This window comes from Dermochelys coriacea, chromosome 8, assembly GCF_009764565.3.
Source record: "Dermochelys coriacea isolate rDerCor1 chromosome 8, rDerCor1.pri.v4, whole genome shotgun sequence".
NCBI classification, from domain to species: Eukaryota; Metazoa; Chordata; order Testudines; family Dermochelyidae; genus Dermochelys; species Dermochelys coriacea.
Window position 1 is genome coordinate 89,867,411 of NC_050075.1, and position 130,908 is coordinate 89,998,318.

The window sequence follows — 130,908 nt, forward strand, 5'->3', positions numbered from 1 at the left end:
AGGGGACTAGGAAGGACCCCTCCAGCGCCTCTCCGTCACGTGCCGCTGGCGGCAGTTGAAGCTGCACTTGCCGGCGGAACAAGAGGACATGACGGAGGACGGGGTCTTTGCAGCCCAACGGGAGAGGGCTGATGACAGAGATGGGCTTCCCCAAGGTAGAAAGGGCAGGTAACAGGGCGGCATTGGGGAGAAAGGGAGGGACGGAGGTCAGGACCAGGCGGATGCCCAGGTGCTCTAGCGGCTCTAAGGGGACAAAGACGCCCCCTACTGCCAGGCCCTTCTCCACCGCCTCCTGGGCGGCGGCCTCCGATGTTAAGAAGAAGACGACTTTGCCATACCTTGGAAGCCGCCACAATGGCCGTGGGCCCCACCACCTTCGCCAACGCCCCCACATAGGTCTCCACATGGGGCGAGGCAGGCACCAGGAGGCAACGGACGCCGTACTTTTTGGTCATGGTGGGAAAGGGGCCCTGGCCGCTATAGATGGTAGTGGAGGCGGTGGGCAGGAGAGATGACGTAGCTGCAGGCAGGGGGGCTGCCACCACCTGGGCGTACCCCCTGGGGGCCGGGGGAGGGACACCCGCAGAGCTGGGGGAGGGAACAGTGGGGAGGGATGCCCCAGCCGGCGGTGGGGCCGGGGCATTGGGGGCAGCCCCTGCCATGGAGGGCCTGGTCTTCTTAGCGGGGCCCTTCCCGGCGGCTGGGGGGGCTCCCCCCGAATCTGAGGGGGGAAGAGACGTGGCAGGAGTGGAGGTCACCCCAATGCCCATCGCTGCTGGTGCCCCAGCGGAGGTGATGGCAGATGGTTCAGCGGAGGTAGAAGCTTGGGGGGGGGGGGGGTGACGGAGGGGTAGGCAGGGAGGGGGAGCTCGGGCTGCTGGAGGGGTCCCACCCGTCTCATCCCCCGCCATCATGAGCAAGGAGGGAAGGGGGGACACCAGAAGGAGGAGGGGAGAGGGGAAACAGGTCGACCACTCCTCCCCGCTAGGCTGCAGGCAGGGGAGGAGGGCGCCAAAAGGGGTGGGCTGGACGGTGGGTAATCAGGGGTTAGGGGTCAGTCACCGACACAAGGTGGAATTCCGGCTCCTCTTGGTGCACTAGGGGAGGGGGGATACAACAACATTAGGGGTGCAGTGAAGAGGGTTGCAATTAAAATGGGGAATTGCACAAGCGCGTGGGAGGGGGCATGGGCACACGGAGCGAGGGGCTAAGTGGTCTGGAGGTAGAACAGGGAAACCAAGGGGCTAGCTTCAGAGGCTGGGGCGGGGCAAACAAACAAAGGCTGCAGAAGGAAATGGGCGGGGCAGGCAAACAAACTGAAGCTAGTAAGGGGGTCTGGGACAAAAGGGAGGGCAAAGCTACAAGTGGCAAATGGGGCAGGTAGTAAAGGGCAAAGCTGGGGGGTAGGCAGTCCGGGGGGTGCACATGTACCCACGTGCACTTGCACAAGTCTTTTTTTAAAGCTGGCTGCTGCTTCTGGCCCAAAGGGTGGAAACAGGGCGTGGCAAGCCAAGCAAGCAGCTGAGTCCAGAGGCAGGAGCTGAGGCAGATGGTATACAGCCAGTGGGGGTGGTGGAGGGGGCAGCGGTGGTGGTAGTAGTGGTGGGGGGGGACACACAGATGGATCGGGGGGCAGCTCCATGCCACACCCTGTGTCCCTGGAAACACAGTCAAGACCCCCACCACAAGAGCACAGTTTGAAAATTACTCAGTCTTAGGCCCCCTCCACAGGGGTCTGCAAAGTCTCTGGGTGCTCCCCCACTGGTAGATGGTCCTCTTCTTCTCCTCCTCGGGCTTCAGCAGCTCCAGGCAGCAGATTCCACAGCAGCAGCTCCAGGAACTCCAGGTGGTGGTCCAGGCAGGCAGAAAGGACCCCTCTCAGGTGGTGGTGGTGATGTCCACAACAGCAGTGCTGGGGTCCCTCACTCCTCCTCTCTAGGGAGTGGGCTAGCAGCCCCCTCCCCCCCCCCGGGGCTGCAGTTACAGCAGTAGCAGCACTCGAGAGTGGGGGGTCCAGCAACCAGGTAGCAGAGAACGGAGGGGGGTGTCTGGCCCAGCCAGGGGAGCAGCTGGAGCAGCAGGAAGAGCTTAGGGCCTAGCAGCAGGAGTAGCAGCTTCCCACCTCCCTCCAAGCTAGAAGGCTATGGGTGAGTCTCGAGAGAGAGAGAGATTTGCTCCAGGCTAAACAAATCCCTGGTACAGGATAAGTGAAATGGCAGCTGCTCCAGATCAATTAAGACACCTGGGGCCAATTAAGAACTTTCCAGAAGGCAGGGAGAAGGCTAGGTTGATTGGGACACCTGAAGCCAATCAGGGGCTGGCTGAAACTAGTTAAAAGCCTCCCAGTCAGTCAGGTGGGTGTGCATGTCAGGAGCTGTGGGAGGAAGTTGTGATGTTGAAGAGGCTGAGTAGTACACACCATATCAAGCACAAGGAAGGAAGGAGGGAGGGAGGGAGGGAGGCAGGCCGGCCGGCCGGCCGGCCGGCCAGCCCTGAGGTAAGTGTGAAGTGGAGCTTGAGGAAGTGAGGGCTGCTGTGGGGGAAGTAGCCCTGGGAATTGTACATGTCATGTTTCTAAAAGGTCAGCTACCATAGCTGATACTATTAGGGTCCCTGGGCTGGAGCCCGGAGTAGAGGGTGGGCCCTGGGCTCTCTCCACCCCACCCCACCTTTGCCCCCTGATTAATCACTGAGACTGGGAGACAACAGAGACTGTGCAAGGAAGGATAACTTCTCACCTCCCTCACTGGCTTATGATGAAAATGGCTCAGACTGTGACCCTTCTCTCTCAAGAGAGAAGGGTTATGTGCAGGATCATGGTGAGCCTTTGAGGCTAGTGAAATCCGCCAGGAAACGTGGGACCCATGGAGGCAAGGACAGAGCTTTGTCATAAGAGTTTAAGGTAGTGTTGCTATTTTATTATTCTAGTTCCTCCAGTTCTCTTTCCTTATCCCTCATCCTTTGTTACCTGTACCTAATAAAGTTCCCCCATTGTACTACTACTTTTGAGGACTGTAATAATTATTGTAGTCCTTGTATATTGGACTACACTCCTAGCATATTATTTGGCAGTGAACATTTTTCCAAAAAACAGTAGCCCTGGTGTTCCAGGCTCTAAAGATGAGCCCCTTGGGTGGAGGTGCCAGGATACACAATTCAGGACTCATACCCCTGAGGTGAGAGGGGATAAGTTTTTCCAGCCAGCAGTTAACGGGGAGAAGGCTTATGCCATGCCTCAGGGCTGGGTTACCTTAGATTCACAGATGCCAAGGCTAGAAGGGACTAATGGGGGTTCAGCTCCCTTCCTTGGTGTTAGTTTACCTCCTCACTCTGAAGTAAACTCAGGGCCCCACTTTGACCTCCTGCATAACACAGGCCAGTGAACTTTTCCAAAATAATTCCTTAAAAAACAGCCAATCTTGATTTAAAATTGCCAGTAATGGAGAATCCCCCATGACCTTTGGTAAACTGTCCCAATGTCCAATTATCTTCGCTATTAAATATTTCTCTGTCTTCAACTTCTGGCCATTAGACAGAGTTATACCTTTCTCTGCTAGATTAAAGATCCCATTATCAAATATTTGTTCCTATGACAAAGTCCCTGCTCTACCTTGGAGAGTCTTCCGCTTACTGGCGGATTTACTCGCCTTGGAGCTTCACGGCAGCCCTCAGCTTGGCCGTTTTTCTGAACCCACAGTCCAGGTCAACGACTCCTGTGTCTGACCAGGAGTTGGGAGGATTTGGGGGAACCCGGGCCCGCCCTCTACTCCGGGTTCCAACCCAGGGCCCTGTGGAATGCAGCTGTCTAGAGTGCCTCCTGGAACAGCTGTGCGACAGCTACAACTCCCTGGGCCATTTCCCCATGGCCTCCTCCCAACACCTTCTTTATCCTCACCATAGGACCTTCCTCCTGGTGTCTGATAATGCTTGTACTCCTCAGTCCTCCAACAGTCCGCGTTCTCACTCTCAGCTCCTAGTGCCTCTTGCTCCCAGCTCCTCACACGCACACCACAAACTGAAGTGAGCTCCTTTTTAAAATCCAGGTGCCCTGATTAGCCTGCCTTAATTGATTCTAGCAGCTTCTTGATTGGCTACAGGTGTTCTAATCAGCCTGTCTCAATTGTCTCCAGAAGATTCCTGATTGTTCTGGAACCTTCCCTGTTACCTTACCCAGGGAAAAGGGACCTACTTAGCCTGGGGCTAAAATATCTGCCTTCTATTACTCTCCTATAGCCATCTGACCCGACCCTGTCACATTCCCCATGTAGGTACTTATAGACTGCAATCAAGTCACCCCTTCACCTTCTCTTAGTTATGCTAAATAGATTGAGCTCCTCAAGTCTGTCACTGTAAGGCATGTTTTCTAATCCTTTATTCATCCTTCTGGCTCTCCTCTGAACCCCATCCAATTTTTAAACATTGTTCTCGAATTTACTCTTATCATAGCCCCTCCTTCTTTAGTTGTTGCATAGCCAACCTATGTGTATTTAGCCCTTACTGTTTATCGTAACTCTTTGAAGGTCCTTCAGCCAGCTTTCAGTCTCTGCCACAGTGCATCTGAATTATGCATTAGAAATTGAATCAAAGGCTGGAATTAGCGACTGAACCAAAAATCCACAACATTTGTAAATCTAACAAATATTAAATTTTACAAATATTAAAATATAAATTAAAAGTAAATATAAAGTTTTTCAAGGTTTTCCATAAGGTTCCTGCAGGTCATTTAAAAACTTTGACTTGAAGGTATACTATATTAGCACATAAGAAACAAAAATCCAAGTTATTAAACCTATCTTCTGGTTTGTTAAACTGATAACATTACTGAAACCAATAGTATAACTCAACTTGTTATCTTTTCAAAAATAAACTATATAGTATATTATTTGGCTCAAGCAATGCCATTTCAAGTTTGTATCACTATTAGCCAAAACCATCCAGCTTACAAAAGGATACATTTGGATTTGACAATTACTTCTGCCACTCATTTATGATCAATTATTCATTCACTAGGAAATCAGTTTCCTTCACAGTACATCAGAATGAACAAAACTGTGGTATTTATTCTATAGAAAATGCTTTTATTGCACTGACAGAATTGGCATATACTTTTCTTTTGCCTTCACAAGGTACTTGTTCTATACATTTACTTATCAAGATAAATTTGGAATTAACCATTTTTCTTATGGGAACATGTTTACTTTAAAAATGTAAATACACTATTCCATCAATTTCTTATTGTTGCCACAAGTGCTATAAAACGAAAGTGCTGAGTGCGCTAATTCCCATTTACTTCAATGGGAGCTGTTGAGTAGTTAGTATTTTTGAAAGTCTTGTCACTCAGTCACCTAAATATGGATTTAGGAGTCTAGCACTCTGTTTCTTGCTTTTCAAAATCTTGGCCCACATGATTTGTTTACTGCATCATTTAACCTATTCAAGTTTTAAATGGGTTATGATATATTTGTAAAAATGTATCTACATTTTACTTAAGCTCCCTATGTTGTCATGCATAAAACATCAAATGAGCTTAAAAACATTGTTGTTTAAATAGATTAGTCTGTGAGAATGATAATACTATTGTGAGAGCTTGGGAGAGGAGCTAGGTCTTACATTTGACTCTCAATATTGCAAGGTTAGTAGTCATTCTTATTTCTTCTGGCAGAGAGTCCCACATTCTTGGGCTGCCTCCTGTGAGATTCTCTTTCCAAGGCCACAACCTTCCCACTACTGGTTGAAAGTAACATTCTAGTGGAATGCAGCTGTCATGGGAGGCCCTAATCACAAAGGGGGAGAGAGGGTTTCTCCGGTAGCCACCACCAATTCCATCTGAACAGTAGCCTTGAACTAGAATCTCTATTCAATGGAGAGCCAATCTACAATGTGGTGTATTGGAGTGATAAGTTTCCAGTGACCTGTGTTGGTGAGCAGCCAATCCACTGTATTCTAAACAAGTGGAGGTTTCCTGTAGGGACATGATGTTTCCTTTCTAGATGAAAAGAATTGCAATAATCTATCCTAGATGTTACATATGTGTGGATCATAGATTTACAGCCTGAAGGGACTACTGTGGTCATCTAGTCTGATCTCCTGTACAACACAGGCAAGAGGGTTTATCTGAATTAATTACTGTTTGAACTAGAGCATATCTTTGAGAAAAATATATTGTTGATTTAACAATGGTCAGTGACGGAGAATCCACCACAACCTTTGGCAAGTTGTTCCCATGGTTAATTTCCTGAACTGTTGAAAATGTGCACCTTATTTGCAGTCTGAATTTGTCTAGTTTCAACTTCCAGCCATTGTTGTTGTTATACTTTTTGTCTGCTAGACTGAAGAGCCCATTATCAAACTTTTATTCCTTGTGTAGATACTTACAGACTTTCGATCAAGTCACCTTCTTTTTGTTACGCTAGGTACAGTGAGCTCCTTGAGCCTATGACTATAAGGCACATTTTCAAATCCTTTAATCACTCTTGTGGCTCTTCTCTGAACCCTCTCCAATTTATCAGCATCTTTCTTGAATTAAAGGACAGCACAATATTCCAGTAGGGGTCACAACAGTGCCAAGTACAGAGGTAATATAACTTATTTACTTCTATTTGATATTCTCCTGGTTATGCATACAAGGATCACACCAGCCCTTGGCATAGCGTCACACTAGGAGCTCATGGTCAGCTAATTATGCACCGTGACCCAAGTCTTTTTCAGAATCACTGCTTCCCAGAAAAGAGTTTCCCGTCCTCTCCACAACATTTTGATCTGATTTACCTTTGGCCATATTAACACATGCTGTTTGCTTTCAACCAGGTTACTAAGAGATGCAGATCATTCTATGTCACCTGCAAACTCGATCAGTGATGATTTTAAATAGCCGTGTAGGCCCTAGAACTGACCCCTGTAGGACCCCCACTACTAACCCATTTGCTTGATGATTCTGTTTACAAATATTTTCAGACCAGTCAGTTGACCAGTTTATAATCCATTTAATGTGTGTCTTGTAATGTTCCAGTTTCTTCAAAATGTTCTGTGGTACTAAATCAAATGCTCTAATGAAGTGAAAGTATACTACATCAACACTATCTTTATCAGCCAAACTTGTTAACCAAACTTTATCAACCAAACCAAATCTCATCAAAAACATACAGCAAGTTAGTCTGCCACGATCTGTTTTCAAAAAACCCATGGTGATCGGCATTCTTTATATTATCCTTTACTTCTTCATTGAATTCTGTACTACTATGACAAGGTCTGCATTCAGCAGGAATGAATGGATGCAATCTTCCTGCCAATTGCAGATTTTTTTTTGTTGTTGCTGTAACTACTTGTGTACAAATACAGTACAGAGACTAAGAGGCCCTATGACAACATGATGACTTTGACAAAAGAGACTGATATCAAGGAAAAGGGTTCATCAAGGTATTTCCAACTTTACATTAGCAATACTTTGGTCTTATGTGAATACAGCCATAGGTGCTGGAGCACCCATGGGGGAAAAAATTGTGGGTGCTAAGTACCCACCATCAGCCCCCGCCACCCCCAGTGCCTCCTGCCCGCTGGCAGGCCCTGAGGATCAGCGCCTTCCCCTCCCTCCCCATGCCTCCAGCCTGCCGCAATCAGCTGTTTTGTAGCATGCGGGAGGCTCTGGTGGAAGGGGGAGAAGTGAGGATGCAGCACACTCAGAGGGCGGAACGAGGAGGGGAGGTGGTGGAGCAGGGGTGGGAAGAGGCAGGGTGGGGTGGGGCCTTGGGGGGAAGGGGTGGGGGCAGGGCTTGGGGCAGAGCCAGGGGTCAACAATCCCCCAGCACTTTAAAAAGTTGGCACCTCTGAATACAGCTTCAGCCAGGTGCCATTCTCAGCAAGGCAGTCAGGCAGCTTGGAGACAGTGTTTCTTCAGTTGAAGAAAAGGAGGTGTGTGTTTGTTAATCTCCACTTACACTGAGATTTGACTTCTTATCTGTATGTATTAGCATGGGAACGTGGGCCATGTTTAGAAGTGAAATTGCAGCAAGAACCATTATTTCCCATATGAACAATGGATCACAGTGCCAGATAATTCACATTTACTAATATTAGTGGTTTGTGATTATAAATAACTGCCATTCTGGTTCATTTTAAAGCAGATAATAATCCAAGCACTAAGAAACCAATACGATAAAGACTTTTTTTTTTTTACCATTCAGTAATCCAGACTGGAATACTGGAGAATTAGTTTAAACATATCTTTTATAATATAATAATCTAAAACTTTGGACTATTTAGTGGGAGGATGTTAGTTTATGCAATTTAATGGAAAACTGCATTGCTAGATTAGGAGTATTCTGATAGTGTGCTAACCCAGATTTTTTTTTAAATTACATACTTCATATTCCCCATTTGTGATTTCTCTCACATCTGTTACTACTGAGATAAACAGAGTCAGGACCTTTAATTCTATAAATTAATATTTTTATAGAATTAAATTATTTTATAGAATTAATTTTAATTTAATTTGTTTCCAAGATGCACTGTGTCTTACCATGAATTTAAAAATTCAATGTAATTTTGAATACATTCTAAGTTATCTTATCCAACCATAAAATACAAATCCATTTCACAAACTCACCTGGAGGCCTTTTTGAGTCAAAATACTACAAATGATTCTTTCTTAGACATTGTGGAATATTAATTAATATGTGAAGCCTAAACAATACAAATACACTTAAATAGTAATAAAACATACTACTGTTGATAGTTCTGTTCTGGAGGGCAAAATACTGAAATTCTTACACCATTTTTGTATTCAGTCCTTGCTTTCCAGTTTGAGTAATGACCTCAGAGTTTGATCAAAGTAAAAATAGAATCAGCTTATAACCAAAATCCCCCATCATCCTCATAGAAACTTTTCAGTAGTTTCTAGACACCATCAAACTAGATTTATGTACTTTACTGAAAGATGGAAAATAAAAATACATGTTGTTTAACACATTTCAATAACTGATTTAGTGAAAATGCACTGATATTTCTTTCATTACAAAGTAAAAACTGAATCAAATTATAAGTCAAATGATAATAGCTACATAGTGCCACATCCAGCATACTGTACCCTCAGTTTATTCTGAGGGTACAGAAAAGTACAATGGGTTACTTTCTTGGATACAAGGTAATACTGTGATAACATGGCACTTAGACCTAAACTGCCTCTCCTTATGAGGGCAGTTTTCATGATCATCAGTGTAATGCAAGTTTTGTTTCATACTTTGCATGTGGGGAAGGGCTAGGGTCTTCCTAAGATTTTGGGAAGGTCTATTTGTATGAAGTTGTGGGGGAGAGAACACATTTTGAGGTATCAAACTGTTCACAGGAGATGGTGGGGTGGTTTAGTACTCTGGTGTGGCACATTCAATTATTCCACTTTTAAATAATCATTCACTTACCATCTTGTCCTGTCCTTCTTGCTACTTCCTCATTCTCATGTCAAACAATATTATATGTATTTATACAATATCTCTGATTTTCAAAGTATTCTTATTTACATGCAAATCTGTATTATGTCTCAAATGTATATTGAGTGGCTTCCTTTTTTGGAAGGATATTGTCCATCACTGGTTATTTTTGTCTTTTTAAACCAAAAAGAAATGACATTACTGCCTACCATTCAGCACCTTCAGTGGGTCAAACAGCTCAAGCTACTTTGCTTAACAAAGAGAAAGTTAAGGGGTGACTTGATTGCAGTCTATAAATAGCTAGATGGGAAACAAATATTTAATAATGGGTTCTTCAATGTAGCAGAAAAAGGTATAACATGATGCAGTGGCTGGAAGTTGAAGCTAGACAAATTCAGACTGGAAATAGTGTACATTTTTAATGAGTAGTTAACCATTGGAACAAGAGAATCCAATGAACAGAGGTGTTTTAAGGGGACCAGGCACAAGTGGTCAAACTGACCAGGGTCCATGAAGCAGAGGCTGGCAATGCACCACAGCAGGTTATGGTGGCAGTCCAGCCAGAGGGGCATCAGGACACTGCCCCACCAGGGCCACAGATAAAAGTGGTGATTACAGATGCAGAGGGGATATCCACAAAGCATTTTGTCCCAGTAGAGCTAGACAGGAAAAAAGTCCAGGCTGGACATCAGTGTCTGGTAACCTTAGCCTCATCCAATGTGATGCACCCAGCTATGCTTTTACCCAACAAACACCTGACACTGGAGGGATGTACTCAGATAAGGAGGAGGACAGGCTAGCCCTATTGCCACGACACTAGCACTTCTGAAAATTTAGGCCAATAGAACCTAGAATAGAATGTAAAAATGAATAGCTAAAGAACATATACGAGTGCCTGCATACTATGAAAATACAGCCTTATTAGTTCCCTTCACATAGGCTGTTAAAGCTTATCCTGTTCTCTGTATATATAAAGACAGACTTCCCACCCCCCAGGGTATCTATTTTGTGATGGGATACAGTAAGGCTTATGAGCTGGAAATCTCTTTGAATAATTACCCACATATCCGTGTGTAGGAAAGTCTTGGCAGATCATGTACTTGAGTATGAATTTCAAATATGGGCCCAGGGATTCCCAATTATTCAGCCATTTATGAAAACTATTTAAATCTTAATACCTGATAAACAAACAAGGTATTCAGCAACAAAGAGGCTGCCTCCATCTGTAGTGTATAATAGCAGCTTGATTTCATCTCTCAGCCTCTCACACACACACACACACACACACACACACACACACACACACACAAAATAGAAGCACTGTGTTAGCTCAGTCTACTCGTGCTTGTGGGTAATGCTTCTGTTTCTGTTCCCCTGACAGCTGCAGTTAGTATATCCTCTGATAGTGGTGCCATTGGATATTTTGGGTAGAGGGAATACTACAGAACGGTATAATCCAAGATGAGTAAAATCCACTACATTTTAGTTATCTAGACCTGGAAAAACAAATGCTAACCATTCAGAAAAGTGATATCCACTCTGCCTTTTAGAGTACTAGAAGGGAAAGAGGTGTTCTACCCACAATGTGCTCCACATGGGCTGGTAGAAGCAAAGTAGAACCACTGGTCACTGGAGCAAGAATGTGAGAGCAGCAGGGACACCCCAGCAACAAGGACAAGGCTTAGCCAGATCCTTCTACCCCGAAGGTCTTCACATCCCCTGGACACCAACAATTTCTATCAGTCTCAGGATTTTATACTCCAGCCCATCACTGTAGTATCTGAATGACTGCCACATAAAATCAGTTGCAAAGTTCCTGGCAGATTTCATGGAGCCTCTGGTACCTCTCCATTTTTAGGGTTAAAACTCTGCTTGTAAATGGAGGGGTGGTTTTGAGGGGGGAAATAAAAAAGCGTGTTTCATCCACTTTTGGTGGATAGGCTTTCCCAAAGAAAGAGGTTCTACAACATTTCATAAAGATAGTCAGATTCTGGATTCACCTGATCTCATGTGGAAGATTGTTCCACAGATGGATCCCCTTGACCAAAAATACTTTGATCCCAGGTCTCATGTGCTTTGTAATCAGCACTGTCCTGGAGGAGTCATGATTCACAGATCAAAATTCTGTCTTTCATGTAGGGGCTTGCTCCAATAATTGCTTTGAAAATTAGGACCATAGCCTTTTACTGTCTACAGAAGCTGACTGGCTTGATGTTGTCACAGCAGCCTAAGCCATGGAGAAGGCTTCTGTACCAGGTGGAGCCTGTGCATTGTCTTCACATTCAGGTCCATATGCAAGGATTTACAATAATCCATCCAAGATATGACTAACACACGGACATGTCCTCAGTCGTCATCTGGATAGAAGAGCCAAATTTCCTAGTAAGTTGGAAGTGAAAAGACATTTTTGGGAACTGATGCTAACTGGTCATCCAAGACTTCACACAACTTTGACAATCGGGGCAGTACACCATCAGTGGGTGATGGAGACAATGTATTGGCCCATAAGCAGCGGAGCTGGGGGAGCCACCTGGGTCATGGCCCAACTATTTTTCAGCTAGGCCGAATGTGAGTGGAGCTGCAACCCCATATGCCAAGTCACCATGCCACACACTCAAATTTGGCATGGCCATCCCTCTGTCATGATGGAGGGACCGCTGAGCCAAACCTGAGTGGTACTGCAACCTCACACACGGGTCACCATGCCACTTATAAAATTTAGAGGTAGTAGGTGTAGGGGGCTTATGGTCCAGGGGAGCAGGGAAGGGAGTCAGGCTGCTGATGTGGGGGACTAGGAAGGGAAGAGGATGCTCAGGCAGGAGTAGGCAAATCTATGCCCCCCATCCCACTTTTAAATTGTGCATCACAGCTCATGTCTTGGCCAATTCTTCAGTGTGTTTCCCCTTGCTGACCAATACCCCTCAGTCTTGCTTGGGTTCAGCTTGATCCAGCCGCTCTTTTGTCCAAGAACAAATTTCTATAGGCATTCTGACATTTTGGTGGTTGCATCAGTTACCAGTGAGAGACACAGAGAGAACTGTCAGACTGCTTTTTACACCATGGATTCTGGGCATTACTTTCTATCTGATGACTGGTAGTTTGGCCCAGCTCTTCTTACCCCTTTCCCTCCCTTTACTCCCAGCCTCACAATCCCTCATCTCCATGGTTTTCTCCAGCCTTCCCTCCCTCCTCCCGTTCAGTATCCTTCTTGCTCTGCCCATGTTCCCATTCTCTCTGACCCCACTCCTTCATAATAAAATATAGTAGAAATGGTGCTAATATGACATATGCCTATCAGCAGCAGCCTGGTCATTTTAATGACTCTTTCCACCTTTTATGTACCTTGTCATTTAGATAGTAAGCTCTTTGCAGCAAAGATCATCTATTCTTATGTTTGTACAGCATAATGGATTCTTGATCCTGATTGGGACCTTTCAGTGCTGCTATAAATGAATAATTCTACACAATCTCTGACTTGGAATACAGTGTTAAGGAAAGTAGAGCGAGACTGAAGATATGGACTTGAGCCTATCAGGGATGAATGCTTCCTCAACAGGGCCAACCACCCTTACCTCTGACATCAGTGGCCGTCGAAGGTGCCCACATGCTCCAGGAGGTGCCAAGCTCACCAAAGACTCAGGTCCTATACTTATGTTGGTAAGAATAAAACCAACAAAGTGAAAGAGGCAATTTATGCATTATTTTTTACTAAAGAAAAGTCTGAAATTGCTCATCATTATATAATGATTGCCTCCATAAGTACAATGTCAGCATGGCTCATTCAAGGTTTTTGAAATGAAGTAACAGTGTAAGAAGTTGTCTGTGTTACACAGGGTGTCATAAAATGGCTCTTTCCAAAATATAAAGGCAGAGAATAAGTATTAAAAGCAGCCACATACAGTACATTCCAAGTACGTACAGAAACTACTGAGAGTCTAGATGTCAAGGTCAAATGCTTTGTATGTATTCTAGGTTTTATATATCATTCGTTGTCATTTTGACTATATCAGTGTAGAAATGTCTGTAAATTGGGAGGTGGTTACTATAGATTTTATTTTCCCTTTTTTTCTAAAAAGGAGATCGAGACATTCTATACCTGGGGAAAGCATCCTGGAAGCCCCGTATTCCTCATTTTCATATAATCATGATCTTATATATAAAAGCATGTCTTGTAAGGCATCTACTAAAAGTCATTTCTCTATCCATATGTGTATCATTAATGCATATGCAGTTATGAGAATTGTGTTGTATAGTGGTCACTAAAACATGCTATAAGTTGGGGAATCAGCCAGATATTAGCTCTCCGGGGGCAACAGCAAGGAAACCAATGCCTGGGTGGGGTGTCAACCAACCCATCAAACAACCATTATCCAGCAAGGAAGCTACAATGCAATGACTCACCTGCATGAGGCCACACCAGGGGAATTGTTCAGCTTTGCCTGGAGACTCAGCAATGCCCCCAGACATGCCTGGACTTGTGTTTTCCAAGCACATGGACTGATGTATAAAACAGACAGTGTGGCCATGTGCTGGGCCCTTCTCCTGCCCCCACCTACACTGAAAGCGACTAAGACACTGAGAAGAAGACAAGACTCCAACAGAAGAGATTGGCCCAGATTTCAAGAGTGAAATCTGTATACTAAGGACTGCAATATCCAGTGGCAGGGGAGAAAAACTGCTGAATCTAGTTGTTGCCCAGTCTAAAAGGGTTGAGAGTTTAGACTACATACTTATATTTTGTTTCTTTTGGTAACTAACTCTGACTTTTTGCCTATCACTTAATCTACCTTTGAAAGTCAATACATTTGTTTAATTGTTTATCTTTACCAGTGAGTTTGTATGAAATATGGGGAAAATCTGCTCAGGTTTGGCAAAGGCTAGTGTATGTCCACTTTCCACTGTTTGAAGTGGTGAACCAATTAATAAATTTGCACTGCCCATCTTGCCTTGGACTCAGGGCAAACTGATAAAGTTAACTCGCTTAGCTGCTGTGCACAAGTTTTGCTTTCGTATTATTAAAAATTTTCCACATAGGCTGCTGCAGTAGGAATGTCCATCCATGTTAAGCTTGAACTCACTGGCTTAGAGAGAGCAGTAGGATGAACACTGACACTGGACCCACTATTCTATGTGGGCAGCTTGATTCTATGTCACGCAAGCTCTCCTTGTTCCAGTCTCCTTCCCAATCCCCACCACCTCTTCTAGCTCCTGCTTCATTCAAATCATAGACCAAAATATGACTCCTGCTGTCCATCTCTTATCCCTCAAGATGTCTCCTTCACACCATCCCCTCACACTTCTTTTTCTCCTCTCTCATCCCTCCCTATAGAATGCTAAACTTGGCTCTGCACTTGCCTGTCACAGCTGCCTTATCTTCCCCTGCACTTCCCTCTTGTTTTCCCAGTCATTAGTTATGTTTCCAGCTCTCCATAAAGCCAATAATTACAGCCTCGTGGCCAAGTCTCTTCTTTATATTCATCCTCCTCAATTCTACAGCTTCTGGCATGAAACACCTAATTGTCTCAACTAAGTCACACCACAGTATACAAGTGCACTTACCATAAGAGGCTAGTACATTGTTCAGCATGAAAGAGGTTAATTCCTTTACTATAATAAACCAAGCAACAGAGATTCACTGTTTCCCCCCACAGCATATTCATATATAATTATTTAAAACCTCATACACCCCACAGCAATAAACTATTTTTAATATTGAGAGATCAAAAAAGCTTGAGCAAGTTAAAAATGCTTTTTCTTTCATTGGGAAGAGGTAGGGAATTGTATCTGATCAGATGAGTGAAAGAGGAAATTCAATGTATACATATTTTGCTGTAAAATAAAAAAAATTTCATATTAACAAATTGAATGTGGGCAGATATAAAAAGACAATATTTTCCCCAAAGATACTTTCACCGCCTGCCACACCAGACACCATATAGACTTTACTATATGTATGGGCAATGATTCCTGTAGTGCAGAATTATCTACAGCTAATTCATGATTACAGCTAATACCAAATATTGACTCCAATTATTTAATAATGGCTATATTCTCACATTATAATCAACACAGAAACCCACACACTTTAAGCATTGTCTGTTGACTAACAGAACACTATTTTCTGTAGGACAGAAAGGAGTATATTATAAGGGCAAGGAATGTATTATAACATGTAATACATACTATGGCTCCATGTCTTCACTCTGGACAATGATTCCCAACACTTATTCGAATAATATCATACCTGGAACAGGCTCATACTGAACTGTGCAAGGAACGGATTCACATTTCATAACTAACAACACACCATTCATGTACTCCTCCACACTGAACTTCAGTTTGACTGTAATCTTGGTGTTATTATATCTGACTCTGAAATCCCCTCCTCCTTCAATTCTCCCATGTTTGCAAATCTGCCTATCACCATCGTTGCAGCATTGTCTGTGCATGACACTGCCTCAATCCACCTCTGCAGAAATCACTATCCACATCCTTAATCCCTCTCCTCTTGTTTATTGCAACACCCTCATACCCTAATAATTACAGAATTATATTGTGCTGGATTTGTTCATGAACTGCAACTATATCACAAATTATCAGAGTACTCCAATAGGGAAAAATTTACATCTGTTTCTACAGACAAGACAATACAAAACCATTCAGTTTCATATAACATCCTTCACATCAAGTATCACAAGATACTTTCAAGAAACACAGGTATATCAAAGACAATGGTTTACAGTGTTAATTGCTGTGACTCAGATATGCAGAAAATGAAAAAATGCACAAAGATTAAGTACAAAAAAGGGACCAGAGAACTGACAATTACAGATTTGCATTGAAAGCTAATCTACATTGCATAAATTATGGTGACAGATTCACTGCACTTTATCAGTCTGTACTGGCAACTCAAATGGATGAGAAAATTTGTACTTACTGGAGAGAGACACCATATACAATTCTGTGGCCAGCATACACAATATTTGGTGACATAGCGTAAGCATTTTATTTAATTTCAACTGTTCCTCAGTCACAGAGGTGTGCACAATGGGGGGGAGGGGCGCAAGCAGGGGCACAGCCCCTCCCCAATAATCAGCAGGGTCACAGAGCTCCTCCGGCCCCAGCGCTGGAGGAGCTCGAGGTCTCTCCCCGCCATGGCAATGGGGCCAGAGGAACTCGCTCTCTGTCAGTGCTGGCCATGGCCACAGGCTGGAGAATCTTTCTGCCACCACCAGAGCCCCAAGGCTGGAGAATCAATCTGTCCCTGCCACAACCTTGGAGCTAGCAGAGCTGCCCCCCACCTTTTGCTATAATGGTTATAACGGCCAAATGGCTTGGATCCGCATGGGGTCGTTATAGTGAGGGTGTACAGTATTTCCTCATAACATCATGAGGATAACGTGCCCCTCCAAAAGTGGGCAAATTTAAATTCCTGCCCATGCCCCTGCTTAGTCAGTAATACCTTTCAAATAAAATCAAAAACTTCTTTAAGAAACCATTTTTCATGTTGTCTAAATGGTTAAATATACGACTGGAAGTCAGAAGCTCAGTTACTGTGTCAATATGTGTCCACAGTAAACCACTTAATCTTTGTGTCTCCGTTTACAACTCTGTAAAAGTGGTAATATTTATTGCACACTTAAAAGGTTTGTTCTGATTTAGAGATATAAATTCCAGCAATATTCTCTATACTTAAAATGAGAAATGTCTCTAGAACCACTAATATCCCTAGGACTGGAAGGAGTGTTTTAAATGCACCCACCATACTTGCCTCACAGGGATGAATTGAAGCTTAATTAATGAATTTTTAAAACCAAACTGAGGTCCTCAGATGAAAGGCTCTTTAAGATGTGTCATGTATTGTTATCAATCCTCATCATCTATTAATAATCTAGTTTTCAAATTTAGATTTTTTTTTCCAGTGAATGCCATTCTTTCATTAGCTTGGGGAGGAGGAGATACATAAGTAGTGGAAAATACATACTTAAATCCCTGTGCTTTTTTGCAAGAATAGATCCCTCTCAGTGTACATCAGAGAAATATTTATGCCCATCAAAATCACGAACAACAGAGCTCCATGCTTTGTATTTTGTCTCTTTAATAGCTGTAGAATACTTTACAAAGCATTTACACTCGCAAATATTCTGCTTCAATTGTGACAGGGTCTTTTACCCGCTTTAAGTGGCTGGGGGCAGGGGGAAATCTCTCCCTTCATGCCCCCACCAATATAGGTAGGGTTCTTAGGAAAACTTATTCTTAGGAAACAGGCAAAAAATGGGTTTCAGGATTTACTGCCATCCCCATTTCTGCTAAATTTTTCTTGTTTATAGACCCTTAAAACCAAAGCTACTGAAGAGGAAGGGGGGGAGGGAAATCATCTTCCTACCTTCATGCCCTTAGGGATTTGCAATTTATTTAAGTAGTCTTTGTTCCAGAAATTCTTCCTGATAGATATGTGAGGGAATATAGACTTCTGAAAGGCAACTGACTTGGTATGGCACGACATTTCAATTAAAAAACTAGAATGATACAAAATTAACATGGTACACATGAAATGGATTAAAAAACGGCTCACTGACTACTCTCAAATGTAACTATGCATAACGAATCTTCATTGAAAGTGTGTTTCTAGTAGAGTCCCTCAGGGATCAGTTCTTTACCCTGCACTTGAATATTTTCATCAGTGACCTGGAGGAAAGCATAAAATCATCCCTGATAAAAATTTGCAGACGATATAAATACTGTGGGACTGATGAATAATGAAGCAGACAAGTCTCTGATACAGAGTGATCTGCATAACTTGGTAAGCTGGGCACAAGGAAACAATGTGTGTTTCAGTATGGTGAAATGTGAACTCGTACATCAAGGAACAAAGAATGCAGGCCATATTTACAGAATGGAGGATTCTATTCTGGGAAGCAGTGACTCTGAAAAGGACTTGGAGGTCATGGTGGGTAATCAGCTAAACAGGAGCTTTCAATGTGACACCAAAAGGACCGATATGATCCTTAGATGGATAAACAGGGAACAGTTATATTACTTCTGTATTTGTCACTTGTGTGACCACTGCTGGGATATTGTATGATGCCCTCAGTTCAGGAAGGATGTTGATCAAATGGAATGGGTACACAGAAGAGCCACGAGAATGGTTAAAAGATTGGAAAACAAGCCTTATAATGAAAAACTCAAGGATCTCAATCTAGTTAGCTTATCCAAGAGAAGGTTCATGGGTGACTTGATCACAATCTGCAACTACCTGGAACAAAAGTCCGATAATGGGCTCTTAAATCTTGCAGAGAAAAATGTAACATGATCCAATGGCTGGAATTTGAAGCTAGACAAATTCAGACTGGAAATAAGGTGCAAACTAATAGTTATGGTAATTAACCACAGGAACAATATATTAGGGATTATAGTAGATTCTCCATCCCCGGCAATTTTTAAGTCAAGGCTGAATGTTTTTCTAAAAGATATGCTCCAGTTCAAACAGGAATTAATTCAAGGAAGCCTTGTTATGTTATGTTATACAGGAGGTTAGAGTAGATGATCACAGTGGTCCCTTCTGGCCTTAGAATTTATGAGGCATGAGTGAAGAATATATAGTATGCCGGATACCCTTCTCCTCTTAATTTTGACACAATATTATCTTTCCGCCCCCTCACTCTGTTTTTCCTGTCTCAATAGAGACTTTAACACTGCAGTATGCCTGCATGTCAGCCAAAGTTCAGAGGAGAAATGGGAAAAGTCAAATGAGGAAGCAGCAGCAGCTTCCTCACTCGCTCCAGTTTGATCAAAAAAAGCCTAAGAAGCAGCCAGCTGCTCCCTGAAGAATGCAAACAGGTATATGGACCAGACTACATGGAGCTAACAAACAAGTTTGGTGTTCAGCAGTTAAAAGAACCGAGGCAATATTCTACTACTGTTGTATAGCAAGCTTGAAACAACAGCCTAAAGCCATAATGTATTGGAGCTTCAGGGAGACAAGTTATGCTGAGATACTAGTCCAGTATTGTCTCAAGAGCAGAAGACATAGGTCCCAATTTTCTCCTCAGCAAAGGGAGAGGTCAATATAATGGCAGATATTCCCTACTCCAGAAGCTTCGAAACTGTGAGGCAACTTCTCCCTCTAGCATCATCCACCACTCCCTGGAATCCCATGAAAGCTTCTCCACTGAAGCTTTGTGGGGATTGAGGGCCCATGCCATGGTATCAGGAAGGAGAGGCTGATGGAGGGGGAAATTTGCATCCCCAACATACTCGATTTCTTAGGGGTAAGGTATCAGCAACTAAGTTGTTTTTATAATGGGCACAGCTACACTTAAAATGCTGCATTGGCACTGCTGCAGCTGCATCACTGTAGCTCTTTAATGAAGATGCCCCATGCCGACTGGAAAGAGCTTTCCCATCAGAAGAGTTAATCCACCTCCCCAAGAGGCAGTAGCTATGTTGACGAAGCCCTCCCACCAACACAGTTCTGTCTACACAGGGATTAGGTCAGTATAACTCTGCCGCTTAAGGGTGTGGATTTTTCATACCCCTGAGCAATGTAGTTACATTAATATAGGTCTGTAGTGTAGACCAGACCAATGTTGTTTTAACTACAGCTTCCTCAGAGAGGGGATTATTTTTTAAAAAAAATTGTTTTATACAAGTGTAGACAGCTTTCCCAATAATGAGGCTCCTCCAGCAAAAGCAATGACCATCTTCAAGAGTGGTAAGTGAACCTTGGTCATGGGTTCTAACATGGCCACTGTCCATGCAACAGAAATGAAAGTGATTTGCTTTCTTCTTGCCCTCTTTTCGCTGCATCACAAAGACACACCAGCAAAATATTTTGAGGCACCTGATTATAGAATAAGTACCATTTCCTATGGTTTTAGGAGGCACTCTTTTGGACTTAATGGGATACAATAGGTTGGGAGAAGGGATGGTCCAATGATTAGGGGACCGGCCTGAGACTCAGGAGATCTGGGCTCAATTCCCCACTTTGTTATAGACTTCCTGTGTCACCATGGGCAACCCATGTAGCTTCCCAGTGCCTCGGTTCCCCTTCTCTAAAATGGAGATAGCAGTACTGCCCTACCTCAGATAAGTTTTGATAGGATAACAGTATTGCCAACCTCAAAAGATTCACACATAATGAGTCAGACCTTAAAAAAAAAAATCACAAAACGTTTAAAAAAAACAAAAAAACCTGAAACTAGTGGGCAGCCTATAACTACTTGAGGCTTTTTAATTGACTACAGAAACAATTTTATGAGAACTGCCTCTTATCCTCAGCCATAATCAGTCCATTAGAGTTGAGCTTTTAAAAGCAACACTTCAATTCTAGTGGGTTGGAACTAGACAAGTCTTTACTATTTGGTTTCACCAGTGTAGACTGTGCTCATTTAGCAAGGCAACATGTGACATATGCCGCAAGCTTTGATATGCCTACAGTAGATTGTACAACTTCAGGTCATTAGAAAGATCAGTAGTTGTTCACTAGGCTTGGAACAAATTCAAATGCTATCACTTTATCATACCATACCAATTAACTGGTTAAATTCCAGAACTGGAAATTATTTTGTAATCAAAACAGGCTGTATTTTCAAAAATTAAAGACAGCATAGGATTTATAATTTACCATACAGTATATTTTTAAAATATAAAGAAATATTTTCATTTCAGTTATGGCATATTCACCTCTAGAAGAATCCTCCGTCTGACAGAAAAAATTAAAGTATACATTTCTCAGTACACTTTATCTCTCACATTGTATTTTCTTCATTTAGTACATATTTGGTCTAAAAGAAAGATGGATGTCTCAAAAATATCTAAAGCGCCACTGTGCTTTCAGATAATATGGTCCCTGCACTCTATGACATTAAAATGTAAAGTAAACAGAAAGAAATAAAAATATTAGCCAAAATGAGGGAGAAAATTGCAAAAACATGTTAGAAAAAATCAGTTCATTTCAGTTCATTAAAAAGGTAAGGCTCATCACACAGCACAGCTGCGGATTATGCATTAAGAGATAGGGGAAGTGACCCAGGTCATATAAATATTATTAAAGAACTATTTAAAAAGTCTTGAGGACAAATATTTAAATAAAACTCTGTTAGAAACTACAGTGTGGTAGAGAGAGTATCTTTTGTATTTTTTGTACAAGGAGGGCCCAATTCTGCCACCCTCACAGGCTGAAAAGGGCTTTACTCCTACAGTAGTGCCATTGACATCAACAATACTGCTCAGTGTGAATAAGGATGTCAGAATCAGGTACTTAGAGAATAAAATTTTTTTTAGACCTTCTACTATGAAAGATATAGGTTACAAGATATTTAATGCTGTATATATTGATCTTCCCTGTATACTGATCTTGCAGATCTTCGGGGGGGGGGGGAGAAAGAGAGAGGAAACTGAGGAAATTTATTCTAAACAAAGAAAGCAAACAAGATATACAAACCAATAGTTCCCTATTTGGCAAGTATATGCAACACAGTTGCATAAAAATTCCAATGTAATTTCAGAAAAAAGTTAATCTAAAAATTCAATAGTTCACTTTAATTTCAGTTGTTTCCTTTCATTTTGTAATCTGCTCAATAAAATTGAGAGTACGTACTGTTTGCTAGGGGTGGTGGGGTGTATTATATTATATATATATATATATACACACACACACACACACACACACACACACACACACACACAAAACCTACAATACATTACATTCTGGGATAGATGGTTTTCTTGTATTTCTAATATTAAACTTAGTATATGAGGGAAAAAATGTATATTATGTTCATCACCACTACATTGTAAAAACCACAAAATTCAACAAGTATGGTTACTTTTTAAAAAAAATCTGGAATAAGAAAAACCCCAAAACGTACAGACAAATGAAGACACTTAATTTCCATCTGTCCACGTTTAAAAATATATTATGATTAAATATGCCAGGTTTAATTAAACCTTACATATGTCTAATCATGAGCTTAATCTGATTATACCCCCAAACACCCACAGAAGTACCACTCTTCACAGTATATGTTCTCCCACTCCACCCGGCCCCACATCAGCATGTATTGAGAAATTAACATCCCATTGTTCCCATAATGAGAAGATAGGGCAGACATTCAAGGGAATTCATGTATACAGACCTAGACACTACTGGCTAATAACCAATTAAAGGGCTAAATGAAGCTCAAGGCCATACTAAAGTTATTATACCAGTTTGGGTGCCATAATATTCTTTATAAAAAGAGATGCCCCATTCCAGAACTATGAATTAGAATAAAAGACTATGTTACAAGTTCATAAAAAAATTACATAATAAATTTGGTATTCCTGTAGGTATTATCAGTATTTTTTCTTAAAAATTTCTTATAGATCTAGAGCCAGAACAACTATTACAGCTGCTAATTTGCTATCAACAAATATCTAAGGCAAAGGAGGTTTAGTGCTTCATTTGAGAAAGTTCTTGCTTAAATGCAGCTTTGACCTTTTTCCAGCACAACTCAAACACCATTTTAAGAACAACATTCTATATTATGAAAGGAGGAACATACAAAGGGTAAATTATTTTTTGGTTTATTAAAATGTCTGGTCCTTACAAATATATATGGGGTTCCCTCGTGCTCTCTTTCCTTCTCCGATTCAGTTCATAGAAAGGGAAGTTAATGATTGTGGCTGTTTGCGAGTGTGTTATACAAACATGCATGTTATTAAAAGTTTGGAAATTTGGCTCTAGTAGTTGACTACAGTATGTTTATATTAAAAAAAAGTTTTGTATCCATAAACCACACACAATGAATTTAGGAGAGAAAATATGAACCACTCGAAATATGAGCCACTCTCTCTTTTGTTAATCCTTTATGACTTGATTTACCTGGCTTAATACAGCAATTCCCTTTATATTTTCACCAAGTGGCAATAAGCTTCAGCTCAAAATCAACTGTAACAGCATGCAAATTGCTGACTGCCCAAAAATGGTCAATTTAAAACATGAATCTTAGCTACAACCTTCTTTTAAAAGGAGGCTGAAAGGCGGCACAACATTTTTACCAAATAAAAATAGTGAAAAGCCACTCAGTAAAGTTATAGCCTTTACCAGCATTTAAGCCTGACAGTAGCATAGCAAAAACGACCCAGTCTATGTTCTACTGTTACCTGCAATCAGAGTCGATATAGAAAGAAAAAGCATTTCAAAGATTCCTCTGAAAGAAATTCAGATGCTTTGCCTACAATATGTCTATGAAAGTTCCTGGGTGCCTGTTTTATTCAATGAAGATTAACTACAGATGCATGCATTATAGGCTGTACGTATTCTGGAGAACAGAAGCTGAATGACAATTGTACAGGCACTGCATTGTACGTATTTCAGCTGCCCTCTGTTCTGTTCATTTCACACTTGCAGCAAGTATTATGAATGGATCTCAGCTTATTTTTCAGCGTTAAAAACATAGCCGCACATGCACTGCCTTGTAAAGACGAATAGATATCAAACAGACCTTACCATGTATGCGCCACTGTGAAGCGACGGCGTTGACGGATGCTTTTATTTACCAGCAACTTTCTGAAAAAGCATGGAGAGTTCCTTGGAGAGCTGCGAGGTGAAATTTTTGGAGACGTGGGTCTGTTCCCTGGCAGTTTGGGAAGCTCAAGTTCTAAATGCATTTGTTCTTTGAAAGTCTTTATGTAGATATCTGACTCTGGAGCAGCAAGTTCCCTAGAAGAATCTTTTGCTGTCATAGCTTGGATGTTGTGTTAGCTTTCACCATTCAAAAAACATAAAAAACACATCACAGAGACATTGCTTCAGATTCAAATGCTGATAGATTGGCAAAGCCTAGCTCTGTCATTCACAAGGCTGAGTCCCAAATGGAAAAGCTGCCTAAAACAGCAGCAGCCTAAATCGAAGAATGCTTTATCAGACAGAGCTTTATCAGCCCAGCTTTCCCTCTGAAAATGCGCCAAAGTGCTTTCTGTGTCAGTAGCCTCCTTGTGGATGTGGCTTGTCTGCAAGCTACACACTGACACTCACTGAATTCATTCAGCTGAACATACCAGCTTATGAAAAATTCATAAGAACTCCCTCCCGATCAATCCTTTTAATAAAATACTTCATCAAGAAAAAATACTAGATTTGTCTGCATATACTAAGAAAATAAAGCTGTTTACAGACATATTACAAAACAATGTAACCTGGTTCATTCAGGCTCAACATAAAAAAGATCTTCATTCAGAATTATTTGTGTAACCCACACTGCAGTAGCTCCACCCATGACATGCTTATTGGCTCAATATTGTTTTGACAACTGGACTCTATTCAGCCCTTCCTTATACTGTGTATGTGTCAGATTTTCATGACATTTTGAAGAGGGTTCTAACACAGTTACAGTGTAACATGCTAATCTGTGTGCTCCCAAGCAGCCTCTGTACACATCCTAAGGGTCCCTGATGAAGACTTTTCTGAACCAAACCAATGCTAGCATGAGTGCATAATTTGCAAGAGGGAAAGGTGGGGAAGGGAAAAAATGCGAGTGGCAACCTAGCAAGAAACCAACAACAACAACAAAAGCTACTCATTATTACCTGAAACTTTGGTAAAATCTGCAAGAATGTGCATCCTATAGTTGGAGTAGCAGTTCTCATTGCTATTATAGAGGACTGTAATGGCCGAGTAGGAGCAAAACAAAAACAAAAACCTTTATGGCAGTGAAAGCCCACATATCTGAAACAGAACTAAGAGCACTGGGATGGTCAGCAAAGGGTGACAAAGGAGATGGCTAATGCGGATGGTTGAGAAATCTGTCAATTCCACTGGAGCAGGAGGAAATTAATTTAAACCTGAACTTTTATTTTAAAGAAAGAATGTTCTTTATGGATTTTTTTTAAGATGAGCTAGTATTGTGAAATTTAATTATAAAATAGAATCATAGAAAGATAGAACTGGAAGGGACCTTGATAAGTCACCTAGTTCAGTCCCCTGCACAGAGACAGGACTAAGTATTATCTAGTGCAGCAGTTCTCAAACTTTAGGAAACTGGGACCCCATTTTGATTTAAAAATTTTCACAGATCCCCCCAAGCCACCCGCTCAGCCCAAGGGCCAACGCCCACCCCACCCCACCTCTTCCCTGACTCTTTCCACCCCCTCCCCAGGGAATACCAATCCCCGCTCCTCTCCCTCCCAGCGCCTCCTGCACTCAGCTGAACACCTCTTCTGTGACATGCAGGAAGCACTGGGAAGGAAGGGGAGTTGTTACTCTGGAACGGTGGTAGGCAAAAAATGGGTGGGATGGTAGTATTAGGATTTCTGGGCATGTTGTGCTTATTCACACTGCATTTTGGTTTGTCTTGGCTTTAGGTGTACATGGGGCCAACTTTTACATATAAAAGGCAACAGATTCCAGGCAAGGAGTTTAGAGGGAAGATTATCTTGTCTTTCTGTAAATTAGAGTTGTTGGTAGTTGGAATGGAATATTAATGGCTGGGAAATAGCTAAGAACATCCTCCATATTTAAGCAGGAGAAGATGGCCCTTTAAATAGGAAAAAAGTTATTTCCTAGATTATGTGAAAAGTGAAGAAGGGAAAGATAGCCCATATCAAGCCAGACCTAGGTGGAAGTATTCTGGCCTCTCAATAGAAGTTGAATAAAGCTGCTAACATATCAATTACAGAACACACCATCTTAACCTCAGGGTCTTACATAGCTCTTTTCATCCATAGATCTCAAAACATTTTACAGAAGTGGGTAAGTCTTATTTAGCTTCATTTTTCTGATGGGGAAATTGAAACAGAAGTTAAGTGACTTGCCCAAGGTCTCACAGCAGGTCAATGGCCAAGTTGGGAGAAGGACCCAGGTCTCCCAACCTTTAGTCCACTATATCACTGTTTGCTTTCATTTCTATTTCTTGTCATAATCATCAATAACATTGCTTGGTTAACGCTAATGTAATGTTCACTGTGATGCATATAGACCCAAGACCTTTTCTTCCAGTATTAGCATTGTGGTTTAAGTTGGGGAAAGGTGTACAACATGAAGAGTTATAAACTCAAAAGGAGGAAGGGCAGGAACCTCCAAAAAAAAAAAAATCACTAAATTTCATAGAATCTCAGGGTTGGAAGGGACCTCAGGAGGTCATCTTGTCCAACCTCCTGCCCAAAGCAGGACCAATCCCAATTTTTGCCCCAAATCCCTAAATGGCCCCCTCAAGGTTTGAACTCACAACCCTGGGTTTAGCAGGCCAATGCTCAAACCACTAAGCTATCCCTCCCCCCCATCTCTCTCTTCAGTACAGTTCTTCAGGCCTAAAACCTGCTGGCACCCTCCACATAGTGGGAATGGACCAGAAAGCAGAAATACAGTAGAGAGCTTATCTCAATTGTTGCTATTCTATTTCCCTTTCCACCTGAACAAAGGAAGAAAAGACCTGTCTGCTCCCCTTCTAAAAGAGGGGATAATGAGATACTATGTTTCTAGACTCTCACCCCAGTGAAATAAAGGGAAACATTTAATCCTTTCAGAACATCAGGTGTTAATCAGCTGTTACACTACTCTTTACTTTGCCAGCATTGACAGATAAAAGACCAAAAAAAACCCTAAGAATTATTCCAACCGATTAATAAAATTCATGCAGATGCTTAATCTGAGCAAAATTTCAGGGATATTCTCTAACACATGATGAGGCAAAACAACCTATAGAGATAGTAACACTAAAAACTCATTTAAAAGAATGTATGTGGCAGTTTAAATTAATATTGCCAAACAAATGCAAAATCCTTTAATAAAAATATATAAAAGCAGAGAGAGAGCATGGGGATTATACAGCAGCTCAGAACACACTGCAAGAAAGAAAACTATGAAGCACAGAATAGATAAATATGAGGAGGTTACTTACCTGTAACTGGAGGTTCTTCGAAATGTGTTGACCCTATCTGTATTCCACTGAGATTTTACTCATGTGCGCCATGCATCTGAAGCTGGACAATTTGGAAGTAGTAGCGTCCATTGGTCTGTGCATGCACTCTTCACCTCATGGATTTCATCCGAGGTGATGAAGGGGGGGGAAGACTGACTACTTCTCCAGTCCTTCTCCACTGCAAATCAAACAGATCCACAGCAGAGGGGAAGGAGGGTGGGAAGCGGAATACAGATAGGGACCACACATCTCAAAGAACTTCCAGTAATAGGTAAGTAACCTCCTCTTCTTCTTAGAGTGATGGTCCCTATTGTATTCCACTGAGTGTGATTAACAAGCAGTACCTTGGATGGGATGGTTGAATGGAGGACAGTCGTGTCGAATGAGGCATCCATCACAGAGTCCTGCACCAAACCGTAGCTGCCCTACATATGTCTGAAAGTGGCCCACGTATGTGCGGGCTGCCATGTGGCCAAGGAGAGATAAGGAAGTCCTGACTAGGACAGATGAACTGTTGACTACTGGGTGATGAGTTCCTGTAGAGCCTGGAACCTGTCCCTTAATAGGTAAGCTTGTTACCAAGTTGATGGAGGCCCCTATGAAGTCTAGGAACCGTGAGAGAATCAAAGTTGATTTTTCAACATTTCATCCCTGGAAGTCAGCTTCAAGGAGTCTGAGCAACATGGAAGTCAAGATTCCAGCTCTGTCTCTGGATTGTGCTACTAGAAGCCAGTCACCAAGATAGGCAATGGAGGTGGGCTGCTATGACAGAGAAAACTTTGGAGAAGTCCCAAAGAGTAGAGGTGAGTCCAAATAGTAGGACCCTGTACTGAAAATGCTGATGGCCTACAGTGAACCACAAGAATCTTTTGTGGGTTGGATGGATGTCTATGTAAAAATCAGTGTGCTGCATATGGAGAGCTGTAAACCACATGTCTTTTTCTAGAGACAGCATGATGGCTGCTAAGGTGACCATACAAAACTTGGGCTTGTGGATAAAGTGGTTGAGGCAATGGATCTCCAGGACTGGCCTCCACCCTCCCTTCTTCTTGGGTACCAGGAAGTGATTCAAATAGAACCCTGTGCCCTGATAGTTCAGAGAAACATGTTCTATAGCTCCCCTTTGTGGTAAGAAGTCTACTTCTAGGGCCAGGATATTATCATGAGAGTGGTCCCTGAAAAGGGATGAAGGCGAGGGACATGGATAGAGGTAGAGTGGGGAAACTCAATTGTGTATCATCAATGGATGACATACAGGACCCACTTGTCCATTGTTATTGCACTCCGGCTGGTAAGGACAGTGCTAGATGACCCCCAAAGGAGGTGGGTTGGTTGCATTTCCATGGTGGTTGACAGCACTCTAGCGGCACTCAAATATCGTTTCTGAGAGGTTTGAATGTGAGACGATGAAGTTTGCGAAGGCAGACTCAGGGAGCCAGATTGTTGGGGCTTCTGGAGCTTACGAGTAGGTCTGTATGGCCTCTGGTGGAAGAACTGGGGAGTCCTGAATCTCTGTATAGGTGGCAGAACTTCTGCTTGGGTGCAGGTGTATCAATACCCAGTGATCGAAGTCTGAATCTGGAATCCTTGACATAGTGGAGGAAATTGTTGGTCTTCTGATTAAACAGGTGCGACTCATCAAAAGGAAGGTCCTCAAATGGTATTCTGCACCTCTCTGGGGAAACCAGATGAGTGCAAAAATAATTCCCTCTGTACGACAATGCATGTGGCCAAAGAGTGTGATGAGGAATCCGTAGCATCCATGGCTGAATGTAGAGCCATTCTAGCCACCAACTTGTCTTCCTCCAGGATATATTGGAAACATACTCGATCTAGCTGAGGCAGCTTTTCAGTAAAGCCCTATAATTAACTAAAGTTAAGAAAGTCATATTTGGCTAACAAGGCCTGGTAGTTTGAAATTAGAGGCTTGTTGAAGAGAAGACCCTGTGTCCCAAAATGTCTAAGCATCTGCCCTCCTTATCTGTCAGGTTGGTGCATGGGTGTTGCTGCCTGGATTGTTCTCTGTTGCTGCTTACACCACAAGGGAATTGGGGGGGGCGGGGTGAGAAAAGGAACTCCAACCACTTAGCTGGTACGTAGTCTCTCTTCTCTGCCTCCACGTTTGAACTGGTTGGAGAATGGCATCATTGATTGGTAGAGCAATGCTGCTCGGTACCAAGGAATAAAGGATGTCCAGGAGCTGGTGCTGCTTGTCTTGTACTTCCTCCAGTGGAATATGAAGTTCATCCACCACCCTTTGCAGGAGTTCTTGAATTGCTGAAAGTCATCTGGAGGTGAGGGGGAGGCTGAAGTTACTGCAGCATCTGGAGAGGATGATGGGAAACTCTTGCTCCGGCAGTATTGTCACATCTGAACTCATCGGTTTGTCCTCCATAACCAGTTCAGAGCGCCTGCTTGAGCATGCCCTAAGTGGCGATAGGGGCGAAGCCTCCATGGCTGAATGGGCAGGTTCCAAGGGTGGGTATTGGGGCCAGGATCCCTGATAAAGGCAGCAAGATAGATCTGGCAGATGTTGGAGGCCCCATGGAGAGGGCAACCAATGACTTCCCTGCTGCTGGAGAGGAGGGTACTGCCACACTGCTGGCAGTCCTTTAGAGTACTCATAGTGGCGGTAGGGAACAGGCGGGCCATGCTCCATTGCAATCTTCCAATGACTAGAACTCAGATCCCAGTTCTGATGGTGGTACCATCAGAGCTGGTGGAAACACATAAACCACAGGCAGATGAGTTGAAGCATGACCTGATTTCACCAAGTCCTGGATAGGAATCAGACCTCCCCAGTGCAGTTTGCAGAGGAAGCCATGGAGAACTCTGTTCTCTACAATGAACTGCTCATGTGGTTCTGGTGATTTCTCCGATCGCCCCTGTGTTAATATCAGAGACTGCCCCAGAACTGACAGATCCCTTGTCTTAAGGGAGGAAGACCTTGAGAGCAGACAGGTGTCAGTTCTCGGTACTGGGGGATCCGCTGAAATGCTCAGTCTCTCTGTGCCTGGAACTCATGGAAGGAACATTGTCCTTCTTTGGTTTGGAGGAAGACTTACTGCATGCTTATGCACATGCTTCCTTGCCTGCCAACTAGGCCCTGTCATGGGGTCCATAGCTGCAGTACCACCAGAGCCAGACTCAATGTCTGTAGCCAGAGGTGCACTCCTGGCTTGCTCAGGCCCACATACACATGGGGTTCCCTGCGTGGGTTGGACTGAGGCCTCGTGGCGACTTCCATGAGGTGCTTCTTGAGGTGGAGAGCCCAGCTTTCTCAGGTATAGCTATTGGCCAAACTTATCTAGAAAGTGGTGTTTCCAATAATGTTAATTTGAAATAACTAACAGCCTGAGTTTTTTTCTGACCACAACAATAAGAGTTTCTTGGACAACTGAACAAAGAACACTGAAGCCTGGCTGAAAAAGCTCATTAACCCAGAAAATGGTTAATATATACAGCCAACAACCTGGAACAAAATCTTTAAGAGCAACTTCTACTAAACTTGCTGATTTCTACACATGAAACGCTGGAATCGTAGTAAGGAGCCCCAGAACCAGTCTACAGAAGCTAAGTGAGAGGGGCAAAAACTAAGAGGACACCAATACCATACCTATTGAATCAGAGAGTTAAGTAGTGGAAGCTTTATCTAAACTAAACCTCCAAACTTTGAGACTATCCACAATTGCCAACAAGGATGGGTTATATTTTCAATTAACACTTTTTCCTGCTAAAGATTCTATTATTTATACATTTTTAAGCCCTGGTATTAGGATAAAATAAAATACCAGTCCAGTGCACAAAAGTGGAAAGATGTGTATGCTGTGGGAGAGGAAAGGTAGTTGGTTGACTCTCTTTACAATGCTTTCTGCCAGTGTCAGAGTAATTGGGTGCTTCTTCCAAAAGGAATACTTTGTGAAAACACATTATTTAGATCAAAATAATTAGGAAGCTCCTCACTCTGTCATTTAGATCTTTGTTCCACCCAGAGTCATTAGCAAGGATGAGTCAACCCCATAGAAAAAAAATAAGAAAAAAAAACTGTTCATGTAACAGATGCTGGAAAACTATATTTTCTTCACATGACGTACTCTGAGTACCAAAAGATAATGCTAACCTGTCAACGAATTCACTAGAGGGGTATTTCCAAGGAAATGCAGATTGCTGGTACCAAATAAGAACATAATAATGGCCATACTGGGTCAGACCAAAGGTCCATCCAGCCCAGTATCCTGTCTATCGACAGTGGCCAATGCCAGGTGCCCCACAGAAAGTGAACGTAACAGGTAATGATCAAGTGATCTCTCTCCTGCCATCCATCTCCACCCTCTGACTAGTGATTAAAAAAAGGAAAAAAAAGACAAATAAAACTTCATTTTATAGTAAAGGAGTCCATTTAAATATCAGATTTTAACATTTTATTTGAAAAGTAAAAATTACTGCCCTTTCCAATACCCTTAACTTGAGAATTTTAAAAATCTTATTTTTAGGTAATATAGTGATTATTAAAAAACAGTTCTACCTTGAAAAGAATTACTGTGAAAAATGATATATTTTTGCTCAACAGATAAGCTCCCCATGTGCGTGCAGAGTAATATGTGCTTGCTCTCAACATAAGTCCCAACTGCTTTTTACTCAAGTTAGCTCTGGTAAGACTTTGGTTATAAGGGAGAGAAAGCTCGATCCCATTCCCTCTAATGCAGCATCAAAGGAGGTGTTTACTTAGTTCTCGTTATTTACTTGTGCAAACACAAGTGATGACAGTAGGGTTGTACAGGTGTCAGAGGAGAGATCACTATTTATTAATAAAGGTTCTGGAGATGGTGATGTGGCGAAAGAAAGAAGCTAATTTGATTCTCCAGAACTGGCAGTGAGAAAAACCACAATCTTTTAATTTGTAAACTGAGCACTTGTGATGTGGAAACCACTAAGACATAATACATATTAAACCTCACATTGATATACAGTCATTTTTCAGGGGAGAATTGTACTTTAAATACCATCAATGCTAGTTTTGTAGTGCTCCTATGAAATACAGACCAAGAAATGAAAGTTATTTTAAGGAACATAATGGACTCCCTGTAGAAATTTAAAAATAATATCCCCTTTCAAGAAGGCCCAAGCGACATGCTGAATGCATTCCACTGATAAGTGCTGTTGGCAAAATATTTAGCAGGAACACAGTCAGTCTCCCGTTTGAATTCAAGGATGTTCATTCTTTCTGTTCTACTCTTGATTTTGCCATTAGCTCTGTCTGGAAAAAGCAACAAATCTGATAAAAAAAGTAAGCCCTTATTTTCAAACTAGAAATGAGTCAGTCAAAAATATTTAGTGTTTTGTGGGGGTTTTTTAAATCACCCTATATATATTTTTACTAAATAATTTGTTCTTTCCCATCTCCCTCACCCCAACAACTATTTTTTCTTGAAACACTTGTTTTATTTATATTAGGTCTGAACAACAGGAATTGTGTCAATCTGACTCAAGATGCAGGTGCTCAGCCATTCATTACTACAGTATGGTATAGGAAAAGGCATACTGCAGCATAGTAAATCATACATAATCCCAGTGTATAAAAATAATAAAATTGTAATATCAAAGGTGTTATTTCGAATAAGCCAGGAAGAGCTCTGACTCAGTAGACAACAAAAAGAGCTCTTAATAGTGTGCTCTTTTATGGAACTCTGAACAATGTCCAACAAATAGTCTTTTGGACTAGGAAATGGAAATAATTTTTGAACAGACTGTTTGTTTTCTTTTTTCATTCTGCTAAATTAAAAAAAAAATCACTCTGCTCCTTCTGCTTGTTTGCAACATCTGCTGCTTCACAGCCTAGAGCTTCTGGAAGGTGGTCTCTAAAGAGTTCCATTAAAAAATTTGCAACATGTCGGGGCTTTGCTTACTTTTTACTGAAAGTTTCCTAGTGGTGGTTAAAAAGAAGCTGCAATACATCTCTGACTATTAAATGCATTTATACACTGTGGTGTGGTTTAACATTAGCAAGACAGATTCCCCATGCTAAAGCGATAGAAAAATCTGTTCGAATTTCTCATACTATTTACAATTCACTGCAATTTCCAATAGCACAAGACGAAAGATAAAATTTTTATTTTAATGTATTGGTTTAAAATTATACAATCAATAGCTCTACTCCCACATCGAATGACTGGACAAATACAACTACTTTTTGCAAAAGCTATCAAAAGGGACCACTGTGGGGTATTATAAATGGTCACAGACAACACAGAGCCATAACACACTGCAACAATTTGGTTTGCAGAATAAAAAGAGCTGGGGGGGGAAGGTGAAAAAAGAAAGCAGCAGCAAGAAGCTATTGGAAAAGATTGTCCTTGAATTTATCTTAAGTATTCTTGTGAAATTATTCAAATGTAATTGTTTATTGCAGGTTGAACAAGATTTATCCAGCTCCTAAGCAGTGGTAGTTCTGAACTCTTGGTATTTAATCACTGTATATTCAGTTTTCTTGGTATAGACTGTTTAAACTGTCTATACCAAGAAATTTGGCTTAATTTTTGGCTTTTCCCCTTTCAGAGACACGAGCATCATTTGTGTTACAGCATTTTGTATTCTATATATTTTGTCTCTTCAGAAATGCCCCGTCCTCCTAGTAAGACCAAGAGGACATGAAGACTTGGTTTCATACTAGCCAGAGATAAATGACTCTGCCTCAACAAAAGACGCATCAACACTATTCACTTGTATGCATGCTACGCTACATGTTCATAACAGTTAGCGCCTTAATGTGGCCAGCCTGAAGTTTAGATCTCTTAAAGAGAACACTGGTTGTAGGTGTTCTTTCCTATAAAAACTACCCAAGTTCAGAATACAGGTGAAGTCACAGAAAAGTAATGGTAACCATGGTCCATTTGCTGTTACAAATTATGCAATATATCAGAGGTGGCCAAACTTACTGACCCTCTGAGCTGCATATGAATCTTCAGACGTTCAAGAGCTAGGGCATGCCTGCCAGGGTTCGGGGTTTCAGCCCCGCTCCTGATGAAGCCCCAAGACCACTCGCCCCACTGGGAAGAAGTCCCAAGACCTCACTCCCTGCTGGGCAGAAGGCTTTACACCACCATCCCACTGCAAGGCAGAAGTCCCAAGCTCCCCCCAAGTCTGGTAGGTGGAGAATGGGGGACGTGCAAGGGGGCTCCATGAGCTGCACTTTAATGGTAAAAGAGCCGCATATGGCTCGCGAGCCCCAATTTGGCCACCCCGGCAATATATTTTGATACCATGGTGACAGATAGGTAGCCACATTTTTTCTACATTCTGCAATTTTTAGTACCCAGATTACAAAGGAAAATAAGTTTTTAATGATGCTATAAAAAGGTACCAAGTTGTCATTTTTCTCTTACAGGCATTCAGAATGTTTTCTTCTGGTAGCAGCAACCTTGTATAGAAATAAATGTGTGGGGTTTTTTTTAAAAAACCTGGTATATAAGGCATGAAGTATTCACTCTATTCATGCTGGGAATTTCCACAGCAAGTTTGACTCTATTTGGTTTAGAATATTTATTAACAGCCTGCTCTGTTATTCATTGCGGGTAATCACAGTTCTCAGGCTGTGATGTGGGCTGCTTAAGAACACAGAACTAAAAATGTATATTTTATTAATGAGATTGTGACAAACTCCACACTGGTCCCAAAGGAGTTATAGGACAATACTGGGCCCAGGTAGCCCCACCCCTCCCAACCTGCAGAGCAGATCCAATTAGAGAGGAAGCTTAAAGAGTACTCAGCTCAGTCAGGGGCGGGAAGACAGACCTACCCTGAGAGCTCCTGGACAAGGGTGCTGAAGACACCTCCGTGTGAGAAATAGGAGTGCGTGCTTGAGCCCAGTTGGGGCTTTTCTTTTTCTTTTGTTATCTTATAGTGGAACTGAAGAGATGGATGGTAGGAAGTGATCCAAGGAGGGTCACTCTGAGGGCACTCCAGGGTACCACATATTGTTGACTCCCACAGGGCCCTGGGTCAGAACCTGGTGGAATGGGAGGGCCCACGCTCCCCTAACCATTGCCCCTGCTGCAGCAGGGTCATAAGCCACATTCCAGTGCCATTTCCCCTCTGATAGAGGACAAGGACACTGCAAACCTGAGGTGAAGCTAAATTTATCCTCGGGTGAGGAACTTGATTGAAAGGCCTTCCTGCTCAGAGGCAATACTGGGTGTACTGCCCATTACACCACCTGGCCCTCTGAGGCCTCTATTACAGAGATCGATAAGCAAATTTACTCTTCACAGACAAAAACCCATGTGATCACTTCTGAGACAGATTCCAATGCAACATATAAGAATGTTTTGCAAAAATACACATTTCAAACATGGAGAGTTTGAAAAGCAGCTTCAGAGAGAGAGAGAGAGAGAGGACCAACAAAACCCCCAAAAGCTATTGCCCAGACTGGTCTTTCTGTCTCTCACCTGTAACCCAGGATGCAATTCTATCAATTTTTGGTGTCTGCACTTAGATGGCCGGCCAGGTTTGTAATTAGTGCCAGTTGCAATGGTAGCTTCTATGATAGGGACTCTGATCCCCCAGAATTGAACTGAGACCACTGATTGCCGATTCTGGCTGTCTCTAAACAGCCATACAATAGAAAATTTGTTCACTACTAACTAGGGGTAGTTTTGAACCAGCATACTAGATATAAAAGGTTCAGTTATTGCAGCCACTATTATATTACCCAGTCACACTGGCTGCAGCTAGTGTGGTATATGTATAATCTTCTGGTAAAAATTATAGCAATACTAAATGCTTAAATATGAATTTTAAATACATTTCAATATCTATTTTTTATAAATAGAGAGAAAATGACATGTTATAAGCCCAACACTAAACATAAGCAGGATAAAAATATATCCTCATTGATAAAGAATAATCACATACAACTGATTTAAGCATCCACTTCATCAAATCATTCATACACTCTTCTACTATCCCTACTCTTTGTAATTATAAATTACAACTGGAACAGAAGTTGGTCCACGGGGCATGACTTACTCAGAGAAAATTCGAATTTAAGTCAATAGTAACTAGCAATGAGTGAATCTTAAAATATTCTGAAATCTGGTTCCAAGAAGCAGAGCCAAATATCTTGGGTCTTGGAAATCTCCAGTATGGAACTGTGTCTCTCTCAGTATTTTGGTGTTTGTGCAATATACCCACTGGCAAACAAAGAGTGGGGAAAAAAAATCAGTCCAAAAGTTAATACAGCCTCCACCTTGAGGCGCCTCTCATCCTTGAGAAGATTTTAGGAGCAACTTAAATGGCGCAAGTTGTAAACAGACCTTTATTTACCTATGTTGGTGACATCACCTAAAACTATTAAAAGTGAACGCATCATAAGAATTGTAATCCCACCACAGGCTCTGTTCACTTTTTGCATTTCTCTCGGTTTAGAAAATGATCAATGAAATCTGTTTCATTTTCAGATTCTCAATTCTGTAATGTTTGGGTTTCAAACACTGCAGGTACATAGTTATTTGTTTATAAACAATGTATTCTTTAATACATAGTTAAAATTTTATTGTGTTAGTTTTTTTAATAGAAATTTGTAGAATACTTTCCAAGTATACATATTTTGGGCTAAATTTTAAGTTCATTATGTCCATTTAATTACATATATTTTTCACTACAATATTCTCTTTGCAACTCAGAAATAAACGTATATTTAGATCTAGAATATAAGCACATGTGTAAAGTGTTTGTTGCCTATGAAAAGGTGTAAATTATGGCTTTATCATGAGTCTTTAAGAGTTAACACATTGTTGTGCTGTCCCTGGAACACAGGGCAGATTATGAATTTGAGTCAAAATGCGCTTTCTAGGCTCCCCTTGGCTCTGAGTCGGAAAGTATCCTGTTCCAGATATAGAGCTGATGCGAGTGTATGGTCAGTCCCTGGGGTAGTAGCTACCATGTTAGATGGGTGGAGCCAAGACTCTACCATTCTCTACCACCTCCTGCCCACCAGTGTAGAAGTTTGGGGGAGACAAGGGTAGCAGCTTTGTGCAGGCTATATCTCTTCCTTCTCTACTACACATGATATGATTACCCACCAAAGGAGTACTTTCCAACTACCATCCTCCCTTTCACAGCAGCACAAGCTGCGCCACAATTCAACACAAAATTGTAGCTGGTCTGGTAGCCTATTATAAGGTTGTCTGACACTTCCCATTAAAAGGCCCTATTTTCAGTTACTTAAACTTTACTAAACTTTAAACATTGGAGCTCAAAATGTTCCATACTGGGTATCTGCCTCAGGCTGGTTTTTTGTTTGTTTAATTTCAGACAAAATGGTTCAGCCATTTCTGGGAATGGGGCTGGGGAAAAACGTTTTTCAATGTTAAAAAAAATCTGGTGATCTTTTTGTTGGAAAGTTCTAACAACCGGATACTTTGGAGTACAAACCTGAAATCTGGCAGCGGAATAGCCTTTGTGTCAAAGATGTGCCTTTTTTGCCATCCTTGTAAAAATCCATCCCAATTTGGCCAAATTTGAAAAATTGCAGTTTGCACATGCTTAGTAGACATTTGCTGAAGTTTAACAGCTAAAATTACTGAGAATTCTGCCCCTGCTGAGCATACTCAAGCCTCTCACAGCTCCTAGGTGCAGGCCAAGTCTGGTCAGCACCATCTCCACAGAGCATACACAGAGCAGGTCCTGGACTGCACATGCTCCATCCTCTTACAGATACTATAAGTGACTGCACTGTGTAAGCAGCACCCACACAGAACAACTGTGCTTGTTCCCTCCAGCGGAGGGCTAAAGGGGTGAAGACACATTGTCCCTGGAATGGCTGCTCGCAGCTGCTCTTTCCCTGGCTGAGGCTGTGCACCTCTCTCTCAATCCTGTGTTCCCAGTAACAGCCTCCTGTTGGCACGCAGGCAGTGTGTAGAAGGAAACTAATTCAGGACATGCCAGAATTAAGGCTGCCTGTGGAACCCTTTGTGTGTATGTATTATGAAACACTATTTTTTCCAGAGAACCCCTGCCTCGTTTAGTGCACAGAATAGATGGTGCTCACTTAATGAACAGCATGCTATTAAATATTTTCAAAACTCTCATCTATGTTCTCATCATCTTGTCTCTCGATCACTGCAACATCCTTTTTTTCCTGGCCTTGGCAAATGTCATCCTGCCCACTCATGTCATTCAGAATACAGCTCCAAAGATCATCTTCCTAGCCCGTTGCTTTGACCACACCATCCCTCTGTTTGCAGCCCTGCCTTAACTTTCTAGGCTCTTCATGACCCATCCCCACCCTACCTATCAACTCTGATCAGTCCATGTTGCCAGCCTACATTGCTCATTCTTAAATTTGCAATCAAGCACATTCATGCTTCTTCCAGGCATGAGCGGCAGCATAAGAGGAAGTTCCCCATCAACATCCGCAAAAGTAATTCATTATTCTTCTTCTCTTTTGCAATGTAGTTTATAATGGCTAGGCTGTTGGTATGCTGAATTATCCACAGATTATCGAACAAGTTATTGGAACGTACTGGAGACAATTTTTTATTTCAGAAGGTGGAGAAAGCTACAAGGCGGGAGGCTGTTGTAGATTTGATTTTGACAAATAGGGAGGAACTGGTTTAGAATTTGAAAGTGGAAGGCAACTTGGGTGAAAGTGATCATGAAATGATGAGTTCATGATTCTAAGGAATGGTAGGAGGGAGAACAAAACAATAAAGACAATGGATTTCAAGAAGGCAGGGACTTGGTAAGTAAAATCCCATGGGAAGCAAGTCTAAGGGGAAAAACAATTGAAGACAGTTGGCAGTTTTTCAAAGAGACATTATTAAGGGCACAAGAGCAAAACTATCCCACTGCGTAGGAAAGATAGGAAGTATGTCAAGAAACAACCCTGGCTTAACCAGGAGATCTTCAATGATCAAAAACCTCAAGAGTGTCCTACAAAAAGTGGAAACTCAGTCAAGTTACAAAGGATGAATATAAACAAACACCACAAGTACATAGGGACAAAATTAGAAAAGCCTACGCACAAAACAAGATCAAACTAGCTAGGGACATAAAAGGAAACAAGAAAACATTCTACAAATACATTAGAAGAAAGAGGAAGACCAAGGACAGAGTAGGCCCATTACTCAATGAGTGGGGAAAGACAATAACAGAAAATGTGGAAATGGCAGAGGTACTTAATGACTTCTTGGTGAAAACCAAAACCAAAACAAAGAAGGTTGGTGGCAACTGGACATCTAACATAGTGAATGCCAGTGAAAATGAGGTAGGATCAAAAAGTCTAAAATAGAGAAAGAACAAGTCAAAAATTACTTAGACAAGTTATAGGTCTTCAAATCACCAGGGCCTGATGAAATGCATCCTAGAATACTCAAGGAGCTGACTGAGGAGATATCTGAGCCATTAGCAATTATCTTTGAAAAGTCATGGAAGGCAGGAGACATTCCAGAAGACTGGAAAAGGGCAAATATAGTGCCCATCTATAAAAAGGAAATAAGGACAACCCAGGGAATTACAGACCAGTCAGCTTAACTTCATTATCTTTCCAGGTACAGGAGCAAATAATTAAGCAATCAATTTGCAAACACCTAGAAGATAATAAGATAAGAAACAGTCAGCATGGATTTGTCAAGAACAAATCGTGTCAAACCAACCTCATAGCTTTCTCTGACAGGATAACAAGCCTTGTTGATAGCGGAGAAGCGGTAGATGTGGTATATCTTGACTTTGTAAGGCTTTTGATACGGTCTTGCATGGCCTTCTCAAACAAATTAGGGAAATACAACCTAGATGGAGCTACTATAAGGTGGGTGCAAAACTGGTTGGAAAATCATTCCCAGAGAGTAGTTATCAGTGGTTCACCTTCATGCTGGAAGGACATAATGAGTGGGGTCCTGCAGGAATTGGTTCTGGGTCCGGTTCTGTTCAATATCTTTATGCCATTATCTAAATCATTGATGGAGTGTACACTTATAAAGTTTGAAGATGATGCCAAGCTGGGAAGGGTTATAAGTGCTTTGGAGGATAGGATTAAAATTCAAAATGATCTGGACAAACTGGAGAAATGGTGTTAAGTAAATAGGATGAAATGCAGTAAGGACAAATGCAAAGTACTCCACTTAGGAAGGAACAATCAGTTGCACACATGCAAAATGGGAAATGACTTTCTTGGAAGGAGTACTGCAGAAAGGGATCTGGTGGTCACAGTGGATCACAAGCTAAATACGAGTCAGTGTAACACTGTTGCAAAAAAAAGCAAACATCATTCTGGGATGTATTAGCAGAAGTATTGTAAGCAGGACGCAAGAAGTAATTCTTCCGCTCTACTCCACACTGATTAGGCCTCAACTGGAGTATTGTGTCCAGTTCTGGGCATCACATTTCAGGAAAGACGTGGTCAAACTGAAGAAAGTCCAGAGAAGAGCAATAAAAATGATTAAAGATCTAGAAAACATGACCTATGAGGGAAGATTGAAAAAATTGGGTTTGTTTAGTCTGCAGAAGAGAAGACAGAGGGGATATGATAAGAGTTTTCAAGTACAAAAAAGGTTGTTACAAGGAGGAGGAGGAGGAATTGTTCTTCTTAACCTCTGAGGATAGGTCAAGAAGCAATGGGCTTAAATTGCAGCAAGGGCGGTTAGGTTGGACATTAGGAAAAACTGTCAGAGTGGTTAAGCACTGGAATAAATTGCCTAGGGAGGTTGTGGAATCTCCATCACTGGGGATTTTTAAGAGCAGGTTGGATAAACACCCGTCAGAGATGGTCTAGATAATACTTAGTCCTGCCTTGAATGCAGAGGCCTGGACTAGATGACCTCTCAAGGTCCCTTCCAGTTCTATGAAACTACTGCCCATCCTGCTGATCATTATTGTCTTATCGGTTCCAGTAAGTCAGTCTGTATCCATCTGTCATCTCTTGTTTTATACTTGTTTATGTCGGCTCTCCTGGGTAGGGGCAATCTTGGTGATCTATATAGCTCCTAGCACAAAGAGGTCCTGGTCCATAACTGTGACTCCTAAATGTTTCGGTAATGCAAATAATAAATAGTATTGCTTTCTCCTGGTCATTAAATGTGTGGCCCAATGCCTTATTTATGGCACACAATTAAACCCTGCTCTGAAGACAGAATTATTAATTTCCCCACAGGCTCATCACTACCATAACATAGTGTATCACAAACATTCATGAATTTATTTTCCAAATATCCCCTTGAGATGAGGGGTTATTGCACATAGGAACTCTGTGGCAGAATCCAATTTTCCAGGGCAGCATTCAACATTAACCAGGAGACCTTCCTTTCTCTTCCTGCAGTCCCCTACCTCACTATACACCTTCTAACTTATGCAACAAATGAAGCAGGACACCAGTCTCCTTTACTACACAATCCCGATTTATCCCCACAGCAACTCCATGCTGTGCACCGAATGAGACAGGGGGCCTGTGGGAAAGATAATAAGTGATCACATAATGAAAGACTGACTCATAATGCATATGCACAAGGGAACCAAATTAATGTTGCATAGGCAACCTTAATTCTGTTGTTTCCTAACTTGAATGCTTGACTTTGCATCCTTAATAATGTTCTTTTAACATTTTTGTGTTGGTGTGTGTTTGTGTACATAATTTATTGAATAGCAATGTACTCTATGGTCAGCCCAGCTTAGCCACTAGAAGAAAGCTGCTTTGATTCAAGCTCCACATAAAAAAGAAAAATTCTCTTGTGATTATGTAACACCCAAAAAAATGCTCAGATTAAATCGGTTATCCTTAGCAACAGGTTTCAACTTAATTTTTAGTTGTTTCAAATTCTTCTCTGATTCAGCTTACCTGCATTTGCTATATTCTCTATTTTAGAAGGCTGTGAGGATGAAATATGAATGTTAGGATTTTTCAGTAGGTTCATTTTCTTTTTGCTAATTGATGCTGACGCATGTCTTCCAGTTCTAGATACAGTTCAAGCTGTCCCATTTCCATTTCGCTGGAGATATACAGCTTTAATTGAATCATTAAAACTTCTTTCCTTTGTGTGCCTGCAGCCACCTCTGTGTTCAGCCTTCACTGTTTTCAGGCAAATCTTACAATACCAAACTTCAGGATAATTTTCAGTAAATTTAATGGGCTCTGCTTGGAACACACACACACACACACACACACACAAAAGGAAAAGGGGTTCTACTACTGTTGAACAAATAAGCAGATTTATATTATAATAAACAAAAACAAACCAAGAACATATAAAATTTCAAGAGCAAGTATAAAATATACTGTATATCAAACAGCAATTTAAGAATCCCAAACAACAACTGATGGTTAATGCAAACAATAGATTGACTTAGAATTATTCTATATGATCTATACAGCCATTATAAACCATAATTATTCTATATAATATGGCAGAGCTCCGATCTTGTCCCCGTGGGTCCCGCGCTTCCAGGAGGTTTATGCTAGCCTCAGAGGCTCACTGTGACCCTCTACATAGCCCTTCTCTCTCTAGGGCCAGAGTACAGTCTACTGCCTTTTTCATCATAAGCCAGCAAGGAGGTTGGCGAGAGAACTCCCACAGTCTCTGTTGTCCCTACGGTCTTATTCAAGAAGACTCCTGACAGGAGCCCGTCTTCCCCTCCCAGGAGGTTTTTTGTAGTGGTGGGTTGGGGGGAACCCAGGCCTGCCCTCTACTTCGGGTTCCAGCCCAGGGACCCTAATGGCAGCAGCTGTTGGCAGCCGACCTTTCACTGCCAGGGTTGCTACATTTCCCTGGGCCACTTCCCCACAGCTCCCCCGCTTCTTTCTCTTAACGCCTTCTTCACCCTTACCTTAGGGCTCCCTTTCCAGTGGTTTGTGGGTGTCTTCATTACCCAGCCCTTCAGACACACTTCCTCTCCTCTGGCTCCCTGGCTCTCCTCAACCTGACTGGAGTGAGCCTTTTATAGTATCATATGGGCTTCAATTAGAGTCAGATGTTCACATTAGCTTAACAGCCTCACCTGACTCTCTGCAGGCTAATTGGAGTCATGTGTCAATCCTAGTCTGGAGCAGCCCCTGTTCTGGTCAGTCAGGGAACAGAAAACTCCTTATCCAGAGGCCAGTATATCTGCCATCTACTACTCTGCATGAGGGATATGTATACCTGGAGTGTGCCAGGCTGCAGCCCCTATTCCGGCTCCTCACCAATATTTGATTATGTTTTTGGCTGCACTTCTCCCCTCACCTTCTCATTTATGCACTCCCTATCCGTGGCCCCACAAAGTCCCGGGATCTCCTGGTCAACCTCCTCCTGGCCCTAGCTAAAATGGCCATCTACAAAACCAGAGTGAGGAGGTTGGCCGATGGAGTCTCCTGTGACTGTAGGGCCTATTTCCGATCCTCGGTCCGTTCACGTATCCGGGCAGAGTTCCTCTGGGCGGCGTCCTCTGACTCCCTTGACGCCTTTGAGGAGCAGTGGGCTCTGTCCGGGGTTCTCTGCTCGGTGTCCCCGTCCGGTTCCCTTCTTTTGACCCTTTGACCGCACTCCTGTCCCTGTTATTTTATTAGTTGTCCCCCGGAATTTTTTGGGTATCTAGGTCCTGTGGATCCCCCTTTTAGGCTAGGGGGGATCCTTTAGCAGTGGACGGGCTTCGCCCGCCCACTTCCCGGATCCCAATAAGACTACTCTGCATGAGGGATATGTATACCTGGAGTGTGCCAGGCTGCAGCCCCTATTCTGGCTCCTCACCAATATTTTATTATGTTTTTGGCTGCACTTCTCCCCTCACCTTCTCATTTATGCACTCCCTATCCGTGGCCCCACAAAGTCCCGGGATCTCCTGGTCAACCTCCTCCTGGCCCTAGCTAAAATGGCCATCTACAAAAACCAGAGTGAGGAGGTTGGCCGATGGAGTCTCCTGTGACTGTAGGGCCTATTTCCGATCCTCGGTCCGTTCACGTATCCGGGCAGAGTTCCTCTGGGCGGCGTCCTCTGACTCCCTTGACGCCTTTGAGGAGCAGTGGGCTCTGTCCGGGGTTCTCTGCTCGGTGTCCCCGTCCGGTTCCCTTCTTTTGACCCTTTGACCGCACTCCTGTCCCTGTTATTTTATTAGTTGTCCCCCGGAATTTTTTGGGTATCTAGGTCCTGTGGATCCCCCTTTTAGGCTAGGGGGGATCCTTTAGCAGTGGACGGGCTTCGCCCGCCCACTTCCCGGATCCCAATAAGACTACTCTGCATGAGGGATATGTATACCTGGAGTGTGCCAGGCTGCAGCCCCTATTCTGGCTCCTCACCAATATTTTATTATGTTTTTGGCTGCACTTCTCCCCTCACCTTCTCATTTATGCACTCCCTATCCGTGGCCCCACAAAGTCACGGGATCTGCTGGTCAACCTCCTCCTGGCCCTAGCTAAAATGGCCATCTACAAAACCAGAGTGAGGAGGTTGGCCGATGGAGTCTCCTGTGACTGAGGGGCCTATTTCTGATCCTCGGTCCGTTCACGTATCCGGGCAGAGTTCCTCTGGGCGGCGTCCTCTGACTCCCTTGATGCCTTCGAGGAGCAGTGGGCGCTGTCCGGGGTTCTCTGCTCAGTGTCCCCATCCGGTTCCCTTCATTTGACCCTTTGACCGCACTCCTGTCCCAGTTATTTTATTAGTTGTCCCCCGGAATTTTTTGGGTATCTAGGTCCTGTGGATCCCCCTTTTAGGCTGGGGGGGATCCTTTAGCAGTGGACGGGCTTCACCCGCCCACTTCCCGGATCCCAATAAGACTACTCTGCTGTACCCAACTGGCCTTGGTCTATCACAATAGGCTTACTGTCAACATAAAACAAGAAAATATTCCAGCCAAGTAAAAGATCCAAAAGCTTTAAAAATTGCGATAGCAACAGATGAAGGCTAAATATAGGCAATCAAAATACTTCTGTATATTTTTAGTTTACAAAAAAAACTTCAATGACAACTCTCAGATAGTATACAGTTATCTCCTAGAAGCTTCTCTATAGATATATAATTACTATTTATAGGGTGAGCTAGCAGTCACCCTTATACTTAGGTTGTCTAACACTTCATTATAAATGATTCCTTGTGATCTTTTTATGAGAAGCTACAATACTACCTTTGTTTGCAACATGCCTTTGAAATTCAGCAGAAGAAAAGCCCTGGGGTCAAGGATGTGCCTTCTGCTTGTCCCATTAAATTTTTCAGGTTGTTATGGTTAAAGGCTAAGCTGTGCTTTAAACGCCTTTTAGTTCCTCTCAAATGCATCCCTCAGGTGACCGGCCTGGCTTCCTACAACTCACTCAGGTTAGAACCACAAAGAAATGTCACACCTGATGGGTGCACTCAAGAAGGACTGAATAAGTCTAAAGTGTATCTTGTAACCATGACAGTGTGATTTGCAGTAAGTGACAGCAGCAAAGACAAGTATTGCCAAAAGTAAAGCAAGAGAGAAAGTGGTTTATGTTCTTTTGGGGAAGAGAGACAGAGAGGACAGGTAAAGAAAATGAGTTGTATACAACACCCTAAAAAGTGATTAAAGGAGATTTGCAGAGAAAGTGGAATAGACCCAAAAAAGCTTAAAAATTCATAGCTGGTTGAGCTGCTGTTTTCTGACAATCAGAGAAGGAATGGTATCTCACCACAGGATAAGGACTCGAGAGGACCCACCAGATCACCACAAAAGGGACCACAGGACAATGGACACAGGCCAGTGAGACCCAGCAGGTCTGGAGGAATTTGAGGAGGCCAAAGTTCCCAGGGGCAGGTGTAGACCACAACTAGAGAGTTCGCAGCAGGTGAAGCAGCAATCAGACCCTATTCAGGATGGTTTCCTCAAGTCAAGAGTTGGAGTAGCAAAAACTGCAGCTGGAAATGGAGAAACTTCAGTTTGAAAGAGATGCTTGCTGATCGGGACAGATGAACACAAGCATGAGGTTGAGAAACTGAGGAACAAAAGGCCTAATGACCCAGTAAACTAAATGCCAATTCTGCTGGGTGCACAGATGCTAGATTGTTGCCTCCATTTAAGGTGCGAGGATATTGATGCCTACCCCATTACCTTTGAGAAGGGTTGTGATTTGAATCAGGTTCCCTCCCACCCCTGCAAAGCAGCTCAATTTTCTGACCCCTTACTAGGGCAAAAGCCAGAGAGACATACAGCCAAATGCACTGAGCAGATGTGGGGAATAAGAAAGCTCTGCTCCTTAAATTGATGTCTGGGGCTTGCATGAAAAGATTTGGGGGATGGGGTGCAAAAGCACAAAGATGCAATGAATATGGAGGTGGCAAACCAGATGGGGGAAAAGATCCAGGGATCACTAACCTAGATGTTTTGTATGAACTCATTGGTTCAGAAAAATTGTATGAGGTGTGTCCCCATGTCTGAGAATGTGAATAAAAGATCAAAAGCCCAAGATCTGTGCATCACAGGGAGATGAGCTTGTTGATAGTGAGGCTGATTCTGAGAAAAAGCCCAAGGCCTAAGCCTGAGACTCAGATAAAGGGACATAAGGGTGCTCACCAGGGAAGGGAAATGAGAAAACCCAAGCAGTGGGGAGCTATTGCTCCAAGCTGCTCCTGAGGAAAGATATCAGATATCTGAGGGGCTATACCTGCCAACAGTCAGGACACACCTGGGTAAACTGCCCAGTGGCCAATTGTCTGGAAATTGGTGCTGTGCAACAGCAGATTAACATTCTGGCAGCCTAACCAGAGGGAGGCTGGGACACCTCCCCACTGGTGCAGCAGGCTAACCGTGTGATGGCAGACACAGAGGGGCATATAATGTACATGTGAATGAATTCACACTCCCACCCTCTAGGGATATAAGTCTTCTTGTACCCTCAACCAGAGCCCCAAAGGAAATGGGAGGTGCAAAACTATGGGGAAACTATTAATAGAGGAATACCCCCTGCCTGAGTCCAGTTACTCTCCCAAGCGTATTCTTCTAGACCAAAACCGAGGATCAATGGGTATACTGAAACCTTGAAGATGCTTGCCTTGGCAGGAAGGGTTGAGTGAGGTGTCAGCATGCTGACAGTGGAGCAGAAAAAGAAAGACAGCATGCCAGCCCAGAGATGGAGGTGAGGGAAACTTACAAATTCTTGCTAGGAAAGATTCAGGTGCAGGTGAGACGAAATATGCATATGGGACTCTGTTTTAACCCTTTACTCTGTGTGCTATATAGAACTTTGAATGAATGAATAAATTCTGCTTTGTTTTCAAGAAGCTGTTTCTGAATCACTTTAATCAGTTCACTGGTACCCAGAGGAAAAGGGCTGACAGGGGTCAAATCTAGTTGGGCCTGTTTGATTAACAATTGAAAACAGGGCTGCAGCCCAAAGATCCAGTTTAAGAGTGGTAGAACTACATGCCTCACCCAGAATGAGGGGCAGGATGCCAGGCCTGTCACCTGAGGAGTGCACTCGAGAGGCACAGAAAGGGGTCAAAAGTTGCCCATGACAGAGGCATTACAAATCACCATTCCCCATCCTTCGTTCAGTGCCCAAGGAATGAATCAGGATTGTGTAGCTAGTGAGGCTGTGATCTGTATGGCCTCCTGACTCATTTGCTCTACAAGTTGGAAGGTGGGTAAAGAATAAGATAGAGAACTGTAAGAAGAGAAAGGCAAGTTCTCAAGATACCCAGGACTGTGACAGGTTTCAGAGTAGAAGCCATGTTAGTCTGTATCCGCAAAAAGAAAAGGAGTACTTGTGGCACCTTAGAGACTAACAAATTTATTTGAGCATAAGCTTTCATGAGCTACAGCTCACTTCATCGGATGCATGCAGTGGAAAATAAAGTGGGGAGATTTTATATACACAGAGAACATGAAACAATGGGTGTTACCATACAGACTATAACAAGAGTGATCAGGTAATGTGAGCTATTACCAGCAGGAGAGCAGGGTGTGGGGGGGGGGGGAAACTTTTTGTAGTAATAATCAAGGTGACAGTTGACAAGAACGTCTGAGGAACAGTAAGGGGGGAAATAAACAAGGGGAAATAGTTTTACTTTGTGTAATGACACATCCACTCTCAGTCTTTATTCAAGCCTAAGTTAATTGTATCCAGTTTGCAACTTAATTCCAATTCAGCAGTCTCTCGTTGGAGTCTGTTTTTGAAGCTTTTTTTTGTTGAAGAATTTGTTGAGCCACTTTTAGGTTTGTAATTGAGTGACCAAAGAGATTTAAGTGTTCTCCGACTGGTTTTTGAATGTTATAATTCTTGACGTCTGATTTGTGTCCATTTATTCTTTTACGTAGAGACTGTCCAGTTTGGCCAATATACATGGCAGAGGGGTATTGCTGGCACATGATGGCATATATCACATTGGTAGATGCGCAGGTGAATGAGCTTCTGATAGTGTGGCTGATGTGCTTAGGTCCTATGATGGTGTCCCCTGAATAGATATGTGGACACAGTTGGCAACGGGCTTTGTTGCAAGGATAGGTTCCTGGGTTAGTGTTTTTGTTGTGTGGTTGCTGGTGAGTATTTGCAGGTTGGGGGCTGTCTGTAAGCAAGGACTGGCCTGTCTCCCAAGATCTGTGAGAGTGATGGGTCATCCTTCAGGATAGGTTGTAGATTCTTGATGATGCATTTGAGAGGTTTTAGTTGGGGGCTGAAGGGACTGAGAGCCACCTTGTTATCTCGTGCCTCCATCTTTCTGCTTAGGTGGGAGTCAGTTCCCAACACCACCAGCCTGTTGGCCACCCACACTCTCTCCTCTGGGTTATGCTAGCCCTTACTTTGCTTTCCAGGTTAACAATAGGTGCAGCCCAGTTCCCAAACCCATTTGAAGCTTTCCCCTATAGAGTTCAGCTCCTTATCCACTGAACACTCACAAAAACACCAGGGGTCTGCTGTCCAGTTTGTATGATTCAATTCAGGATCAGCACTTTGCTTAATATCACAGCACTTAGATATATTTATAGTGAAAATAAAGATAAGTTTATCACCCAAGATTCAAGAAACAGCGAGTAAGGATAATGGAAACAAAGATTACATATAAAACAAAATTATTGCATGTTTTCTAGAGATGAAAAACTTAAAAGGCTAGCCTGCTGTCTAAAGAAGTCTTATCTTACCCGAAGTCTTCTGCACCATTTTCAACCAATTCTTGTTGTGATCCCGTTTTCATGAATGTAGACACATTGCCTGTTTACTTCTAAGTGCAAAACAACAGGATGTCTTCTTTGTTCCCCAAATATAGTCCAGCAAATCTTTGAAGTGCATTTCAAGATAATGTTATCTTCCCCCTCTCTGTCTCCCTAACCATTAGTTCCTTTCTGCAATTCTTATAATCCTTCATCTGCATCAGTTTAGAAGGGTGATGGGAGACCTATTATGTTAACTTACAACACTTAATTTACATCTCGACAGAGAGAGACATGTGAATAAGCATTCCTTGTTGGACAGAAAATCTGTCTGTCAACTCTGCCTTGACATAGACTTTAAACACATTTTCAGTTTATATACACATAACTCCTTACATAGAAATGTATGTATGAGTACTAACTATTTTAAATACCAGCGTGACCCTGGCTTTCATTTGACACCTTACATGGCGTTCTTTGGTGAAGCAAAATGTTCATACGAATCAGGATATTCATGTAATCCAGTTGGAATTAAAGGGTTCTTGGTTCACAGCAGTCTTCCTATAACATGTGCACAAAGACACTTAAACCCAAACTTTGGGTGATAGGATTACACAGTTAGTGGCTCATTAGTTGCATATCTAGAGAGAGAGAGAGACACTGGGCCTGATTTTTAGAAGTGTTTAGGATTTACAACTGTAACTGAAGTCAATGGGAGCTGTGGAAGTTCAGTTCCTATGGTAGTCAGGCACTGTGATCTGGAGAAATAAGCATGGGTTAGAGAGTCAGGAGGTCTAGAGTTTCAATTATGCCTCTGCCACTGACCCCTTACCTCAGGCTAAAACCCCACTGAAGTTAATAGGAGTTTTGCCCAAGTGAATTTTCTTAGTAAAAAACCATTTAACGGTGAGGGAGAAATGGGTAGAATTCTGTTCTTATTTAAATTAAACATATCTTGTAATTCTTTTGTGCATATTTTAGGAAACTTGACAACTTTTTCTTCAAGAGGGTTGAGAAACTGGAACAAAGAGAAAAAAAATCTCCAAGTTAACTAATACATATTTCCTCCTCCCACCTCTTCACATCTTTTTAAGTGTTAAAAAAAATGTTGCTCTTGAAATGACAAAAAAATGAAGATTTTTTCCCCACTTCTCAAGCTAGACAGCCTCTCTCACCATGACTAGTTGCTCATTTCATGTCTGAAGATATCAAATCCAAATAGTTCTCTACCTCTGAGAGCTTTGTTCCCGTTTCCCACAGAAAAAAAAAGGTCTGTAAAAGAGTAGACAATATATGGCCTGTGTCATAACTATTACTTCTTCAGCCTTCATATAGCATATTTGCTCTTGCAGTTCACCATGGTAAGCTAACTAGAAACAGAAAATAAGCCTAAGGGAACACTTGAATCCTTCCTTTTAATAAATAAATGCAAAGAATCCTTCAAAATTTTGTCTTCATATTTTCATAGTTCATTGAATTCATCCACCAGGTTAGTAGGAGGGAATGAAAACATCTAGTGATCTTTACTGGAGGGCCTAGCAAAAGAAAAATCAAAAGGGTCTGATCCTGAGGGGATCTGACCTATTGCAACTCCTATTAACTTCAATGCTCAGAAAGAGCAGTCTCTAAATGTGTTAGATAGTATTTCAGAATGATTTCCACAAAAGAACAAAGCAATCACTGCACAGATGAAACCCTTTAAGTCTGTATCCAGCTCTAAAACAATTCAATATTCTCTACATCTAGCTTGTTGTCAAGGAGACTTGTGGTAATCATAGTAATTCTCTTTTCAAGGCTAAACTATCATTTATATTGTCCAGAAACAGTGCATTGTAATTAAAAACCATTTTCCCCATAGAGTGCATTAGATGTTATAAAGAGTATACTTGACCTCCTTTTTTAAGATGAGTGCATGGCCCAAAGAACTGCAGCACTGGCTTTTGAAGTACAATATCTGTATTTAATCAGAATGATTAAACTTGTGTTATTAGAAGTCTTATGTACAGACAAATTAAAGCTCTACAGCAGCTAATGAGACCATAATTACAAGAAAAAACTAGACTTTACGTAAAGTCTATAGGTATTTACATTTAAATATTTTAAATGCTGTAAATACATCGATAAAAATCAGACATTCAAAAAAAATTTTTTTGGTTCCTATAGTGGCATCTATCACCATAATATCAGAGGACCTATTAGATCAACTAGCCTATTCCCCTAGCCATTATAAGATTATTCTCTGAAATATATTCTCTAGTCTTGTACAGTTCAGTTTGAAATTATCTAAACAGTGGGACGTCCACCATTTCTCCAGGAGGTTATTCCAGTTTAAACAGCTAGAACCATTAAAAACGTTTCCCCCAAAAAGTCAGCATACATTTTTCTGATCTTTATTTTATCCCATTAGTCCTAGTTATAGCTTTATACTTCCATAAACAATTCTTCTCCTCCTCAATTATTTGTACACAGTTATGACTGACACACACCTTCTGCTTAGTTCTCCAGACTGGCTATATATAATTAGGCCTTTTAATCTTTCTTCACAGATCAATACCTCCAGCCTCTTGGTAATTTTAAACTTCCTCCATCCACCCAGGAACGAATTCTAATTTATCAGTTTCTTGATGGTATTGAGGTGTCTAGAACTGAATGCAGTATTCTCTTGAATGTGTGGTCTTACTAGTCTATGCCATCCAACATCCTATGGCTTATTTTACTGATGCACCTAACTTACTGTTTGCTATCATCAGCTGGAGAACAATTTAAAAGTATTACAAGCAATGGATTTCTTGACACTGCAAATGGCATTCAGATTTATCAATGTATTTTTTCCTTGTAATCCTGTATTCCTGGTACACTGCAAATTCCCACTGACTTCAGTGGGCATTTGGGATGAAGATGGAATATAGGATCAGCCTTTAATGTATTGTCTCTGGATCTTGACCTCAGCCAAAATGATAAAAATACTTACAAGTTAGAAGCTTCAGAGTGACCGAAGCAGGAGAAAGTGTCATTGCTGGATGAGTAACAATAGCATTCAGACACACACAGCACCACTTAATTTTGCAAATTCATTAAGATTTTGGTAAAAGTCTGTATAAAACCAGAAAGTTCAAAAGAGCTTTAAATCCTGATAAGAAATTTGCAGCTTTCTTTGACTGATAAGGAATGGCAAGAATCACTGGCTCAAGTAGGAATTCAATCCAGTGAACTGCTGAAACCCATCAACTCCAACTGAAGTGGTTTTCCTTCAACTTCCATGAAGCAACTGAGGATTGCACAGGATTGGGCCATTAATGCCATACGTATTTCAACAGACCTTTTTGAATTACAGTTTAAATAGCTTTACGGAATCTTTATCCCACCAAATATATTCAGTCTATATTACATTTAATGCTAATAGCGTGATCTCTTCTCAGAAATAGACTCATAATAGACTATTATATTCATGTGGTTAGGGATGGGCCTAAAGTACAGCCGAAATGTTACATGTTATTGGTCCAATATATATACTAAACTTGATAATATTAACACAATTCCACTTATACGGGCCTGATTCTCTGCTCATTTACCCTGGTACTTTTCTAAAGTAAACTGAATTACACCAGTGTAAAATTGGTGTAAGATCAGAATCAGGTCCTATGTCAAATCTAACTAGGCAGATAGTCTCAAACTACAGGGTAAAAGAATAATTTTGGCTGTTTTGACTGAAGATGGAAAGATTATTCTTTCCCTCCTTGCTTTCATCTTGCCTTGATTTATTACTGCAGTTTCAGTTATGAAAAATAGACGAGGACATCTGAAAGTAATTTAACAACTCTTACGAAATATGGACAAAATTTATGTATGTATGCCTAAAAGGCTTTTAAATTTAGAATGAAGTTTGAAGATCTAACCCGAGTACTCCATTCCATGCAGTTTCATGTGTGTATTACCTTAGAATCTGCATATACATATTATTTTGTTTGCAAATAGCTGAGTTTTTCTTGACTTTATTGCCTTTCAGTCATTGTCTGTTAATTGTTTACGGTTCATGTCATAAAACCATGGATGTTAATAAAACACATTAGTGTTAGACATGGTATTAGGGAATATTAAATAAGTATAACTCCTGGTGCAATAATAGGGCAAGCAATGACAAGGCAACTTTGTGTAGTTATTCTGGGCTTTGTATATATACTGGAACTAAAATTTAGGGTAACCCAAGAAAGAATATGGCAGAAAATAAACTTTAAAAATTATCAATTAGGTTCTTTTTTCCTTCTCCTCCCATAAAAATTTACCCTATTTTTGATGTCTCAAACTTTTCTTTTTATAAACTAAACTACAGTGTTGACAAAGATGTATTGACATTTCAGCTAGACAGACAGACCTCCATGGTCATCACGAGATACTCCATGCCAAAAATCTCAACATTGCAGATTGACTATTGTATAATTTCAGTCATGACAGAAGCAGATTAAGACAATTCAGGTAACCAACAATGAGAAAAAAACTTGGAAAGTAAAATAAGAAATACTAAAGCTGCTGTAATCTCTGTCAACATGTGAGAGCCTGTAAGAGTGCAGTAAATAATGCAGAGTGTCCTATAAAATGCATGACAACTTTAAAATCCCTGCTAAAGCTTAATCAGATATAGCAGAATTAACCCTCACTGAATTCCACTTGGTTTGTTGGCATCCTGTTGGGATTGTCAGGTACTGCAGTTGCTTAGATCAACTACTTTCTGTCTCAGCATACACATCCATATCATTTCAGTCATGAAGTGTTCTTGGAACTTTGCTGAGATTTTCAAGTACATGGAGACAAATTTGCTTTTCTTTAGCCACTGATTTATTCTCATGGCTTTGAATGTCTTCAGAACCCCTTACTGGAATTATGTTCTTGTGAATCATTTCAGCCCACCCATTACTCTCCCTTAAAGTTAGCACACCTAGATAACTACCACTACCAGACAGTGAAAAAAGTTATATATCCTAGATGTGACATCCAAATACTTTTACTAAATTCTTCTTGGCACACTAACAAATGCATTACAATACTATATACAAACTCCCTAACAACCTTTCAGTTTAAAAGTCAATACATTAGACAGGGATATTTGTCATCTTGCTCTCTTTTAGCTATTCTGGTGAACAGTGTGAGACTCAACATAGAACCCTAAACTCTGAAATACTTGGCAAAAGGAGATCAGAATGAGCCCAAATTTAAGAGTGCAAGGAAAAGTGCAAGACCCATCTTTTCACAATGGCTTTAAAAATGATAGTGTAAAAGAGATGCAGCACTTCTCATGGAAGAAAAAAAAAAAACACAAAAAAACCCCCCACACCCATTTAAGTATAGTGTGTAAACTGATGAAATGGCTCTGTAGAAACAAAATACAGATAACACTCAACCAGGGTTTTCTTTTAGGGTTAAGTTACCCAGACCTCTAATCAAATTAAAAGAGAGGGGAAAAAACAAAACAAAACAAAAAATCAGACACCAAAGACCTTAAGTCTTCTGTTCAGTGCAGTCCTTTGACCCTGGGTTCTGCCTCCACCAAAACCAGAGGCTGATCTAGGTATAGAGAACAAAGTCCTTTCTGGAATTTTATGTGAGTTTCTATAGCTGTTGCCTAGGTACTAGAGTAACTGACATCTTACAAATATTTTTATATACAGACAGATAACATGCTAGATAATCAGAGCAATGAAGTATATGCATTAGCACCAAAAGTGAACTATCATGCCTATGAAATCACCAGGAAGATATTTGTCATAACTTAACAGTCACTACAAAAAAATATGACTAGTTACAATGAATAATAAGCAAATGAAGTGAAAACATCTTTATTAAGACTGACTGACTCACCTTTCGTGTCATAAGCCCACCACCTAATAATGAGCAGTCCCATAACTCTGTTGTTGTTTTTACAAGTACAGATATGGATTACACAAAATCCAGGTATAGCAGTTTCTAAACAGGTCTTATTGATTTGTCTACTCTGCAAAATGTCTCCAATGTACAAGTCTATACACTCACCTAGTAAGAAATGTTTTAAGTAAAATGGATCTTTAAATATTTGTACTGGCAGCATAGATAAGAAATACCCTCTATTATTCCTTGGTCTATTTCTTTCTAAATCTGAGTCTAAAATTATTTGATAGTGTCGCTTTAATTGTACTGCTCTTTTGATCAGTTTCCTCAACTGGCTCTATATTATTTTGGTTTTTCTTTGCCTATATGCTTTGCCTCACAAAATGGTACAAACCTCCTTTGCAAATTCCATCTCACTGTTAATCAGCCTTTCCAAACCTACCTATGAAAAAAACTCCTCTCCCCCAGCTTTGTGGATCATCTTTAATCCCTACTTCCAGCTTCTCCTGCATATTCCAACGCTATGCAGAAAGGTCTAATCAGGGCAGTCTTTGAGTCAAAGACAATCAGACACCTCATTAAAGCGAATATGTGTGCCAAGCACACACTGATCCTTGGTGTCGCACACTTGCTTTCAGCACACTGATGGGTACGTCTTCACTGCAGAATTAACTTGGTTGACAGGTGCCCTGGCGTGAGCAGCCACACTGTAAAAGCTATACCCAAGTTACTGTGTCCTCACTGTTGCTGAACCAGGACTTCTGGGGACATATTGATGGTTGTTTGTGCTGTGTTAAGCTGAGGGGCTATAGGATTCTTTTCTAGTGAATTGTGGGGACCTTGTCTGTCCCTCTGGGCTCACAGGAGAAATTGTTGGAAGGCACAGGAGGATTATCAGCAGACAAGTGATTTAGCTGGCATCCTGACTGCAAAATGGGCAGGTTACAAGGCTGAATTAAAGCTTCACTTGGGCTTTAGCCAATAACCCGAGGTGAGCCAGCTAGCTCCGGTTCAAAGCATCACTAAACCCGGGTGAGAGGTTTTTGCATGTGTGGACAGGAGAGGTGTTAGAGGCAACCCAAAAGTAAGAGCACAAGTTAACTCTCCAGTGAAGACATACTTTATCTGTTCCTGTCCCCTGCCTGAAATGTATATTTTTAAGGTGTGGAGAAAATGAATAAGAGTTATTTACTCCTTCACATAACACAAGAACCACGAGTCATCCAATGGAATTAATAGGCAGCAAGTTTAAAACAAACAGAAGGAAATATTTCTTCACATAATATACAGTCAACCTGTGAAACTCATTGCCAGGGGATGTTGTGAAGGCCAAAACTATAACGGGGTTCAAAAAAGAACTAGATAAATTCATGGAGGACAGGTCTAACAATGGCTATTAGCCAAGATGGTCAGGGATGTAACCCCATTCTCTGGGTGTCCCTAGCCTCTCACTGCCGGAAGCTGGGAGCGGATGACAGGTGATGGATCACTCAAGTGCCTGTTCTGTTCATTCCATCTGAAGCACCTGGCATTGGCCACTGTCGGAAGACAGGATACAGGGCTAGATGGAGTCTTATCCAGTATGGCCATTCTTATTTTTTATCTGAGAAAATCCTTAATCTAAAGTACTAGTCCTGAAGTCCACAGAATTTAGCATTCCGCAGGTTAGTTCAGACATTTACCCTCTATTTATCCAATTACTCTGCAACCTCAAATAGGTTTTACTATACTCAATGTCCTTGATGCCAGGTCCCCTACTAGACCTAATCCAGACAAAAGAGCATGTACTCTATCCATCCATTGCCTTTAACTATCACCTACAGCAAACCCACATGAAGTCCTTTGACCAAGGTCCTCTATGTTTACATTTCTACGCAGACTTTCATTTTGAGTCCTCCATTTCATAAACTTTTGCCACAGCATCAACCAGCTCACTATTGTGTAAAGGTAACTAACCATATTGAGTAATCTTCCCACCTTATTCTTTTGAGGATTGTGAAGACACAAAAAATGTCTGATTACTGAAGCTAAATTCAGTGAATAATCTTGGCAAACAATTTCTGGAGTCTATGGGCCCATAATCATAATATTTCACAGGATATAAACTGAATTAGCCATCCCTGACAAATGGAAGTTGTGGACTGATAAAACACTCCTCCTGTCATACATCCAGTCTCCTAGAAACTGAGCTCCTTGTTCCAGTCATTGAACCAGACTGCAAACTCAAGTTTGAGAATTTCCTCAAAGAGAGATTGCTTCTTTCCTACCTCATAGGACTGAGACCCCCACAGCTTAGACTTATTAGACCCCTAGACTTAACATTGTGAAAACATTTGTGCAGAGGAAGGGCTGAATTTTGAATTTCTGACTATGGCTTCTGAATTTTCAGTAAAGCTCTCTGAAGGGCTAGGGCTCACAATGGAAGCCTGAGACATTTTACACTGGGCATAAGTTTGACTCCACACTATATTATATGAGGCAATCAAGGCTGCAGAACTACTAACAGAACTCCAATGACTAGAACCCAGTCAGAAAATGGAAAAAAAAAATTGTGAACATCAAACCTGTCATTATACATAAAGCTGGGGCCTAGCTCTAAAAAGGTGAGGGGAGGAAAGTTTCTCCTGAAACAAAAGTTGCTTGTTGGGAATCAGGGTTCTGAATCATGAACATTAACACTCAATGCAGCAGCACCAAGGTTTCTCTTAGGACTCTACACAGGTATTTAAAATACAAGTTAGAAATAAGAAGCCAGCGATTTTTCAGTCACCTATTGGAAGAGACGTATTTTTTTTAAAATTATTGGCAGGTCAATGCTAATTACTAACTTTTTCTATAGGCTTATCGTTTTAGAAGAAAAGCAGATCTTGTGATACCACACATATAAAAGCGCATACATCAATTTTACTCTATTAGACGAAAGGTGCAGCAACGCCCCCTTGTGTTATAAAGAGAACTGATCATGAACTAAAGATAATTCTTTATATTTTTCTTGGTCTTAAATCATCTATTAACAGTGCTCTGAGCCCAAGATTAATTAATTCTTAAAAACAACAAACATGAATAGTCTCCCCATTCTCTCTTTCAAACAAAGTTATAAGCTGTTATAAATGTATCATAATGGACAATCAAAAAATGCTCAGAAAGGGGAAATCAACACCTTCACAGTCAACAGGCTCAATCCATCTGAAATCAGAAACTGGTTTCTAGTAATTTTGTCCAGTTGTTACTCAATCAACTGCAATTCTTGAGTAAAAGACCCTTGGAACACCCAATTCCATTCTGTATTGCTCCTGTATCACTACTCCTCAGTTTGGAGAGTAACTCCATGTTCAGAATGGTAACTAGGCTTTGAGGAAAGATGTTGGGTAACCACACTGAGCATGCTTAGAAAGTGCTCTAAATATGATTATTAGAGATGAACCCAAATTGAAATCTAGTTGTGAACAACTCTGAACTTTATGAAGTTTAAACCCAGATTCACACTTTGAGAAAGTTCAGATCCAAATGTGAACTCTGCAGCTGGAACTCAAAATCTACCATGTGATGACTCGAAACACTGGATCCAAAACACACCTGAACTCTGAAAAAATTATGATCCAGAGATTAGCTTCTGCAGAAAAGGACCTAGGGGTTACAGCGGACGAGAAGCTGGATATGAGTCAACAGCATGTCCTTGTTGCCAAGAAGGCTAACGGCATTTTGGGCTGTATAAATAGGAGCATTGCCAGCAGATCGAGGGACGTGATCATTCCCCTCTGTTTGGCATTGGTGAGGCCTCGTCTGGAGTACTGTGTCCAGTTTTGGGCCCCACACTACAGGAAGGATGTGGAAAAATTGGAAAGAGTCCAGCGGAGGGCAACAAAAATGATTAGAGGACTGGAACACATGACTTATGAGGAGAGGCTGAGGGAACTGGGATTGCTTAGTCTGCAGAAGAGAAGAATGAGGGGGGATTTGATAGCTGCTTTCAGCTACCTGAAAGGGGGTTCCAAAGAGGATGGCTGTAGACTGTTCTCAGTGGTACTAGATGACAGAATAAGGAGTAATGGTCTCAAATTGCAGTGGGGGAGGTTTAGGTTGGATATTAGGAAAAACTTTTTCAGTAGAATGGGTTACCTAGGGAGGTGGTGGAATCTCCTTCCTTAGAGGTTTTTAAAGTCAGGCTTGACAAAGCCCTGGCTGGGATGATTTAGTTGGTGTTGGTCCTGCTTTCTGCAGGGGGTTGGACTAGGTCAGTGGTTCTCAAAGCCGGTCCGCTTTTTGTTCAGGGAAAGCCCCGGCGGGTCGGACCAATTTGTTTACCTGCCACATCCGCAGGTTTGGCCGATCGCAGCTCCCACTGGCCGCAGTTCCCTGCTCCAGGCCAGTGGGGGCTGTGGGAAGCAGCGCAGGCCAAGGGACGTGCTGGCCGCCCTTCCCACAGCCCCCATTGGCCTGGAGCGGCGAACCGCGGCCAGTGGGAGCCGCGATCGGCCAAACCTGCAGACGCAGCAGGTAAACAAACCGGTCCGGACCACTAGGGGCTTTCCCTGAACAAGCAGTAGACCGGCTTTGAGAACCACTGGACCAGATGACCTCATGAAGTCCCTTCCAACCTTAATATTCTATGATTCCATCTCTAGGTTTAATGCAGGGTAGTTTCTTCCTCGTCTAACAGCTGTGACCCTGTGCACTATGTTGCAACACTACTCAGGTTTGGCCCATCCACCCCTCTGCAGATGGACACAGAGGGGCGGATGGGCCAAATCTGAGTGACACTGCGACCCCATGTTACAGGCTGCAAAGCCCGGAGCAGGGAGCTGGGCAAGCTCATTCTCCAACTACTGCCCCTCACACTCACCTTACAGCACCCCCACTATACTCATGTGCATGCTGATGTAGCAAGAACTATGTTATTTGGTGACCTTTCTCTGAAACTTATCATTTCATCTCTGCACCTCTGCTGTGAAATCTACTAAAAATTTCCATGCCAAAATTGCAGCCTTAACCATGAGCTTGACCATTTTGCTTGTATGTTGTACCCATTCCACCATTCTTCATCTTTCTTTCTTGTCTTTTTTAGATTACAAGCTCTTTAGGGCAGTGATTGTGTTTTTTATATTTCTATAGAACTTAGAACACTGTACTAGGTGACAAATTATTAAACCTAATTAGTAACACCATCTGTAACTGCAAGGGTTGTTCCTTATTAGTTAAAACTTACTTAAAATTTTGAAAACAAAAGGCTGCATTGCACTGTTCCAGAAAATGGGTTATTCTGAATTTTAATAAGAAAACACACAACGTTAAAAGTGATTATATTCAAAAGCATACGCTAATGCAGTATGTTAGTGAACTCAGTTAAGACAACAAAGCTTATATGAGAAGAATGTGACAGACAGGCACCATTATTTCGCTCTAGGTACTTATCACTCTGGTTGTCGTAGCACTAGTAATCTTTTTTTGGCCCACTCTTATTTAAAGCAGAATGGGTGAAATTCAGCCCTGACATAAGGTGCAACATCTCATTGACTTCTGTGCGAGTTCCACCTACTAATGGCAGAGCCCGAGTTTGATCCAGTATGTTTTATGCATCTTACTGTGACCCTACATTGAAAAGGCTTCATGTACTAGACAACATAGAATGTATATGCCATGAAATCAAAGTACATTTCCTCTTTCCTAGAGTAATAATAAGTTGTACAGATGCAAGGAGGTAGGATAAAGGAGATATGAGGTGCTACAGCAGACCGCATTAAGAATCATGGGAAGATATGCCTGTGGTTTCATTGCCTTTCAAATAAATTTGTAAAGCACACAGTGCTGGGATTTATTCTTTTATATTTCTATCGAGTAAATCATTGGTTTATCAACATAAGATTTATCAAAACCTATAAGATATTTACATTTTCAGTGTTGCCTTTGAGGATCTTCCATAAGACCCAGAGACTTTGCAATTGACAACAAAATATTTAGTGTGTATATAGTGTAATGGTTGGAAAATTAACAACCTTCACTCTTTGGCTGAGACCAAGTACAGAGAGTTTGACAAACATTTTTGACAAAGTACAAGCATGTGAAAAGAGGGCTTTATAATGGAAGTGGAGATGCAATAATGGGTAGATGAATCATTGATAGTTCAATTTGTAAGGTACAGCAGAGAAACATCCCCTGCAGCTCCATGTGAAGGCTTAGATTCTATAATCCTCCTTGACTCACACTTTTGCAAACATGAAAGCTATAACATACACTCCAGAGTAGGCCAACAGTTTTCATCAGACGACATCAACATTTCTAACCCATCTATGTTTTAAGTTAGTGTTACTAATTTTTAAAATCTATGTGAATATCGCAGGGTACATGGTACTCCACCACACAGGAATTCAGTGGGTAAATGAGCAATATAAAAAACAAAAAAAGGAAAAGAAGGTAAACAGAGGTCACAAATAAATTTGAATGTAAGAAATTCAGCTGGCTCCTTAGACCCAAAACTAACTCAAAAACTAATCAATTTCATGACTGACTCAGACTCCCCACACATCTCTAGTATGTCTATCTAGCTCATTATGGACACCTCCAATGGTCAGTCTTCCTTTCCTGAATACCATTAGGGAGCAGCTATGAGAGTTGAGATCACAATCCTCCTTCATGTGAGGCTTTGATAGCTATCCTGGGATATTCTCATACATTGTTCCTCCACCTTACCAAGGAGTTAGAGCACATCCTTTAAATCTCAAGCCTGGTTCTAGCTAACTAGAAACACCAATTTAGTTTGATATCTACCTCCCAACAGAGATTTGTCAGTTACACAAGTAATAAAGCATTAATTTATAACTGGCATACCTATTTCCAGAGTGATACCCCCCACACACAACTTCCCATGACTAGATTCTAAATCACATCATACTGAGCATATGGAAAGAAACAGAAACTCGCATTATAAAGTAGGTTAAAAAATAGACAGGAGGCTATAAAGATAAGAGGCTTTGACTAAGAGTGACTTTAATTTTATGTTCCATTGACAAGTTCACTAATGTTAGATTTCAAAGTCTCTTAAGATACCTCAAAAACAGAAAGATCCTACTGCTTCCATGAATAACTTCTGTAGGTCATTTCTAACACACATCAAACAATTCTGCACTTACATATTTATAAGCATTTTAACTAATCCTCTAAATTTTAACCAAAGGAAAATTTTTATATTTGTTCAGACCACAGAGTGTAATATAAGTTAGTAATTTCATCAATTAACTTCTTACAGGGTTCACCCACTACAAAGTCAAAATTCCACACTGTTGTACTGCAGTTATTTCCTAATCTACCTGCGATACCATAACGTGGTACTGGTTGGCAAATGTTAACTTTAGTATTTTAACCACTATATCCCTCCCTCTCCCATTTATAGAGTAACATCTTGAGGGCTTGTTAAAAAAAACAACACAACAGAATTTTAAGAATCTGAAACAATTTACCTGTCCTGGTAAGTGGTGATGGCAATACTTGGTGGAGTCAGCAAAGGCAAAGTTGTTGGTCTAGAGAGGATGTCTCTGTCAGGTGTCTTAGCTCTTTCACTTTGTCTGTGGGACAATGGTGGTAACTGCAAATTACATGAGCAACACCTTCTTCCTCTCCAGAGATCTATGCCGAGCATATTACTAGATGTACTATAAGACTTGCTCAGGCCACATTCTAAGTAATCTTTAGCAATCTGAAAAAGAAAGAAAAAAGTCATTGAAGTTATGCAAATACATTTTTTTCACAAAGAAAGAATATCAGCAATTAATTTACTGTCATAAATGTTTAGTATTTGGGGGAGTTGAACTACTCACAAAATAAATCTTTATTCTTAGCTTCTGGAGAAATTTTACTACTGCCATATTATAAAGTTTTATGATCATTTGCCACTTCACAGCTGTGAATTTCATAATATTTACAAATTGGGAATCAATCCTCCAGTTCCGCAGGCTGAAGTTAAACAGGAATGATCCTCAGCTGAATAGTCCACATCACATGGCAAACTTTCAAAATTTAAACTTTTCCTCTGAATAGTCCATTCAGCATTCATACAAAATACCACTCCTTTCTCACACACCACAAATTCATGAATTGCCTCCCTTTTCTGTGAATCATCACAGCTCATCAGGTTTTTCCCTATTCATACCAACTGGTGAAGATAGAGACCTCAGAGTTCGTGCTATGATATAGTCTGAATCATCCAAGATCTACTACCTGGGACAAATTCCCAGCTGAGGTACCTTAAGTGGACAGCCCTAAAGAGAAAGTGTCTGATCAGGCAAGTAGTTTTGTTCTCAACTTTTACTGGTTTTATTCCAAATCACCACCAAGTCCTGGAAGCTAGCTCCCATTCCTCCCACAGCCGAGCCAGAAGTACTTCTGTGTTAGAGATCAGCCTGAATCTTATAGTTCAGATCCAGCTCAAAATTTGGAGCACCTCAAAAGTTCCAGGGCATCCTGACCTGAGGTTTTGATTCAATACATCATAAATGGAACCAACTGCAAAACATGTAAAGAGGTTCAAATTTTGAACCTTTCCAATGTTTAGGAGTATTTAGAGCTATGCCTTTCGTTCACATCCATCTCTACTTCTTATAAACTTTGAGGAAAACAAGTCAGATGATGATATTCCCCTGTATGCAGAAACTGATGGTACTTGGCCTGCAAGAGGCTCCCTTTTCACCATGCCAGTAAGTTTCACTAAGATTTTTCAATTACCAGAAGGCAAAGACATGCACTATAAACAAAGTCTGGGTAGCTAATTATTCTGTGAAATCTTCACATCTAAAGTGAAAGGCAATCACATAATCACACCGGTCCAAAAATGTGAATTGTTTTAATGAAGGAATTGCTTTACCGAAGACACATTGATAGTATCTGCCACCATACACAAAACCAGACATCTCTTCCAGTACCTAATTTTCTGCATGATCAGCTTCTTAAGATTCTGATCGTGTGCACTGCTTTATAACGCTCATGGTAACTGTAGCCTGCCAGGCACTCTAGCTCATACTAATCACAGAGTGCTCTTAAAATGCCTTTCTTGACTGTTCAATTCTTGCTCTCAAAAGATTGTTATTAGGCAATTGCTCTTCCTCCCGGAGTATACTTTCATGTTGGGTCCATCTTCTCTCTCCTCTTGTTTAACATCTAGATAGGGCCGCTGAGACTTAGTGAGGAGACATTGTCTGTGGTGTTTTCAGGATGCTCTATGACTTCATTTTATCAAACATCCAGTGGAGTCAATTGTCTTAACTAGTGTCTGGTTCAGATGGGGGTAAGGATGAGAGAAAACAGGGTGATCCTCAAACTGCATAAGGCTGGAGCAATGTTGACGCAACCTAGAAATATGGCATTGGTTATACCAGCACCTTCATCTGAAGGTGCAGACCTGTCTTTTGTTACTCAAAATAACAATATTTGAATTTCCAGCTATCATTAGAAAAACCAGAGTAGCCATAGCCATGACAGCTTCTCCCCACCCCGATCTGCAACAACCCAGGATATTTTGACCATTTGTTTCAGATGTGGACCTCAATACCCTCACCCTTAGAGATTAGAGGACTGCAATGTGCTTTACAGAGTGCTACACCAAGATGCAATTGGTGCAGAATTTAACAGTCCATTTGTTAAGTGCTATATCTGTCAAAACCAAGGCAAGGAAGGTTATGTCTACTGGCTGGAGCCACCGTGGTCATGCCCAGTGGTCAGAACCAAGGGTTAGAGCTGGAACCAGTAGTCAAAAGCAGGGCTAGAAGAAGACAACAGTAGGGCTGGGAGCTAGGCTGGACCCAGAACAAGGCTGGAGCAGGACCAGAGACAAGACTAGAGCAAGAGCGGGGCTGGAGCAGGCTTAGGCCAGTGGAATCTGTCACCACTATCAGGCAGAGCAGAGTTCCAAGCCATGAAGTGACGCCGAGCAGAATAAGTTGTGGTTTCTCCTGTGAAGCTTATATATCTGCTTTGAGAGTCACCAGACCAGCCCCAGGCTTGTGGATTGGCTGGAGTACAATGCAGGAATAACTCATCCCCACATGAGGCTTATTCAGGCTGTAGTCCAAGAATGACTCATCACCTCATAATATCTACCATGAACATATTGGTCCCAGGATGCAACAGATCCAATCCTGGCTAATTCCTTTAGGAGCACTGATGATGGTTGCCAGTGCACTATTTCTGAAGGAAAATACAACACATTTTAAATCGAGTAGAATCCAAGAGGGTTAACTATCTATTTAAAAGTTTTGAACTTGTATCACTTGTTTTAGAAAGTAATACTCCAATATCCTACTCACCAAGTTATGCGCCCCTCAAAACTTGCACTCAAAGTTAATGGTGCTTCAAATTCAAATATATTATTCCTAAGAGATAGCTTCATAATGCTGGCAGCTCTTAGACTGCAAGTTTAACAGTGTGTGAAAGAAAGAGATGGGCCTATATTTATCAATATTTATGGGCCCATTTATAAATGCCAAAGAAACTAGTGTTGGTACAGTTATGCATAGGGCCCTACCAAATTCACAATCCATTTTGGTTACTTTCATGGTCATAGGATTTTAAAAATAATAAATTTCATGATTTCAGCTATTTAAATCTGAAAATTCACAGTGGTGTAATTTTAGGGGTCCTAACAAAACAAAGTTGTGGGGTGTCACAAGATTATTGTTGGGGGGGGGGGTTTCAGTACTGCTACCCTTACTTCTGCACTGCTGCTGGTGGCAGCAGTGCCTTCGGAGCTGGGCAGCTGGAGAGCAGCAGTGTCTGGCCAAGAGCCCAGCTCTGAAGGCAGCAGCACAGAAATAAGGATGGCATGATATGGTATTGCCACTCTTATTTCTGTGCTGTTGCTGGCAGTGGCTCTGCCTTCAGATCTGGGCTCCCGGCCAACTACCACCAGTCTCCAGCCACCCAGCTCTGAAGGCAGTGCAGAAGTAAGGGTGGCAATACTGCGACCTGACCCACTCCCACGCCCCAAAAATCTCTCTCTCTCTCACACACACACCCTCCCTTCCTTTTGGGTCAGGACCCCTAAATTGAGAAACACTGGTCTTGCCCGTGAAATCTGTAGAGTATAGGGTAAAAGCACACAAAAGACCAGATTTCATGGGGCGGGGGGGAAGAGATTTCATGGTCCATGACCCATTTTTCATGGAATTTGGTAAGGCCCTAGTTACACACCACTCTCCCCCAACAGCATAAATTTAAAAAACAAAACCAAGACCAATTTACTGATCTTATCACAGATAATGAGTCTCACTGATGGGCGACACAAGACATCCCTACAAGAGGCTGCCTGGAAGCTTTTTATGGAATTGGAGTTGTTAATGCTCTAACTGACCTCGGATGGCATGTGAAGGATTCAGATTTTGTTTCAGAATTATCTTGCGAACACAGAAAAGGTGCAGCTAAAATAGGGTAGAACCAACTGTTACACTGAATAGAAATGTTACAGCAAGAATGTAAATTAGTTATGTATGCAATGCAGGCAATATGTGGTTATATCTGAGCAATCCAGGCACCATCACCCCAGCACTTCTTGACTATACTGATAAATTAGGAGCCATTTCAGAAAACAAAGTCAAATGCAAGATAAAAATGAAATGACCAATCTCAGCCAATGCCACTTGCTGCTTGTTTCAGATCATATTTTAAAAACTAGAAGTTTAAACCTATTCATGTTCTCAAACACCTGGGTCAGATTCTTGGGTCATCTTTACCTTGAGTAGTACTTTACTCCACAAGTAGTCCATCTGAACTCAATGGGACTCCTAACAGATTAAGGAATGGCATTCGCATCGATAAAGATAGGAGAATTTAAAATATTATTCCTTAATTTCTTTACAGGATATGATTAAAATACATCTACATCTTGTATTTGACTATGAAGTTCGGCTTAGATAGATTGGATCAAATGTTCCTCCCTCTGCGGAGAAAGTTAATATAAGAAAGATTAACTTCTTAGGATTGTTTTATTGATACAGCCTTGCCTTTTGACATTTGTCAATTGTACTTTGGACAAATAAAAGTAACAGGCATGTAAGTCCTGGAGTCTGAAACCCTCACTCACATCAATAATACTCAGCCTTGATGTAAAGCTAGGGAATTTAAACTACATAAATTAATAATTTAGTTGAGAATATTCTAAGAATTTTAAAAAAAACCCTGCAGAAATATACCTTTCTCCTCAACAAAGACAGATTTAAATTCCCCAACTTTACATCAAGCCTCAGTTAATTCATCCTGCAAAAGTCACCGAAACAGACAGATTTTTCCTTCTACAAATCATAAAGGTTCATTGTTGGGGTGTATATTTAAGATGGAATTCCCATTTTATATAATGCATTTAGCTCAATACAATAGAGCAAAATGGCCAAGATTTCATTTTTAAATGGGCAGCTAAAGTTAGATTCCTACATTCATCTTTTTATAGCTGCCTAGTTTTATGCAGTTTTGCATATGATAATTTAATGAGAGATTTGCAAATACCTATAGCTCAGGGGTGGCCAACCTGTGGCTCTGGAGCCACATGCAGCTCTTCAGAAGTTAATACGCAGCTCCTTGTATAGGCACCAACTCTGGGGCTGGAGCTACAGGCGCCAACTTTCCAATGTGCCGGGGGGTGCTCACTGCTCAACCCCTGGCTCTGCCGCAGGCCCTGCCCCCACTCCATCCCTTCCCACCCCCGAGCCTGCAGTGCCCTCACTCCTCCCACTCCACCCCCATCCCCCGAGCCTCTGGCATGCCATAAAACAACTGATCGGGAGGGAGAGGGACACGCTGATCGGCCGGGCTGCCAGTGGGCAGGAGGCGCTGGGAGTGAGGGGGGAGGGGGTCGGAGCTGATGCGGGGCTGCTGACATATTACTGTGGCTCTTTGGCAATGTACATTGGTAAATTCTGGCTCCTTCTCAGGCTCAGGTTGGCCACCCCTGCTATAGCTGGATGAAAATTTTGATGGAAACTGGGCAGCCAGGTGGTCTCCTGGAATCCATAGCTCCTGAGGGTCCCCAGTTTTCTGGCAGACAGACAGGCTCCCCTGCTTACTTCCCAGCAGCGCACCAAGCTGGCAGACTGGGCTCTCCTGGTCCCAACCTGGTGGGCTGCCAGGCTCACCAGACTGGTCTGCTCCTCACTTGACTGGCTTACCAAGCTACCTGGCGGTCCACTCTCTAGATGGCCATTCTCCCCAAGCTACTTGGTGGCTACGTGCCTGGCTGACTCCCTGGATAGCTAGTTTCTGGCTGCCCAACTCCCCAGCTACCTGCTTCTCCAGACTCCTGCAGAGCCAATGAGCCCATCCAAGAGCCAGCAAACACAAAAATTTTGTTTTGATTCTTCCAAAATGGAATTTTTCTGGAAATCCCTTCCTGTGAAAATATTTTGTGTTTTTGATTTTTTGCCCTGCAAGGGATTTTAAAAAGTTTCAAAAAATGTGATTTTTTTTTTTTGTGAGAAGAGAATTCCATTTTCTGGTCAGTTCTCTACAGAACCATAAACTTCAGCTTAAAAAGAGATGTGTGGATTTAGTGCTGGTGAAAGGTGAGACAGATGCAAGACCTGGTAAGCATAAGGTGTTCAAATGACTATACTGAAATGTACCAGTGAGACATGGACTTTTGGGACAGTAAGTTAAGTGGGTTTGCTGGGGAATCTCCCAACAGACAAACAACAGGTAAGGTAAACATTTATCCCAATCACTGATGTGTTGATCCACAAACATTTTCAACATCATTTCAAGGATTCCATTAAATCTCTCAACCAACCTGTTAGTCTGGGCTGGTAGGGAGATGACCAGAAGTGTTGAACCTCACATTTGTCCCATAGCCCTTTATGTAGGGCAGACAAAGTTTGACTCTGATCAGTCCAAACCTCATGGGGAAAACTCACCCAGTTAAATATTTTTAGCAAAGTGTCAGCCACCTTGTCTGCCTCAGAGCTACTGCTTCTGGATAGCAGGAGACAACCTATTACTACCAGAATATACTTTTTCCTTCTCCGGATAACTTTGCTAAGGGGCCACACAACGTCCGTAGCAACTCTCTGAAAGGGTTCCTCTATGATGGGAAGGGGGAATCAGGGCAGCCTTACCTTTATCTGTGAACTGCAGGAAGCCCAAGACCCAGTTCTGATAAGCCCAGTCTTTGACAAACCATTTATGGTTTTTACAAACACCTCTGATACAGGGCTTGGGACTGGGCTGATGCAAAATCATAAGAAAAGGGAAGACACATCCCAATGAATCTCAGCAAGAAATCACTTCCCCAAGTGCAAACCTACACAACAGTTGAAAAAGAATATTTTGCAGTGGTATGGGCCCTCAGCAAATTTCAGCCGTATCTTTTAGGACAACACTTCACTGTATATACAGACCACTCACTATTCACCTGGTTGCATCAAATGAAACAGATGAATGTCAAGTTGCTAAGATGGAGCCTAGTACTCCAAGATTATGATATGGAAGTAATTTATGTTAAAGGGAATACAAACTCAGTCACTGATGCTTTGTCCAGGAATTAAATCAGTGGGTCCCCTGAGGGTGCCAGACAGCCAGCCTTGCTAACACCCACTTCTGTTGTGGGCGCAGTGAATTGATAGATGAGAAACCTGGGAAGTGTAAGAAACTCAAACAACTATGTTGAAATGTGCCAGACAAGCATGGACTCTTGGGATAATAAGTGTTAAGTGGATTTCCTGGGGAATCCCTGGAGAGGATTAATGCAAATTACACAACCACAGTTATGCAAGAACCCAGCCTTTTGAAACTATGCCCTCAGGAAAGAGCCACTCACTTGTGTAACTTGCTCCAGGAGACTGGAGATCAAAGGCCCAGGCTGTATGAAGAAATAGCTGAACTGTGCTGTGGGGGGTCTGGTTCCTGATCTAAAAAACTGACATGAACTTGGGACCAATTGGGAAAACCCAGTTGTTGGGTTTGAAAGACTGACACCGACTAGAGCCCTATGTCAGGGCTGAGGATGACCTCTGGTAAGCTTTTAGCATGTATGTAGGTTCTTTAATTCATATTTTTTTTCTTTGTAATGCTTTTTTCCTACAAATAAATGTAGGTTTGTAAAGGTTGGTTAGTAGCTGGTATACACTGTTCTAGCCACTAGAGAAAGAGTAAACCCCTGGTGCTGAACTCTGGTCATACCTGCTGGGATATCGCAGTGAGGTGCAAGCCTAAACCCAGTCTGAAGGGAGAAAGACCTGGGTCTCCGTCCCAAGACAAGTAATGGCTGAGAAGCTTAAGCTTTAAGCAGATGCCCTCAAGGAAGGCCAGGCAGGTGGGTCAAAGGTGCAGTCAACCCTGAAACTGTGACATATATGGTGTCGGTGTGTACAATCTAGGACAGTGGTGAACTGTCAAAGTGTCAAAAACAGTGACAGCAAGTACTGTAGAAGGGAAAAGCACAGTGAAAAAATCTCAGGGTTTTTGAGGAGAAGATATAGTGAAAAGAAAATGAGTTACAAAAAGCTGAAAAAAAGGCAAATGGCTGAGATATGCTGAAAAAACCGATCAACACTGAAGAGCTCAAAGACACAGCTCATTGACCAGTTATACTCTCAGGAACAGAAAATGAATGATGGTCCAGGATCCCAGGCAACATCCAGCCATTGGCAGAGAGTCCAGCAGGCAGGGGAAATCTTGAGCGGGACGGAAACTGGGAAGAGGCTGGCATATGCAGCAGCCATGCTCCATCCAGATCAAATACACCACTGCAACTGGGATCACGGACAGTTAGAGCAAGAGAATCTGTGGCTGCAGAGGGAAAGATTGTACCTGGAAGCCCAGATGCTTGCAGCTAAGAAGAAAGAGTGTACAAATCAGGAGAAGCAGCATCAGCATGAGTGAGAAGGATCATCAACTTCAGCTCAATATGGAAAAACAGCACCAGCAAAACATAATCTAGTAGGTGGAGCCTGACCCCATGTACCTGTCTGCTGGATGGCACAGACTCCATATTATTTCCTCGCTTTAAGAAGAGGCTGTACATGCTTTTGAAATGGACCAGGTACGGCAGGAGGACACAGTATGGTATCTGACTCCACTACTGTTAGGGACAAAGTCTTTCTTGATGATCCAGCAAATAGACACCATCTTTTGTCCAAGGGGACCCCCCCCCCAACTCTTGCAGAAGGGTTGGAAAGACTTAGGCCTACTAGGGCCCTATAAGACTGATGGGTAACTCCTCATATGTTTACTGGGTGTTTAAATCTCTGTATTGTTTTAATACATTTTCTCTGTAATGCTTTCACATTAAGAATAACAGTGCTTGCTTAGAAAGTGCTGTGATAACTTGTAAATGCTGGCAATATACTGTTCCTATCCCTCTGACCAGAATTGACCACACTGGTTTCAAAACCCCCTGTCAGAGGGGAGTAGGACAAGGGTCCCTGCCTCGAGACAAGTGATGGCGGGAGTCCTGATTGGGCATTCCTGAACTAAACCACAGAGGGAGGAATACAGGTGAAGTTACCTGACAAAAGGCATTGGCTTGACAACACTTGACAGAGCCATTGAAGGGCAGGCTCCAGACACACTGCTCTGTCAGCTCTTCTGCTTCACCTCTGATGTAGAGTGGAAAGTGAGATTCTTTTGTGCATGGTAGAGGCAGTTCAGTCACCAAGATCCATACAGTTCTTAGCCTCTTTAATGAGTTGCCAATTAGTGCAGAGCTATATAGCATGATGGAGAATTTGTGATGTGGGATCAGGAACTGAAACCTATCAAACTCATCTTATATAAGGGGTTACCAAACATCCATTACATGGAAACATTTATCCATTGATTCAAACTGATGACCTACAGGTGAAAGGTTCTGTACCTTATTTGTATTGTCCCAACGGCAGCCAGTTTCCCAACAGATACATATATAATTGGAAAGGGTAATTTTAATATGTGTTTATTCTCTCTCCAATATATATTGTACATAAAAAAAAGAGAATAAACACATTAAAATTACCCTTTCCAATTAATACTTACTAGAGAATTGGCTATCTCAAGGACAATGATAATGCACCATTATATATAACACATGCACACAAACCCAAACACACTACATTAGAAGAATATTAAAGAATGGCTGCTGCTGGTATTAAAAGTGCTGGAGTGATACTGAAAATGTAACATTGTTACATATATTCTGGGAGAAAATGATTTTCCGTTTTTAAAGATCCCAAGCTGTAACAAACAAAGCAATTACTACTGTGATTATCATTGCCATCATTACAAATTGATGCATTTCTCCTGAGAATAGGAACTGGAATTTAATTAAATTAATAAAGGATTAGTGTGGCAAGAGGAGTGATAGATTAACACATCAGCACATGGGGTGTTAAGAAGCCACAGTAGTAAGTGTTGTAAAAATGCTTATAAATATATAATTACAGCAAATCCACAAAGTGTGGATCCAGATCAGATCTTCCTCAAAGTTTGTGGTTCGGCTCAGGTCCATCTCTCTGTTACAGTTTAATGAAGCATAATGTTCAAGCACACATTCTGCATTAGCAATGGAAAAGAGTTTACATGATTATTTTTTTAATCAATGGATCTTACTTTCCTCTCATTTACACTCCTATTAATTTAGGAGTAACTCCAAGGAAATCAAAAGAAAAAGGAGTACTCGTGGCACCTTAGAGACTAACAAATTTATTTGAGCATAAGCTTTCGTGAGCTACAGCTCACTTCATTGGATGCATGCATCCGATGAAGTGAGCTGTAGCTCACAAAAGCTTATGCTCAAATAAATTTGTTAGTCTCTAAGGTGCCACGAGTACTCCTTTTTCTTTTTGCAGATACAGACTTACACGGCTGCTACTCTGAATCCAAGTCAGTCAGTAACTCTAGGAGCAACTCCAGTGTAAAGCCAACCTATATGAAAGGAGAATTAAGCTGTTTTGTTCTGAAAAAAAAAATATACTGGAATTAATAAACCTTGACTTTTTTAAACTTACGTCATCTGCTGTAACCGTCATGACACTTCTGCTTTTCTTCATTATAGAGATGAAAAATGCACCTATTCGTGCCAACCACTCTTCTTCAATCCAATTTCTCCCCAGACAGTAAACCTACAAGAAAAAGTGGGAAGCCTTTGTATTCTTGAGTAATAAGCTATGTAGTTGATTGATAAAATGGTTAGCTAGCTTACAGCTAACAGAGTGTTTTCATAAAGCGCTTTGCAGCAGAAGTCCAAGCACAAGGAGCCCAAGTGTGTAATTACATACAAGTGTAACATTCCATTTGCAAAATAATTTAATTAGTATTGAGAATTCTTTTAAAAAAATCAGTGTTCTCAAAATTTTTAAATATAAGCTTTGTAACAACTAGGGCTGTCAAACAATTAAAAAAATTAATCACAATAAATCAGAAGATTAAAAAATAATCACTATTAATCACAGTTTTAATTGCACTGTTAAACAATAATAGAATCCCATTATTAAATATTTTTGAATGTTTTTCTACATTTTCAATATATTGATTTCAATTACAACACAGAATACAAAGTGTACAGTGCTCACTTTATAGGATTATTTTTATTACAAATATTTGGACTATAAAAAGGATAACCAAAAGAAATAGTATTTTTCAATTCACCTCGTACAAGTACCGTAGTGAAATCTCTTTATTGTGAAAGTGCAACTTATAAATGTAGATTTGTATCTGTTCTTAGAATCATAATCATAATCACCATTATGATCCTCTAGTCTGACCTCCTGAACGACCAAGGTCACAGAATCTCACCCACCCACTCCTGTAACAAACCCCTAACCTATCTCCGAGCTACTGAAGTCTTCAAATTGTGGTTTAAAGACTTCAAGGTGCAGAGAATCATCCAGTAAGTGACCCAAGCCCCACGTTGCAGAGGAATGTGAAAAACCCCCAGGGCCTCTGCCAATCTGCCCTGGAGGAAAATTCCTTCCCGACCCCAAATATGGCAATCAGCTAAACCCTGAGCATGTGGGCAAGACTCACCAGCCAGACACCCAGGAAAGCATTCTCTGTAGTAACTCAGATCCCACCCCATCCAACATCCCATCATAGGCATCATCCCCTTGGGCATATCTACCGCTAATAGTCAAAGATCAAATTGCTTGCCAAAATTAGGCTATCCCGTCATATCATCCCCTCCATAAATTTATCAAGCTTAGTCTTGAAGCCAGATATGTCTTTTGCCCCCACTGCTCCCCTTGGAAGGCTGTCCCAGAACTTCACTCCTCTGCTGGTTAGAAACCTTTGTCTAATTTCAAGTCTAAACTTCCTGATGGCCAGTTTATATCCATTTGTTCTTATGTCCACATTGGTACGAAGCTTAAATAATTCATTTCCCTCTCTGGTTATTTATCCCTCTGATATATTTATAAGAGAGCAATCATATCTCCCCTCAGCCTTCTTTCAGTTAGGCTAAACAAGCCAAGCTCTTTGAGTCTCCTTTCATAAGACAGGTATTCCATTCCTTACGTCATCCTAGTGGCCCTTCTCTGTACCTGTTCCAGTTTGAATTCATCCTTCTTAAACATGAGAGACCAGAACTGCACACAATATTCCAGATGAGGTCTCACCAGTGCCTTGTATAACAGTACTAACACCTCATTATCTCTACTGGAATATCTCGCCTGATGCATCCCAAGACAGAATTAGCTTTTTTTACAGCCATATCACATTGGCAGCTCATAGTCATCCTGTGATCAACCAACATTCTGTGGTCCTTCTCCTCCTCAGTTACTTCCAAGTGATGCATCCCCAATTTATAGCAGAAATTCTTGTTATTAATCCCTAAATGCATGACCTTGCACTTTGCACTATTAAATTTCATTATATTACTATTACTCCAGTTTACAAGGTCATCCAGATCCTCCTGTATGATATCCCGGTCCCTCTCTGTATTGGCAATACCTCCCAGCTTTGTGTCATCTGCAAACTTTATTAGCACATTCCCACTTTTTGTGCCAAGGTCAGTAATAAAAAGATTAAATAAGATTGGTCCCAAAACTGATCCCTGAGCAACTCCACTAGTAACCTCCTTCCAGCATGACAGTTCACCTTTCAGGGTAACCTGTTGTAGTCTCCCCTTTAACCAGTTCCTTATCCACCTTTCAATTTGCATATTGATCCCCATATTTTCCAATTTAGCTAATAATTCCCCATGTGGAACCATGTCAAATGCCTTACTGTTACATAACTACATTCAAAAACAAAACAATGTAACACTTCAGAACCTACAAGTCCACTCAGTCCTACTTCTTGTTCAGCCAATCGCTAAGACAAACAAGTTTGCTTACATTTACAGGAGATAATGCTGACCACTTCTTATTTACAATGTCACCTGAAAGTGAGACCAGGCGATCGCATGGCACTGTCGTAGCCGGCATTGCAAGGTATTTTAGTATACTAAACATTTGTATGCCCCTTCTTGGTTCAGCCACCATTCTGGAGGACACGTTTCCATGCTGATAATGGATTCTGCACATTCATTTTCATCGTCTGAGTCAGAGGCCACCAATAGAACGTTGATTTTCTTTAGTGGTTTGGGTTCTTCCACACCTCGTCTCTCTCAGATTTTGGAAGGCAATTCAGATTCTTAAACCTTGGGTCGAGTGCTGTAGCTATCTTTAGAAATCTCACATTGGTTTCTTCTTTGCGTTTTGTCAAATCTGTAGGTGAAAGTGTTCTTAAATCAAACAACATGTGCTGGGTCGTCAACTGAGGCTGCCGTAACACAAAATATATGTCAGAATGTGGGTAAAACCACAGAGCAGGAGACATACAATTCTCCCCCCAAGGAGTTGAGTCACAAATTTAAATTAACTTGTTGTTTTTTAAACAATCAGCATCAGCATAGAAGCATATCCTCCGGAATGGTGGCTGAAGCAAGAAGGGGCATACAAATGTTTAGAATACTGGAATGCCTTGCAATGCCAGCTACAACAGTGCCATGCGAACGCCTGGTCTCACTTTCAGGTGACATTGTAAATAAGAAGCAGTCAGCATTATCTCCTGTAAATGTAAACAAACTTGTTTGTATTAGTGATTGGCTGAACAAGCAGGAGGACTGAGTGGACTTGTAGGCTCTGAAATTTTACATTATTTTGTTTTTGAGTGCACTTCTGTAACAGATACAAATCTATAATTATAAGTTGCACTTTCACAATAAAGAGATTGCACTACAGAACTTGTATGAGGTGAATTGAAAAATACTATTTCTTTTGTTTACCTGTTTACAGTTCAAATATTTGTAATCAAAAGTAATATAAAGTGAGCACTGTACACTTTGTATTCTGTGTTGTAATTGAAATCAATATATTTGAAAATATAGAAAAACATCCAAATATTTTTATAATAAATTGGTTTTCTATTATTTTTTAAGAGTGTGATTAAAACTGCAATTATTCATGATTGATTAATTTTTTTTAAATTGAGTTAATTTTTTTTGTTAATCGCTTCAGTTAACTGTGATTGACAGCCCTAGTAACAATCTTAGAAACATAGGGCCAAATCCTGTGGTTCCTACTTAGTTTTTTAACAAGTCTTTACTCAGAAGTATATCACAGAAGGTCCCAGATTTGAGTAATCTGGCCCTTACAAAAACTAGTAAGAGGAGATATTTGTATTCATATTTTAACTCATACAGTAACTCTCACAAATATAAAGGCTCTATTCAATATTATATATGCATGCACGCATAACTTCAGCCACTTCTATACTGTAACCCTCTCTTGGGTGAGATACTGCAGCCACTTTGGGCCAGCAGCACTACACAGCGGCATTTAGAAAAAGAAATGAAAAATAACTAACCAGATGAAACTGCAGAGGAAGACAGAACATAATAATTCACTCACCTAGGAATCTGGCCAGGGCACCAGGTGTTAAAAACCTTACTCTTTCTTACTATGAACTGAGAGCTCATGAAAAGGTGCCAGAGGGACAGCTCTGAAAAGGAAAACCCTCAGTGTTTTTCACAGAGCAGATACTGCTGCAGCGCAAGCTTCTGCACACTGTCAATGTGTCGCTACCCTGGCTTGGAAAGACTAACTCTGGGGTGAGAGGAGAGTTGACGGACAAATCCTTAACTGGCCTCTCTGTTGAGACTACCTGTAAAGGGGTCAAGTAGTACCAGTTGTGGTGGTGGTTTTTATGGTGAAGACAGCTCTTAGAGGAATTTAACCAAGACCAAAGAGCCCTCAGATGGTGAAAGCTTTCAGGTACTACCCATACCTTTCAACTTTAATACATGAAGGCTCCAATCCTACACTGAAGTCAGGGGGAGTTCAGACATGAAAAGAATGTAGTATCAAGCCGTAACTGTATGCCAGGGGCCACCAAAGTCATGCACAAATGAATTAGGATTAAACCACTGAGGATTAGGTGTTTGTAACTTGCTCAGTATCATGCACATTCGGACAAAATGCACAAGCTATTTCAAAATGCACGATACTACTTCAAATAGATACAATACAATTCAAATAGATTCTTTCCTGGTTTAGAGGCAGATATAGAAATTCTAACACAGTGTAACAACTGTGTTCACATTAAATGTGATTTAGGTTACACCACCACCACACCATTTACAGAAATAATGCATAGGAAAAAAATCCAGCTCGTTCTAAGGAGAACCCTTTGGGTTAATGAGCAAGAAGTGTTTGATCAGAGAGATCTAGAAAGCTATCCTACCATGCTATAAGGACTGGATGCTCACGCAACTGCTGCTCATTTTATGAGAAAAGCATTGCAGCATATCCTTTCCCTTTAGATTAGATCACCCTGCAAAGAACATTAACATATGGTGCCAGCAACTCAGAGTCCGATACCAGTCCCAGCTGCGACACAAGCACTACACATGCTTCCAGTTGCTTTAATTCCCGTATGGATTCAGACATCTTTCTCACACCCACACCTCTTCAGGGTTTTATATATATAAATAAAATTATAGTATGTGTGATCTCTCTTTTACACACACACACACACACACACACACACACACATCAGCCAAAACATTCAAATCCCTCATACCCATGCCAGACATCCTCATCTGTAAGAGCACAAGCACCATCACACAGCGCTGCAAGGTATTAATTCTATATTCTTTGCTGCAGCAGCACAGGGGAAGAGCAAAATAACCTTTTTAAAAGGCACCTAAGAGCTGGGGGCAGAGGGAGGAGGGCAGAGGTATAGCACAGGCACAGAAGGCCACAAGATACAGGCTGAGCATAAGCAAATGAGGATGAAGTATGGGTTAGAGCTGTGGAATGAGTGTTGACAAAATGGCAAAAATTGGGGCATTCTGACAATTTCCTCTCAACTGCACTGCAATGTCACTACTGAGATGGGCAGGGTTTAAATGAACAGCCTAGAGATGAAAGACTCCATATCCCAGTAACAACCTAACATCATCCTGTGATGCCACAATAAAATAGTGAGTCAAATGCAGTGATGATGGTGTAAATTACATCTTGTGCCAAAACAAGCTGTCTGCAACACAAGGACGATTTACCTCCACAGAGGGCAGACAGTCTTTCTGTTACTGTCAAATGGGATTTCTGCTGGGAACAGAGCTTTAAATTTCCACGCAAGCCCGATACAAGCTGCTCTGGTCGCGCAGTCTACAAAACCACTAAACCAGCACACCCTCCACCTGCACTAGTCATGCATTCTTTCTAGCCAGCACTCTCCAGTTTTGGCCTTGTACCCATTCTTTATGCCCATCCTTGCAACTGAGGTTCTGGCATCACAATCTGGTCCTCTAGCAAAGTCTCTGATACCAATGACCTCGCGTCGGGTTATGCAAAAATCAGTCTGTGTACACAATTAGGGAATTTGCTCCAATGACTTTTCTACAGAAAAATGCAATAAGTAAGAATAATTTTATTCTGATATATGCATCTCCAAGCAATGCCAAGGGAAACACTGAATATTTCTGTCAGAGTTAACTGCTTCTACAAATATAGATGTAATGGGTATTTTAGTGAAATGAGCTACAGCCTTCTCAGCCTGAATGAAAGCTTTCACAAGGGGGGGGGGAGAGGAGATAATTTGTGGAGATGTCACTTATCTAGATTCCTTTTTGGTTCCCCATCATGCTAGTAGGTAAGAGATTAGGCTTCTATTCTGCATAAAAATAGAAATATCTCTGTGTAGATTTATTTTATTTCCCACATATTTGGATTGAAAATGATATAAAACTAAATTGCTGCGCTATATAGATCCCTGAATTCTATTACAAGCAGTGTTACATAATAATAAAAAAGTTCAAGCTACTCATTTAGTTTCCTTCAAAACCCACCACATACACCTTATCCAACTCTTCTGTATGCCACTGACAAAAAAGTAAAATAAATTGCTGTACCATCTGCTCACAACTTCTCCCTGTCTTTGCATGGAAATTAAATTGTTGAGAGGGCCACCGACAGAGCATTGTAGCATGTTGTGACTTAAAAGAAAGACCACTATAAGCTAGTACCATGTCCCATTTTAGAGCACATTATGTACCACAGTTAAGAGCCACACCAGGTGTCTCATTCATCAAGGTGACAAAGGCAAGGTACATCATATAAAGCTCTCAACAACACATTCATCTCCATAAACTTATCCAGTAGCATCTTAAAGCCAAATAGATCTTTTGCCCCCACTGCTTCCCTTGGAAGGCTATTCCAAAACTTCACTCCTCTGATGGTTAGAAACCTTTGTCTAATTTCAAGTCTAAACTTCCTGGTGGCCAGTTTATACCCATTTGTTCTTGTGTCCACATTGGTGCTGAGCTTAAATAATTCCTCTCCCTCTCCTGTATTTATCCCTCTGATATATTTATAGTGAGCAATCATATCTCCCCTCAACCTTCTTTTAGTTAGGCTAAACAAGCCAAGCTCCTTAAGTCTCCTTTCATAAGACAAGTTTTCCATTCCTCGGATCATCCTAGTAGCCCTTCTCTGTACCTGCTCCAGTTTGAATTCATCCTTTTTAAACATGGGAGACCAGAACTGCACACAGTATTCTAGGTGAGGTCTCACCAGTGCCTTGTATAATGGTACTAAAACCTCCTTATCCCTACGGGAAATGCCTCTCCTGATGCATCCCAAAACCGCATTAGCTTTTTTCACAGCCATATCACATTGGCAGCTCATAGTCTTCCTATGATCAACCAATACTCCAAGGTCCTTCTCCTCTTCCGTTACTTCTAATTGATGCGTCCCCAACTTATAACTAAAATTCTTGTTATTAATCCCTAAATGCATAACCTTACACTTCTCACTATTAAATTTCATCCTATTACTATTACTCCAGTTTACAAGGTCATCCAGATCCTCCTGTATAATATCCCGATCCTTCTCCGAATTGGCAATACTTCCCAGCTTTGTATCATCTGCAAACTTTATTAGCACACTCCCACTTTTTGTGCCAAGGTCAGTAATAAAAAGATTAAATAAGATTGGTCCCAAAACCGATCCCTGAGGAACTCCAGTGGTAACCTCCCTCCAGCCTGACAGGTTTCAGAGTAGCCGCCGTGTTAGTCTGTATTCGCAAAAAGAAAAGGAGTACTTGTGGCACCTTAGAGACTAACAAATTTATTAGAGCATAAGCTTTCGTGAGCTACAGCTCACTTCGCATCCGATGAAGTGAGCTGTAGCTCACGAAAGCTTATGCTCTAATAAATTTGTTAGTCTCTAAGGTGCCACAAGTACTCCTTTTCTTTTTCCAGCCTGACAGTTCGCCTTTCAGTAGGACCCGTTGTGGTCTCCCCTTTAACCAATTCTTTATCCACCTTTCAATTTTCATATTGATCCCCATCTTCTCCAATTTAACTAATAATTCCCCATGTGGCACGGTATCAAACGCCTTACTGAAATCTAGGTAAATTAGATCCACTGCGTTTCCTTTATCTAAAAAATCTGTTACTTTTTCAAAAAAGGAGATCAGGTTGGTTTGGCACGATCTACCTTTTGTAAAACCATGTTGTATTTTGTCCCATTTACCATTGACTTCAATGTCCTTAACTAATTTCTCCTTCAAAATTTTTTCCAGGACCTTGCATACTACAGATGTCAAACTAACTGGCCTGTAGTCACCCGGATCACTTTTTTTTCCTTTCTTAAAAATAGGAACTATATTAGCAATTCTCCAATTATTCGGCACAACTCCTGAGTTTACAGATTCATTAAAAATTCTTGCTAATAGGCTTGCAATTTCAGGTGCCAATTCCTTTAATATTCTTGGATGAAGATTATCTGGGCCCCCCGATTTAGTCCCATTAAGCTGTTTGAGTTTCACTTCTACTGAGATATAGTAATATCTACCTCCATATCCTCATTCCCATTTGTCAAGTCTTCCATTCCGAAGAAAGGAATTTATCCCAGTGGACTAGTTAATGCTGGGTAAAAGAGACTACCTGAAGCAAAGCTGCCCACAATAACACTCTAAACTAAAGAGACCCAATTATCGCAGAGGTTCTCTAAGCTGTTAACTGGTACTAATGAGAGTTAGTAAGCAATGGTTAAAACTATCTATAAATAATATAAAATATGGTGGTCACCTTACCTAGATCATAAGACTCAATCAGTATCTAAATTGAAAGATCCTTGCAGAAGCAAGGGAGCTTGTCTTTCTTCACTGGGTGAAGCTTTGTGCAAGTCTATGGTGCCACTATTATATAATTTTTGAGTGTATGTGCGCGCGCGCATAAACATTTTATAATAATTAGGAAAGGAAAAAATTAAATAAGTCTAACACTCCACCTCAATTTATCCAACATGTGTGTTCTGTAGTTTATCAGTTTCAGCTATTACTATTGCAATCATCACACATACAATTCTGAATGAAATTTTAATACTACAGCATTAAAGATAGGTCAGTCCCCTTTGGGTAATGGGATACTGATACTTTCAGATATGTATCATTGATTCAAGAGGTTTGTAGTGATGGACTCATTGTCTGCTAATTTTCTTGTACAGTGGCCTATTAAAATAATTTGGTTGTCAGTTCTACTGATAAAAGAAAAGGAGTACTTGTGGCACCTTAGAGACTAACAAATTTATTTGAGTATAAGCTTTCGTGAGCTACAGCTCACTTCATCAGATGCTGTAGCTCACGAAAACTTATGCTCAAATAAATTTGTTAGTCTCTAAGGTGCCACAAGTACTCCTTTTCTTTTTGCGAATACAGACTAACATGGCTGCTACTCTGAAACAGTTCTACTGTTAGTGGACTGGCATCCATAGCCTCACACAGCACATACCACAGCTTGCCCCTTTTTGTTTAGCTCAGAGTGTAATGATTTATGAGTGCAGTATACTGATCAGATTACTGTGTTTGTTGCATATATTGTGTTAATTCACAATCAGGTTTGTCAGAAAACACGCCCAGGAAAAGGGGACGGTTCCTGATATTTACATCTCTGGTGGTCACATGAAGAACAATGCTGTGGTGACCTAGCTATTCCCCTTTATCCACCACACCCCCAGACTTCTTAAACAGGTTTCTCCATTAATTTCCTCATCCAGGTGAGAATGGGGTTGGGGGGGGATTTACTAGAGTTTAAAGACACAGAGATCCTCTCAAGAATTCAGATGCTTAAGGGGAAGAAACTGTTCTCAGGCCATGAGAGGCTGGGGATATCCGAGAAGGTAGTCCTACTAGGGTCCATGTAACTGGACCAGTCACCTCCCAAACACCCCTTTGTGGCCTGAGGTTGCTCTGCAGATGTCTTACCTCAGTTTCCCCCCTTAGGCTCCTCATTAACTCACAAAAAGATTTCTCTGTTCAGTAATACCCCACCTTAGGGTACAGTTTTATTGGCATAAAATTCAAAATATAAACACAAGAAAGTCTTCTCCCCAGCCTTAACCTGGGCACAGCCGCTGCTCCCTGAGGTACTGTCTCAAAATTCTCCTGGTGTCTCGTGGCCTTCCCTGCTTTAGTGTGCGACTCCAATCCCCTCCTAGCTGGAACAACTCCACCACTCTCAGGCTCTTCCCTACAGTAGCCTCAGACTCTCGCTCTCTGCAGTTCCTCCACAACTTCCTGAGCATCCTCCCCCTACAGCTTCCTACTGCTCTTCCTACTGGGATCCAGAAAGTGGGCGGGCAGAAGCTCTTCCTGAGCATCCTCCCCCTGCAGGTTCCTACTGCTCTTACAGGGCATTCACCTGAGCCTATTTAGTAACTAGGGTTGGCTGCCCCTAGGCCTCTAGCCCTTAAAGGAGCAAGCCACCCTCTTACATTCCCACGTGGAAAATGGAAAGAATTTTGGTACGATAGATGTGTGTGTGTGTGTAGGCCTTTTGTTGTTTTAACCCTTTTCTCCTGTTATGTTGTGTTCCTACTGTTAATATTAAATCATACTTTGTTTTAAGAAAGCTGTTCATGACCACAGTATTCACTGCTGGTCACAGCTCCTGAAGGAAAGAACTGCAGGTGCCAAGTCCAGTCAGGTCTACTGAGCAATCACAACTGGTATACAGTAAGGCTGTAGCTAGAGAACTGCGGGATTCCACCCCGAAGAGATGAAGGCTTGAGTCCTAAAACTTGGAGGGGGGTGCACTCAGAGAGAGATCACAGAAGGGCGAGAGATGCAGCTAGCCCTGAACGGTGACAGCATGTTTTACAGATCACCTGGGACAATGCAACAGATGGTGTTACTCCGGAACTTTGAGGAAGTTTGGAACTGTGTCCTGAATTTGTGACTCATGACCCTCTTTGTTTTAAGTGGGCCAGATCTCTCAAGTATACCAGATTTGCAAGATGTGTCCTTTTTAAAAAAAAAAAAAAAAAAAAAAAAAAAAAAAAAAAGGAGTTAGGCTGCCTGTTCCACTGTACTGTGAAAGCAGCTAAATGTTTTACAAGGAAAATGCACTGAGCTGAAAGCCAGGACACTGAATCAAATCTCTCCTGACTGCTTATATTACCATGGATTTCACAGGCCTTAGCACTGACTCAGTGTACAAAGCCTGCTAGTGACCCATGTGCGGGAGACTTTGCATGTGAAACACCCTGGTGAAGCAGGGGAGGAAGACTATACTTTTGCTGCTTATGCTGTACTAGTTCTGTGGATTAACAAAGGATTTTGGTGATCAGGCCTATTCATCCGGCTGCTTTCATACCCTAAATTCATCCCATCCCCAAACTTTCACAGAAAGCAGGCAAAACTATTTAGAAAAGTATAGCAGAATCTGCAGTACCTGATCTTTCCTTAATTGCTAATAGTAGTAACCACGAACCATGTCATGCAGTTAGGAACCAATATTGATCCTAGCACAAACTGCTCATGTTTACTGGTTCAAAAAGCTAGGGCAGATGATCAGAAATTAAAAAAAAAAAAAACAGAAACCTGAATAGAGAATTAATAGTGAAGCTTTACCAAGGAAAGGATTGGGATGAGGAAGATTATCCGATCACATAGATGTAATTATATCATTTGTCAGCTGGGATCACGTTCAAACCATCCAATTCTGTTAATGATCAGGCCGCAGACGGTGAACTAGATAACAGCATGGGGGTAATTTTCAGTCCAAAAAGTGAAAGTTATGGGCTCATTTCTGCCCTCAGACACAAAGGTGTGAATCCTATTGAAGGAAATGGGAGTTATACAGAGCACTAAATGCAAATATGGCCTCATATTTACATTGGTCAAGGATTAATTGTGTAGGCGTCAATTGCTATTTATACATTAGTTAGAGTTTCTGTATTTTATTTTAAATAAAGTAAATTAAAAAGGTGAAAATATTTAGCCCTTTAAAACAAACAGATTGCTTAGGAGGTGACTAAGTGCATGAAAGTCACTGATCACTCACTGCATAGCATCAGTATATGCAATATTGCTGCTATGCTATCAATTTATTGACCATGCATATTTGTAGATGCTATAACACTTAAAGATATATATGCAACAAATAATGCTGTAATAGTGTACAAAGGTACACTATACATAGGTTTTTGACTTGATTACAAATCCCTTAAAAAAACAAAAAACAAAAAAAAACTTCATTTCATTAATGTGGCTAAACATTCTGACATTGTTACAAACAAGACAATGTCTTGTACAGTGGATTCATTCAATCACACATCACCTCTCCTCACTAACCCAAACAGAAAGCAACTTCTGGGCTGAGAAAGACCATAAAATCTTCCTGCCATTTATGCCAGTTTTTTCTGGACTGAACCCAGAAATGTACCATGGGATTTTAGCTGTATCACGGTCATTGACTTCTATAGGACTTTGACCAGCTAACTGCACACAATTCTTTGAAAATGTGGGGGCAAGGATTTCCTAATCCACTAATCCCTACTTTGAATGTTTGAAGTGCAGAAGAAACTGATTGTCACTATCTATTCCTTTTTGCCCATTCTGATTAGATCTACAACCATTTTTGTTGTTTGTGTTAAAGTCAGCTCCATCGAAATCCACCTCTTGTCAACCAAAATGTTATTCCATGATGATAATGTTTCATGGCTGAAAGCATCCATACAATAAAACAACAAACGATTATATTTTGGTCACCATCAATGACAGTGGCACTGTTCAAGACAAACGTAATGACAGTCCCCATCCAAAAGTGCTTATAGCTAAAGAAACAGAAAGCATTGGCTTGATTTTATTACTGTAATAAACTCTTGTGGGAATTGCAGAAGGGTTAATAATACTTCACAATTGTCAAACTAGAGTACTGACTGTTTTGATGTATCCTTTTTCAAGCTCTCTTTAAAACTTCTACAATATAACTGACAGCATAAGAGTCTATACACCAGAGTTGTTGTTCAAGCAGTCAGGCATATGTGCAAAGGAATAAAATTGTACACAGTTATCATCTACCGGTAGATTAATCCAATGCTTCCTTTCAAAATGGAGTTTTAAACAAACAGCAGGACACATATTAAGAAAAAAAACCTGTCAAACAGAGGGCCACAATGCAGAGCCAAATTAAGAATTTAAGGGAAACATCTCAGCTCACATTATTACTAGTTAAATTATCCTTTGTTAACACACAGCCTTAACTTCCATTAGGAGGTTCCTTACTGTGATTTCACAAAGGTTAACAGGATTGCAAAGACTCATCTTTTCTCTGGCAACCTAATTATTAAAACTGAGAATAACAAAGTTAGTCTATTCCCAGAATTCCCGTAACTCTTTGATCTCTAGAAGAAGGTACAATTATACTGTCATTGGTCTTTATCTGCTTCAATTATGATGGGAAAAATCAATACTAATTTGAACATAATATTACATTGCTTTCTGTCAGTAGGCTTAATCTTCTCTGCAGAGCTACAATGAAACACATAAGCAATTTTTTTTTCAGTATTACCGGTAGGAAAATATGACCATGTTTTACCTAGGAGACTGCCAAGCACAGACACAAATAATCTGGATGGAGGAAACTTGCAAAAAGCCACCAAACAAAACAAAAAAAATAACACTTTCCATTTTCTTCAATATGTTAATGATTTTTTAAATCTTATATTTGTAAAATAAATCACCTAGTATTATGGTCAAAAGCAAATCATGTTTTTAAAATCAGTTTTGACAAACACAAAGGATGCAGTTTAATAGTCTTACATACCGTTGTGTTCAAGATTTCCAAGACAATTACTTGGGAAAGAGAAGCAAACTATTAAAACAGGCAATTGATACCTTTCTTCCTCTGTGTGCAACTAACTAGCACAGGCTTCCCATTCGCCAATGTGCAGCCAAAAAGCATACAGTGAGCAAAGCACTGTTATCAATTATGTGTTTAAAAAGGAAAAACTATGCTTATTTAGGAATATTTTTTAAAAACAGTGGGATGGGAAATACATCGAGTTCATAGCCTGCCTTTGTTTGTTGGAAGTCTCATCGTAGTCCACATGTGTGAGCATCACAAAAAAAAAAAAGTAATTGCATAATTCAGCAAGCCTGGCTAGTCTTGGCAGATAACATCATGGACTGGAACAACTCAAGTGTTCCAGGTCAGACAAGATTAAAGTACATTGGCCAAGCTGTGTGAGGAAGCATGCTCCATGCCAGCCCATGTAGCCCTTGGCTCAAGCCAATGATAAATCTTTCACTTGGAGAAACTTGCTCAAACTATTTTTTTTAAACCAAAAAAAATGACATTGTTAAAGTCTTCAAAAGCATTGTATTTGCACTCCGTCTGTTTAGGCAGGATTTTTCTCAATTGTACAGAGGGAGGACCCAATCTCCTGAATAGATACCCAAGCAAACGGTCCTGTTATTTTTGGGCCCAACACTGTCAGGCTTGCTAAGGCTGAGTAGTATCTTAGTCTACGATAGTCCCATTGTTTTCAGATGGTATTTTTTTTTTAAAAAACAATGGAGCTATTTGTAGAGCAAGGTACTATTCCTGTGTGAAAGGGCAGCACAACCAGACATACATTTACCAAGAAAGAGCACCCCCTAAAATTACCATAGTTCCAAAATGTTTGTTCAACAACAACTGAGTTCTTAAATTTTTCAATTTTTCTTCCTTTAAACAAGATATGTTCCTTTCCTTTTCCTATAGAAAACTGGCAAAAAGAAAAAAGGTAAAAATATGACATGAGAATTGGAGGAGCTGCACAGGAATTTGTGTCTGAAAAAAACTACTTTTGGAGCACATCCTTGGAGTCACTATACCTGAAAGACGCCCACTGAAGTTAATGGGAATTTTACTGTATAAGGGCTGCAGAATGAGAGGCGGAAGAAGCAAATCCAAAGCAGTTAGAAAGCGCACTGATATTATAGCGACTAGTGCCACAGACATTCCTATAAAAGCAGTGTTTCCCAAACTCGGGTTCCGCATAATGTGAATAGGTGTTCTGTGAAAGAATCGTAATTTAAAAAAAAAAAAGGGTCTTTAAATTTTTTTTTATTTTAAAATTTGGCATATTTGAAGCATAGTTTACAACTCTTTTTGAATGACTATAATTTAACATAAAACTCTTTTTCCGGTTATTGATAGATCTCGTATTGAATATCATGGCGTAAACAGAACGCGGCACGCAAGTATGTTGATGTCTACCGCTTTCCAGCACGTTTCAGTTATAAGTGTTCCATAAACATATACCAGGCTAAAAAGTGTTCTGTGGCCAAAAAAGTTTGGGAAACGCTATAAACTAAAATAACTTTCAGAATTTGGGCACCCCTCAAAAACATCATTGCTAGTAAAGTCAGCACAGATAACCTTTCAATCCAAGGAAGGAGGTACTCTTAAAAATGTTTCTTGACACAATCCTACATTCCTAGCATTCAGGCAAAACTCCCATAGAAATCAGTAGAAGTTTTGCTTGAGGAAGGGCTATGCCACCAGGACACTTTCTTGGTACTGTTCCTTATACCTAATAAGCCAAGAAGCACATTAAGGGAAGGAAAGGCATAGATGACCTCCTGAAGTCCCTTCCAACCCTGATATTCTATGATTTAGGTATGGCAAAGTAGAATTCTAGTTTTAATTGAAGCTGCAGGGTGGTATACCACATCAGAGTGGCCTTTGCTCATGCTCAGACCCTTGTGATCTCATCAAATTCCCTACAGAGGTTGTGGAATCTCCATCACTGGAGGTTTTTAAGAGGAGGTTAGACAAACACCTGTCAGGGATGGTCTAGTTATTACTTAGTCCTGCCTTGAGTCCAGGGGACTGCACTAGATGACCTTAATGAGGTCCCTTCCAGTCCTACACTTCTATGATTCTATGTCCAAGGCATACAAAAATTGTGTTTGCCATGGAGATATTGTCTGATAAATAGCTTTTACTTCCTGGTACGGAAGCAGTTCCATTGACCAATTAAATAAACTGCTTCAATAGTGATGACTGAGAGACCTGGTATTTTGTCTTTCTGGCCACTTGAAAAAGATGTAAGATATACATAAGAAGAGGAAAGGCAAGTAACACACAGTTTCAAGACAAAACTGCTCCTGCTCTTCATCTCATCACTCACCTGTTGCCTCTGCTCACCAGGAACGAGAGGTCTATAGTTGACCAATCCTGTTTTCATACACACAAGGTACTACATGTTGTCCTTAGGATAAAATCCTGTCTTGTGCTCAATAAGAGGGGGGAAAAAAAACTCAGGGAAGGACATCTCCATATCTCAACAGTCTTCAGATATGTTAGGGACTGTTATAAAGATGACGGTGATCAATTAATTATTTTCCATGCCTACTGAAGATAGGACAAGAAGTAATGGGCAACATAGAAGAGTAGTTAAGCTCCTGAATAGGCTTCCAAGTGGGGGACTGGAGTTTTTTAAAAACAGGTTGGACAAATATCTGTCAGGGATGGTCTATGTTTACTTGGTTCTGCCTCAGGCTATGTCTGCACTACCACTTATGTCAGCAAAATTTATGTCGCTCAGGGGTGTGAATATTCTACCCCCCGAGTGACACAATTACATCGACTTAAGCGCTAGTGTATACAGCACTATGTTGGAGGGAGAGCTTCTCCTGACGATGTAGCCGATGCCACTCATGGAGTGTGGATTAATTATGTTGAAGGGAGAGCTCGCTCCCGTTGGCATAAAGGGGCTACACAAGAGATCTTGCAGTGGCGCAGTTGCAGTTGTATGGCTGCGCCACAGTAAACTCTCTAGTGTAGACATAGCCATAGTGCAGGGGGGTAGACTTGAGGACTTCTTGAGATCCCTTCTAGCCCTGCATTTCTCTGATGGTTGTAAACTTAGTGCTAAGAAGTACACCATGACCTCAGACAGAGCATGATCTAAAGGTTCTATAAATCTATTTATGCTCACTAAAGATCATTTCCCTACAACTCTGCCTGTCTGACACATCACTTATTGTTAATAGAACACAATTTATTTTTCAGGGTCACAGTGGATACACCGAAGTGGCTATTAACACAGATGTAGGCATAATCCTCAACATCACTTTACACAACCATTCATTCAAAACTACTCAGTATAAACTGGAAAATATACATGGTTTTTCATTCAAAAGGCGGCTGCATTTCAGTGGTGGGCAAATTGTTTCCTCAGCCATTTCACTTTGGGCTCTGAGCTCACAGCTCAGTATCTGTCTATACATCACCACCAAATAGTATCAAAAAGCTGAGAACACTTTTCACCCACAGCACTTTACAAATTAGCTCCATTTTATAGTGGGAACACTGAAGGAGAGAGAGATATTAAGTGACTTGCCCAAAAGTAGAGAACCAGCTATGCACACAGTTGTGCAAGGGTATCCTAAAGAAAAGTACATGGGTATAAATACATCAAGCCAGGAAAGAGAACTTCTTAAAAACATACCCCTCTTCATAGTCTGTCAATTGTTTTTTTAAGGAGTAGTCACAGTCTGAGGTTTCAAAAATATAACTGTCTTCCATTTGAAATCAAGGAGTTACAAGCTGTCTGAGATGATGGTTGTCAGGAGGCTTCAACTCCATTTCAAAACTCGTGACTCAGAGCATTTCACATAATACTCCCACTAGCAGGATAAGTGATTCATTAGAAGATTCTCCCTTTCCTGAAGGAAAAGGGAAATTTCTGAATCTATAGTAGCCAAGATTTAAACTGTACAATCTCTCACTTGGGTTTTGGACTACTAAAGTGAGATGTTACTGTGTAGATGCAGAATGCTGAAATCACAATCCTGAGTTATCTTAATTATCCCATACTAATAAACCTGTCACTATGAAGCAGTCCGTTTATTCCTAAAGGGCCACTGATAAAAATCGACAAGTCCTAAATTTTGTTCACCCATGCTTCCAATCTCATCTGTATGCAAAGACTATTTAAATTGACCGAGCCCCCATGGTATAGGGGAGGATGGCCATGAGAAACATACAGAGCCTCTGGCATGTGACAGAGATGGGAAAAGGAGGGAGCGCAAAGAGACCCTGCCATGGTAGAGAAGGGGGAAATGGCAGGGAAGAAGGAATGAGGGGTACATACAGCACCAGCCATGGGGGAAAAAAGAGGGAAGAGGAGAGAATGGAGGATTCCACCATGGTACTTTTACAGCAGCGCCAAGCCCCATTTAAAGTCAGGTGGTTTGCTTGTGTCAAGCACCTTGCAGGACTAAGGCCTAAGAAACCAGCTTGTACAACATGCTTCTTTCCAGAAAGTACCATTTTACATTCTACACTATCCCCTGAGGTTGTGAATCATAACCACTGTACTTCGTATATGAGGTTCTGTTTCAAATGTGCAACAGGAATGAGATTATTTCTTAAAACTCCATATCATTAGAGAAACAGAAAACTAGCAAAAAGCAATTAAGGTGACCTTGCATTAAAAAGCCAGCAAACAGTGCTGGATCAATGACCACCACCACCAGAGCTCTGTTGTACTGAAATTAAAAACAGCTGCAATGATACTGCCACAGAGTCTAAATGTCAATAAAAAATAATCCCAGTACTAGAGAGCAGAAAAATGAAAACAATGACAGAATGTAATTAATTAAAATAAGAAATCTTTAGTCAAATATAAAAATTGTATGTTGTTTTCATTGGGGGGGAAAAAATCTTACTAAACTGGCTGCTTCTGCCATTCTTAATATTGGAGATGTTCTTAATTAGCCATGGGCAAAGAGCATCTCCATCAAAACATTTAATTCCAAATACATTCTTACATTTTTTATTCTGAATGACCAAATTATATCAAGAGTTTTAGACAGAATCTGAGCCAGCACTTCTTACTCAGACAAACTCCAAATGAAAGATCATGTAATTATGAGGCAAGTGTAATCTTTAGGAACCGTGTTCTCTCTTTTTTAGACAAAACCAGTGTTACTGCTTTTCTTAGTACTAGTAAATATCTTCCCTTCAAATTCTGACATTTTATTTACTACACGCAAAAGACAGACTTACATTACTCTGGATTTACGCATGAGAGTATCTGTCATTTCAACCAAAAAATATTTATGGGAACATTGTAGTTTTCTCAAAAAACAAAAACTGTTATAATAGACGGAGATGGTAGAACCATCTATTAAGGTTGGTCAACATTTCCCATTACTTATAACTTCGCAAAAAATTAACCATTAAGTCTGAAATTTGCCAGGTGTCTGCCTCGGTATTTTTTTATTTTGTTGTTTGTTTGTTTTAAATTTCAGCCAGTTGGAGAACAAGGTTAGTGAAGATACATCGTTTTTTCAACTTTCTTTAAGAAGCTCTAGTGTCTGCACACTTTGGAGCAGAGACTTGAAAAAAATACAGGGAGGTGGCCTGTATGTCAGGGATGTGCTTTCCCCCACCCCTGTGAAAATCTTGGTCAAATTTGGCCAAGTTAGAAGACTCTGAAAAATTGCAGATCACATATATTTAGTGGAAACTTGACTGAGCTTCACAGCTAAAATCTCCAAAGATTACTTTGGTATTGAGTATGCTCCATTCTGGAGCTGAACAGAACTTTCTCTGCAATTGAAGCTCTGGGCAGCTGCGGGAAATGCTGGGGCCAGGCACCAAAACAGAAGGGATGTAAGATGTCTTTTCTATTCTCTCAATGTCCAGACAGTGTGGAGGAGGAAACTTCCTGATTTGAATTAAGAGGGCACATGAGCTGAACCAGGGGTTGTGGGTATCCTGATATACGCTGAGCAAGGAGACTGATACCAGGAGCTAGATAAAAAGGAGACTGGGAACTGGGACTGTGGCAGAGGATTCATAGATTAATAGATTGTAAAGGCCAGAAGGGACCATTAGATCATCCAATCTGACTTCAGAGGATATTGGAACTAGGAAAGGACACTAAGATAAAGACGGGAGGGGAGGAGATTGGATAAGGAGCCCAGTTAATGACCAGCTGTGAACATTTTGGTTTAAATGACTTGCTTATCACATAGCATCTCTATGGCAGAGGCAAGTTAGAATCCAGTCCTCCATGGTGTCATTTAATTGCCTTAACCAAAAAGACAATCATTTATCTTCTGGAAGTCTCCTGCCTCCTTCACTATACACCTCCCAACTTCTACCAAAAAAACTGAGTAAACTAAAAAAAATACAGGTTCCATCAGGTGGATCTTTGCTGGTGCACCATATGATTGGTAGTAGTCATGTGAGAACCTTCAGATCCAAAGTATCCTACTTGAGCTAACAAAGTAATTGACAGCAATAGTGGGTTGTAATCCTCTGTGTGGGCTAGCCACTAGAAGAAGAGGTGGCACATTATGGCAGTGAATTTCACAGCTGTTTACTGACAGCAGAGGGAGGCTGAGACATATGAATCCTCTACGAAGTTCTCAGGAGAGTATATTCTATTGGTTACAGACCCTTCTGGTCTTGCCCCACCAAGACTGACCCCTCTGTTTTGTCCTTGGGCTAGCCTCTCCTCCCCCTGGTACCTCGCTTTCTCTTCTCAGTCCCAGGTCCTCAACCTACTCATTTCCTCAGCCCCAGTCTCCACCTTCACCACCCACCCAGACCTGGCTCTTCACCTATCTGCATTGCAATCTGGTTGTCTCCTCCATCTTCTCATCGCTGCATGCATGCCAGCAAGGGGAAAACTGAGACCAAGGGTTGAGGTAGAGGTAGAGAGAGAGAGAAACCTTGCTCTCAGCTCCCCAGTGACACAGCTGTCCCAGTCTTCCAGGAAGAACAATAGCTGGGAAAATCCTGCTTAGCCCTGTTACCCTCTAGACTGGAGCATGCTCAGTGCAGATAGAATCTTCACCAAATTTAACTAACTCCAATAAATCTACTGAGTATGAGTGAACTCAGATTTTTAGAGGGATGGCAAAAACTACATCTGTGATACCAATGTACATTACAATGTGTACAATGTACACTACATCTGTGATACCAATCTGTGATACCAATAACCCCCTGCCAAATTTCAATTACTTGCTCCAAAGCATGGAGATACTAAAGTTTCTCAGTGAAAAGGTTGTAAGAATTTTCATTTAGCATGGGCAAAACAAGGTATTTTCCCCTAACCTCATTCTCAGAAATGGCTAAACCACTTGTGCTGAAATTAAAAAAAAAAATCCATCATTGGGAAGACACCTGGCATGGAAACTTCAGCCTGAGTGATTGAAGTCTGGCAAAGTTATAAAAGCAATTGAAAACAGGGTCTTATAATGGGATGTGTCAGGCAATCTTAACTATAAGTATTGCTACCCTCACCAGCTATAATTAGATACATATATTATGTCAACTAAGATCTTTGGTTTTGCTAAAGCGAGACAGATCAAGTAATATTGATTATTAAAATTTAAAGATAGTACAGAAAAAAGCAGCATCTTTACCTTTGTTATGATGAAGCAAATATATTATTTTAAATTAACTTTTTAGAGGGATTGATATTGGCCTCAAATGCTGAAGTTCTAGTAGCTGTACCTTTTGTACAGAAACTCCGTTTTCAGGGAATTATCACCATGGTAATGCTTCATACTAATCTTACCTTTGGAGGGAAAATATGGCACTGCTTGTTCCAATACAGAAAAGTCAAAACAACAGCATGTGGCAGAAATAAAGTGATCTTTTTATCCCAGGAGACATCAGCTTACAAAATGCTATGAATTACAAAGGTGGCACAATATTTCTGTAAGTCTTCTCCATTTGTTTCTCTGATGCACTGCCATTCAGATAGAGGAATGTGTATCTTTGCCTGAGCAAGGAAGTAGAATTTTTTTCTGGGCAACTGAAATGCCAGATTTCAAAAGGAGGAAAAAGTAAAGGAATTGGAGAATTTTGCATGGTCTGTGCGCCTCATAGGTATGCAATAGAAAGGTAACCCTTTACACATAGGAGGCCTGATCTTGCTGATGATATGTCAGTGAGGAAGCTTCCATTGTTTTAACAGATGCAAGATTAAGCCTAGGCACGCATCACATTATAGAAACACTGTCCATTGCACCAAAAGTGTGGGGATAGGGAATAAGGAGGAAGAGAATGAGAGTACACTCAGGCTTCTCCAAAAGTCTCAAGTTCCATGTCATCTGTGTATGGGGACTATTACTTCATTGTACGCTTGAGCAATTACTGTAATTGCCATAGAAACATTCTCCTAACTCCACACACACTCAGACACTCCTTTGTAGAATGGAAATATCCTCAAACCCACTAATTTTTATAACGATTAAAAGCAACTGGAGGCTTTAGCCACACAACTCCCATTGAAACTAATGGAAGCGGTACATCTAAATGTTCCATGCAGTTTTGAAAATCTTAACCTCAGTTTCTGAAAGCAACGTATATAAATAATTTTAAGAACCTATAAATAGCCCTATGTCAGGCAGTAGATTGTTTTAACTGTTAATATACACACACAAAACAATGGCAAAGGATAGGCCTGCCTGAAGCCAGAGAGGACTTCTTGTGCGTGTAGTGCAAGTTGGTGGCTGTACTGGAGAAAATTCCTGGACTGGAGGGGCAAGAAAAGATGCTACTGAGAATCAGAGAGGCTGAGGAGTGCCTAGACAGCCAGGTTCAGGAAACACCAGTTCAAGGAAGAAAGGAGCTGGCAATAAAGAAGTCAGAGAGAGAAGAAGTCAGAGGGGAGGCCCATAAGTTCATAATGACCAGAGGCAAGAGGTCAAGGTGACATCCTATAACCCTGGAGATAGACAAGGTGGCCATGAGAGAGAAAAGGCCAAGGAAGAATTTCACACAACTAGTAGTTTCCAAAAGATATCAGGTCCTCAACATGCAAACTGAAGAAGATATCTCTCAAGATCCAGACAAAGAAATTGAAAGATCCACCTGTGGATGGCAGCTCAACCCAACTAAGAAAATCAAGCTTGTCCACAAAGACTCCAAGCATCCAAGGAAAACAGACTATCCTTGTAGGGATTCAATACTCAGGAGAATCATAAGAACATTCTGCAAAAGTCGGGCAGATCGTGTGCTGCCTTCTCAGAGGAAAGAAGACATGAGCCATCACTTTACAATTGGTTTTGAAATTGATGTGAAAGGATGCACTGCTGATGGTTCATATTGGCATTAATAACACGGTGCCACAGGATATCTCACAGATAGTTGATGACTTCAGGGAATTCCAAAGCATGCTGAAGAAAAATGTCCAAGTGATCTTCTCAAAGATTCTTCCTGTCCCACAAGCAGAGACAGATAGGAAGTGAACCACTAACTAGGTAACTGGTGCAGGATGGAGGGTTTTAGTTTTGTGGAAACTCAGTCCCACATTCTAGGGGGCTGTATATTTTGAATGTCCTCCACTTAAGTAGGAGAGGGGACCCAATCTTCTCGGACCAAGGTGGGTAAACTAATAACAAAAGAGGAGAATAAAACCAGGGAAGTTATGAGCACTCAGCACAAAATCAAGATGTTGAGAACAAAATCAATCAAGGAACTAAAGGACCTGAACAGAAGAAATTCTTTAGTTGCCTATACACAAATGCTAGGAGCCTGCGCAACATACCAGAGGAACTGGAATTGCTCATCCATGAGCATAAATTTGATCTAGTTAGTATTACTGAAACCTAGTGAGATGATTGTCCTGATTGTAATGTTAAATTCAATGGTTATTATAATCTATTTAGGAAGGACTGAGTGGGCAAAATGGGAAGAGTGGCACTCGATGTCAAAAATGGCATTGCCTGTTAACACTGAAGAAAATGATCTTAAAGGCTTACAGATCAATGCTCTAAAAGATAGAGCACAAGATGGGCACAAGTTGGCGTCTGCTACAGACCACCAAATCACACTAGGGAACCCAATGACCGACTCCTTAAGCACTTACTTATAATGTGTAGGAAAAAAGATGCAAGATAATGGGGTAATTCAATTTGTGTGGCATTCTGGAGGTCTCATGCTGCCACTACTAAAACATATTGGAATTTCTAAATATTCTAAAAGTTATGCCCCTCTCCCCCAAAATTGAGGCACTTAAAAATCACTTGTAATTTTTGAAAATTTAGGTCTATATTTTCTGAAGTCTGTATGTTTATAAGTAAAAAAGAGTTAAATGCTCAATATGACTACACATGACGTTGTATTGGAGATTATGGAAAAAAAGAACCCACCAGCCACAGGGTGCAAAAGCAACATGTAAATAATCCACAGATCACAGCAGGACTCCTTATGGAAGCATACACCAAGGAAGTCTGACCCAGGTACCCTCAGAAGGAAAATAATATTTGAAAGGAATTTCTCTTAGAAACAAAACATTTAGAAACCTTGAAGTAACAAGAATCTGATAATTCCACAGTACAATACAACACCACATTTTTCCTAATACACAAAGAATAAATGTAGTTGAATGTAACCAATTGCTACTGACCTCATGTAAGCATATCCAAGAAAGAGGTCAAAATGAGTCAAAAGACAATGTTAGGTCAAAAAAAAAAAAAAAAAAAAGAGGAGAGAGAGCAATTATCATATATAGATTCTGAAAATGTGTCCTATTACCATTCTGCAGAGACTATAGGTAATCACACGCCACAAGAAAATAAGGAGAAGATTTTTGGAATTCCTGCCTTTCATAATTACCTTGGTGAAAAGCTGAACAGCAGGTGAGTTTCAGTGATACAACAATTATACTCATTAACTAGTTGGGTTTTACCACAAAGGATTACTCTCTGGAAACCCAAAAGGAAGATGTCAACAACTTCAATCTTATAACGCAAGTGTAATGCAGAAAAAAAAACTGGGCATCAGTGTCTCACTTTAATTCATTCATTACCAGCACTACATTAGCCAAAGAATTCCACTTTGCACCAGTAACAGATATTCAAAATATTTCCCTGTGGTCTTTAACGCAGTTGTACACTTGTCCATAGTTTCTGTGCAGATTATTGTATATGGACTTATTTTCCTTGAGAATCATAAGCATTTCTGTTGGCTAGATGGAGCAACATGTCATCATACTACCCTTTAATTGCTAATGGTTGAAATATGAAATTTGGATAACAAATTAAAGTATTTGGATAGTCTCAATTTTGTTCACAATGAACACTTGTTTATATTGGGAGAATATTACACAACCCTAGCAATTTAGCTAGAGATGGCATAAGACTAGGACAGCTGATAATCAAGCCAGAGTTTTAAAGTGCACTTTGAAGAGCTTATGCTATGATTGTCCACACTTTGCACAATTTTAGTACCATTAGACTTTTTGTTTTTTAAATTCTTAAACAAGTGAATCACCAAATTCTTACATAAAATTAAGTTAAAAAACTTTTCAAAATTCATACTTTCGGCCAAGCAAAATGTAACAAACAGTTAATCGCTGTCGAAATATTCTAAGAGGATAGTAAATTATTACTCCAAGGTTTATATCATGTTGCTGTGGTACTAACTGATTCATTGTAGCTTAGTTGTTCCAAATGTGGAAGCTATATCACGAAAATCACCACACAAAATTGCTCTTTCAAAAGGTTAATGACTAAATTCTGCACCCAGAATTACAAATTAAAAATTACCAGATGGCAATGCTAACCAACATCCAACAAATACAATAGACAAAAAAGTACTGTGTGTGTGTACATAATTTAAAAAAATAAATAAATAAAAACCAACCCCCGGCCTTCCTAATGCGCGCGCGCACACCCACACCCGCGCACACCTACACCCCTTTTAATAAAACTTGGTTGAAGAAAGTTATGCATCAATTTTTTCTTAACTGGAAACAGAGCTAAAACCACAATGTGCCTCTGAAAATACACACAAGATGGGGAAAAAAAAAGAGCCTGAATGTTCTGTGGTTTGAAAGCTACAGAAATCTCAACAGCTCCTTCCCGCCTGGAGAAGGATGCCGGGGATGTGGTCCTATTGTCCTAGAGTACAAGAATCCATAGCTCCATCACTGCACTTCCTGGGGCATCTGTTCAGAAAGTCAACACTCTGCCTGGCAGCTGCTACCACCACTGCTTACCTTGACTGATTTCTACCCACCAGCTCCAAGGTGTATAGAAGACACAGCGTGGGAGTACATGCCGCAATGAGCAGCATTAATTTCTTTGCAGATTTCCACCTGGAAAACCACTCATTTTATAGCAAACATTGTGCATCGAACTGCTGGTCCTTGGGTCTGTCCCTCTCCAGCCTGACAAGTCTTTCCTGAACTTGTAGAGCAACATAACCATGCAATGTTCATAAAGAACTTCTTCCCTGGGCATATATGCAGGAGATGGGGTAACAAGGGGAGAGCATACAGTGTTGTCACTGTCCCCGCTTCCACTGTTTTCAGAGCCTCTCACCTACTTTAGGCTCACTTGTACCCTTCCACATGGCACAGCTGACTGAAGCTTGCAGCCCATGCATTTTAAATGCAAGCATCTCAGTTGCTATAACAACTTAATAGATTTATTCCCCGTGTTATTAATTACCTCTGGTTTAGTCAATTCACATCATCATGTTCTTGAGGGGACACTATGGGATAAGTTCTCATCTCTTTTCAAAAGCATCTGCACTCAACTCCCACCGACATGAAAACGTTACCCACGTAAAGCCCCATGCCTTGAGATAAGAACACACACACACACACACACACACACTCCTATTCTTTGAGAGCTGAATGTATAAGGGAGTGAACATTTCTAAATCCTAACAAAGATTTCTATAATTGAATCAGTGAAGCATACACCTTCATTTCAGCTGCAACCTGGTCAAGAAGGCATTTGTAATACATTTTAAATAGGGAGAACTCTCCTCAATTCATGTGACTACAAGACTAATTACGATTATTAGGATTTCTACTTGTCTGGCAGGGCCAGACAAGTTAGTAACGATACAGAGGTTCTGCAAGTGTCCTGGAGGAGGTCAGAAACTAACATTCCACCCAAAAATTAATGTGAATGCTCTTAATCATTTTCCCAACACAAGTTAAATAATATTTGGGACAATCAAAATTTTACTCATGATGGTTTCTAATCTTCTTGCTGGGAAATTATGACAATAAGAAACTAAAGGTCAAATCCTGAGCTCTTGGTGCATATTTTACTCCTCCATTCATTGAGCAAAATGCACATTAACTGCAATGGCAATTTTTCCTGCATAAGGATAGGGTAAGAACTGGGCAAGAGATTGGAGCCAAATCCTACAGGAGAAAATTCATCTGTGGGCCGGGAAGGGCCTCTGGAAGCAAAACTCTTAGGAGCATGTGGGGGAGGAAGAGTCAGGATACAGCTAGGCCAGCATTTCCCAGAGGCATTGCAAAGAAGGACTCAAGAATATTGCCGACAGGCAAACCTCCACTTTGTAAAATTGCAAGGAATGCAAGGGAGGGACAGATCATCAGTCTCAGACCAGAAGAGCTGCAGTAGCTCTAGCTCACTTCCCTTTCTCTCTCCTGTGAGGCCACTGATCAGAGATAATGCCATCCGGCAGCACAGAGACAGAAGCAACAGCACACTAAGATGATGGGGGAAGCCAGAAGCCAGCTTCCTTCCTGATGGCTGCATACCAAGGAAGAAGGAAGTTCTGATTCCTCAATATGCAGGACTAGGTGGAGGAGGAAAAAGATACCTACTAGCTCCCTGCCAATGAAGAGGACTAAAAGCAGTGTTGTGATGCGAAGAGACCTCCACTACAGAGAGGAAGGGGAGAGATTCAGCAGCACCAACCTCCCCCATTGTTAGATATGCAACCCATATGATTAGTCTGTGATCCAAATCCTCTAATCCTTTACCTCTAGAAGAATCATGGGATATGTTAGGCCACAATATAATTCCGTGGGATATGGACCACAAAAGATTTAGAACTCAAGGGCTGGCTGTACCGGGTGTGTGCACCCCTTGCCAAAAGACATGACAGCCAGCTCTGCATGGACTACACCTGGAAGGGCTAGCAGGCAGGTCTGACTGGGGAGTGGGAAGGGGAACAAAGAGGGGATAACTGTACTGAAGCCCTGAGCCCTCATCTCCTTTCAAAAGCATCTGCAGTCACATCTCACTCCGACATGAAAATGTTACCCACATAAATCCCCATGCACTGAGATAACATACACATTTCTATTCGAGAGCTCAGAGTATATAAGGGGGTGAACTTTTCTAAATTCTAATAAAGAGAGGGGAAGCAAATATGATGTACCAGGGCTCCAGGTTTCTCTGGATGAGTTTAACAGGCCAGCATGTCTTTTACAGTAAAGATGTTCCTCCTTTGCAGAAGCCACCAAAGCAATCCTACCAGTCTATTTCTCTTATTGCAGGGCCTTGACAGAAAGAGGGAGGGTTCGTTCCCCTATCCCACCCTCATGCAGATATTTCCCAGGACTCAAATGAGTTACTTGGCCTTTGGACCAGATTTTGTGCCTAAAGGCAGAAGCTGATTGTTTCAATAGTTTGGAATACAGGTTTTAAAAATCCTTAAGTACCTGACTTGTTACTAAAAATCAAAAATCACAATGGAATTTTGATACAAGTCTCTTTCAAAAATTTGTCCCGCTGCTACATACTTTTAAAAAGGCTAGCTTGCAGCTGCTGGCCCATACAGGAAACAGCATGTTCCTGTAGGAGCCCATGGAGAGATTGTACTTCCTACAACAAAAATCTCTTCCCATCCACCCCAACTTGCATGTTACACTATCTGTTTGGATCCTCCTTTCCATAGTCTAGTGCAGCAGAGCCACAGCCATACTTCATTCAGAGAAATGTTTGTCTCCACAGGTGCATAGAGGGGGCTCCTTTGACATTCCTTTGCAGAAATTCCAAAAATCTGATCCTAAAAGTCACCATAAACCTCCTACAGAAGATAAAAACTTCCACTGAGGATAACATAAATCAGTAGAGTGATGAGAACAACACTACTAATGAACTGTTTATACTTAGTGTGCAAAAAAATGTGCACTATAATATAATCCTTGAGTAGCATCAGTATTCATGAACACTAAAATTAACGACAACAGAAATTAAGTCACTCAGAATATTTGTTTCAAATTTCTAGTATCTGTGCTGAACACAAAAGCTCAAAGTACTGTTTTTCCAAAATTCATTCATTATATAACTCCAACCAATATCATCATCTTTTATTTTAAATCTTCAACTGATTTTCAAAATACAGTTGCAACCACACAAGAAAGTCCTAAAGAATAAACGATATATCTTGCAATATGACTGAATTTGTCAAGAGCATTAATTTTTGGGTTCAGGGCTGGTCTCCTCAGCCTCATTAGCTTTCATCAGCAAATCCCTTTAGGTGACAGTAATAAAGTGGGAGGTGTGCCTTAAAGAAAGAGAATTTATCATGTGCTGCAGAGCTATAGACTAAAACAGGAAACGGTCCCCAAAAAGATACAAATATATATACATTTAAATGGAAATAATAGGGCTGATAGTCTACGTTGTGACTCTGAGGGTAGGTCTACATGGGGACAAAAAACCCACAGCTGGCCTGGGTCAGCTGACTTGGGCTCACTGGTCTCAGGCACCAGGGCTGAAAAAGTGCCATGTAGATCTTTGGGCTCAGACTGGAACCCAAGCTCTGGGATGCTGTGAGGGTGGAGGGTCTCAGAGCTTGGGTGCCAGCCCAAGTCTGAACATCTCCACAGCAATTTTTCAGTCCCGCAGCCTGAGCCCACAAGCTCAAGTCAGCTGACCTGGGCCACCTACAGCTGTGCTGTGGGTCTTTTATCCCCATGTAGACCTACTGTGAGAGGCACAACACAGAACTCGCAGCTCAGAGAGAGATGGGCACTAAAGTTGCTTTAAGCAACTAGGTAATGATTTGGGTTAGTCAAGTATATAAACTGGGGGGGAATATAAAGGAGTTTTTGCTTTTTGTATGTGTCTCTGCTGAGGAAGCATTTCAGAACTAGTAGAAATAGCTTCAACATTGTGTGAAACCTAGTTTGTATGTCTTACTTTCTAAAACCTTAGTCTGTGTAAATAGCAGGGTGAAACTGAGAGGATTATGGGGAATTGTTAACTTCAGGTGTCCCCCAATCCCAAGACAAACTTACAAGCAAAACACCCAAGGCCACAAAAACACACCAATAAAATAAAATCAACTGGATGGAACCAGTGGGATTGATAGCAAAGAATAGACAACAGAAGTAATTTTTAGCAGGATGAGCAAAAATGTATTGTTTAGGTTACTTATTGTGATTTATGCATAGAAATGTTTTAGTCAGGGGTTCAGAAGGAATAGGCACATTGATAAGGTAACTGAGTCTGCTTAAAGTTATAGAACAGAGGATAAAAGATAGGTGATTGACAACAGGAAAATGGAGAAGAACAACACAGCAGAGACCAGAGATTTGAAAAAAGTCATCTTGTCCTCAGAAGATGTAACTTGATCAATTACTTTTCTTGCCTTATCTATTTTTGTATGTCTTAAAACATACAAAATAAAGGATACAAGAAACTGTTTAAACCTAAATTGGAGTATTTGTCACCCAACAGCACCTTTGCAATTCTGGGCTGCTCTGGGGGCTGGAGAGGCCCCTGGTGTTATTTAGGCAACTCACAGGACCAGAGTAACTTAGGGCAGCCTTCTGAACTGCCCTATAGACTACAGCTCCACCCTTGACATACTCTACCAGACCCCAGCCCTGCCCCTGACATGCCACCTACTCCAGGACTTTAAAGGGGTCCTTCAGAAGTAACCTTATAGCGGTCTTCTGCATTGCTTCTGCCAAGGAATCCTCCTTAAGCCAGATACATAGCGGCCCTAAAAATCATATTGTTCTAGCTCTTAATGCAGCCAGAGAAAACTCAATTGGTTCAAACACAAGCAGTAACAAGAGTTCTGCGAAATTGTTGTCCAGGGGCTCTAGTGCAAGAAGAGTAGGACCCAGATTTGACAAAGGTAGTGCCTGGCCCCAAAACAGCTTATCTATGATGTAGAGATTCCAGCTCCAGTACACTAATAGTGATATCTTATACTGTTATGCTGAAAAGGTGCTGGTGGCTACCCCCAGACTTCTCTTTAATCTGCATCTCATTGAAGCCAGTGGACATCCCTTCATTCAGGATAAATGTCAGGGGCAATTATGCTCCTTTATGGATAGCTGAAACAATAGTAAATACCACTTAACGGACCAAACTACATGCTAGGCCAATCAAAAGGTGAACTATGGGGCAGAGTGGTTTTCCTTGGGAACTGATAGCAAATAGAGGCTGTGTGTGCACCAGAAGGGAACGCAGCACAAAGCCAAGAGAGAGCAGCCTGAAAGCCAGGTACAACAAGAACAGCACTGGTAACGTGGCCCTGTGAGGAGAGAGAGAGAGAGAGAGAGACAGTGTGTGCTGGCTACAAATAAGTTGGGAACTGTGAGCAAGAATCCTATTTGTTCCCACTGTATTCAGGGAAACAGAACTTTGTGTACATTCTTTGTAAACAAAACAGTATTTTACCTAAGACATACCTGATTTTTAAACATCAATTTCTCCTTTTAATGGAAAGAGCCCTCAAGACCCCAAATTTTGGATAACCGCTTGGGCCAAAAGAGGTAAGGCTGGTGTTTAGTAATGGGACAAAGTTTCCACAGACAAACTGTGACCTGATATTTCCCTTGAAATCAAGCTGGAACAAATAATAGAGACACTTCCAGAAATTAAAGATTGGGAAAAGAAAATTAAACAAGGCCTAAAATAAGACCTGAACACTTCTTGTTGGAGATAAAAAACATCTTTGTTGGGGTAGCAGCTACAAAGCATCCAGGCAGACTGGAAAGACAATTCTGGACTTATGAGGCAATAAGGTGAACAACAACCTGACTGACATGGACCAGAAGGTTTCCAACAAAATAGGGGCAGCCATGAAAGCTTTGGCCAACTTGGAACTTGTTAATAGAGATGAGTTGCAGCAAGGACTTAAGGACCATAAAAAAAAGTCAGCTACAGAAGAAAATTAAAAGGGCAAAGACCACAGTGGATATGGAATTAGGACAGCCACAAGAGTTGGGCAACACTGAACACATAGGACAGTTTTCTACCGTGTCTATAACCCACAGAAGCCCATAGGGGAGAGGCTAGGCTGTCACAGCTCAAACAATGCAAAAGTCTAGTATCTTTGAGGGAAAAACTCCCTGGGAGACTTATTTGGCTCAGTTCAATACCATAGCCCAAAGGAAATGGCAGGGAAGATGAGCAGAAAGACAAGTTTCTAGCATCCAGCTTGAGTGGACCAGCTCTGATGGTGCTGCAGAACTTACCCCAGAAAAAAAGATAGAGTTATCCAGACCTGGTACGAGCCCTTGATAGTAATTTGGAGCTAGCCATCAATCTGAGCTGGCCAGGGCACAGCTGAGAGCTGGGGGCCAGGGGAGGGAAGAGAGATTCCAACTGAATTGGCAAAGAACCTGGTATATCCAGATAGCAATGAGGACCTCCATGATAAACTGGCAATGAAGCAATTTATTACAGCTGGACTTGGACTTCCAGATCACATTCAGTGAACAGAGGCCCTCAGAGAGGGTATGGAATTTGAATCTTTCCTGCAGAATAGAAAACAGCTACTGGGGAAAATGGGAGCTAATCACCATGAGCCCTGTAAGTACAGCTCTGAGCCTAGTATGTATGTTGGAACAGGGGATTCTGATCTGGTTCATGACCATTTTGAATTGTTAGAAAAAGTCTTCACTGGTTTTGTAAAACAAGGCAGAAATTGGCAACAATGCAAAAACTAAGGGAAGCAGTTCTGCTAAACATTGGTGCTGTTAAAAAAAAATGGCCACAATAGAAGAACTGTTATAAATATAAAGTTGGTCAGGACAGAGCATCACAAGAGTGCAGTGAAAGTCCTTCACCCAGTCTGGGGGGAGGAGGGAGAAAGAGAGGAAAGGATAGTAAGCTGAAGGGGCAAAACTTGGAGGTACAGTAGAACCACAGAGTTACAAACCCGAGTTACAAACTGACCAGTCAACCACATGCCTCATTTGGAACTAGAAGTATACAATTAGGCAGCAGCAGAGACAAAACAAAACCAAAAAAAGCAAATACAGTACAGTAGTGTGTTAAATGTAAACTACCAAAAGAAAAAAAAAGTGCAAGAGAGAAAGTTACAAAAATATTTGTCAAGATAAGGAAACTGTTTCTGTGCTTGTTTCATTTAAATTAAGCCAATTAAAAGCAGCTCTTTTCTTCTGCATAGCAAAGTTTCAAAGCTGTATTAAGTCAATGGTCAGTTTCAAATTTTTGAAAGAATCACCATAACGTTTTGTTCCAAGTTACAAACAACCTCCATTCCCGAGTTGTTCGTAACTCTGAAGTTCTACTGTACACAGCTCAACCCTACAATTTTTGTTTAGATCTGGGCAATTAAACAACAAATATGTTACGGATGTGGCCCAAGTGAGATGAATGATATGGAGGCAATTGGTTTACAGTCAGCATGTTGTCTTACCTTCAGGATCAGGAACCATAAGAGTTACATGCTGTGGTACTTTCCATCAAAGGAAAAATAGGAGTAATAAAGATCTGCTTTGAGGTCTCCCCCTTTTCTCCACTTCCCTAGTCAGGTTTGATGACTTTTATAGCCTTCTTCCAAACACAGGATTTTACACCTGGTTGTTGTACAAATTGGTCTCTCTAAGGTCCACTGATATCCAGTCCATATATCGAGTCTTTGGCCGCCTACTTGGGCATTTTCCATCCATGATCATTCCAAAGGCCATCCTACCAATATAACTCTCAGGGCTCCACTGGACATGTCCATATCAATGTAATCTAGCCTCCCTCAAACTAGTCTTCAATTGGGGAAACGTGCATTAAGTCCCTCATAACCTCATTTCATTTCCTATCCTGGAGCGTCCAACTATTTGACCACCTCAACATCTTTATTTCCAGAGTGCAGAGCATGTTGATTTCTTTTCTTGTGGCTGGCCATGTCTGTTCTGAACATTAGAATGGGTTGAATTACAGTTTTATATATTCTGGTTCCACAATCTTATGAGAAAGAAGAGTAGGAGACCTATACAGTGCTTACACAAATAAATGAAGTAGAATATAGGATACAGCTCAATTCCAGGAATAAACCCAACGTTATCCATTAGGACTATCTGAAGAAGTATCACGGGATGGGAAATATCACAGGGCAGGACTTCAAATGTGGCTTCCCCCAGAAACAGAGGCTATACCTGTGCGAGCGGAGTCTGGGTGAGTTGTGACAGTAATAAATTCATCATCAGAACAAAAATGGGCAGAGGCTGTCTCAGCCAGCAACTTCACAGAAACAGCAGATGCTTGTCAAGGGGCTGTTGAAAGAAGTCCCTCCCAGTTGGCTGAAAGAAAATTGGGCAGGGAGAGAAAAACTCCAAGAAGATTTGGATGGAAATAAATCAGATTTAAGCTAATGATGTAAAATATCCTGACAGACAGATACTACATAAATAGTTAAAATTGTATTATTCAATTCAATATCTGGGATGGGTCATACAGGGAGTCATCATTTTGGAGTACAGCAGGATGATGGGCAGAGCAGCAATGGGTTGTTTAGGCTTGGACATAAGTGGCTATGAGTTGGCAAGACATTGATCTAAATTAAGCAGTTAAACTCCTTTATGGAAGAAGATAGCTGAAACAATAAGAGATACCACTGAAGGGACTCGGCCATGTGCAAGGCTCATCAGAAGCAGAGCTATGTGGGCAGAAGAGCTTTCCCTGGGGACAGACTGAAAACACAGGGATTGTGTGTGAGAAGCACAAAAGCCAAGGGAGAAGCCTGAAAGCAGGACACAGTGAGAAAAGCCTGGTTAGCGTGGCCTTGGGAGGAAGCCAAGAGAGCTTCTTTTGGGCAGAGTACTGGCTAGAATGAAGCATAGAATTTTGAACATGGAAAGCGTCTCCTGTTTTTTATTCCTATTGTATTCAGGCAAACAGGACTTTGTGAACATTCTTAGTAAAGAAACAGGACTGCACCCAAAAAATACCTGATTCTATCATTAATTCCTCCTCTGAACAGGCACAAGCTGCAAGGCTCTAAATATAGGCTAACTGCTCAGGCAAAGACAGAACAATACTTATACAGTGCTTTTCATTGCAAAAGATTAAAAAAGACTTCACAAGCTATATTTATAAGCAAGTAGGATTTTGTTTTCTGCCCAAATCTGTTCTTTTACCGAAACACTTCTCCACTTTAGTCTAAATTAAAATTAAATATACATTATGGTTTGTTTAATTATCCAGTATTTTTTAATTTTTGCTGCATGTAGCGGAACTCTGGAATTGCAGTGATGAATACAAATAGTGATTAGTATCAGATGCTTCTTCAGAAGATACAAGAAATCCCATAACAGACAATTAGGGAACTTCTCCATAAGGGAAGTTTCTTCCTACCCCCAGTCAGGTAGTGGTTTGCCTATGGTCTGAAATAAGATGGTTTATATTTACTGAAACAAAATAAAATGTTTTATCCTGTGTACATGTCCATAAGTTCCAGTGGGAAAGTATGCACTGTGTAAACAAATATTTTTAAATAATTTTTCAATTTTATTTCCTTTAAATTTCATTGGATGACTCATTTTTATAGTTGTGAGAAAAGCTTTAGAGGAATGTTCAATTCCAATATTTGATTTGTTTGGGTCGTGACCCACACACTGTCTAAAAAATTGTCCCAGGACCCAAAGGAATTCTTTAAATAAATGAACGAAAATATAAATATTTATGAATATATACATACATACATACATGAAAATATCACCAACACACTGACTCCTTTCAGCCACAACTGAGGGAAAACCTTAGTAGGCCAATAATATATGCCACTGAAGACTTGATTCTACGGCCTGATTTCAGGGATATCAAAACATTCTGCTTATGCCAACAGCAAATTGAAAACAGAATAAGAAAAAGGTTACTGAGACTTCAACTAGCTCTGGGAAAATATCAGACCTGCAGTGATCTGGTTTCTTTCAAGCATTTATCCTCCGTTAATGAGCTGTAGCTGTGGGGGGGTAATGAAGGGGGGCGTTCCACTAGCCTTTCCTAATCCTGTGCTCAGAATTCACTGTGAGGAAGCAGGGACAAGGAACTCTCATTTCAGAGGCTTCTTCTGATTTAAAAATGGAGATAAATAAAATAGTCCAAAAACTGGACTGTAAGGGGACAAAGGGAACAGGGGAAAAAAATCACCTCAGCTATATTCACTTTTACAGAGTTTCACCTCAAATGGGAGAAGATTTTAGGACTTCTAAGGGGAAGAGGTCTTCCTACCCTATGAGATCCCAGAAATCTGTAGGGAAGGAAAGGATGAGAACTGTAAATGCTAAAAAGCCCCTAAAGAGGACTGCCTTCTATATGATGCCCTCTTGTCTGTTCCCAACTCCATGGTAACATAGATCCTTGGGGAAAGGTCTTAACAGGAGTTCCTAATGAAAGTTCTCAGGGTTAGCAGGGGAGGATGATGCTATGGGTAGTTGGTCTTCTACTCTACCTCCTTCCACGGCTCTCAGACATCTCTCTAAAACCCCACGGAGCTCCAAACAGAAGCTTCCATGGTTCCAAGGGTGGGGACAATGGAGTGAGTCTTCAGCTTTCTTCTTGAGGTCCCACAGGAGAGAGGCACTCCCTAATATTGGTAAACATTCTTATATGAGAAAATGAAATGAAACCAGGAAAGACTTGGACAAAAAAGATGAACAATGAATTTCATGCCATTTCAGTGGTCTTTTTACAGTGTGATTCCTGTACTGACTGAAGATTTCACACATGAATGCCTCCCTCCCCACACCCATGGCCACCCTTATTCCTGTCCAGAATAGATCATCTTGGGCTCTGTTCTTATACTTCTCAATACACACATGGGTACTGTGGATTATGCTTAGTATTCCTAATCATGCCATGTGTTATTATGACACGATTCTCTTTGTACATAATGCCACATTTTTGCTTTTTCTTTTGAACATCCATGTAGGATTATTCTCTTGAGCTCTCGATCTTTCTGTTTCTCATTTGAGCTTCTAAAATTTAGTTTCAGCTACAATACTTAGTGTTATTTACTTCAGATTCCTCTCTTCCTGAAGCGCCTGTTTGCACTATTTATAGGCACTCTTGAAAGCACGCTTATTGCAAGAAGCTCCTTAACAGACCTATCTTTCACATTTAACAAGTTCTTATGCTTCTTCTGCAATAATCAGAATCTTTTTGGTAATATTTATTCCAGTGGTATATTGTCTGTTTTTCCTCAGCCAATTTCTGACTATAAATATTTTCGTGAAACCACTCGATCAAAATCAACTGCCAGAATTTTTTTTTCCCCAAATGTGCTATGTTTAGGCAATGCTTTGGATGCATACCTCACTGGGTGAGGATCTCACAGAAGGAAAGCCCTCAGTGCATTTAAGCTTGTGCGACTGAGATTTTAGGATCATTGTTAAATCGTAAAATATTTCTGTGCTGGTGCATCTATGATTTTGTTTGTTTGTTGTTTTAAAATTTCCAGAAACTTTTCTCATGCCTCATCTCAGGCCATTCTGTGTTGTCCTCAAGAAGCATTCGGGGGTGGAGGGGGGCACTTAATTGTGACAAATCAGGCATGAATTTGCTTAGCTATTTTAACATGCCAGTGAATCTCTGTAAGTCCTCATTGGTTGAAGGATTTTCCTTTTGTACAGTTTCCTCTACCTTTCTAACACCCAAGGTCACCGAATATGAGTTTTACATAATTATTTGCATTCAGCTTCATCTGCCATTTACTCCTGTTTAAATTAAGGTCCTTTTCGTTGGCCTGCTAGTTACTTCTAAAGAAAATGTGGCTTTCCCAAGCAACATTCTTGCCTGAATCAAAGTATTCTTGAGTGACTTCACCTAACAGTTCGCACTCCCCATTCTCCCACTGAAATGTACTGTAAATCAGTGCTTCTCAAGCTATCTGATGTGGGGGACTGGCCATTTTTTTTTCCAATGCGCGCACAGACCAGCAGCCGATGGCTTGCGGACCGGCACTGGTCCGCAGACCACCACTTTGAGTAGCACTGCTGTAAATCATTCAGTGCTTTGCAGCCTGCCATATGTAGTATGGTGAAGGATTTAGCCTTCTCCCATTTATCTTTAACATTTATCTTTGCTTCTAGGAAACTTAAAGCACTGCAATCACCTCCTCCTGCTCTCTTGCGGACTAAGATTCAGGTTACTTCAATTGCTTCATTGTTGTAAGAGATTCATTTTACTTAAAATAAAAAGGAACGACACACAGAAGTACTGGAAGGAAACAGATCTGTTTCCTTGTTCCAGTGTCTGACATAGGTCTGCGTTACAAAAGGGTATAGTCAGGATCCATGAACACCAGTAATTGCTGTTATAGTCATATTGCATTATGAAAAACGAGGAATAAGGAGTTCCTGATCTCCCTCTCTATACCATTCATTATGTATACTTTTACCATCCGATTAAGTGAGCTGTAGCTCACAAAAGCTTATGCTCAAATAAATTTGTTAGTCTCTAAGGTGCCACAAGTACTCCTTTTCTTTTTGCGAATACAGACTAACACGGCTGCTACTCTGAAACTTTTACCAAGTGCCCTCTTATTTATTCTTCTTCTTCTGTCTGAAAACAGTAACAAAAATAGTTTCTATCATATTATGGCACAATTTGAGAAATAGTATGTGATCAAATACTTACAGCCTGTGAGTAAAGGAATGTCAGGGGAGTTTGACCACCATAAAATTGATGTAACAGAGCAGAGAATCAAATCCTATCTTTGCACATGTGTATAGGGATCAGAGCTAAACGGAGACTGTCAACTTAAATTTGGTCAAAAGATTATTCTTTTGTAAAAAAACAATCTTTATAAGACCAATAGAAATATTTTCATAATGTTTAATTCAATTAAAACATATTATAAATGCATAACTTATTCCCCTGCAGTGCCTCACCCCAAACACTGAAAGTGACTATCAAACTCACTAAAATTATATTTGTCTAAACTGAGTGATACACAAAAAAGGAAACATCATTAATAATGACAAATAAATTAGATTAACATTCTTTAGCTTTTATAATATAAGGTGTTATTTAATAATTTAGGTAAATAAATGTTTACAATATACTTCATTTTGTTAAATCTACATTAATTTCATTGTCATATTTATCCCAATATCTCTTTCCTGATTTAAGCACTAATCCTACAAACATTTACTTTGCAGTGTTACATACTTCTAAGTATACCTGGCAATTATTTGTTGGCTAAATTATTACAGGCTTCCTGGTAGAGAAGTAGGACTCTTGATCAGGGATTTGAATGCTGAATGGGTAGGGAAGGGTGTTCCATGTATAAGCGGTGGTGGCATGAAAGAATGTGCAAAGGTGGTTGAGAGAGAATAAAATAAATTGGGAAACAAACTGGCATCACTGGAGATACAAGAGGAGCAACATGAAAAGAAACAGTCAGATATGCAGGGAAGAGTAGAGTTATGTAGTGCTTTGTAGGTACCTGTTGTGGTGGTGAGGGGAAAGCAGCAGAAAGATTCAAAGTTGACCTGGACATGATCAGGTCAACTGGTTAGGAAGATGATCTTAGTAGCTGAGTTTTGTATTGTTAGAGCGGGAGTGGAGCACAAACATTGGTGTTAGAGAGCCCAGAGAGAAGGAGGTTGCAGTAATCATTGCAAGAAAAAACTGTATGAGAGTTTTTGCTGTGTAGACAGAAAGAAGAGGTCAGATACTGCTGACTGTGGTCTGATAATCAGGTACAGAAAGTCAGAGATGAGCATAAGCTACAAATTTCGTCAAAATTCAAGGGAAGGTGGATTTAGTTTGCTAGTTAAGCCCACTAAAGACAAAAGTCGAGCGACAATTTCTGTAACTGGAGTGGATTCAAACTCTCCCAGTGTGTTCTTTGGGAGGCAAGAGAGCCTAAGGGAGAAAGGATTTAATATTTCAATTCAGGCCTAAGTCTGAGCAAGATAGAAACAAAAAGGATTCCGTTAGAATGGCTCACCAGAATCTAAAAAAGAAATAGATGGGAATAAAAAAAGAAATAGATGTGCTTGGATATTCCTGTAATAGGCACATTAAAATAGATAAGATGACCAGGGGAAAAAAGCAGGTAATTGCTATGAATGGTTTGTTTAGTCCAGACAGTATACTTGGTGCTGTAGACAAAAAAAATCCGAAGGGAAGGCTTTGTCCCTACCCGAAGGAGTTTACAATCTAGATGATTTATTATGAACTAGACCCTTATTTACAATTTAGCTACCATATCTGGAGATGACAGTGGAGAAAAAAAATAAATCAGAGTGTGTCAAATCAGCGCAGTGCATGTCTTGTTTCATTATGAATGTAAAACATGACATAAAAGTACAATTTTAATTTGATATGCAAATCCCTCTACACTAACCTTGACTGAATGACAGCAGTAAAGTGACAACATTCTCTAAAATTCACACCTTAATTCTGTATTACTGCTTTTCTTGCATGTTAGTAAAATTTTGAAAAATGAAATAAAATTATGACAGCTCTAGTTAAGACAAAACATGACTACAGCAAAGGGATTTCTCTTCAGTGTAGGTGACCTCTTGAAATATTTTACATTGCAGCAGATGGTGTACACCACACAAAGCAACTTCTCCCTTCAGTAGTTGCAATTAATTACAGGAATCTCAGTGTCTCATTGCCTATCTAGGCTGATTTATCATGCCTCAGCCTTCACATCAAGAAGTCAACCATCTCTTCTATCATGGTAACTAATGCTTCATGGTTCTGAAGGTACCTGTTGCACACAGAACTAAACTACATCTCTTATTAACACAAATACACCCCTGAAGCATCTTCTCCATAATACAGGAATGTTAAAGCCCCAAATCCCTCCTAAACTCATCTCCCATATGGCACTGAACTGAAAAGAGGCAGCTTTAGAAAAACAAATGGACTCAAACCATATGTTAATGAATATGATGGGATACATTTCTTCATTTGTTTTACTGCTGTACAAAAATGCTATAAACAGATTTAGCTTGATCAAGAAGTTACTGGAGCTACAGCTCCGATCCTTCAATATCACATTGCATTATTGACTAGACACATCGTGAGTGGGTTTCAGCTTCTTTTCAAACATTAAGCAGAGGTGCTGCAGGAAACAGAACACTGGACTAAATGGGCCAATGGCCTGCTCTAGCACATCAACTCCTATTTTCTTATGTACGTACTAACAACAAATTTAAAAGAATGATAAAACAAAAAATAATCACAACACAAACACAAACTGAAAGAATATGTATTTTTCCATTGTAATTACAATAAATAAATTTCAGATAGAACACAAAAAAATTGATCACAAAAGTTATTGAAACCAGTGAAATACATAAATGGGTAAGCCATTACAACCAGGATTTCTTGTGAAACTAAATCAACCAACCAGCAAGAAATGCGCTGAAGATCTGTTAAGACAGCACAGAATATAGAATACATAAAATGTGACCATCTTTTTATTTTACAACTCAAACAAGCAGCGTAATTCTCAACCACTTCCCCTCCTTCTGAACTATAGTTTAAAAGCAACACCCCTAACATCATTTAAATCATCTTCCTCTTACCTTTAAAAATAACTCCCTCAATGATGCACACCTGCATCTCTACTTACCATGCATTTGCTTCAAAGCTGCTTTTTCACAGCAAGGTTTGGAATGGGTTTCTTGGGGACAAACGTTCACGAGGCGATCACAAAGGCTACTGGGGCTCACCTGTGCTCTGAGAACAAGTGACACAGGCAGGCTGATCTTAACATCTCAATTGCAAGAAGAGCGAGGGACGCCCTTCCTTCTAAAAAGAAAAAGGAGGACTTGCGGCACCTTAGAGACTAACACATTTATTAGAGCATAAGCCTTCGTGAGCTACAGCTCACTTCATCGGATGCATTTTTCCACCAAATGCATCCGATGAAGTGAGCTGTAGCTCACGAAAGCTTATGCTCTAATAAATGCGTTAGTCTCTAAGGTGCCTCAAGTCCTCCTTTTCTTTTTGCAAATACAGACTAACACGGCTGCTACTCTGAAACCTTCCTTCTAAAAGTTCCTGAACGTGCCTCTTGGCGTGGCTGTATTCACACCGTCAGTCTTGGCAGGACCATCCTGGGGTGGATGGAGATACTCAGCTAGGAAGTCCTGCAGGTCCCTGCTTGCCCTATACCCCTCTCCAATACCGCATAGTGGGATCCAGCCAATCCCTATTTGCATTTCAAGCCGTTGCCGCAGCCCTACGCTTCCCTTTAGCCCTGATGCTCTCTGGGGCACCGCGTCTCTCTGGCTTTGTCTCTCTTTCCCTGCCTGGGTGCCGCTTGGCAGAAAGCCCCAGCCCAGGGCAGCGCCGGCCGCTCCCCGGCTGACGGAGGCCGGGGCAGGGAGAGGGGCACCAGGGCAGCTCGGCTCGGCGGGCTGCCGCCCCTCTCCAGCCGCCCGCGCCCGAGCCGCGGGGAAGCGCTTACCTCGGCCAAGGCACCGGCGTCCTCTTCCGCCGCCGGGCGAGGCTCTTTTGTTCTCCGGGGAGGGGGCGGTGAACGCGCTCTCCGTGCCCCCCCCCCCCCCGCCGCCGGGGCTGAGCGTGGAGGCTGAGGCGAGGCCGCCGCCCGGCTCGCCGGCGCTACGCGGAGCTCTGCCCAGCCCCGGCGATGACAACGAGGCTTTCGCACGGCGCGGCGGCTTGGCCGGCGCGGGGAGCCTGAGGGCCGCCACCTGTCAGCGCGCCGCGGGCAGCCCAGGCCGCGCCAGCCTGAGCGCCCCGGCGGGCCCCCATTCCCGGGGGAGGGGCACCCAGGGCAGGCGGGCTGGGGGAAGGGAGCGGAAAAGGAGCTGCCCGGTGCTGGGGGCGGTGGAAAGCCGCGGGCGCCTCTTTCTCGCTGCTCCCCAGAAGCCGGCGTAAGAGAGGAAGCAGGAGCTGCCCTAGTGACTGGGGTTGGAGCCGCTCTGTCGGCCCGCACCTGCCTTAAAGCCCCCGCTCCCGCTCCCCGTGTGGCGGGCTCGTCCCCTGGTTGTTCCCTGCCGGCGGAGGGGTGCCCCATGCGCTGTGGTGGGGACACCGCCTGCCCCCCAAGCGCAATGCTTCCTGCAGGCCCTGCTCATCTGCCAGCCCCACTTCTCTAGCCCGGGGCTGGCCAAAGAAATAAGGGGACTGTTAAGTTGTCGTAGCCTAGGCTCGGCCAACGTGTGGCTCCGGAGCCACCTGCGGCTCTGCGGCTCCTTGTATAGGGCCCCGACTCCCGGGCTGGAGCTACAGGTGCCAACTTTCCAGTGGGCGGGGGGGGTGCTCACTGCTCAACCCCTGGCTGTGCTACACGCCTGCCCCCACTCCACCCCTTCTGCTGAGCCCCCCCAGCCTCCTGCACCCCACAAAACTGCTGATGGGGGGGGGGGCGCTGGGAGTGGCGCAGGAGAACTGCTGACCTTCGACTGTGGCTCTTTGGCAACGTACGTTGGTAAATTCTGGCTCCTTCTCAGGCTCAGGTTGGCCACCCCGTAGTAGCCTCTTGAGCTGGTAACTTTCCTCTTGTAAAAAGAAAAGGAGTACTTGTGGCACCTTAGAGACTAACAAATTTATTAGAGCATAAGCTTTCGTGAGCTACAGCTCACTTCATCGGATGCATTAGCTCACGAAAGCTTATGCTCTAATAAATTTGTTAGTCTCTAAGGTGCCACAAGTACTCCTTTTCTTTTTGCGAATACAGACTAACACGGCTGCTACTCTGAAACCTTTCCTCTTGTAGCATCCCAAAGCGTTTAAGCGGCTCTACAACGTATGCACAGGAATTGGTTCATCCACCTTGAAATGCAGCCACCTGCATGTGAAGCACAGCAGCAGTTTACAGTGGTGCAACTCTCCTGATTTTATTGTAAGTCTCGAGTTGGTGGGTTTTGTTAAGCCCTAACTACTGCAGTCAGGTCGGTATGTTGGAATCTCAGCTTTAATCTTTAAGAGAGTTTCTAGGCCTCACCATTGCAAAGAAAATCATAAAAATCTGATCCCCGCTGTACACCAAGTGGTTAAAATAGCAATGACAACTAAAAAGGACCCAGAATTTATTTTTAAAAGCTCATTGTTCTGGGGCCGACTCAAATTTTTAACATTTGGGGGTGGCAGTACTAACACAGCATTGTACATGGCAGTGTAGAACATGAAGTGAAGAATACCCAAGTAAAGAACTAAAACTGCCAATCAGCTATATGTTTTAACAGAAATTTGTTAGTCTCTAAGGTGCCACAAGGACTCGTCATTGTTTTTGCAGATACAGACTAACATGGCTACCACTCGGAAACCCATTTCTTGTAAGAAGAAAAAGTACTTGTGGCACCTTAGAGACTAACAAATTTATTAGAGCATAAGCTTTCGTGAGCTACAGCTCACTTGTGATCTGTAGCTCACAAAAGCTTATGCTCTAATAAATTTGTTAGTCTCTAAGGTGCCACAAGTACTCTTTTTCTTTTTGCGAATACAGACTAACACGGCTTCTACTCTGAAACCATTTTCTGTAGGTTCACTGTCAGTCTAAAGAAGTCGTATGGGTGGAATGTTGCTAAATTGATGTGGGATAGCCCAGCCAAACTGAAATGAATTAATGAATGCTTAACTTTTCACATCCAACCTTGGACAAAAAGTTTGGCATCACTCCCCTCACCTTGCTACTTGACCAGACCAAATTTAATCCACAGAAGAGTGAAGGACTCATTTCATGTAGTCTTTCTGCCAAAAGCAGGATTTTCTGGTTCATCTGAACAACGTTACCAACTTGAGATATTTGATATTTTTCTAAAGACCCCAGCTCTTGCAGCAATGTAATTATGTGAGAATTTGAGTTCTCATTAAAAAAAAAAAAAAAAAAAAAAGTATGTTCCTGATCTTCATCGTTGAGGACATGAAAACATGACCTAGCTCCATCTGAAAGGATCAAAAACTAGAAGGCAAGTTTAAAGAACTCAAAATGTTTTGTTTTTAAATCTCATGATTGATTGATTTTTGGTGGAGGAAGGCAGATTTATTATTTTTGACACTTATGGTTAGCAATAATGCCGTATTTGTACACTGAAAGGTGAACACAAGGCTGCTATTTGTTAATTCTTACTCAAACGCTATCCCATAAAGTCCCATCCTTCAGATTTACACTGTAGTTAAGCCTTCTCCTGATTAGGTGATACTATATAAAGATCTATCTGTAAGAACAATATTGCTAAAAAAAGTTCCTAAACCATGTTGCCATAGAGAGGAGAAAAGAGTAAAATTCCCAAATTAAATAACTAGATTTACATAAAATACTTTAAAAGTACTTTTTACCAGAAGAAAAATATATTGCTTGCTACTGATCAATAAAAGTTGCATTTATCCTCTTGAAAAAGAAACTAATTTCCACATATGATTCAGATGATAATTTCAGATACATAATTATCTTTTTGTTAGGACATCTTTCGTGCAGGTGTCTGGAAGAATGACAGCCTATAGGAAAGTATTATTCTATAATGTCATTTAAAACAGCTTAAAAGCATTTTATACTCTGATCCTAGAAGTGGTTATTCAGTTCCCTGCCAGAGAAGGTCTGATCCCTACAATACATTTTCTCATGCTATCTAATGACGTTTTAAAAGTCCAAGGAAGACACTTGTCTTGGGAGATTACTCCTGACATATGTCAGTGTTTTTAGCCTGCTTTTTCCCTTACTTAATTTCTTTCCATTGATCCTAGTTACACTTTTGTGTGCCACCTTAAATAACTCTTCTCTATCCTGGGTGTTTGCCACTTTAAAATAATTTGTACATGTATCAAACTTGAGTTTCCTCTCACCTACATTGGTGTAAATCAGGAGTAAGTTAATTGAAGTTACACCAATTTTAGACTAGTGTAAGCAAAAGGAGACAGCCTATCACAGGGGTGGCCAACCTGTGGTTCCGGAGCCACATGCAGCTCTTCAGAAGTGAATATATGGCTCCTTGTATAGGCACTGACTCTGGGGCTGGAGCTACAGTGTGCTGGGGGGTGCTGAACCCCTGGCTCTGCCACAGGCCCTGCCCCCACTCCACCCCTTCCCATCCCCTCCCTTGAGCCTGCCATGTCCTTGATCCTCCCTTTCGCCCCCAATGCCTCCTGCATGCCATGAAAAAGCTGATCAGGAGGTGCAGGGAGGGAGAGAGAAAGAGGCGCTAATCGGGGGGGCTGGCGGTGGGGGGGCACTGGGAGCGGGCAGTGATTGATCTGGGAGGAGTTGCCTTCCCCATAGTGAGTATATTAGGCAGTGACAATTAAACCCACAGATCCCCATCAACATTCTGTTCCCCATAGTCCTGGTTTCTCTACTGGTATTCCCTGCATAAATCAGCTCTGCAGATTATGGCTAAGGAAGATGCTGTAATGGGACTGCCATCCCACCTCTGAGGCTTGGGGTCACTATTCCTTTAAGACAGGTCCTAATAAAATGTACTAATGCCAGCTTCCTGCAGCCTAAACCAAATGGAAAGGGTGGGGTGAAATCACAGGGCAACTGTCTTTAGCCTGGTCCAGATGAAAACAAAAACACAAGATACCTTCCTTCAGGCAAGGATGTGGGAGCATATAGAGCTCTTCTCTCAACCATACACCCTCCCTCCTTTGTGTATGTTACTATTTTAAACATGCAAGAGTTGAACCAACACTGAAGAAACTTGTCCTGGATACATCAGGATACCGCTCACTGTCAAACCTTCCATTCCTCAGCAAGCTAAAGTATAGCCAATTGCTGGAGTGCACTTGTGGTTGTTATTAAGAATGTTTGAGGGACCAACTAATATAGCCAAATTTTATTAGTGAAAGAAAGCAGTACAAAAAAGAAAGGAAAGATTTGATACATTACCAATCCTTCTTAGAAGCAGTTTTCTCACAGCATTCAGATCACCTTTCACAGAAGGTATGCTCTGAAGTATGCATTCAAACTAGCCATTTTCATAATATGGCTGTTTACACATCACTCAAGACTAAAATTCACCCATCAGCTTTTTACCTTTTTTTTAATTCCATGATGTATCTTTCTTATCTTTTGGTTTGGATTCCATATTCCAAACCACTTGGACCACCCAATCTGTACCAGGACAAAGAATGAATGCACCTTGTCTCTGACAGGTTTTATATTCACCTGTGCAAGATGCTGAATTTGCTGTTGCAAAGAACTGGGATATATATCTTGGCATAAGTGAACAGAACTGTAGGAAAAGCATAACATAAATTCAGTTAGCATAACTTGCGGCATGCTTTGCACAACATTAATATGGTATACTCTACACCTAACATACATGTACGGACTAAGAAAGCTCGGGGAAACTAGCAAAAGAACAGCTACAAGCTCATCTAATTGAAGCTAGTGTTCTAGACCCAGCATAGTCTGGAGTTGGGCCAGGACCAGGAATGAAAACTGCATTACTGGCATTGATGGATGATTTCCTTCTGTCAGTGGATAGAGGGCAGACATCCATTCTCATCCTCCTAGACCTTTCTGCAGTATTTGACACTGTCAACCATAAAATACTGCTCTCATCTGAGAGAGGTGGCAGGGGTCCAGAGTAATGTGCTAAAATGGTTTGAATCATTCCTGGAGAGAGGTGCCCTATGAGTAGTGATGGGAAACTGCACCTCAGGAGTGCAAGTAGGGCACTACCCTACAGTACGCAGTACCAGCAAGAGATTTTTAATGGGTATGGGGTACCGGAAAGACTTGGGGCTAGGCCCCACTCCGGCAGGGGGGTGGGGTGGGGCTGTGCTCTGCTCCTTAAAGGACCAGAACGCAGCTAGGGAGGGCATTCATTCTTTAAATGGCTTTAACAGCACAATACATATGCTAACAAACTTAAACAAAAGCTTTGTTTAAGTTAGTTAACATATGTATTATGCTGTTACCTTAGTCAGGAGTCCTCGAGAGGGGAGGGGAGGGGGACAAAAGGTGTTTAAACAGTGTTTTTGATTCTGTTTGTCCCCGTTGGTCTGAATTATCCATGACATTCATACTGCATCACATCAAGTCCAGATCATTAGAGGAATGTCTCTGCTTGCACTGACCAGAGGATGTTTGGATTCTGATGTTAGCCCAGTTCTGCAGCCTGACAGGAATCAGGTGTTGTCCCCAGTGTACACAGAATTCTTCTTTGCAGCCAAACTAGTCTAACATGCATTTTGTTAACTAGAACTGGAGCAGCAAAACAAAGAAAACAAATGCCTCATTTTCCAGCTTTGTGGGTGAGAGAACTACTGTACAAGTGAAGATTATAATGCCGGACACTGATAGCCTTAAACCAGCTGCCTCAGGAATCTGCCAAAAACTTTGCTGAAAATATGTTCCTCATCTTAGCAACGGAGCTAAGACTTATCACACTTCTGCCCACCTTTATTTGAATGAAGCTCCTTCTGATCTGACAGCTCAGGCATTGTCAGTTTCATCCAGAACAATTTACAAACTTGGAACCTAATCATGTAAACCCTTAATCATTTGATCAATCCCATTGAAGGCCATGGTACTATTTGCATGATTATGGACCACTTTTGTGTACTGATAAGAATTTCAGGAGTCTGTTCCTATAAAGGAAGTTGAATCCCCCATTGAAATGCAATGTTTGGGTACAGTACCATAAAGCAGTTTAGGATAGAGTTCTATTTAAAATTTGTCTTTTAATAAATCATATATATGCTGAAATGACTCCTCACCCAACTCCTATATTCCATATAAACAGACTGAATACTACAAGTATTTTGGGGGAAAGTGAACAGTTAAGCATGTTGATGTTTGTATATACAAAGTAGGGTGTCAGAGGTGATGGGGACCCCAGGCTGGGGGTAGGGCGTGGTGAAGTCACATGGAGCGTTACATGGCCCAGTTAGTGTCCCTCCCATGAGTGCAGTACCAGCAAGAAATTATTTCTACTTGCACCACTGCTGCACTTCCACCACTAGACTCCCCCACACTTGTAGAGTCTTACAAGGATCCATTCTCTCTCTGGTCCTTTCCAGCATCTACATGCAGACACTTGATGAACTGGTCAGACAACATAGACTCAAGTGCCAGCAATAAACAAAGGACACAGAGCTATATGTATCCTTCACTACATACCATTACCACCAAGATGGCCTAGTGTTTGAATAAGATCGGCTCACGGATGAAGAACAATTGGCTGAAGTTGAATCTGAGGAACGCAGAGGTGATGTTGGTGGGCAGAGGACAGCATTTGAAGAGGTCTCAGGTATGGTGCAGTCTCTTTGGGTCAAAGAAATACACCATGATTGATCAGTTCAGTCCATAGTTTAGGCATGCTCCTGGATTCCTCATCAATGCTAAGCTCGCACATACCAGCATCCATGAGTAACGGTTTCTACCATCTCCAGTTGCTAAGAATCTCCATCTCATCCTGGTGGATGATGACCTGGCCTCAATTATTCACATCTTTGTCACCTTTCAGATGGACTATTGCAATATGATATACCTGGGCATGAAGCCTTCAGCTCTTAGGAAATTCCAACTAGAATAAAAAACTGCAACACATTTCCTCAGCAACAATGGCTAATGTGAATGCATCAGACATGTCCTCCACTCTTTATGCTGACTTCCTATACTATATCAAATGGAGTTCAAGGTCTTTCCTCAAGGTGTTCTAGGGCCTGAGCCTAGGTTACCTAAAAGATTCTCTAAAGCTCCAGGATGAAGACTGTGGTCAACAACTTTGCTTCTCTGGCTCAATGGAACTCCCTATAATAAGGTTAAAGCTTGTGCAGGAGACAGTATTTTCTCAGGGGCCAATTGGAGAATGTGGAATGAACTCCCCCCAGGACTATCACAAGCCTCACCACTTTCTGCTCCAAGTGCAAGGCACATTTCTTTGACCTTGCTTTCTCTACCATAAATACATATCAACATGTATATTAAAAAGCCCACTACCAAAACAAGGCACCATACCGTATGCACTCCTTCCCCTGGGGAGAGGATGAGAGAACAAACTTATGACAGATATTAGTCACGTTGTTTAAGGCACTACTGGAAGGAGCTGCTATACCATGGTGATGAGCATGGTATAAGAACCTGTGCAGAATGGAACAGAACAACTGATTACATTAAAGCACTGTCAAAACACTGAAGTGATTATATGTGTCTTCTATTAAAACAGAAAAGTAGTAAAGAAAATTTGGTTTTTGAATGAAGTTATTATTAGCAGTGTTGAAAATATGGGGGAAAATGAGCAAAGGAACAGCCCCCACTTCTCTGCTTTAAAAAAAAAAAGGAAGAGCTTTTCTCTCTCTCTGGGTTGGGACAACTCACTTCCCCAGGGCTTCCCCTCTTTACTGGCTAATGAAGTGAGCTTGCACCACATTGGAGACTTGGAGGTGGGATCAGTAGAGGAGCTGATTCCTGACTGCAGTTTCTTGGGCTCCCAACCTTCCCACCAGTAGGTGGAGCAGCAGCAGAACTTCATAGGAAAAGATGTGTCCCCTTATTTGGCTCTTCCATCTTGCAGTCTCTCCTCTTACAAGATTCCCCTTCCCACCACGGAGAGAGGGGAAGGAGGAGACTCCTCACCACCAGGGAAGAGGAGAGGCAGACAGAAGCAGAGACAATCCTCTCTCCTGCCAGATCTCCTTCAATTCAAGATAGAGAAAGAGCCCATGGCAGACAAATGGTCTTGTTAGCCCCCATCCCATCCAGGCACTCCAAAAGAGGTTGGAGAGAGGCTGAATAAAGGTGAGGTTAATGCAGTGGTTCTCAAACTTTTGGACTGGTGATCCCTTTCACATAGCAAACCTCTGAGTGTGACCCGTCACCTTATAAATAAAAAACATTAATATTTAACACTATTTTAAATGCTGGAGGTGATGCAGTGTTTGGGGTGGAGGCTGACACCCCATGACCCCCCCATGTAATAACCTTGTGACCCCCTGTTTGAGAATCCCTGGATTAATGGAAGGCAACGGAGTCATACGGCATGTGGGGAAGAACAGAAAAGAGAGAAAAAGAAAGAAAGAAGTGGAGGGAGGCCAATGGAGAGCATGTGGTCTCCCATCTATATCCATCCATCACAGTGCAGCTGAAATAATGTTGATGAAGTCCATGTATAGGAGTATGGTGCAATTAAATGGGGTACAGCAAATGCTCTCTATACTCCCATGATAGGGGAATTACACTTACTGTCTACCTTTAGTATAGGAAGTAGTACAACTGCTGTCTTTGATTTTGGGGGCTGTGATAAAATACAAATTAGGCTGTGCAGAAAGGTGAGAGGGACAAGGGGATGGGTGATCCTCTCTCCCCGCCACCCCACCCAACACACCTTTAAGTATTTTTAAAAGCATCCATTTCAGAGAAACATATTAAAACATCTGTTTTAGTAACATACAGAATATGCCTCCCATCCTCTCAAAAAGTTCAATCAGAAGCAATAAATCAGAATCTTTTCATTTTCACTAATGAATTAGGAGAACTGTTGTGGATTTCCAAATCATGCATATAAGTGAATATGCAAATAAGTCTGATCATAACATTCAAGGCAGCTCCACTACCAAGTGGGTTCATTTATTTGGACTAGTGCAATTTAGTTTGGTTTATAATAAAATGTAATTGTATTTTTATTAAATAAACTGCAGAACACTTACTAAAATAATACTTTTTAAAAATATACTGCAATTTTTAAAATAGTCATTGATTTAGTTCTTCTGAGCAGCCCAACAACAACAAACCCCTGTCTGGTGTCTGAGAAACCCCACACTCAAACTAGCATGCACATATGTCTTGGAGCAGCCAGGAGGCTGGGATGTGTGTGAAGAAAGGGAGAGTCCCCCCCCCATCTAAAGTTAGTCAAAAATGGAGAGGTGGGGGGGATGTTGTGGAAAATTTTAATTTTTGGAAGAAATTTGAAAAGAAATATTTTGGCCAAACAACAACATATTTTAACTTGGAAGTGATGCTGCAGTGCCTCTTGGGAGTTGTAGTCCTATGGCTCAAACTCCCATTCCCCTCTATAGGCCAGGCTTCCTGGTCAGACTAGGATGCTCCTTGGTCTTCCCTCTTGGACAGTGGAGGTGATGCATCATGGCAGTCCACAGCCATGGTTCATGGGAGATATAGTCCAGCCAGCTAGCCTAGCCCAGAGAGGAGAATAGGGCCATAAGGCAACAGAACTACAACTCCCAGATCGCACCATGGCAGCATTTCCCAATTAAAATATTTCAGTATTCTGATGACAATTTTTGGCTGAAATATTTCAGTGATTCTGTGTTCGGTTTTTCAATGAAAAAAAATCAAAATTCTGGGGGAAGATAATTTTTCATCAAAAAATTAATGTAGTTGAGACCCCAATTTTCCATCAACCAATTTGATGGGAAATTGTCAAACAGCCCGACCATCCTCAAAACATCCAAGAGGCTCTGGGATGGGAGAGGAGAGAGAAAGAATGTTCCTTCTCCATTCTAGCAGTCAGCTGGGAGAATTCAAACTTATCAGTCACCTACTAGCTGAAGCTGATGTGAAAAGTGGTAGCACATAGGGCAGCCCCTGTTAGGAATTCTCCTTTCCCTGGTAACTGTCTTGGAGCCGTGGTGTTGAGTGGAATCACCTGGGCATTTCCTCTGAAAAGGGGCTCCCATTCATCATTCATCTCTATTTGGACCTCATGGGTTTAGTTCTCTGTTCTCATAGGTATTTGGTAAAATTTCCAGACCCATGGATGGTGATGTGGGTAGGTGGGAGAAATAAAAGAAAGATTGGGGTAAGTTAGAAAAGAGATATGTGGTATGGAGAGAACTTCTGGAGTTGACTGGGAGAGGAAAGCTATGACATAGGTGGGAGTAGTCAGAAAAATCAAGAGTGCTAACAGCTTACGCATTTTTGTCGGATAGGTGGAGGGAAAGGAAACGGGTCATATTTTCATGGCTTTCAAGGAGAAAGAATAAGGTAGGTCACACTTTTTAAAAAAAAGGCAGCTGTTTCCCCACCCCCACCCTTGCAAGAGCTGAATGTACACAAGCACTTTCCTTTTGCTGGGAGCTCAGTTTTATAGTGGTGAACAAGCTGGTTGTTTCATTTCAGCTATTGGCACCTCTAATTTATGCAAAGTTGTTGGGATTTTTTTTCCCCCCAGAGAGAACATGAGGAGTCAGAGGAAGATAAGGATGTTTTTAACTAAGTAGGAACAAGCATCAAACGAGGAATAATATTTTTTGCCTCTGCTGCGTGCTGCACAAAGGTAGCAGCACCATATGGAGGTCTTGGTTTTTAATAAAAACGAATACATGAGTATATTAATTTTTTTAAAAAGAAAAAAGAAAATGCAGTTTGATATAGTTACCCCAGCTGTTCTATATGGCAACGCAGAATCTACCAGTTTTGGTCTGCATAGTTTCAGAAATCCAGGGCTTGGGGTCTGCAAGAACCCACAATCTTAAAATGAAATTCACTTGAAACTGGGCAACCTGGAAATATTGACCAACAAAGGATATCTAGGGTGAAATCCTGGTCCTGCTGAAGTCAAAGGAAGTTTTGGTACTGACTTCCATGAGGCCAGAATGTCACTACTGGAGTTCTGTTGGTGACTGAAATTTATGGTGATGGATTATCTGATACCTAAAATTTGGGTCTATTTAAATAGAAATTCAAATAAAAAGAAAGAATACAAATGGCTGTATTTGCCACAAAGATTATATGTGATCATGAATGGGAGTGGAGAAGTGGTGTGGTTAAGGAAAAGAGATGCATTCACATGTGCAGTACCCCAATCCTGCCTGTCACTCAGACCCATCACCTGGAGGTCATCTTAGACTCGTACCTTTCTCTTGGGTCTCATACCCAGGCTATGTCTAAGTCTTGCCAATTCTGCATAATATCTCTAAGATACAGCCTGTCCTATCCATCCAGACAGTTAAAATGCTCATCCAGGCTCTAAACATATTGTACCCCTTTCAGGAGTCTGATTTGTCTTGTGTACTCCAAGTTTCACCTCTCTTAAACTCCTTGTTTACAAAATCAGACATAAAATACAAAAGTGTCACAGTACATGATTACTGAAATTGCTTACTTTCTCATTTTTACCATAAATTAAATCAGTTGGAATATAAATATTGTACTTACATTTCAGTGTATAGTATATAGAGCAGTATTAAACAAATCTATATGAAATTTTACTTCATACTGACTTTGCTAGTGTTTTTAGGTAGCCTGTTGTAAAACTAGGCAAATATCTAGCTGAGTTGATGTACCCCCCGGAAGACCTCTGTGTGCCCCCAAGGTACATGTACCTTGGCTGAGAACCACTGTCCTAGCCAATTGCTCTGTCCAGGTCACTCCTCTCTTTGTATCCTTCCACTGGCTTCCTCTCTGTTGTATCAAACATAAGTTACTTGTCTTCTCTTCACAGCCCTTCATGGTGACTTATCCCCATCCTACCTATCATCTTTCATTCAGTGTCAAAAGGTCAGCTCCTGCCTCTGATTAGCCCATGATGCCATTGCCACCATTGCTTACTTGTTACATTGTCAAACAAGCAGCTTTGTAGCTTCTCTATGCTGCCCCTCTCACTTGGAAGGCGCTCCCTATAAAGCATCCCTAAAACCAGTGCCTGATCCTCCTTCAAACTCTCCTTTGCTGTGATACCTACAATAACTTGACAATGGTTAAGCTGCTGGTGTGCAGACACCACTGCTTGTCATGCTGACCAACACAGACCATCAGGCTGCCTATAAGCCACCTGTTTCTTGTTTTACATTTAGCTTATAAACTCTTTGGGCCAGGGGCTGTCTTTCGGTTCTGTGTTTTATGGCACCTAGCACAATGGGGTCCTGGGCCATGACTGAGGCTCTCAGGCACTAGGATAAAACAAATTATTAATAATAAAGCACAGCAATTGAATATATGCCAGTGCTTTTTGTTTTATGGGGGGTTTTGCACCGCTTTTCACGGTTTGATTTTTTTTAATGTAACTGGGCTGTTTGTTAAATAAACACTTTTCAGTTTCTAAGCAGGGCTTTCATACCCGGGAAGCCTCAAAGTGATGTTCAAAGTACAAACCGGCATCAACAACAGGAGAGTTGAGTGATTTTTTTGGCTTATTTTATGCACTATTTTGGAATATTTGAGAGTTTGGGGGGGGTTTTAATAGTTCATTAGTTTAGTTACCTTTATGGTGGGAGCAACACTTATTTGTTTTTGTGGCAAGATTTTTTTATTAAAGATTTAAATATTGTCTTGCTCCTCCACCCATCTTCTCTTTCTACAGGAGCCTATAGGCCAGCAGCAAGAATAGAATACGGAATTTGTACAAAGGTGTTGATCTTGCATACTCTGAAGTCAGTGGGAGTTTCACCCATACTCTCTATTCCATCATCCAATCGCCTGACCATTCCTCCCCCAAAAGGCTAGATAAGGTCAGAGAAGAATGGGACAAGGGTTCAGATCTGTTTCTCAGAGGCAGCATACTTTCAAAGGAATAGATTTTTTGTCATTTAGCCAGAATGTTTGGTAATTGTTTACATTGTGCACTAAGTGTGTATAGCTTCTCCTCATGAGCACTCTTGCTGACACTCTCAGTGCCCACCCCTCAGCTACCTCGTGTCATTAGCTGACAAGACCATCAAATTCAGAAAGCTGCCTCATCCGTGCTTAATATGAATAGAAAAATCCCTGAAAGGGGCAGAGAGTAAGCAGGGTCACAGCTGATACACTGGTTGAGAGATGCTGGTGAATTATGCTAATCCTCTCTATGGGGGTGAGGAACTCAGCTGGCTAGTAGCCTAAAACCAAGAGCTGGTTCTCTGTATGTGAGCTTGTAGCCCAGTTTATAAAGCTGTGGGTGGAAAAGCTGGTCTATTGGCTAGATGTTGGTAGATTTTGTGAAAAAAATTGGTTTTAACAATATGTCTAATCTCTCTCACACAAAAAAGAGCCAGAGCACCGGTCCCTGTATTTTACTAAAGGATCAAAATAAGTCAATTTAATCTTAATTTATATGAACTGACTTTATTATTAACGAGTACATGTACAGACAACAATGCCCTGACATTCAAGGCATCTTTCTTATCCATTAGGAAAGATTTCATTTTACTATGCATCAGTTATCTAGCAAATGCCACTTAATTTCATTGAATATTATTGTTTTATATTAGACAGATAACCGTTAATGTTGCTTCAAACTATTGATAAATACCTCATTTACACTCTCCATTTAAGACTTTGGCTTGCACAGATGTCATTTAGGGCAGAATTTGGCCCTAAGAGACTAATTTTTTGCCCTCAGTGATAATACAGTTGAGTGCTTTTGAAGCTACATATTTTGTATAGGTGATCCTCCATTAGGGACTCCACAGTCCTGGTTAATATTACATATTCCGGGTTGATTAAGTAATATTGTTATTCTTTTTTGACCAAGGTTACTCAATTTTCAGGGTCTAGCAAGTTGTTTCCATTTGGAGGAGAAATTGATGGAGTCGGGTATTTCTGAGATGCAATAACTTTATTTACAAAAAAAAGTACGAAGTGGTGTTTCCCTGAACACAGGTCAAATCAACACCACAAGATAGTTTGTTTGCTCACAATTCCAAGCCTCTTTCTGCCAGTACGTAGCCCAAAAGCTCTCTCCCCACTAGCTTTTTTGCTCAGGGTCATGTTCCCAGGGCTTCTCTAGCTGTGTCTGGGGACTCTTTAGTCCTTCTATATTTTTGCTTCTTCTCACACAGATTCACCAATCAAAGCCACAGTCCCTTGTATTTGCTATATTAGTCTCCAAAGAAACCTGTTAGGCCACATTATTAGGTTTCTACTCAAACTTGCCCTGTTTTGAGTGGTGGCTCCTTTTGTTTCAGCTACCTGATTCCATAAAGGAGCTTGATTATTTTTTTACATTTGTCCTAAATGAGGGGTGTCACTTATGCCCATCAGCTTCAAGGTGGTTTCACACAGCATAATGGGAGAGTAAAAATACACAAATCCAGCTTATGCTGATGAAAAATATCTATATATCAGTAGCTCATAGCATTATTTGGAGTGTATTGATCAGCCAAAAGAGAACCCAACATCCATAATGCATAGTCACTGGGACAGTTGAGACACATTTGCTAATATATTCTTGTTTGGGTTCATGTTCATAGTGAAAAAGTAAGACAGATTTTTAATTGTTGTTCTCTTTTAATGATGATATCTATCTGTTATTAGTAACATAGGTAAAGAGGGTATATTTAGTTATTGATTTAGTGCATTAATTTTAGTGTGACAATATCTTATTAAACTTATTTTTAAGATATGAATGGCCCAATCTCGTAGACACTTGCCTACAGGCATAGCTTTATTCACATGAGTAGTCTCCTGAAGCCTGTAAAATACTTAAGTGAATAAAGTTACTCACATACATAAGTGTTGGCAGGATCGGGCCTTTAACTTGCATTCATGTGGTTTAATTTTGTTTGGACAGGGAATTCATTATTAGGCTTCTAAAGGATTACAGCAAACAGTGGGTCAAATTAATTTATTCTGTGAAGTTACACCAAAGATGAATTTGGCACAATCAAATATTTTAAAAAATTACACTGTAAAACATACCCTGAAAGTATCCTATTAAAACCCAAGCCTAGAGTTTTGTTAGAAGTTTTGGCAAAAAAGTCTGTCTCTCACTATAACTGGCCAATAAAATGTAAAGCAGATTTTGAAAAGAACCAAAAAAACCCTGCCAATTTTGAGCCTGACTCATATTAGATCCTATCAGAAAGAGGGTATATAATTGTTCTTTACTACAGAGGTTCAGACAGATACCTTATAACAGACAATGAGCGCAATGGATAGGCAATCTGATGACTGTAAAATGTTGCAATATGGTAAAACTGTCAGATAGGAATTTGCACACCCAAGCCAAGCATACTGAAATCTGGGCATATCCCTTCTCAAGAAGTGTCATATTGTCAGGCATTGGCTGATGAAATGGACAGGCTCAGGGGCAGTGCCCGCATTAGGTGTGGAGGCAGCCACTCTG

At 41.3% G+C, this 130,908-nt stretch overlaps 2 protein-coding genes across 2 annotated transcripts in view; both read right to left on the minus strand.

Annotated features, from left to right (window-relative positions):
* PDE4B (phosphodiesterase 4B) overlaps positions 1–24,440 on the minus strand; it is a 300,133-nt gene extending 275,693 nt beyond the window's left edge. Inside the window, exon 1 of the mRNA XM_038414110.2 lies at positions 23,917–24,440. Coding sequence (XP_038270038.1) covers positions 23,917–24,152 — 236 coding nt within the window. The 5' untranslated portion in view covers positions 24,153–24,440. The remainder of the gene's footprint in view (positions 1–23,916) is intronic.
* A 37,403-nt stretch (positions 24,441–61,843) lies between these two features.
* Positions 61,844–115,973, minus strand: LOC122455602 (translation initiation factor IF-2-like). The gene is made up of 3 exons (XM_043491311.1): positions 115,401–115,973; positions 73,195–73,308; positions 61,844–62,933 (listed from the first exon to the last, which is right to left on the minus strand). The coding sequence occupies exons 1-3, from the start codon at positions 115,971–115,973 to the stop codon at positions 62,694–62,696; spliced, it is 927 nt and encodes a 308-aa protein (XP_043347246.1). The 3' UTR covers positions 61,844–62,693.
* Between the last annotated feature and the right edge of the window lie 14,935 nt (positions 115,974–130,908).

Bases quoted from the DNA above. Each gene is read 5' to 3' on its own strand.
- LOC122455602 (XM_043491311.1), bottom strand. From the start codon at position 115,973: ATGGGGCACCCCTCCGCCGGCAGGGAACAACCAGGGGACGAGCCCGCC. The intron at 73,309-115,400 runs GTAAGCGCTTCC...TTTTTCTTGTAG, and splicing joins ACGCCGGTGCCTTGGCCGAG to GTTTACTGTCTGGGGAGAAA. The intron at 62,934-73,194 runs GTAAGTTTAAAA...TTTCTTTTTCAG, and splicing joins TGACGGTTACAGCAGATGAC to ATTGCTAAAGATTACTTAGA.